Source organism: Cornus florida, unplaced genomic scaffold (genome assembly GCF_030987335.1).
Source record: "Cornus florida cultivar Cherokee Brave unplaced genomic scaffold, ASM3098733v1 CherokeeBrave_3.0.0_Hap2_Chr07, whole genome shotgun sequence".
Classification (NCBI taxonomy): Eukaryota; Viridiplantae; Streptophyta; class Magnoliopsida; order Cornales; family Cornaceae; genus Cornus; species Cornus florida.
The window spans coordinates 10,842,025-10,981,390 of record NW_026775577.1 but is presented as its reverse complement, the minus strand read 5'-3'; the positions used below and the strand labels follow the sequence as shown (position 1 = coordinate 10,981,390).

General features: G+C 36.2%; 9 protein-coding genes, 1 long non-coding RNA gene and 1 pseudogene across 11 annotated transcripts; 7 read left to right on the top strand and 4 right to left on the bottom strand.

Moving 5' to 3' along the window:
- Positions 1 to 3,056: 3,056 nt before the first annotated feature.
- On the top strand, positions 3,057 to 12,186 carry LOC132316494 (ATP-dependent Clp protease proteolytic subunit 3, chloroplastic). The gene is made up of 5 exons (XM_059814966.1): positions 3,057 to 3,442; positions 7,576 to 7,690; positions 9,690 to 9,865; positions 11,469 to 11,564; positions 11,694 to 12,186. The coding sequence occupies exons 1-5, from the start codon at positions 3,116 to 3,118 to the stop codon at positions 11,985 to 11,987; spliced, it is 1,008 nt and encodes a 335-aa protein (XP_059670949.1). The 5' UTR covers positions 3,057 to 3,115; the 3' UTR covers positions 11,988 to 12,186.
- Positions 12,187 to 14,156: 1,970 nt separating this feature from the next.
- LOC132316487 (uncharacterized) lies at positions 14,157 to 19,559 on the top strand. The gene is made up of 4 exons (XR_009483928.1): positions 14,157 to 14,585; positions 15,801 to 15,866; positions 16,135 to 16,194; positions 18,678 to 19,559. It is a non-coding gene; the product is annotated as an uncharacterized LOC132316487 (long non-coding RNA).
- A 25,059-nt stretch (positions 19,560 to 44,618) lies between these two features.
- On the top strand, positions 44,619 to 49,426 carry LOC132316479 (probable nucleoredoxin 1; annotated as a pseudogene).
- Positions 49,427 to 52,423: 2,997 nt separating this feature from the next.
- LOC132316471 (probable nucleoredoxin 1) lies at positions 52,424 to 55,247 on the top strand. The gene is made up of 4 exons (XM_059814944.1): positions 52,424 to 52,670; positions 53,305 to 53,784; positions 53,882 to 54,367; positions 54,477 to 55,247. Exons 1-4 carry the CDS (start codon positions 52,563 to 52,565, stop codon positions 55,143 to 55,145), a joined length of 1,743 nt encoding a protein of 580 aa, XP_059670927.1. The 5' UTR covers positions 52,424 to 52,562; the 3' UTR covers positions 55,146 to 55,247.
- Positions 55,248 to 56,785: 1,538 nt separating this feature from the next.
- Positions 56,786 to 57,693, bottom strand: LOC132267460 (uncharacterized). Its single transcript, XM_059768620.1, has 2 exons — positions 57,489 to 57,693; positions 56,786 to 57,142 (listed from the first exon to the last, which is right to left on the bottom strand). The coding sequence occupies exons 1-2, from the start codon at positions 57,598 to 57,600 to the stop codon at positions 56,874 to 56,876; spliced, it is 381 nt and encodes a 126-aa protein (XP_059624603.1). The 5' UTR covers positions 57,601 to 57,693; the 3' UTR covers positions 56,786 to 56,873.
- A 2,499-nt stretch (positions 57,694 to 60,192) lies between these two features.
- LOC132316460 (uncharacterized) lies at positions 60,193 to 65,737 on the bottom strand. The gene is made up of 7 exons (XM_059814933.1): positions 65,462 to 65,737; positions 64,034 to 64,117; positions 63,826 to 63,888; positions 63,669 to 63,716; positions 63,473 to 63,526; positions 60,594 to 60,651; positions 60,193 to 60,473 (listed from the first exon to the last, which is right to left on the bottom strand). The coding sequence occupies exons 2-7, from the start codon at positions 64,103 to 64,105 to the stop codon at positions 60,430 to 60,432; spliced, it is 339 nt and encodes a 112-aa protein (XP_059670916.1). The 5' UTR covers positions 64,106 to 64,117; positions 65,462 to 65,737; the 3' UTR covers positions 60,193 to 60,429.
- A 4,557-nt stretch (positions 65,738 to 70,294) lies between these two features.
- On the top strand, positions 70,295 to 74,763 carry LOC132316456 (eukaryotic translation initiation factor 5-like). The gene is made up of 2 exons (XM_059814929.1): positions 70,295 to 70,440; positions 72,847 to 74,763. The coding sequence occupies exon 2, from the start codon at positions 73,178 to 73,180 to the stop codon at positions 74,537 to 74,539; it is 1,362 nt and encodes a 453-aa protein (XP_059670912.1). The 5' UTR covers positions 70,295 to 70,440; positions 72,847 to 73,177; the 3' UTR covers positions 74,540 to 74,763.
- An 882-nt stretch (positions 74,764 to 75,645) lies between these two features.
- On the bottom strand, positions 75,646 to 81,138 carry LOC132316247 (uncharacterized). Its single transcript, XM_059814756.1, has 10 exons — positions 80,888 to 81,138; positions 80,389 to 80,431; positions 80,203 to 80,305; positions 78,839 to 79,215; positions 78,322 to 78,393; positions 77,943 to 78,007; positions 77,682 to 77,829; positions 76,987 to 77,067; positions 76,785 to 76,889; positions 75,646 to 76,089 (listed from the first exon to the last, which is right to left on the bottom strand). The coding sequence occupies exons 1-10, from the start codon at positions 81,136 to 81,138 to the stop codon at positions 75,991 to 75,993; spliced, it is 1,344 nt and encodes a 447-aa protein (XP_059670739.1). The 3' UTR covers positions 75,646 to 75,990.
- A 132-nt stretch (positions 81,139 to 81,270) lies between these two features.
- Positions 81,271 to 83,709, bottom strand: LOC132316457 (uncharacterized). The gene is made up of 2 exons (XM_059814930.1): positions 83,292 to 83,709; positions 81,271 to 81,603 (listed from the first exon to the last, which is right to left on the bottom strand). The coding sequence occupies exons 1-2, from the start codon at positions 83,560 to 83,562 to the stop codon at positions 81,449 to 81,451; spliced, it is 426 nt and encodes a 141-aa protein (XP_059670913.1). The 5' UTR covers positions 83,563 to 83,709; the 3' UTR covers positions 81,271 to 81,448.
- Positions 83,710 to 94,157: 10,448 nt separating this feature from the next.
- Positions 94,158 to 99,313, top strand: LOC132316443 (uncharacterized). The gene is made up of 4 exons (XM_059814917.1): positions 94,158 to 94,420; positions 95,437 to 95,789; positions 97,177 to 97,219; positions 98,543 to 99,313. Exons 1-4 carry the CDS (start codon positions 94,297 to 94,299, stop codon positions 98,995 to 98,997), a joined length of 975 nt encoding a protein of 324 aa, XP_059670900.1. The 5' UTR covers positions 94,158 to 94,296; the 3' UTR covers positions 98,998 to 99,313.
- Positions 99,314 to 109,863: 10,550 nt separating this feature from the next.
- Positions 109,864 to 112,103, top strand: LOC132316434 (uncharacterized). 2 transcript variants are annotated; one of them, XM_059814909.1, is made up of 3 exons: positions 109,864 to 110,021; positions 110,483 to 110,531; positions 110,668 to 112,103. In XM_059814909.1, the coding sequence occupies exon 3, from the start codon at positions 110,688 to 110,690 to the stop codon at positions 111,855 to 111,857; it is 1,170 nt and encodes a 389-aa protein (XP_059670892.1). In that variant the 5' UTR covers positions 109,864 to 110,021; positions 110,483 to 110,531; positions 110,668 to 110,687; the 3' UTR covers positions 111,858 to 112,103. The 2 variants fall into 2 exon arrangements, with proteins under 2 accessions (XP_059670892.1, XP_059670891.1); XM_059814908.1 differs by lacking the exon at positions 110,483 to 110,531.
- Positions 112,104 to 139,366: the final 27,263 nt, after the last annotated feature.

Genomic DNA, 139,366 nt, shown 5'->3' with positions numbered 1-139,366 from the left:
TCACGGGTAGGTTGAGTGGCACCTTTTTCACGGTCCGTAGCATATCTGTGCAATTGCCCCGACGAATTAGACTTTCTATCTGGTTCTTCAAGTCAAAGTAATCATCAGTATTATGCCCATGGTCTCTGTGGAACTGACAATACTTGTCCCTAGATCTTTTCGTTGGATCTGACTTCAACTTGGGGGGCCATTTCAAGGAGTGGTCATCTTGGATCTGCAGGAGGATTTGGCTGATTGGGGTGTTTAAGGGAGTGAAGTTAGTGTAGCTTTCTTGCCCCCTGGGTACTTTAGGGGGCCTGTCATTGGCAGGCTTTCTGAACTTAGTGTCTCTCTCGTCTTTGAAGCTAACAGCTGGCTTTTTTCTTGTCTCCTTTCTTGTCGTCGACTCCTTTGCCCTTTCTTGAATTCATGGCATCTTCAGCATTCATATGTTTTGGGGCCTTTTATCAATAATTCTGCCATGCTATTTGGTCGGTCTTTTGACAAGGAAAATAGGAACTTGGAGGATTGTAGACCTCCTATAAAGGCTGTAAAAGCAACTTTATCATCCACCTCGTCGACCTGCAACATCTCTGTATTAAACCGACCAATATAATCACGCAACGACTCCCCTTTGTCTTGCTTAACATTCAACAGATAAGTAACTGGCTTTCGATGTCTTATCCCTGTAATAAAATGCCTTATGAACTGCTTACTGAGTTCTTCAAAGTCGTTAATAGATCCTGGCTTCAATTTATTAAACCAAACTCGGGCTGACCTTTTGAGTGTCGTGGGGAAAGCCCTGCACATGATCTCATCCGGAATGGCCTGCAAATTCATGAGGGACTTGAAAGTTTCTAAGTGGTCGAGAGGGTCGCGCGTTCCATCAAAACTATCAAGATGAGGCATCTTGAATTTTGTTGGTAATGGGAGGGCCATGATATGAGGACTAAAAGGTAAATTCGTCTTTTAAACTAAGTCATCAATTGTGGCGGAACCTTTTCCTTTTAGGGCTTAGGCCATTCCTTCCACTTTCGATTTGAGATCCTGGATCTGCTATCGACGTAAGTTGTTTCAGTGCGTTCTCCGACATCATACATATCTCTGGAATGAGGTGCGGAAGTGCGCAGGTCTCTCTGTCGACCTCCAGCTTGACTATAGTCTACTCTGTCGCTGTCATTGTTACCTTCAGAGGGTACTGCGGGGATGGCCAAGTGTTGCATGATTGCTGTGTTTTGCTGGACCAACTGATTCATACCTTGAGTAAGGTTCTGAACCTGTTGTTCTAACGCGACAATCTTCCCATCGTTTAGAACCCGCCTGGAGGCGTTCCTTTGACGGGATGCATGCTCGGACTGATCTTCTCTCGCGCGAGACTAACTAACGTGAGGTCTGTCATTCCTGTGATGAGGTTGATTATCATCATGATGCGATTGATGACCATCGTTGTGACGCGACTGGTTCTCATCGTCATGTGGTTGACGGCTACCGTCATCTCCATGTTGTGATTGATTTGCGCCTTGACACTGTTGACTGTGGTTGCCATCACTATGCTGTGATTGATTTGCGCGTTGACGCTATTGATGGTGGTTGCTACCACCATGCTGTGATTGACTTCCGCTGTTAAGGCGCGAAGGGTGTTGGCTTCCTTCTCCGAGTTGGACTCCGGATCGTAACTGAACCATTGTTTTTCAGGAAACTAATATTCGCGTTCCCACAGACGGCGCCAGTTGATGATGCAAGATTCTGTCACGACCCAGAACGACGTCGTCACCTGCATAGAAGAGAAAGCGTCGTCAAAAAGGCACCGGTACAGCACCGACCCAAGAGTTTCCGACGGTCAAGCTAGTACAAGACTAGAAAGATCAATGGACTCTCTTAGGGATATTGTTTGCGTACCTTTTGAATTGGCTGGTTACCCTTTTTATAGAATAGATTATAGTATTTGATAAGTGAATTAATCTCCTTATTCTAGTACAATGCGGATCTGAAGAACTTATCCTTATCCATATCGCTGCGTAACTGTAGCTTACCTGACTTCTTGGCTTTCGTGTCTATTAGAACTTGTGTATTCGTGTTGGATTGTAAAGACCGTATCGTCAACTTGAAAGTTCGAAACCCATGAATTGGTTTGTCTATACGTTTTATTATTCCATTGTTTATGGAATAATTTTATATCATTTATATAATAATATTTTTTTTAATTTTTGACAAATTAAGGAGAGATTCGAACGCGGACGCATATGTCAGAGGGAGAGTTAAATGTTTTAGTAACTTGGTCACTAAATAATGTTCGAATAAACAACTAATTTGATACATCCTAAATCGACAAAATAGACTAAAGTGGGTTAAAGTTTGACATCTTTTATTTTTGATTCATCACTTTATTCAAAGTTTCATTTGGTAAAATATAAGGAAAAAATATTATAATTTGATGTCACGTTTTTGTGAAGACCATCACCATTAGACTAAGATAACCAACCATCACAATTTTTAAGCTTGAGCCATTTATTCAAGCATGAGACAGTAAAAGTTATAAATGAGTTCATATGAATTTGTTAGAAACCATCCATTTGATATAAATCACTTTTTTACATAAACTATTTAGTTCGGATTGTAAAAATAGCAAAAATAGCGAACCGATTAATATTAGTTTGACTTACAATTTAATGATTGAAAAAAAATCAAATCGATATATACCAAACTATAATAATTAATTATACATGCATATTTATTTTGTTAATAGTTAATCTTCACATTCAATCATACATTATCATTGCTATACAAGTAAAAATCTTATTTAGGTCATAAAGTTGAATTTAAGTAAAGTTGAATTTTAATTAAATTATTTTTTAAAAAAATGAGAGAAAAACACAAACATTGACAAATTGGTTAGGAGAAATTAACTTCTACCAATAACCCAACAGTAATTCCATATTAGTTAAGTAGTTAAACTTCAGGAAATATTGAAGCCATGTTAATATATATATATATATATATATATATATATATATATTATAAACCAATACGACACCGTTCAGGCGTTTAATAGAGAGAATCCAGGTCTTGGGGATTAGAGAAGAAACACCCAATCTGTACTTTCAGAAGAGGAGAAAGAGGGAGAAGTTAGAGAGAGATGGAAAGGGGTTGTTTGGCTTTCACAACAGCGTCAGCACCTGCGACACCACCGACCTTCGCTAACTATGGCGGTGTCATCTCCAAACATTTTCAGACCAACCACCACCGGCTGATTCCAACAACGAGCAGTGATGGTTGTAGTCTCAGTAGAAGAAGAAGACCCTTGTCTGTTAAAGCATTGAAGAATAGCTTCTCTACCAGACAACAACCTACTCTTTCGAGCAATTGGGACGTATCTTCTCAGGCAACTTGGCTTCCTAGATTCGAAGAGCTCGATACCACCAACATGCTTCTTCGCCAGCGGATTATCTTCTTGGGTTCTCAGGTATTCACTTTCTCTCTCTAATTCGCTAAAACAATTGATTTCCAATATGGGTTTTGCTCATTACTGTCAATTCATACAATTTTGAAGCTCAAAGATACTAAATGAGGTTATTTTTCTATATGACATGGCTTAATTCTCTCTCTCACTCACTATAACGATGTAATTTTAATATGGGTTTTACTGATTACTGTCAATTCATACAAATTTGTAGCTCAAGGATACGAAATGAGGTTATTTTTCTATATGACATGGCTTAATTCTGTCTCTCACTCGCCATAAAGTTTGAATTTTTATATGGGTTTTGCTGGTTACTGTCAATTCTTACAAGTTTGTAGCTCAAGGATACAAAATGAGGTTATTTTTCTATATGACAAGGCTTAATTCTGTCTCCCACTCGCCATAAAGATTGAAATTTAAGATCAGTTTTGCTGATTACTGTCAATTTGTACAAATTTGTGGCTCAAAGATATGAAATGAGGTTACTTCTCGATATGATATGGATTTAACATCGATTTTGGGGGATTTCTTTAGCTCATTACCACCAACATGCTTCTCTGTGACAGGCTGGGGGATTTTTCTTATGTGGGACAAGAGAATGATGTGTATTAGACTTTGTTATCACTTTTATCAGCCTTAATTACTACACCGACTCCTAGCCGTAGTCCTATTCTTTCCTTCTTATTTAAATCATATTTGTGGGCACATAAGAGAGGAAGTGTGTGAGGATCTAGTGACAAAGTGTGTTGAGAGGGGGGTTAGTGGCTAGGGAGGAGGGAGCTAGAGAGAGAGATGCTTTCATTTTGAATTGCAAAAAAGAAGAAGAATTGAGATAATTCAAAGTATACCCTTCAATCTAAGTCCATCATCTTCCTGCATTCTTGATATTGCCTTTTGTCGTCAACCATAATTACCACCACCCATGCAAATTCTGGCCTTAACCCTATTATACGCATTTTTTTCTAAAACCTATCTATAGGCGTATAAGAGAGAAAGAGTAAGCATGTACAGAGAAAGTTTGGAGAGAGAGAGAGAGACAGTCAATATGTACATTCTTTTGAAGAAGATATTTTATAGCGGCTTTTCTGATTTATGCATAACTCTGTACATTTGTACACCTACAACAACTCTTCTTGTATGTTTTTGTGAGACAAATCAAGTATTTCATACAACATTTTCTTGTTAAGATTATGAAAACTTGTACCCGTGCATTTGTAACTAACTTTTATGATCACTACACATTACTCATCAAATCCCCTTTGTGTCCTTGTCCTAATTATTTCAGAGCTTTGGGATATCCTTGTTGTGTCGTATCTATATCTCATTTTCGTATCCACGCTTCTTAGGGAAAGGGGAATTAAGCAGGCTTGTGTTTACGGAAGATATTTGTTGGAAACAGAATTTTGTAGCTTTATTGTTAAAGAAAGGGATATATACACGAACTTTTTTCACTGCATGGGTAATGCACAAAGGATATCCAATCATATAGGGAAGATTGTAGATTGATAGAGAGGACAGAATTAAATAAAGGGAGCTAATGGAGAAGACCATTGAGTTCTATGAGAGCCTATTTTTGGAGATTGATGAGAAGAGGCCATTCGTCGGGGAGCTTGAGTTGGCTTCTAATGGGGATGAGTATTAGGGGACATTGGAGAGACAACACCACCACCCCCCTGCGGGGAAGAGGAGGTGGTGTCATCCGTCAAGAATTGTGAAAGGAATAACTGATAATGCACCAGGCCAGATGGTTTGACCATGGTGTCCAGCATTCTTCGACCGTTGTCTATGATGATGTTATGGTTTTGGTGCATCACTTTCATGAGTTTGGAGATTCCAAGTGTAGCTTGAATAAATATTCCATTGCCTTGATCCTGAAGAAAGGTGGGATTTTGGACTTTAGAGATTACATACCTATTAGCTTGGTGGGGAATGTATATAAGGTTCTTGCAACTGCATTAATGTATCATTTGAAAAGGGTGATAGGAAAATTAATTTCTCATGCTCATAATGCTTTTGTTGGGGGTATTTTGAGTATGATGCTTGTACTTATCAAATTTTTTTTTTCTTTTTCTTTTTCTTTGAGTATGATGCTTGTAGACAATGAGTCTTAATTCTAGATTTTGAAATAGAGTGTTGGCCTCTTTTTCTAATTGGACATTGAGAAAGATTATAATCATTTAACTTGGGGTTTCCATCATGTTTGAATCGCATTGGCTTCCGGGAAAAAAATGAAGAAATTGGATTAGAGGGTTATCTCCACTGTTTGCCTATTCTTGTTAATGGAGCGTAGAAAATTTATTTGCCAGATCGAGGGAGTTGAGACAGATTTATCCACTTTCTTTTCTTCCCTTAATTATGTTTGTGGAAGCCTTTGTGAAATGGGCCTTCCTTTGAGGGTTTGAGGCTGGTAGGGTCAGTCAAAGGCCATCTCAATCTCTCATCTTCTTGTTATTGATGGCACTCATCATCTTCTGAGTTGGAGGAGGTTTATTTGTGCTATCTTCATTACAAGAGGAATTGACTAGGTAGAAAACATCACACTTGCCGAAGGGTGGCAAAATAATTTTCAGTAAAGGTACTCTTATTAAGCCTGCCAATATATTCCATGTGCACTCTTACTGTATCCACTTTTATTGCTGAAATGTTGGAAAACATTTTGAGGGATTTTTTTGTGGCAGTTTGAGGCTTAGAATGCTGTATTCACTACCTAGTCCCTTACACTCTGGTTGTCTTGGGCAAGGTTGTTTAGGAAGTTCAATCAAACTTCTTGCCAAATGGTTGTGGAGATACATGGCAGAATCTGACAATGTGTGGAGGAAGGTAGTGGAGAAATTTTGGGGGCAGAATTAGTGAGGGAGACTTCAATTGAGATTACTAATTCTTTTTGGTTCGGCTGTGGAAGGAAATAAAAAGGTTTGGAGGAAATTCTGTAAATATATCGGTTTTGCTATGGGGAAGGTTGTAGAGTGAGGTTTTGGCACAAGGTCTGGTGTGGGATGCTCTCCTGAAGGTCATACCCCCAGGTGCGTTCAGGATTTCTTCTGATAAAATGGTGTTTGGTGGTGATTATGTTTGGTTTTCAGGGCTGGTGTGGCATGGGAGTCTTGGGTCTTCAGGCCTATTCAGGATTGGGAGCTGTATTCTGTTGACACCTTCTGTTAGACCCTCCCTCTAAAGCTCCTCTGTTTGCAGCGATAGTAAGACTCATTGAGATGGATGTTCCACAGGCACAGAAGATTTGGAGTTTATTCATTCTATAGAATGCTTACTGGGGTTGACGATCTCGGGTTCCCTTGGAAAATTGTCTAGAAGGTTAAGGTAAGTTCTAATGGAGAACCTTTTGGTTGTGTAACCTGGGCAACTGGCAAAGGATTATTCCCAGTTGGTGCTGCATGTGCTAAGGAGCTTAGGAGACTATTAATTGCTTACTCCTTCATTATGTGGTAGTTCTTCTACCCTGTTTGGTCTCCTATGGCTTATGCCACAGTTGATTAGTGATCTGATTGGTTGTTGCTTTAACTGGTGGTAGAGTCCGAAGGCTTGGCAAGCAGCACCTTTTGTGTGGATTGTAGGTGGGAACACGATAGGTGGACTTCTGGAAATATGGAGTTGCCTTTTTATAGATTAAAAGTAGTGATGTTAGATACTTGTCATTTTGTGTGGATTGTAGGTGGGAACACGATAGGTGGACTTCTGGAAATATGGAGTTGCCTTTTTATAGATTAAAAGAAGTGATGTTAGATACTTGTCATTTTCAGATGTTCGGGACATTCCCAGATTTTTCACTATTTTCCTGATCTTTTACGTGAATTGAGTAGTATAAAAGCAGTCTACTCTTTCATTCTTGTATAATGTTCGTGTAAACAGGCTACGACTCTTCTTGCACAAAAAAAACATACCATCTCCCTCTCTAGTCTCCTTGTTTAACTTTTGGATACGATAGTTGTTTATGTTGGGCGTCATCACTTTGTGTTTATGGGGTCTTGAAAAATTTGCTGGGTGTCATTACTTAGATATAGGGTCAAGAAAAATTAGGGAGATATTTCTAATATTTCTGTCTGCATCTTCTACACTGTGCTATATATGTTTTGTATAGGTGGTTTTAATATTTACGGAAATCTATCCGAGATGGGCAGGTTGATGATGTGACAGCAGATTTCATCATAAGTCAGCTCTTATTTCTGGATGCGGAAGATCAGGAAAAAGACATCAAATTATTTATAAATTCACCTGGTGGTTCTGTTACTGCTGGTATGGTTTTATGTTCATTCTGCTTAGTTGATACTGTTCAAGCTTTTACTCAATATATTCATTTATCCTGATACATTTCTTAGAACTATGGTATATGAGTTTACATAAATATTTGACATAAGCTGGCAATTCCATTCTAAATTAGAGGACTACAAGTACTTATCAAAAAAAAAAATTTAGAGGACTATATGTAAGTTGATTCATTCAGCCAATTTCAGTCAATTAAACATTCAGGATGCAAAAATGTAACAAACAAATGGAATGATGAAAGCAACAATAAAAACAATCATTCAACCATTTATTTTGACATAAGAGTAGTATTCTTATTGTTACCCTCCGTCCCCCCCGTCCTCTTTATCCTTCGACTATATAGTTTGACATAGAGTAGTACTCGTACTGTTTTGTCCCTCCCTGTCCTCTTTCTCATTGTAAATCTTTCTTCTTTGGTTTGACATAGATCAGCTGCCGCCTCCTCCCACATTCAATCTCTCTCTCCCCACACAAACTTGTGCACTTGTGTTAACTTATTGTTAATTTTCATGGTTACAACCTATGCTACCCAGTCTCGGGTTAGTGTATCGTGTGCAAGTGTGTGTCTAAGTGTTGGACATCCTCGAATCACAAATCTTATGATACGAGGATATTTGTTCAAATGTTTGATACGGATACGTAGACACATACTGCGTATTTCAATATATTATATATTTTTATTAATGTAATGTTTAATGTTGTTGTTTTATAAGAATATACTCAATTGTAAATGGGATGTGGACCATGTGTTAAAAGAAAAGGGCTTCCATCCATCTCATATATAAAGAATTCATTGCTGCTATTTAGTTTAAGCTATTAAATTCGAGTTTTTTTCCTGTTCTTCAATCATGACGTGTGAGGTTCGGTTGTCTGATTTGAGTTTGTGTGATGGACACATGTCCTGTGCTTACACTGGTGTTGTGTCATGTCGAGTCCGTCGACATGGATATGTAAAGGAAAAAAGGAGTCCATGTAACAGAGGTTACAGCTATTTGACTTTCGAAATGTAGTAGATCACATGCATAAATTTTTATCAGTTTATGATGTATTTGCCAAAAGTTAATTCAGTCACTTTTCCTATTTTTGGTTGGCTATAAGAGTAGTCACCTGGATAATCCACACCAACACCATGCCGTCAAAAAAATATCCCCTCCTTTGACAACGAGTGTCTTCTCTGAGCAAACTCATCTTTTGAGACTTAGTCAAATGATGCAGTACTCATCTTGTTAACAACCATCTACTCTAAAAAAAAATAAAGCTAACAGAGAGGGTGTCACTTTGATATTTTTATCCTCTATTACGCCCCCTCACGCGAGGCCTTTTTTTGGTCCAACACTTGTTTTCAATTTTAATTATGAGGGTGATGGTGAGTTTTGAACTTGAGACCTTTAGCTCTGATAGCTTTTAGTGTAGATGGTTCTTAACACATCTCTATTCCAATACTGCCCTCCTACTTTGCTGTACAGATTGGGAAATATTTTCTCCCATATTGATGACTGGGCCAGCTAGGATGTGATAATGGGTAATGCCGGAAAATAAAAAAGACTTGATGAATAATGCTTTGAATTTTGGTAATGTCCTAATGGACACACTTTATGAGGCACGCCAAAATGGGAAGTAAGATACTTTGTGGCATGGAGGGAGTTGGATATTTTATATGCTTGGAAGTTCATTCTTTTATTAAATCACCATTTTGGTTTTTCTTGACTGTCTCTTGCATGAGGTTTTATGAACTACTTTGGCACATTTTTGCTCAATTAGTGCTGCTACTTATATTTGCTGCCTATGTAGATGTCTATTTTTTCCCATTTTTTTTTTGTGGAGTGTAATTTATTCATTTTCCTCTTTATTTTTATACAAGTCTCTATCTAATTTTCAAATGCACAGAATTTTCTATGGACTTTGGCTCTACACATTGAAGAATACCTTGGTCTTCTTTTTTTAAGCTCATTTACTTCTTTGCATGTAGGAATGGGAATATATGATGCTATGAAGATGTGCAAAGCAGATGTTTCTACTATTTGCTTCGGGCTTGCTGCATCAATGGGTGCATTTCTCCTGGCTTCTGGTAGTAAAGGAAAGAGGTATTGCATGCCTAATGCAAGAGTAATGATCCATCAACCACTCGGAACTTCTGGGGGCAAAGTAAGTGGTTTGGTTTCTGCTTGTTTTCATGAATACTGATCTTCACACTAAGAAAGCTGTTCTGTGCTTTTCCATGATCTTTTGTTTTATTTTCTTAATGTGAATCCTTTTCTGCTTAACATTAATCTATATGAAATGGCTAAAAATATTGTGTAATTATTCCAAATATCAATCAAATCTTCCATATTGTTTCCATACGTCCTAGTACAGAAGTTCTTAAAGAGGGCTGACTATTTGAGTACTCGAGTTGATGCGTGGTCCTTGAGTAAGAATAGAGGCATAAAATATTCTTTGGTTGGGCTAAGTTCAGAAACTTGGATATTCTATTTAGGGGCAGAAATTGCATCACAAGATAGCCATTTAACTAAGTAGCTGGTTTTCGTTGATCTTTCAGGTACCACGTGGTTACATTAATTTTCTTTGAGACATTTTTGTATTCGGAGACATCTGACTTTTACATTGGTTTTATTTATTTATTTACTTTTATTTTATTTTATTGTTTGGTGGGGGTGGGGGTGGGGGTTGTGGTGGTTTGGGATAGGATGGCTCCTGCCTGATACCCTGGTGATTTAGTGGTTTCACACTATGCTGACTCTATCAAATGGAACCTAATATCATGGCTTGAGTACTTGAGTTGTCAATTGTCAATATTGCACGATTCAATTTTTAATTAGTTTTCTTAGTCTAAGATCACATAGTTATATCAAGTGACATGAAATAACCATGTTATTTCAATACTCTACAATGTATATAGTGAAAGGTTTTGCATGAATGAGAATTTTACTATATCATGTGGTTATTTCAATACGAGCCATTATAGATGTTGTGCTGAGGAGAGGAAGTGGAACATACTTGATAGGTAGATTAATGATCGTCCTCTTTATGATAAATGGTAAACTTGACCTATTTATGAAATTAAGTCTAGCTGATTCTTTTTTCTTCATTTGTAAAATTTTAAGTAGTGTATAAAGCAGATGAATGCTTCTAATCTATATATGTCATATCTGATGACTGCTGCTATTCTCAAAGTACAATAAAGTTCCAATTAATGTCAACGGGGAATATGTTGACAAGTTGACCAAAACCAAAGCCCAGATCATCTCATATATGCCCTACCATATGCTGATAGTTGCTTCATACAGAGATAATTAGGCTATTAGAATTTTTTTTTTTTGATATGTAAAAATTCCTAAATGGAGAGGAAATGCGCATCCAGGGAATCGAACCCTGGTCAGTACCGATTTAGGCTATTAGAATTGAACTCAAGTGGTTTCTCCTACTCCTCTCACAATGCAGATTGAGAGTTCTTAGATGTTTGTTTGTGATTTCTCGGTCTCTTAGTAGTGTGTCATGCGACAAAAAATCAGTAGAGAATTTTTTGCTTAAATTGTATTGACATCTGTGGGCTTCCCGATAAGTATTACAATCTTCTTACTCTAAAATTACAGGGTCCTATGTTATAGGACTCGCTGATTGGGGGTATGTTAGCAGGATTTGGTTTCTATGTTGCTTGGGGGATGATTTGTTTTGCATAAATGAAAATTAATTTCTCATTTAGAACTTTCAAAACCTCACTTTATACTGTGGCATGTTGTTGTTCCAGGCTACTGAGATGGGTATTCGAATAAGAGAAATGGTGTACCACAAGGTTAAGCTGAACAAAATACTATCAAGAATCACAGGGAAGCCCGAGCAGCAGGTTGGTCCACATCGATGTGCCTTCTCAATAATTTTTCTCCTGAAATAAGTTATTCTTGCTCCTTGTGTTGAATTTTCATTATTGTTTGATTTTATTTATAATTATTATCATTATAATTATTGTTTGCAGATTGAAGTAGACACTGACCGTGACAATTTCATGAATCCTTGGGAGGCAGTTGATTATGGGTTGGTGGATGCAGTTATTGACGATGGCAAGCCAGGATTAGTTGCGCCCACTGCAGAAGCGGCCGCTCCACCCAAGACCCGAGTGTGGGATCTTTGGAAAGTTGAAGGTAGCAGGAAATCCAGGAAGAACTTGCCCTCCGAGGAAAAGATTTTACAAAACGGAATAAGTAATGGTCGAGGAAGTGATGGAGAGAGCGGCACAGAACAGGAAAAAGAAGCACCCACTCCAGTATAAAGCATGGAAACAGATATGCTTCCCATATCTTGTAACTTTACCACTCAAGTACAGTTGGAATGGAAGGTGGTCACTGAAATAGGTCTTTAAAAAGTGTTTTACAAGTTGCAGTTTGCAATTTTTGTTCTCGAAACTGACTTTACTCTATAGACAAAAATTCATGTTTCAAATTGTTCTTTGGAGAAGCATGTTTCATTCATCGCGCCCTTTAATAGCAGCCTTCTTTCAAGCATATTAAGGGGCTCGGTTCTAATATGTCCTGATTTTGAACCCCAATACTCGTATTATAATCCTTAATTTAATTGGTGGTGTTGTTGTAGGGACCGGTTGCAGCACCTCAAGCAGTAAAAAAAGAAAAAATAATGCATTAAAAAACAACAAATATTAATTGGATTATATATTTATATCATAATCCAAAATTATAAATTTGAAACTTAGGACCAGATATTTGTTATTTTTATTTTTTTTTAATTTTATATTATATTTTTAATTGATTATGTTATAAATTAAATTGAATCTAATTTTTTAAATAAAAAATAATTACTACAAAATACCCCGCAGAAGTTTCCAAAATACCAGTCTCAGTTTAGTCTTAGTTTCTTCATGTTTTGTGGTACTTAATTTTTCAATTTATGCTTGCGTATGATGTGTAAATTGGGTAGGATTTGATCGATGTTTTCATTTGGACGTGGATTTGATTTCAATTGATGTCTGCAAATTTGAATTTATACACAGTTTATTCTTAGTTCCCCTAGGAAGATGGTTTTGGAACCTCTAGTAGCTTTTAGTTTATTAAACAAAATACTCCATTGAATGTCTTCGAATATATTACATGTTATACTCTTGTTTATTTATCTATTTATTACTATTATTATACATTTTGTCGCTTAAAAGGTATAATAAACTTTTGTGTAAATCTCAGGTTCTGGAACAAGTTTAAGTAAAATTGGAAAGGAGTACGAGTTTTAAGTAAAATTGGAAAGGAATACACCAATGCAAAAAGGAAAGGGTCCACCACTGTGCTGTACATACAGACGATGAATATGGGACCAATGGAGGATATAGGGGTGGGCTTGAGCCCACTCACAAAAAAAAAAAAAAAAAAAATAGAATAAAATAGAACTAATTTTAGCCTAGTCAAAATATATATATATATATATATATATACTATTTTAACTAAAAAAAACAAAAAATTATTAATAGAATTAGTCCATCCAATCGAGCCAAAGTCAACTAATCCAACCCAAATAAATCCAGGACAGGTCCTGACCCAAGGAGACAAAGGTAGTGGCCCAGGGCCTTAAAATTTATAGCCCATGGATGATGGTTCACCAAAAAAACAATATATTTTAGGGCAAATCATTTCAGCCCCCACTGTGTGCAACTGCAAACTACAAAATCTACGAGAATCTGAAGTTCAAAACCCATATATTTCAGTTAATCTATCCGTATGCAAGAATCAAAAGTTCAAAACCCACATATCATTTAAGAGTTTATTAAAATGAGATAAATATATTCTTATTCAATTCTAATATATTTATATATTTTGTTCATGTAAGTTTATATGGGGAACGAATTATAATGTTAAAAAAATAATAAACATAAAATAGAATAAACATAAAAAAAAACCTTTAATTCAATTTTTTTTAAATTGATATTCATTTACACTTGTCTAAGACTTGAATCCTAACTACCTTTAATTTATTTTTTCATGGTTACAATAATTATTTTATTATTATTTATTTATTTTATTTTATTATTATTATTTTTTCCGTCAAAAATATTAAAAATTAATAGTTAGAGAGAAGAAGATAAGGTATTCTCAAGCACAACAATCCAACCACTCTAATATTATTCTTAACATGCCAGTTTATTGTAATTTATTACTAAGTAAAAAGTATTTTAAAGAAATAACAAATCCTACTAAATCATGGATTAAATTTTGCAAATACACTAAAATGACATATAAATAGTGGTAACATTTTGGATTAATAAGAATTGAACATTTAAGCCTCAAGATTCGACTTATAACTTTCAGAATTAATCCTAACCGTTCACATAAGTTAAGAAAACACAACCAGACAGATCTTTCAACCATTCAATACTCATTCAATACTCTGAAAAGCACACGATTGCCATTTTAAGCCGTCCGATTCACTTTTACTCCCCACCCCACACCTGCAAGCTAAACATATTTTTAGGGCAAATCATTTCAGCCTCCCCAATCGCCTCTATCTCTATTCTCGTTCTCAACTCTGAACTTGCCTCCCTCTCTCTCTCTGCAACTGCAAACTACAAAATCTACCAGAATCAGAAGTTTAAAACCCATATATTTCAAACTACAAAATCTACCAGAATCAGAAGTTTAAAACCCATATATTTAAGTCTATCTATCTGTCTGCAAGAATCAAAGGTTCAAAACCTATTACCTATATCAAAACCCATATCGGCGTATCATTTCAGATTGTTCAAAAAATCAAAACCCATATCATTCAGTTTCCATCGGCCGTTGTTCCAGTTCGGGTTCGCCGTTCGCAAGCTTCAGCCGCTCTCTCAACTCTCAAGCTTGCCCCCCTCCCTCTCTGCAACTGCTAACTTGTATGTATGGGTTTTGTTTTAATTTTTTTTCTAAATCAACTAATCGAGCTCTGTAATTCTTGTTTTGCAAACTAAATCCTATTTGGTGAAATTTTTTATGATCTTATATATATATATATATATATATATATATTTACAATATAAAGTAACAAAATTTGCATTGCATTTTGAGGTAATCATTGCATTGCATTTTGAGGTAATCACCGTAATCTACATTTTATTTTAGCCAAACAATTTTTATTTTTATTTTTATTTTTATTTTTTATAATTTCTATAACTTCTATTTCTGTATTTTTTTTTTTTTTTTTGTTGTTGTCAATTATGTCTACAAGAAAATTTGAATCTGGGCATGAAAAAAAAAAGAAAAAAAAAAGAATCTTTATTGGATTAGAAATCTGCAGATATTGAATCTGAAACAATTTTTATCAACATGCCAAGCTTTTTGAAGATGGAAATCTTTTCAGAACTAAAAAAGGAAAAATCATAGCAAGAACTTTGACAAGCAAAAGTACTTAATATAGGGTAAAGCTCTAAAGTTACTTCTTGAAAATTAAAATACTTACAAAAAGCATGCTTTTGAGTGAATCCGTAGTGTTGGAAGGGGCTTGCCATGAACTACCTCATACTCTGCTTCCACTAGTAGATTCTCAAATAGGATTAGTAAATTGGTCAAAAGGAGAGATAGGGTACTGAGTGCTGTTTCTATGCCTTAATCAGTCAATTGTCTAAAGAAACATTGTTAGTTAACTGAAATTGAATTAAACAACAGTTGATTTTGGTTGATATATTTTGATTTAGCCCACCCCATTGAGAAATCCTGGATGTTTTGTTTCACTTAAAAATACAGTCTGTGTAATGCACGAAGGATTTATTCAATCTTTCTGCCATAATTTTATTTTCAAATTTTGGTTTTTGATTTTCTTTTGTTGTTAGAATGCAGAATATGAGGATATTGATTTGTTAATTTTGAAGATTATTCCTAAATTGATGCATTATATTTGATTAATTTAACACGAGATGATTATAATATGTGCTAATCAGACCTATCCGTAATCACACCTCTTTCTACGGATAAGTGTCCAACATTTTGACTGAAAGCATAATTGAGTTGGGTTGATACATGATACAGATAGTACTTAGAAGGTAGTTTTTTAATTGTTATGAGTGAGATTGTGAAACCTCTTCCTCACAACTTGAGTGTTTTCTTATTTATAGGGTTAGTATCGGGCTTTAACATTTAGCAAGAACAAGATTCAAGAAACATGCCTCCTCAGTCATCAGGTAACAAACTCATACTTTTTCTAAAATTTTAATTGGCATTTTTAGCTATTGGTTACGTTTTTTTATTCATGTTTTACATACTGATTTTTTGTTTTTGTTTTTGTTTTTGTTTCTACATACATATATATAATATTGTTATGTTGTGATGCTCGAACAATTTATTAATGGGAATTAAAGACTTGGAAGTTTAGTTTTCAATTTCAGAATGTATGTTTTACAAGTTTATTAACGCTTTTAAAACTTTTCCTCTTTTGTCCTAATAATACAGGTCTCGTTTTTGAAAGACGAGAGTTGATGGGAATGGGTGGATTTGGCAAAAAGAAAATATGTATGTTTTTTTTGCCTAGCTAATTGAATTATTTAAATCCCCTTACCATTGTAGCAGTGATGTTGGTTTTAAAATGATCAATTATGATAGGAAGTCTCTTTTTAGTTTATCTTAATAAAATGTATATCTATGCAAGAGGATTACGTGATTCTAGATGACGATTCTAGATGAGGATGTTGATTTCAATGTTGACGATGACGACTGATGATGTTGATAATATGTTGATGCACTCAAATTAAGTCAAAGCACTTAGAATTGAAGGAAATTTAGATTTGAAAACATACTATTGAGCATAGTGCCTAATTCTTTTTGTTACAAGAATCTTTGGTTACTTCACACACGATTTTTCAGTTCTTGAAATTCTGAAACAATGGTGTTTAATATGATTCATTTACTTGGGCTCTCTTCTTTTTCATCTCTCTATTGAATTTATAACTTCAGTTAAACAAAATCACACACACAATCTATTTAGGTTAGATTTGATATTTTATTAGGTCTTTGATCTGTGTTATTGATTTCCTTTTCAGTTGATTTAATTCTAATCGTGATTATTTGTTTACAACAATCAGGTTTTCCATCATCCATCAGTCCAACGGTTTCTGAAATCTTTTTTGTGATTTTCCGGCGAGTCCAGTTTCATTTTATAGCTTAATATATATATATAAACACTCACATGCGTTTTAAGGTTTTTTTTGTTCTTCTTTTTTGTTTTTGTTTATATTCTTTGTTTAATTATTGTGTATGATATATTGAGATTGGGTATATTACATTATGAATCGGTTCACTAATATGTTTGGTTGGGTATATTACATTATGAATCTGTTCACTGCTAGGTTTGATTGACAGTTACCTCAGTTAAATACTTTTGATGAATGGACAGTCAATAATCCGTATCAATACAAATAAGAAAATGTAGAGTCTGACTACTTTAATTGAATAGTTTAATTATGATTTTTATTAATTTGAGAAAAATGAAGCTTAGGATGAAAAACTAATTTGGATAATCAATTGAAAGAATAAGAAGGTTATAGATATCGATGGATGACATCATGTAAAGCTCACGTAAACATATTCATAGATCATTTTTCTTTGGTATTAGTTAGGTTTTTATTTATTTATTTATTTATTTGAATAGCATTACTGAAGACTCTAAGTTAGATTTAAGATTTAAATTGATTGAATCTAAGTTCCAATTCTTTGAAAAATATAGTTTAAATTTCAATTTAGTAATTTAATTTTGTATGTCGGGATGTATAGATTTATTTGAGATGATTAATGGAGTTCAAATAAAAAAATACAAAAGCTTATTTGAAATCCATACTGATAAAGATTCAAGTGCCAAATGGTCATTGGCAGAATAATATTGTTCCTAGCTGTTACTTCTTAGTTAGCATGAGCTGTAGAAAGGCAGTATTTTGTAAAGTTGGTTTGTTATTGCATTAAATTCTTCTCCATTCTCGAGCCAAAAAATGCAGTTCTAAATTTTCCGGCTTGCACGAAATTCGAACTTATTCCAAGTGTGACTAAATAGTTATGTCTGAAGAGAAATATATGAAATGTTTTCCTATGTAAATACATAAAGACACACACACACACACATATATATATATGCAAATGGATCACGGCTGGTGGTCTTAGTAGGTTCGATGATCTTAGTCCTCTATTGTGTTTAAATTCCTAATGCAGAGCTATTTAATTCTATGGTAATACATATGTTTCCAAGACATGAACTACTTGTAGCAACTAAGCAGAATTCTGTAGCCGAATTGTAAGCCTGAGCTGGGCTTGGTCCTTCCCCTGGTTTGGTTGGGGGAGAGGGAGGGGGAAAGGAAGGTACAGCTGGAAAGGAAGGGAAAGTAGAAAGGGAAGCAAGTTTCCCTCCCTTTTTCAACTTTTTTTTTTTTTATATCCCTCGTATATATTGATATGTACATCAGTACTTAGACCATACCTATTTACAGTAGTCTTAGGTGAAATAACTATAGATATACAAGTTGACATCCCATGTTGCATAACAGAGTGTTGGTGGTTACCAATAAGAAAAACTAGAGTATATAATTAGAAACTTGGCGAAATGCACCCACGGGCAACTTGGCAAAATGCACTAGAAGCAAAAGTTCTAAAAATTAGTGAGACTAAAACAGAAAATGTGGAATGTAAATTTTTATCAGAGAGAAATACTACAAATATCAATTTAAGATCATTGGGTCACTAAAAATCAACATTTTCAATACTTAGAATGGGGAATAGATGATGATATTACTAGTAGGATTGGAGTATGTTGGTCCAAATGGAGACAAGCTAGTACTATTCTATGCAATAAAAAGTACCACACTGGTTAAAAGGACCATTCATTTCTGGAATCTATATATTAGATAGTCTTTTTGTCTTTTTTTTTTTCTTAGTTGGTACATGTCAGTTTCAACTGTCTATAAGAAAAATTGAAACTGATTGTTTCTTTTGTTTTGTTTGTTGTTTAACAGAAACGAACCAGAACAAAAATGCGTCCCTGGATGCATTCTCTTTCCGTATCTTCCGGAGGGTGAGGTGCAAAAATTTCATAATTCAAGTGCTGACTGCTAATCTGGAGCAGAACACTGAGATTGTCCAGAAGCTCCAAGCCGAGATTGAGACTCTCAGAACTCAGACTCAGATACACATCAACAATGATACTCATCATGCAGCAGTCCTTCCAGCAGAAGAATGATGAGATTGAAGTGCTGACTGCTGAAATTGGAAAGCTGAAGGGTCAGGATGGGGTCCTGGGCCATCGTCAGGAGGAAATTGAAAAGCTGGGTCCTGGCCGGTGGTACTACTTAGCATATATCAAATAGTAGATAAAACACTATGATATATTGCGACACTACTCACTTTTTACCTTTGTACCTATGTAGATAAAAACGAAATTGAGACCCTCAGAACTCAGTCTCAGATACACATCAACAATGATACTCATCATGCAGCAGTCCTTCCAGCAGAAGAATGATGAGATTGAAGTGCTGACTGCTGAAATTGGAAAGCTGAAGGGTCAGGATGGGGTCCTGGGCCATCGTCAAGAGGAAATTGGAAAGCTGGGTCCTGGCTGGTGGTGCTACTTAGCATATATCAAATAGTAGATAAAACACTCATATATTGTGACACTACTCACTTTTTACCTTAGTACCTATGTAGATAAAAATTGTGATATCCCTTCATTGAACTGTTACATGCAGAGTGATGAATGGTGATAAAATTTGTGAGTTCTCATTAGTTGCATGACCATAGATGTATACAAAATTTCTGCTCTTCTATACTTTTAAAAGCTGTAACAGGCCATACAGTGTATCATTTTTACTTTATGGTATTGACATTGACTGCTTGATAGAGTTTTCTGTTGCAATTCAAACAACAATGGCATGGTCTTTTTTTATTTTTTTATTTTTTATTTTAGGTTGTTCTGCTACTAATTGTTGGAATGATTTTTATGATACCTCTCATATTTCTTCTTCCTTAATTAAAATTAGAAATTAATAAAATTTCAAAATATGGTAAAAATTTTGTTCCTTCCCTTCAGTACATCTTTTCTATCTCAGTTTTCATAATAACTTGAAAATGGGGCTCGATTTCACTTGAACAGTGATTCCATTAAGATACAAACATGGAGAACATTATCTTGTTCCTAATGTAACAATTTTATTTTATATTGTAAATGCAACAAAATGTAGCATGTTGCATGAATGCATTTTCGATATAAATGAGTTACATAATTTATTAAAAGTTGTTGCACAGTATTATAGATATAAATGAGTTACATAATTTATTAAAAGTTGTTGCACAGTATTATATTTTGTGATATAGTTGTGTTGTACCCGCGCACAGAATTTTTATAGGAGGGTAACTGGAAAAAATTAATAATAAAAAATTCAATTTTCCTGATTTTTTAAAACAAAAGCTACTTTTTATGTTATCAATTAAGTGGTGGGTGGTTATTTTAACAAGACGGCTCAGAATCTTGAGAAGTTAGATTTGTCGAGGCAAGAGGGCCATATAGTTAGTTATATAAGTTGTGAAAAATAAGCAACTAAACACTGACATGATTAGAGTCTTGCCTAAAACAAGCTCAATAAGTCTTTTCCTAATCCAACTCACCATTTGGAATAACAAAATCTTCAATCTCAAACCACCTACTTATTAGCTCATTATGCCTTCCATGTCAAGCAATTATATAATGAAACACACACTTTTTTTTATTATTTCTTTAATTGGTTATTTTTAATTGTCCATCGTTGTCCAAGAAAAAAATTTATCATTCGCTAATAGTTACATTCCAAATTAATTAAAAAATAAAAAGAAAAGCAAATAAAAAATTAATTGAAAATCTTTATATGATGATTGACTGAGATGTGGTCATTGTTGTGATTGATAATCTATGAAATTATGCATACAAAGAAATTACTTCTTGTGAGAAAAGCTTAAGAATGAACCAATTGAGGAGAAAATTTTACTAAGGCCCGGCTAATCACATGCAGTTATGTATGTAATTGTGAGATTTTATGTGGTGGCATCATGTAATTGGCTCGTACTATGTAATTACGGGCATGCAATCGTGTATGCAATTGTGTCATTTTTTTTTTGCTTATGTAGCTTCACGTGCTTAGTTGAGACCATGTAATAATTTCTCCCAATTGAGCTAAGTCAAGAAGCGAGTTGCTTTAAAAACATTTTGAAAAATTAATCACTTTTATTTGTTTCTCTCAAATTAATTTTAAAAGAGTGCCAAATCAATTCATATGCAATAATGTAAGATGAGTTTGAGTTTTTTTTTTTTCTTCTTATTGCTCTTCACATTATTTGTATTTACAATTTTAAAAACACATTTACACAATTGTAAAGTATTTTACACAATCACTTTTTCTCCAACACCATGAGATGTCACACAGTTGGTATTTTTGTTAGTAATAAAATGTCACATTTAAAAAAAAAATTAAAAAAAAAAATGTCACATTTATATCCAAATATTGTACAGCTGACTCGGGCGGGACTTACAATCGGATTTGTAGTGTACGAGAATTATTTTTTTTTGGACCTGTTGCCTGTCATACATTATTAATTGATGTATATTTATGTGGCTATGTGTTTAAATGAGTGGTTATAATGTGTTTAGTGTGTGTGTGTGAGAGAAAAGATATATTTTGATTTGTGTGGGACCCACTGTAGACTATGGTCATTTTCTTGACCATTTGTCTCTTTTCCTTCAGCCGCATCATCATATCCTCCCTTTATATTTATTTATTTATTTTTTTTTTTTCTTTCAATGCTTTAAGCTTAGATCTCTCTTTACTTATTTGGAATTTGTTGAAACCGTAGAAGGTAAAGTCGAAGAGTGTGTCAAGGGCTTCGATTTGATCGGAGCAAAGTTGGATTTGGGTGATTTTGAAGATTTTGAAAATTGGGGCTTTTGCTTCAAATTTAGGTAGATTTGTCTAATTGTCAAATTCTTTGAATTCGACAGTTAAGTGTATGTTTTTGCCCCTCTTTAACATGTCAATTTGATGCCTAAATGCATGATTTGATCCTAGGGCTTTTTTGTTGGTATTTGAGTTGTTGAATTAAGGTGTTTTATGTGATTAGATGACTATCTTGCATATAAATTGTTCATGACATGCTAACAACTTTGTTTTATGATGGATTATGTATCACCTTTGTGACGGTCCAAGTTTTTCAACCCGGTGCGTCAGTGATGAATCGAAAGATGACCCGATAACGGATCTGAAATGCGGAAACAAAAGACAAACAACGGTCTCTAGAGATATAACATGACTCTAAGACGCCAATGTGACCCTCAACGAGGTCATGGAACCCAAATGAAAGAAATGCGGAAGCAACATTTCAAAAACGGACAAGAATGGACCTAGGGGCAAAAATGTCATTTTCAGCCTAAAAGTGGGTGCTATTGAGCACACTATTGAAAAGACAACGAAAAATTAATGAACTTAGATTCAAAAATCACTTGATTTGGAGTCCGGATGAAGAAGATATGGCTAACGGAAGAAGAAGGGGCAAAATGGTCCAAAAGTGCAAACCCTAGATCATCTAACCGGTTAGGAGACCAAAATCACGAGAAATACACTGCCCACACTCATCTAATCGGTTACGAAGCCCCTCGTAACCGTTTAAATGTGAAGGAGGCAGAATGGGCAGCCCAAAAACCTGACAGCAGGGGTTTTTTCGGAAAAAATGAAAATTTGAGGACCAAGATGACATTTTCTGGAAAAACTCAAAAAAGAAACTCCCCTCAAAATCGAGATTTCTACGTGACTCCCGAGGAAAATTGAAAAATACGTAACGTGAAATGCCCAAAATGCCCTCCCAAGAAAACTGGTCCAGAGGGTCCAAAAAGCTGCTAAATTGAAAAACAGAAGCTGAATTTCGGAGGCGATTTCCTATGCCAAGATGGCATTTTCTGGAAAAACACAAAGAAGAAACCCCCCCCAAAATCACATTTTCTACTCAACCATGTGAAGAACGGAATTTATTTCCCAAAGAAAATTCCTAAAATACCCTTAGGTCAGAATATGCAACAAAAGTGTAAAATGAGTCCGTAGGAGGCTCATTTCACCAAAGAAGAAGTTTTGCCCGGAAAAGACCATGCACGAAAACGTAACTTACCTAATAAGATGTGCTACAATGTTCCTTGACTCAAAAATATGGCCGAAGCAAAATATGACCCCCCAATGGCCAAAATGCCAAAAATGAAGTTTGGAATGAAAACTTAAAACCTAAAATCATGGAATGGTTTCGAAATGCCGTTTAGCTCTTGGCCACACTTTATGCATATTAAATGAATGCTAATGGAAGAAGTTCATACACAATGCACGCTCCGGTGCAAAATAGCATACTAAAACGTATGGTTTTTCATATGTTCTCATTGAAGGCAAAAATTAACATCCATGACATAAATGTAATTTCAAAAGGAGTTTGGCCATTGGCCTCATGTCATACACATAAAATGAGATTCAAAAAGTGTGCTAAGGCACACGTTACAAGTCTAGAAGCAAATATACATATTTGACATATAAGGTTACAAATGGCTTTTCAAGCCAACCTTCACAAGAATTGAACCCTTCAAGTTCCCAAATCATCCAAGCATGTTAAGAATCTCTAACCTTGAATCCTGTACCTGAAATATGCCTCAGTATCGTAGGGGTGAGTAACATAAAGCTACTCGTAGGAAATGAGCATGCATCGACCTACGTTTTACAAGTTTGCATGATTAATTATTGTGATTTATTCCACCTAACGTCTATGTCAAAGGTGAGACTCAAGGAGCATCTTAGCTACCTAAGATCATTTCTAGCATCAATCACCTCATTCATGAAATTTTAGCAATATAGGGTCATGCTTACACAAAGCAACGACATAGGAGCATGCTTACACAAAGCAACTAACATAGATTCTCAAAGTCATCAATTTGAAATCTAAAGAACAAAAACGACATAAGTAATCATGTTACCTAACGTCTATGTTCCAAATGAATCTATAAGATCATTCCTACTTTACATTTGAACAACACAACATGAATGTACTTGACAACATCAAAAGCTTATAATGATTCATTAAAATCATAAAACAAGAATGTACTTAACAACATTAAAAGCTCACAATGATTTATTAAAAACCATGAACATGAATGTACTTAATAACATTAAAATGATTTATTAAAATCATAAAATATGGATGTACTTGGCAACATCAAAATCTACAAAGATCATAAAGCATGGATGTATTTATCAACATCAAAATCGCCGATAACCAAAACCACAAGTCACAATATAAACATGATTGCTAACTTGGAATTGAATGCGAAAATAAATAATGGAAGACTTGGACATCTAGATTCGGAATTCTGCCGAGATCAATGGTTATTCTGGGCACTAACCCGCAGGGAAAACCACCTTAAGTGCGCACTATCTCAATTGGAGAGAACTCATACCTCTCGCACTAAAGCCGAACTTCAGCCATATCATAGTAACCATGTCCCAAGTGACTCCAAAATAAATAAGTTAACAACTTATATATATACGAAACCACATCCCATGCACAAGTAGTTTGTAACCATACATTACATGCTCTAAATCTACAACTACTATAGGATGACAAATGTCGAATCTTCAGAGCGTGATTCATTACGCGCTATATAACATCACATGTCGAATCTTCAGTGTGCGATTTGTTACACGCCATGGCAATATAATCTAATATTGAAATCACAAATTCATGAATCCATTACAAGTCAAAAATCATGCTTTAAACATACAACCATTGTCAAATACATGATCAAATCATTAATGCAATAGAAACAAAAATTTATCAAATAACCAAATTAATTTCCCTAAGCTTTATACCTCAACCAATGGTCCCTAATTAAAACATGTTATACAACATATCATGGTATCCACATATATTCACTAAAATCTCAAGTAGGACAATGGTACAACAAGGTATAATTTAATTATATCATGATAATTAAACTTCTAAATTTCAAGCAACTTCAAATGGTCCCAATTTAATATATACTAGTACACAAATCATAGTCCTCATGATTATCAAGTTAAAAGCTTAACTAGGCCTAGGGAACCATTAAATAGATTTTAATTAATCATTTAAGTTAAAATCTCTAGATTTTCATACTTGTCCAAATGCTCTCAAATTAAAGTATGTTAACAAACATGCTTAGACTTAATTTAAAAGCATACTACAAGTTCATTTCATGCAAGGTACGGCCATGGAAATTTATGTTTCACAAAAGAAAAATATTAAATAAAAAGCTCAACTCTTATTCAAATAATCCCTATTTAATATATGTTAACAAACATATTAAAACTTAATTTATCATCGTGCCACAATTCAAATCTAAGCTATACACATCCTTGAAATTTAAATCTTACACAAAGAAAGAAATAATACTAACTTTCTAGATTTGATACAGGGCATACATATGAGTTGTATAATCATGGAAAATACTCAATACAATACACAAACAATCCTAAAACATTCCCCTACCTCTATTTGAGATGAAAATCTCAAAAGCCATCAAAATGGAACGACTCCGAATCCGACGAAACTACTAGGTTTTGTCAGGGACAACGCCGTGAACATAACCCCCATGAAAGCCCCATCAAAATCACAACTTGACCTCAAAACGAAACTCAAAATTTGGCTAGAAATGGGTTCTAATAAAGGTGAAAGAAGCGCGTAGTCAACACGAACACAAAACGCAAAGGCGTTATTATGTTCTGACAAAGGAATGAAGCTCAAAAGAGGAAAGAGAAGATGGCAGCACCCCTTGGGCTGCCATGGGAGCTCCAGGTCGTGCTTGAAGAGGGGAGAAGATGAAAAATGAAATATCTCACCCCCCTTTTATAGAAATCTCAAAAAGTTCCCCAAACGGGCTCCGCCGGGTCCGAAAAAGTAAAATTTGAGCAGACGCACTGAAATGGAAAAACTTTGTGAACAAAAAAGATTCAAAATGAGAAAATATGAACAATGAAAGAAACAGCGTCAAAAACAGAGTCCCGAGCAGAAAGTTATGCCCAAAACAAGTTTGGCACAAATTGGGCCAGAAACCTTGAAACTGGAAAACATTGACCAGGAGGAAAATCTAAGAGTCCACGACCCGACGAAATGTGAAAATGAATCCCATACGAGGATCCAGGCTCAAAACAAGGCATTAAACAATAACTTTCATTAATTGCACAATGGCCCCTCCAAAAAGTGAAAACTGCGAAACTGCCCCAGAATGAAAATATCTTCCAAAAGATATTTTCTTAGAAACCCCTGAAATAAAATATCTTCAAAAGATATTTACGAAAAATACCTCAAGAAATGAAATTAATTCCAAAGATTTATACATCCATGCCCCTATGGGCACCGGGAGCAACTAGAGTACTTTCTTGCAAAAGTAAAGATACGTAGTTCGAGGAAACCACTCAAGATGAAGACACGTGAAGTCAAAAACTAACTCCGAGCACGAAAAGTGAAGTTTTGCCAAACAAGTGACAAACGGGGAAAAGATAGAATATGGAAAAAGACGAAACAAGGAAAATGACGAAAGACGCATAGTGTCCGAAAAGTGAAAATGCAGAATTGACTCGGTCCTCAAAGGAAGTTGTCAATCCATGGAAAAGAGTCTCGGAAACCATTTCCGAGCACTCGAGATGACACTAAGCGACACGAAACAGAGCTCAGAAGGGAAAAGACAACGGAAAAAATTTATCCGAAAAATCCGGGTCATTACAACCTTTATATGGTTATTGTGATGTCCTTGGCTACTTATATATAAAATGATATTTCAATGCTTAAAGTTTGCTATAAATTTGTTGATTATGAAAGCATATTGATTATTGAATAATTAAATTTGGAACATTTTATATGTATGGCATGATGGAGTTTATGAGTAGAAGATGGTTGTGTAGGTTAAGAGTGTGGATGTGATATGTGGATACATGAGGGTGTGGATGTGACGTGTGGACAAATAAGCGTGTGGGTGTGACGTAGCGTTGCATTAGGCATTTTATGCATTACCTTGCATATGGATGGTATGATGATATTTAGAGAACGAAAATGTTATATGTGAATTCCTCGCATGGTTTCTAACTCTTTTTCCCATTTATTGTCTGAAAAACATGTGATTATTTACTTTGTTTGGGGAGATGTTATTTAGGCAATCTCTACTGAGCCGTTGTGCTCACTCTACATTTTTCAAGTCACAGGGATGAGGTGGTAGATGAGGATCCTCCACAAGCGTAGACAGGACTAGAAAAGATTTCTTATTAGCCATTTTGTACTATAATGTATATTTTGTAGAGTTTTAAAACAATTTTGTGTAATTGTTTTATAGTTGTGACCTTGACAATGTAACTCTATTCTTTGGGGCATGTATAAATCTGTTTTGAGTCATATATAGATATGATATAATGGATTCATGTAATTAAATGTAAAGTATAAAGGATGATTAAGTGAATTCGAGTCTTTTTGTATTATTTGATAATTGAACAATATATCAGTTTGTTATGCATATCTTAGACTGTTATGAATGTTGTCAGGACAAGTGTACATCATAGTTAGGGTCACGAATGAGCGCGGTTATATACGAGACCTTAGGCACCATAATCTGCAGAATTCAGCAGCTTTTCAGGCCTGTCGACCGGCTGGTCGGCCGGCTGGTGGTATATGCCAGCCGACTGATAGTGTATTTTATACGCTGACATATAGTTGGATCCCAAGATTAGTCGTTTCGTGCTGATCATCACTGTCAACCGACCGACTCTCCTCCTTTAGCAGGCTGACATGGCACTGTAAGCCGATCAACAGCCCATTTTGGGGAGAAGCCGAGACCATTGAGTTTATATTATTGTTTCTCCGGCTGACCAGCCATTGTCAGCAGACCGACCATTGTCCTCCAATCGACCGATGCAATCCTGTTTAATTACCTTTACACCCTCCTTCAGTTGTTGATGCTGAGATGACTTGCAGACTTTAAAATAAATGTAATTAATTATATTTCCACATTGGAAATTACTGTACGTAATGCCTTAGATGACCTCGGGTTCGGGTAAGGACCCGGTTAGCGATTCGGACCCCCGGATTCAGGTCGTTACAATGAGACTGTTATTGAGGTTCAGGTCGGTATCCTCGTGAATGAAGTTGCTGCTTTGAGGGCTCTACTTGCTGAAAATGACGCATAAATTGAAAAGCTGAAGGCTAAATAAAGGAATGGGCACTACCATATTTCAACTGGTAGATAAAAGTTGAGATATGGCTTTATTGAACTTTCAACTAGTAGATAAAAGTTGTGATATGACTTTATTGAACTTTCAACTAGTAGATAAAAGTTGTGATATGGCTTTATGGAACTATCCCATATAAAGTGATGAATTGTGACATTTAGAGAGTTCTCATTAGTAGCTTGACCATAGTTGTAACGACCCAAATCCTCATGGATCCGGATCATTAAACGGGTCCTTACCTGACCTAAAATCGTCCAAGGGTAATACGGACCTTTCACGTTAAATTCAATTATCAAGGTCCAAAAAGGGTAAGATGGTAATTTGTTACAATTTAAATAGTTTGAGACTCAAAGGGTATATTAGTCATTTACTTATATCACATAAATAAATAAAATAAGGCCCGGGACAATATAGTCTTTTCTGTGATTAAAATATATTTATTGTACTTTAATTGGGCCATAAGGTAAATACTCACATTATCAATTGGGTGCCAAAGTGTAATTTGAAAAATTAAAAGAAGAATGTTTATGGGACAAGAACCGGTCGACGTATACACATTATACGTCAGCTGGTTTGGGTTATGAATAGTGAAAAAACCCACTGTCGAGATACTGGTCGATGTGTGGGAAGTTACACGTCGACTGGTTTGGAACGTGGATAGTGAAAAGCTTACTGGCAGGATACCGGTCGACGTGTGGGAAGTTACACGTCAACTGGTTCACGCAACTCGGTCGACGTATGGGATTTTACGTCGACCCATACGTCGACCGGTTTGGGTCATCTTCACTCACTGTCCAAAGAAAACAATATGCACCACATTTTGGGACTAACCACCCACGCCACTACACTCACGTACATATCTAATTACATTTGAACATCTAATTACAAACCACGTTATAACGTAATTTACCACACGTCACTAAAATACACTAAAGGATTACATTACCCTACTGGCCATATACATGATGAATCCAAATATTTTACATGTTGCAAAAATAATACATTTTTAAGTCAACATCTTTACAAAACTATGCCCAATTATAAAAGATAGCAAAGTGGCATTTTGCTACTCCAAGCTAAGGCTGGGGTGGATTACCGTCCGCCACTTCTTTTCCGTATCCTGAAAAGAATGTTAAGTATGGTGGGGTGAGCAATTTGCTCAGCAGGTGGCACTTAAGACATGCATCTTGTGTCCTCGTGAATCCAAACATAGAATAGAGCAATAGGAATGGAGATCATACTAAGCCGGGTTAATACAACATAATAACCAATCTCAACATAATCAATGTGATGCAATGGAATGCAATGCATGCCGATGTCACTCCCCATTTTCTCATTCAAAATCCATTACTTTCAAACTGTTAATGTAACCCCCTTTGGTACCCCCTCAGCGCCGAGAGAAAGATTGGCTACTGTCCCTGACCGTTGGTAACTCCGCAGCATTATTATGGGGCCCAAATATCTCAACCACGCTAGAGCAATCTCCCTAATTCTCTCTAGGTTACATTAACCTACCGGCCCTTTGGTGACTCCGCGGCGACCGGGTTTTCAAAAAAAATCTCTTTAATCAAAATGTCTTTCCTAAAATTTCCCTTTTTATTTCCAAAACAATTCTTCTCCTTTTTATGCCCGATGTTAATGTATGGAGGCATCAATGTCATGTCCACATTTACAATTCCACAACTAGCTCAAGATTTACTAACAAGATATAACGCATAAGAATTTGCAAGTAAATTGTGACATGATTTCATACAACTAAATCTAGCATGATAGGCATGTGAAAATCAACACTTAGGCATGCTCTTGATATAGACCATTTAGTACACATACTCACACAATTAACATATATGCACAACAACCAACAATTCTTTAAATTCTAAACAATTATTTCATGCGACGCAACAATTTAAGAAGAGTAATTCACTAAAGTACAAAATTAAAATGGATTAAGAACCCCTACCTCTTAGAATGCGGAAACCCTTAAAATGGGTTCAAATTTTGAAAATCAAAGGGAGGCCCAAAGCTGAAATTGTTGGTACTCACGCATAGAGCTCATCGTGCTCTCCGTTTTACCTCAAACGGTACTTAAAAATTCCAAGTAATGAAGGAGTAATCAAGCTCTAAAGTCTTGATTGAAAAAGGAAAAGAAAAAGCAAGAGAAAGAGAGTGAGAAAGAGAGTTGCGGGAGTGAGAGAGGTGAGACCATGTATGGTCTTTAATTTGTTTCAAAAAGGCTAAAGTGGGTCCCGTCCTCTTTTATTTTATTTTTCCTTTTTCTTTTCATTTTAATATACACCACATACATACACCATACACATTAAATAATTCTACAACCTTATGCAACACATTAAACAAAATAACTATGATACAAATGGACCCGACTAGAATTCCCGTACGAAAAACGTCAAAAGACATAAATGCCCTCATGGCGACGAAATTCCGGAAAATAAAAAATACTGAAAATCGGAAACATCACAATCTACCTTCCTTAAAGAGATTTCGTCCTCGAAATCTACCCTCCTTAAGAAGAAGGTCAATAGCCACATACTCTCCAAGTACACCTTACAAACTCTGAAACTATGAACCCAACGACATTGTTGCTTTTGACACCGGACGTCGTCATACAAGTACACACCACTGTCACCAAAACCCAAAACGGTACTCATTTCTCACCTCATCATAACATAAGACTAACTACACCATACGCCTGACTCATAATGGACATCGGTCCACACAACACTGCCACGAAAGGCTCCATGCCTAAAAGAAAAACGGTCACCAAATCACCAATTAAGACGATATCCAACTACAACTCATCCTCCAAAGGACACACACACTAAACCACGAACAAGGAGTTCCGTCCATCTCTTAATCAATTTCGACTTCAATCTACACATCTTTGACAAACCAAATACTTGCTATCAAATACTTAACTACATCATCACCTAACAGTACAAACGACCACCAACCGCACCATTCGGCAATCATTACATTCAACAACCTCAAGATAATTAAACAATGAATCTCCTTACGACTACATAATCACGAGTCACCAAAATAATAAACGTATTATCCAGTGCCCAGGATACAAATTTTCAAAACAAGATCTTCAATAATCAATGATTGTATCACAAACCTTTTATCGGATACTTGGTGCCATCTAACACACCTCATCTCCCGAGACAAGCACTTGAATCCACACTATCGCACTAACTCAACATTCGATACTGTACTCTCACTATTTATGACAAGTCGAAACAATTATTGACCTTTGACCCAACATCGTGCTAAAGAAGGATTGATTCAGGAGAAATGGTTGGCCAGGCCATTCTCATCATTGATCCGATCTCAACACAGACGTCGTTCCTGTCCTCAGGTCCAAACCTCAAATACAATTTTACATAGTCCACAAAACAACAATGAGGTCCACTCACTATCAATCCATCACTCTACATAACTTCAACAACTATACAGTCACATACATATTCTCATAATCTCAATCATACCTCAACCATATAACCATCAGAAACAAAACGACAAGGCACTAAATGTCTCATTCATCGATCAACATCAAGGCTTTCTAATCTTCTCATAATACCCATACCATGTAAACAACTCCATAACATCACTCGATTCAATCCTGACCTCGTCAAAACACACAATAAGACTATCTCATGTCCGAAACCTCAAAACTAAAGTCAATCATTCCCATTATTCTTCAATAAAATCCCACATTAACTTTCTAATTGCATAACGTTTAAACAACACTAACACTTGTCCCTAAGACACTACTCAAATCAACATCAATAAAAACACCCGAGTACATGACTCATATTATATCACCTAATCATCATCGAATGTACAGTTCACGACGCATCCCCTAGTCACCATTGCTAGTACTAAACATCGGAAACACAACTCCTATTCGGCAACCCGTGCCTCACATCCTAACAGTCAAAACCATTCTCAAAATAAACACTACAAAAACTAAAGACTATTCCTCCCTTCATGGAAGTGAGTCGATCCCTTCAATCAGAACCTCAATCGATGAACTCTAACAGCGCAATACCCGCTCACAAATCCGTCCGCCCACGGATACGCACAACTCCTAGACAGAGATAAGACTCACAACAAATGACGTCCTTACCAGGACTAGAACAAACGGAAAGGGTAACAAGCCCCGCTCTCACAAGAGACTAACGACTCACGCCTGAGTGTACCCGACCACCTGTCACACGCTATTCTTCAATCGTCCAACCATGGACACCCAATCTCACCTGAGATGAAAAAAACTCCTTACGCACAAGGAGGAAAACCAACTGGAAACGCTTATGGAACTACGACCTCAATTCAAAGCGACATCACCATTAACGGATTGCTATACACTATCACCACAAAATCCTCACATACGGCACTCAACAGCCCTTATGCTAACCCAAACTAATCAGGTCCACAACACCCATTCGTCAAGTACTAAGATACAACTCACAACACAACCATTGAACAAGAGCACCAATGCTCATAACACATCCACACTAGAAACAATCACTACCCTTCGGACACCGCGCCCCATTATCCTTATAATCAGTCACTCTCCAACAGACAACTTCCACGCTATAAAACGACACCTTACCACCTACTTCAACTATACCAATACATGCGACACTACCTCGATCACCGTACCCACTGGACTAGTAACTTCAATCACAACCATCCACTGACTCCTCAAAAGAAAAAAGTGCCTATCCGACAACACCGCTCTCGCCGAATTAAGAACTAAGCCATCCACAATCGTCTTAACTGGCACACAATCCCATTACCCTCCTGACACCATTATGCCCATTAATACAAATCATCACGTCACAATGTCTCTACTGCCACTCATTCGAAACAGCGGTTCAAACCTACCAACCCACTAGACCACTAAGCGACTTTTCCTCAAACATCATTAAGGTAACATCATCAAAACAATAAATAACCATTCTTCTCGATACTCCCCTTAATGACCACTACATGCCACCAGAAGAGAACTTCCATACGGCAATGCCATGCCGACAAATCCTCAAAACAAAGATAAGCATAAAAATCCAAAATACCTAAAACCCAACTGTCTTCTTAAAACCATCAATGATGCAATCAATCATCACTTTCTTCCCGAATACTAGGGTCACCCCTAAACTGACTTACTCTTCAATACAAGAACCTTAAGTTTCAACACCTTCATAATCGTCCTTCCCAAAATAACTGCACAAACTCCAATTTCTGAAAACAACGAGCCTCCACTAACCAACTGCTCATTCAAAAGTGACGCCAACTCGACATAGAAACACACATCACTCATGATACCCGACACCATAGTCATCAACCCACTACAAAAAAATAAGAATCCTACGCGGTAACGCTACAGGAACAATCCCTAAGAGGGACAACAGACACCACGCCAAACGGTCAACCACACAAACTACACTCTATGACAACTACAAAACAATGATCTCTTATTGGTATCTTACTGGACACCCGAGTCATACCTACAACTGACCTACCCGACCAAACAAAAGGGTACACAACTCCTACACCCCTAACATCATCATTTCCCAACCAATCGCAATGACTACCATCCAACACAATAGAATGTCCACATCGATTTCATCTGAGTTGTGTGCCCGTAGCTCGCCCAGTGTGATAGCCTTATAGTGCCACCTGCATACGCTCACGCACACCCGCCCACAGGGCCACAAAACAAAGAAATCAAATAGAACAGACAGCCAAGCCCAAGAAGTCATTCCTCACACTGGCTCATCACAATCTGTGACCAACACTCTATGGTCACCAAATAACATCACCCTAAGCTTCTGCCTTCCTTGCTGGGGGTCAAAACAAAAAGTGCTTTCGTCAACTCCAAGTCAACCTCTACTCTTATTCCTAAAACGGCAATCTAATACACAAACTCGCAACCTTAAACATCAGGGAACTTCTAAATAAGAGTCCAAATACAAACCTTGATCACCCCGCACAATACCCCAACCTCACAAGTCATAAACTGCATATACCATCTCACGTTCTGTGACATCAAATCAACTCTGCTCATATAAAAGGAACCCATGACCCACACACCATACCTCACTAGCCCATCATCCCAAGAGTCCACCCACTATACCGAGAGAACACAACACAAACTATTGCCAGTGCAAGAAAATGAGGACTTGCGTCCCGGAAGACACCCAAAATCAAACCCTTTCACCGTCACCAGTCTCTAGGGAAAAGACTCATAATGGAACGACGCGTCCAGATCAAACCGGACTCAAAAGATCGTGCTATTCACCTTACCCCTTCTCACAACGCTGATATCTTTTCCAGTCATATGTGACAACTCACAAAACTAATACAACATAGAAACGCGCATGCTATACAATTACATACTAAAAATATAGCACCTACTCATGGATCATTTAAGTCAGTACGACACACCTATAACACATAAGCATGCGTGGTACTTAGCACATAGTCATACTTATCATATAACATATTTCATAACTTTAACACTCGTCATCTCAACATATATAGCATGCTTGTACAACAATAAATAACTTAGAAGAGAATCACATAATCGGGTAAGTACACCTATATACATGATAAATAACTCAATTAATGGACACCCTGTAATTTTAGTATGCTTTAAAAATTTAACTATAGAATTAATCTCATAAATATTATCACTTATCATGAAACACTTAAGCATGCTTTAACTCAACAAGTAATTAACAATTAAAAATGTAACAAAGTAAACAATTAGTGTAATACCCCTAATTTTAAAAAGGATAGTCCTGGTATTTTGGTTAATTATTTAATTGTATTTTTAATAATTTAAATTGTGACTTGTCTTAATTATGGCGTTTTAATTTATTTAATTTTTTTTTAGTTAATTGTATTTTTGTATTTGAATTTTTTTAAATGTTTAATTGGTTTTTAAGGTTTAGTTAACTGTTTAATTGTGCATTAAATTTTCATTATGTGACTCATTGTTTTAATTGAACTTAAATGTTTTAATTATTTTAACGTGGTTCTGTTTTATTGTTGCACTCATATAGTTACATTAGGTTTACAATTTACATAAGTAGCTGGCGATGATTAAAACCTAGGTTTATATTCTATGGGCTGGGTAAATCAGTTAGGGTTTAATGGAACCTAGGATTGGTGACCTATAAATATACCAGTAATGCTCTGCCTAGGGTTTAAGATTATATTCACGATATAGTAAAGGCAGAAGTAATTTTAGAGAAGTCTGGGAAGCAACAGAGAGGGAAGAAACAGAGAGTTCACCGGGGAATTTAGAACGACGTCGGTGTAAGGCAAGTTCTAATCCTAACTCTTTTCCTTAGGCTCGTGTTCTTTGCATCACTAATACAACTCCAGGAATCTATAAAGATTAAAAGTAAATTGGTTTGCATGTCTCTGTTATTTTGTTTAAACTGAACGTAGCATGGGTTGCACTGTTTGTTTGTGATCTTTTGTATGTGACTCGTAAATTAATTCACATAACTAGATGCTTAATTCATGTAAACTGTTATATCAAGAGTTAAATTAGTTTTTAACACTCAGAGAAACATTGATAATACTCTGGTTCACATGGTTGAGTTACTCAGAACAGTGTGTGTTCTTGAAGGGTAAATTGTTTGTTCAAATTTCTTGTTGCATAGATCTTGTTCCGATTGTTGTCGGGGAGTGACTAAGGCATTAAAATATTTCTGGATCACACTAGGATATAATTTTAACCAGTAGTGGCTTTAGAATTTAGGACAGATGCACTAAACGTTGCCGGAGAGGTCACAACTGAAGAAGACGAGCAGATTAGGAGCAGAGGGCCAAAGAGGCGGCTCCCCATAAGGGGGAGCCGGCTCCATCAAGGGTGGAGGCGGCTCCACATAGTGTGGAGCCGGCTCCACTCAAATCGGAGGCGGCTCCCCTTGTGGGGAGACGCCTCCTTCTTTCTCTGTTGCGTTTTTGACCCTATGTGTTGATTCCGGACTGGTTTCTGATGCAACGATTGTGTTTAGGAGCTGTGATTGGGAGTTTTGGGTGAGGGTTATGATCAAATTAAATCTACAGAGGGCTTGACAATTCATAATAAAGCAAGTAATGGTTGTTGTGGGATTATACATAATTTTTAAAGAAAATTAGTAAACTGTCTTGGAGATTGAGGATTTAAATTGCACAACTTTAGGTGTAGCAGTTTATTTGGGAATGGAGTTACGTTTTGTGCATGTTTCTGTAGTGTACTATAAAAATGTAGGACTACAGAATGAATTATATGCCTATCATGGATGAATGATGTATACTTACATTAACTGTTCTATTCACTCCTGAACAATTGGGTAGTATTATAGGATCAGCATGTAAATTTGTAAAATCTGACACGCTTACTTGGATTTAACTAAAGGTTACATATATGATTTGTATTATCAATCATGGAACTGTGTGGACTAGTGTTAATAGGCTAGTTAAATAACAAACTTTTAACATGATTAATGTGAAGCAGTTGATGTTTACAATTAAATGTTTGACTGTCGATTGTTGGATTTACTATATAGTTGATAATTACATTGATTACTGGTGTTGTCAACTGTGGATGTTGGATTACATGCACCGGTATGGGACGGTGGCATGCCTAGGTTTGGATTAGTCTCAAAATACTACATCCTACCTATACGGAATAAGGGAATGGATTTTTAAAATAAATCCTACTTATACTTAAGTCAAAGAAGCTGCACAAGCTGAATGACTAACTGGACTTCTTGGTATCTATGTGAGTCTGTGCAGCTGAACAAGCTGAACGACTAACTGGATTTCTTATGGAATGATTAGGCACGGACTTTAAATATATTTTTATGGTACCGCGAAATGAGCTTGAGTCTCAGAGTCGTCGGTTAGGGAGCGTATATGCAATGGGATGAGTAGCTGGATATGAAAGGTTGAGGTATACCCTGTTAGGTCTAGGTACTCATGCCCACCTTTGGGTGCGTTTTCGCATGTTGCCTTCTATTCAGGTTGAGACCCTCTCTATAGTCCAGTGATAGTCCATAGTGTGATTATACATATGTACGGACTATTAGCTATTGTTGAGTTGGTTAGAATGTATATACGTATCGAGTCTCTGCTTGGATCGTAGTGGAATAGGACTTGCATGTGGGCCTGACCCACTCCCTTATTTTTCAGGTGTTCGTCAATTCCAGGGCTAGAGCTTGGACGTGCAGAGTAGATCCAGACACTCACTCCTCTGATAATGTAGGATTTCATTTTATATTCTAGATTGGGATTTAGTTTTCTGTTGGTTAGTTCAGTTTGGATTTTAAGGGTTCACAAGATGGATTCCCGAGTTGTACAAATATTGGAAGTTTGGAATAATTTATATTAATTTATAAATTGTAAGGATTTTGTTTAGTTTTCTTTTCAGCTTTAATATTTATTTCTTAAACTATTTTGTAATCTGTGTTCATTTATATATTAATTGTTTGGTATCCCTCGGATCTGTGCTCGGACCTGATCACCCGTGGCTCTAGAATCGAGGGGTATCACAATTAGGTATGCTTCTCAAAAAAAAAAATTAAACACTTAGCACATGAGCATATAAACCTAGGTAGGCCTCTACCCATCGTCCTAATGGTATTCGAACCATCGCTCTGATACCAAATTTGTAACGACCCAAATTCTCATGGATCTGGATCATTAAACGGGTCCTTACCAGACCCAAAATCGTCCAAGGGTAATACGGTCCTTTCATATTAAATTCAATTATCAAGGTCCAAAAAGGGTAAAATGGTAATTTGCTACAATTTAAATAGTTTGAGACTTCAAAGGTATATTAGTCGTTTACTTGTATCACATAAATAAATAAAATAAGGTTCGGGACAATATAGTCTTTTCTGTGATTAAAATATATTTATTATACTTTAATTGGGCCATAACGTAAATACTCACATCATCAATTGGGTGCCAAAGTGTAATTTGGAAAATTAAAAGAAGAATATTTATGGGACAAGAACCGGTCGACGTATACACATTATACGTCAGCTGGTTTGGGTTATGAACAGTGAAAAAACCTATTGTCGAGATACCTGTGATGTTTCTGATTGTTCAGCATTTTCATTTTTCCAATAATTCGTGGAGACAAGGGTATTTCTGTCTTTTCGCACGTTGTGTTCGGGATTGTGGTTGGGTCCATTTGCATTGTGCATTTTAATTTATGTGGGTTGAGTAGTATTTTTATGTAGTGGTGCACTATATGAGTTGTGTGGTGTAGAAAATGGAAGATTAAAGAAAAAGAGTAAATAAAAAGAAATTTCGGGGCCCACCACTATTTCAAAAGTGCTCTAGAGACCACTATTTTGCTTCACACTTTCTCTCTCCCGATAAATCCCTCTTCTCTCTCAATTTCTCTTCCATTTTTCTTTTCTTTTTGAGGCAAACTTTGATCCTTGATTTCATCTTCATTACTTGTCGGAATTGGGTGTCGTTTGAGGCAAAACGAAGAGCACGACGAGCTCTACACATCCATACAAGCAATTTCAGTTTTAGTGCCCTCCTTGGAGTTCGAATCTACGGACCCATTGTTAGGGTTTTGATGCAAACTTGAGGTAGGGGCATCTTAATTCATGTTTTCTTGCTCTTTTGTGAATTATACCTTCCCTGTGTGGTAATGTGTTTAATTTAGGAGTTAATTGTATCAATGATTATAGTAGTGATGTCTAGAGAATTTCATGATATTGAATGTGACTTGTATTATGTGAAAAACATGTCTAGATGCTACCTTATTGTGTTTAATTTGATGATAATCCATTTTGAAATGTTGAACATGATATATGCTTGAGTGGTTGTTGTTGCTCTTTAAATGTTTTAATCTTGGAACCATGGAGCATATATATATACAAATGCATCATTGGGTTGCATGAAACGGGAGGAATTGGTTTTGAAATGAAAAAGGGGATTTTTGGGATATGAATGTTTTGGAAATGGTTTTGTGCAAACCTGGTCGCTACAGGGTTACCAATGGGCCGAAAGTTAATATAGCCTAGGGGGAACTAGGGAGTCGCCTTAGCGTGGTTGAGCTAGCTAGGCCCCATAATGACGCCGCGGGGTTACCAAGGGTCAGGGACACTAGCCAATCCTCATCTCATGTCGCGGTGGGATTACCAAAGGGCGGGCTGTATTAACATTTGGAAAGTGATGGTTTTAAGAATGAAAATGGGGAGTGGCATTAGTATGCATTCGCATTCCACGGCATAACGTTCTTTGTATTCTAATTTGGTTGGAATGATGTATTAATTTCCTATATTGCATGCTCTCTATTTCCCATTGGCCTATGCTTTGATTGGATTTACGGGGACACAAGACGCATGTCTTAAGTGTCACCTACTGAGCATATAACTCACCCTACTATATATATATATTTTTTCAGGTCTTGGAAAAGAACCGGCAGATGCCAATCCACCTCAAAATTGGAAGATGTTTGAAGATGATTTTTTTTGCTATTTTGTATTTGGCCATTTCACGTATAATCATAATTTTTGGAGAATGTAAATAAGTTTGTAATTATGGCCATTGGATAATTTAATTAGGTTTTATCCAATCATAAGTCTTTTGTGTATTTAAGTAACGTGTGGTAGTTCATGTTGTTGATGGTTATTGTATTTTTATTTGATGTTATAATGTAATTATTATTTTTGTACACTAAATCCTCTAGTGTATTTTAGTGACGTGTAGCAAGTTGTGATAGCAACGTGGTTATTGTTGAAGTTGGAATGTATTAATTTTGTACGTAAGTGTAGTGACGTGGGTGGTTGAACGACCAAAAGTTGGAGTACAGGGTCACACAGGACAGTGGAAAGTGGGAGTGAAGATTTTCTAGAACCGGTCGACGTATAACCTAAACCAGTCGACCGATATCTTCACGGCAATTCACGTTCCAAACCAGTCGACCGGTATCCTAAACCAGTCGACCGGTATCCATTGTAAGTTATGTTCAGAACCAGTCGACTGGTATCCCAAACCAGTCGACCGGTATCATGGCAGTGGGTTTTCCCACTGTTCATATCCCAAACCAGTTGCCTTTTCATGTAATTACCAATTTAAGTTCTTAAAAATACACTTTGGCATCATTTGAAGTTGAAATTAATTATTTTTATGACCTAATTAAATGCCATAATTATATTTTTGCCCCAAAAGGACTATTTTACCCCAGAGCTCATTTTAATTATTGTGTGATGCACGTAAATGACTATAACGTCCTTTGAGTCTTAATTTATTGAAATATGATAAATTACCATCTTGCCTTTTTGGAACTCAATATTTTAATTTAACGTGAAATTACCATTTCACCCTTGGATGTTTTGGGTCGGATTAGGACCCGTTTAATGATCCGGATCCACGAGGAGCTGGGTCGTTACAATACCGGTCGACGTGTGGGAAGCTACACGTCGACTGGTTTGGAACGTGCACAGTGAAAAGCTTACTGACAGGATACCGGTCGACGTGTGGGAAGCTACACGTCGACTGGTTCACGCAACTCGGTCGACGTATGGGATTTTACGTCGACCGGTTTGGGTCATCTTCACTGTCCAAAGAAAACAATATGCACCACATTTTGGGACCAACGACCCACGCCACTATACTCACGTACATATCTAATTACATTTGAACATCTAATTACAATAACAACAACTACGTTATAACGTAATTTACCACACGTCACTAAAATACACTAAAGGATTACATTACCCTACTGGCCATATACATGATAAATCCAAATATTTTACATGTTGCAAAAATAATACATTTTTAAGTCAACATCTTTACAAAACTATGCCCAATTACAAAAGATAACAAAGTGACATTTTGCTACTCCAAGCTAAGGCTGGGGTGGATTACCGTCTGCCACTTCTTTTCCGTATCCTGAAAAGAATGTTAAGTATGGTGGGGTGGGCAATTTGCTCAGCAGGTGGCACTTAAGACATGCCTCTTGTGTCCCCGTGAATCCAAACATAGAATAGAGCAATGGGAATGGAGATCATACTAAGCCGGGTTAATACAACATAACAACCAATCTCAACATAATCAATGTGATGCAATGCATGCCGATGTCACTCCCCATTTTCTCATTCAAAATCCATCACTTTCAAACTGTTAATGTAACCCCCTTTGGTACCTCCTCAGCGCCGAGAAAAGGATTGGCTACTGTCCCTGACCGTTGGTAACTCCGTAGCATCATTATGGGGCTCAAATAGCTCAACCACGTTAGAGCAATCTCCCTAATTCTCTCTAGGTTACATTAACCTACCGGCCCTTTGGTGACTTCGCGGCGACCGGGTTTTCAAAAAAAATCTCTTTAATCAAAACTTATTTCCCAAAATTTCCCTTTTTATTTCCAAAACAATTCTTCTCCTTTTTATGCCCGATATTAATGTATGGAGGCATCAATGTCATGTCCACATTTACAATTCCACCACTAGCTCAAGATTCACTAACAAGATATAACGCATAAGAATTTGCAAGCAAATTGTGACATGATTTCATACAACTAATTCTAGCATGATAGACATGTGAAAATCAACATTTAGGCATGCTCTTGATATAGACCATTTAGTACACATAGTCACACAATTAACATATATGCACAACAACCAACAATTCTTTAAATTCTAAACAATTATTTCATGCGACGCAACAATTTAAGAAGAGTAATTCACTAAAGTACAAGATTATCATGGATTAAGAACCCCTACCTCTTAGAATGCGGAAACCTTTAAAATGGGTTCAAATTTTGAAAACCAAAGGGAGGCCCAAAGCTGAAATTGTTGGTACTCATGCGTAGAGCTCGTCGTGCTCTTCGTTTTGCCTTAAACGGTACTTAAAAATTCCAAGTAATGAAGGAGTAATCAAGCTCCAAAGTCTTGATTGAAAAAGGAAAAGAAAAAGCAAGAGAAAGAGAGTGAGAAAGAGAGTTGCAGGAGAGAGAGAGGTGAGACCATGTATGGTCTCTAATTTGCTTCAAAAAGGCTAAAGTGGGTCCCATCCTTTTTTATTTTATTTTTCATTTTAATATACACCACATACATACACCATACACATTAAATAATTTTACAACCTTATGCAACACATTAAACAAAATAACCATGATGCAAATGGACCCGACTAGAATTCCCGTACGAAAAACGTGAAAAGACAAAAATACCCTTACGGCGACGAAATTCCAAAAAATGAAAAATGCTGAAAATCAGAAATATCACAATAGGTGTTTACAAAATTCCATTTAAACACCAGTGAGTGATGATCAATTGGAGGAATTGGAATTGTTGAAAATGCTTATTGGTGACCATCTTCTTCATGGGTTTTGATTGATTTTGAAAGGCAGATTTCAACATAAAAAGGAAAGTATCGTTGAAATCAGATCTCTACTTGATTTTGAATACTTCTGTTCGCGCCATTAAATTATATAAGGAAAATGATATTAGGGCCGATTATTCTGACAGATTTGTGAGACTGATGCACACGTGGCTAGCCACGTCATGATGTTAAGCTATCTCAACCCTTGTCTGGTTTTCTCTCTCATCTCCAACTACTTTCTCTATGTCGTGGTTCTCTCTCAATCTTTTTGTGTAACCCTCTCATCTCCTTCCCTTCCCTTTCTTTCCTAGGGGAAAGAATTGACCGAAGAAGATTGTGTGAGAGATAACCGATGACAATGACGGGTCTGGTGTTGTCGGACCTCACCGACTCCGAATCAGTTCTCTGGGCATACACCGCTAGTGCGATCGGCATCGGTGAAGGAGGAAAGGACGTCGGTGTTGTTCTTGGTGGGAATCGGTGGGAAAGAATGTCGGCGTTGGTTTTGATTTCTCTATGATTTACGAAGCGACCAGATATTCACTTGCTGGGTTGAAAGATTTCTGGTGTTAAGGATCTTGCAAGAGATTGCCGATGAAGTTCGATCCACCAACACGATTGTTGAGACTGTTGTGTCGATGTGTTAACCCTCACGGTGGTGAAAAAGGACAAAGAACGGCGGTGAGCTCGGCTGGTTCGGATGATGGTGGTCGTGATGGTGTGACAACAGAGAATAGAGTCCGGCGAGGAACAATGGCTACGTTGGTGGAGAGATCGACTGACTTTCGGCGGCTCAGCTAGACCCGGTCGGTGGAAACGGTCTGGTGTAGATGGAGCCGGTTAGTGGAGAGCTCGGAACGGTAGCCGGCAAGAAAGGTCTGATCCTCGTACTAGAGAGGATTCCAGCGGTAATAGGGACAACGACGAGTGAAGTCGCGATTCCGGCGATGGCTGTGAACTGCGGCTTTGGATGATAGCAACCAAAGTGGATTTTGGCGGCTGTTCACTGTAGTTTAATGGATTTGCAGTTCTTCGGATCAGGTTTTGGGTTGATTACAGTGATGGGTGGTGATGGTTTTGGGTTTTGTTTGGTTGGTTGTGGTTTGTATGATGAATCGAAACACGTTGCCACAGTTGCAGGTCACGCTGGTCTCCTAAAGACGGTGAAATCGACTCAACTGAGGAGGGAAGAAGCTAAGGCAAAGGTTTTATTATTATTATTTTCTTAGTCGGTAATCACGCACACATCAAAGTTTGAATCCCTTACCTTTTTTTAAAAAATAAAAACTTAATACAGTTAGACTACTGATCCGTTAATGTTTTATTAGTATTATTTTTTTGGTAAATTATTGCCAGGTGGATTGCCATATAAATTCTGCCAAAGCCATTGGCCAAAATGATCAGTCCTTCTGTCACGACCCATTATATAATAAAGTCTTCATTTTATGAAACATTATGTATCCTATTAGAAAAAATAACATAAAATAAAAATAAAAATAAAAACAAAAACAATATGTAAAGTTAATTCTAATTCTAATTTTTTTATTTTTTTTATTTTATCCTATTATAATTTTAATTGTAAAAACTGACTTGGTGCTCCCAAATGCTCCTATAATACTAAAATTATTTTATTTTAATATTTGAAATACGTTGAAAAATAAATATAACCTCCTTTCACTGTTGAAAGAATTTTAGTCCCTTAGAAATCTCCATTAACTTTCAATTAACTCAAAAAGGAAAACAGGACTCCAGAGCTCATCATACCTATTATTCACAGTGAACTCTCCATCACTCCACGTCGGTCAGAGATTTTCTGCACTCAATATTGATGAAGAAGACCTCGAGACAATTGATGTTTTCGCCATAGATGTTTCCCATGAAAAGATTGAACTCTGCCGCCAAAGGGGTAGCCGGTGGGAATGTCAGGGCCTTGCCGGAGTGCAGAGAAGCCGCTATGCCAAAGTTGAAATTGGATGATATGGAAGAGTTCTCCTCTCCTGATTTCAGGCATAGGTTGTTTTGCTTATTTTTTCTTCCTTTTATTCTTGAATCCCACTTTTTGACAAAGTAAGGTTTGATTGACATAAGGAGACTGGTAGTGTTATTTTAATTTATCATATATAATATTTAAAGCAAGATCTTTAAATTAATCTTAAAGTTTCAATTGGACAAATATTTTATCCCAAAATTTGATAATATTTTAGTCAAAATAAGCAAATCTAGAAATAAACAAGTAAATCTACTGTGACGGACAATCTTAGGATACATTTGATCTGACTAATTGTATATAATATTTGGTTAGTTTTACAAACAAAAAAAAAAATAATCCCCTGTTGTTTATATGTGTGTATAAAGCTTGCTGCTTAAAACATGCTAAAAAGAAACCGACTCTTTTCCAATTATTTGTCAAAAAAAATTTCAATTTGATGTTGATCTGTCTTACCATGTGGCATAAGTCCACACCTAGTTGTTCAATTACCATTTGATGAATCTACATGTGTTTTAATTTCATTGTGTTTTAATTTCATTTAGATTTTCCAATGTCATATATGTCTTTAAAATTAATGGTTACATAAATATATATAGATCTATATATATATATATAACAAAACAAGAAACAATATTGTTGAAACTCATCATCTGGGACTTCTCCATATGTAAATCAAATGTTGCTCAACAACCAGTACCCTCCTTTTTATATAATCTATTTCAAATATCAAATGTATCTAATGTAGCCCAATTTATGAGCTTCAACAACCTGATTTAAAATAAACACACACATTGATTCTCTTCGATGACAAGTGTTACTGCTGTGTTTTCCTCACTTTCCCTTAAACAATCACTAGCAGCTCTGTAATTTTTATTACTAGACAGTAGATACTATTAGGTGAGGCAACTGTAGGTATAAGCATACATGTGCTTGCGGGTGAGGCATGTGTGCATTGACACAAGATAAAAGAGGTGCAAGAATGAACTTTGACAATTGTGAAATACATCCTAAGTATGCTTTGAGGAAAGATGGTGTCGCAAAAAATGATGAAAATATGGATAGGGGAGATGATGGCTCTAACCAAACTCCAAGATGGACAAGAACTGATCATGGAAATTGCACCTATGGTTAGGCTTGTAGGACGTTTTGAAACTTATGTTTACCTAGAAGGTGGTTGTTCTTCTTTGAGTATAATATTTGCTTATTCGTTGCTTTTTTGGTTCCGTAGAAGATGGAGGGAAAGGAATAAAGTTCTTGGGAAACTTTTTCAACTATTAGGTCTCAAATAGTAGTCATAATATCTTTCATTTCTTTTCATTGATCCTCTTGCACCTAAAGAAAGGAATGAGCCTGATGGGTTGCCATAAAGTGTCGTTGAAGATAGGAACGAGACTTTTCACTGTAGTAGCCTGATTAACTTGATAGAAATGTATCTGCATGCCCAATAAGAAGGATTAAGAAGCTTAGTGTGTGTGATTGGCACAGAAGCATCTCAGAATGCTTGCTGAATGAGCTGCAAGTCATTTGATCTAATGCTTAGAGTTTACGTTTTCTTGTTCAGGTTGGGGTGGAGATAGGTAACATGAGCTTTTCCTAAGCAATGAAGAATAACCCTTAGTTAAAAAGACCTAAAGTGGTTGTGCCCCCGTAAAATAGCAGTTATATGAAGTGTAATGATAAGTTGTTCAAAGCATGAGCCTGACTCATTAAGATATTGAGTACAGATTCCAACATTAGAAATGGCTGACAAGGGAGCTACAGATGAGAGTAATGGGGATTGCTACGATATCAATTCGCTCCTCACTCACTCGTTCAGAGACTTCCTTGTTCGTGACAATGGAGAACAAGTAACTACTTTTTCTCCAATTTTTTTTTTTTTTTTTTAAATTATTCTGAACTTCTGGTTAGTTTTCCTTCTCCTAATTTAATTGGAATGATATTTCCAGGTTCGTTAGAGCCTTGCGATGATCATAATTTGAGTTTGGAAAATAATGTCAGTCATTTTTTTCTTTCCATTCACTACCCTTTTTTTTTTTTTTTCATAAGCAGGTATTTTGTAAGATCACCAAAAGATAATACAATCAGTACACGATGATCACAGTGGCGGCATACCTTCACTACTTTTATTCATCAGCACGAATGAATTCTCGTTGTGATTAGTTTTCCTTATTGACAAGGAATAGAGAACAAACTCAGTTGTTCGAGTTATCTATAAATTTTATATAACTCAAACATATAGAGTCGGTCCATGGAATGCCTTTTGAAAGTAAAATCACACCAAAACCTTAATTAGGCCACACCTTGAATCCCCCAAACTAATAAATTCTCGTTGCAAAGAGTTAGTGAAGGTAATTATTACCGACTCGTGGGATGAAATTATTTCATTTTACTCTTTAATGTCATTCTCAATAGCAACATGCGTTATAGCGCTTAATACTGCAATATAAAACCAGTATTGTTAATTTAGAAGTCCCTCTTTTCTCTCTTTTCCAGTTTTTATCCTGTTTGTTGGCTATAATTTTCAGAACCTAACGACTAGATTTTCCAGTAAAATTCAACCTCAATCTAAATTGGAACTGTTGACGCTGCACAACTACTGGATGAATTTTAAACATGTCGGAAAAGAATTATTTGTTATTTCACTGGCGAAAAACAGACTGTAAAAACTGTAGAACCATCTTAGGCTTAAAGCTGCCAAGGTCACAACTCCTATATACATTGCTTCCAGCAAGAACATCAGATTAAACATTGTTTGCCTGATTCAATACTGTGTCTTTAAGTCTCTCCATTTGTTATGCCTACATCTCATGTTCTCTTATTGGGGGCAACAATTATTGATCTAGTCCAACTGGTTTAGCCAGCTCAAATAAACTATTTCACTAGCAACATGATTAAGTGACTAAATTATTACAACTTTGTCAATATTGTGCTCACTTTTTTTCAATGATCCAAGTGTATGAATACTTATATGAGTTCTACAGGTTAAAATTGACAAATTGAGGGGAAAGAAGATTATATTATACTTTTCAAGAGCAACTTGTGGCGCTTGTCAGCAATTCACAAGTGTTCAAGTAGAGGTATACTATAAACTCTCCACCAAAGGTAATTTCGAGGTTATTCTGCTCTCAAACGAGAGTGTGCTTCGTCCTTCGAGGAGTATTTCGCCAAGATGCCATGGCTTGCTATCCCATTTTATGATTCAAAGGCACGTGATTACTTGTATGAATTGTTCAGGGTTGAGGAGGCTCCCTACCTCGTGATCCTGGATGAGAAGGGGAAGCTTCTGAATGAAGTGGGAGCAAAGTTGATAGTGAAATATGGAGAAGTGTACCCTTTCACTCCAGAAAGGATCAGAGAATTAAATGAGCAGGAAGTAGCAGCTAAGAAGAAGCAAACCTTGAGATCTATCTTGGTCACACCTTTGCGTGATTTTGTAGTCTCAAATGATGGAATTAAGGTAAGATTAGTGGCACATTGAAATATCCAAATGTAGTTAGTTCCCTATATTATGTTTTCATGGGGCCTAATTTTGTCCTCAACAATGCATTTGCAAGGTACCTGTCTCTGAGCTTCAAGGGAAGCTGGTCGGTTTGTATTTCTTTCATCCCTCAGATGATCAATGCCTTGAGTTCACTCCAAAACTCGTGGAAGTTTAAGAAAAAGTGAAGGTGATGGGAGAGAAATTTGAAATTGTGATGGTATTCCTCAATGATGATAATGAAGACCTATTCTAGCACTGTTTTGGAAACATGCCTTGGCTCGCTTTGCCTTTCAAAGACAAGAGTTGGCGGAAGTTGTGTCTGTATTTTGAGGCCGATGAACTTGAAAAGTTACCTGTTTTAGTTATCATTGGACCAGACAGAAAAACTCTTCTTTCCAACGCTGCAAAGGCCATTGAAGAACGTGGGATTCAAGCATTGAAGAATTTGATTCCGGAAGCAGAGACAATAGTGTCTATTTTGGTTTTAGGAGATCAAGATTTTGTGATTAGGAAAGATGGATCTAAGGTAAAGATTTCCCTCAGAGTTAGTGCTCCACTTAAAGATCAAATATTATTAGCCTTTTCATCTAACCTTACTTGGATCAGAGTAATTTATTTATATTATAATTCATTAAAACAATGTGCTGATCATTAATTACTATAGTGACCATATGATTTGAATCATAGCTTAAAAAGTCATGTTCTTATTTGCTATGCAAGCAGAGGTAATGATGTTTTGTGAGGATGCATTTAGCTCTCTGTGTCTCCTCTATATGATCATGAAAAATTTATCTTTCATTCCAGGTTCATGTGTCTGATCTTGCGGGAAAGAATATACTCCTATACATCTCAGCTAATGGGAGGCCAGATCGCAATTTTCTACCAAAGGTCATTGAAGCATATGGCAAGATTAAGCAAAGAATAATTTATTTGAGGTGATATTCATCTCTAGTGACAATGACCAGGCCTCATTTGATGAATTCTTTTCAAGAATGCCATGGCTGGCACTTCCCTTTGGCGATGTGAGAAGTGCGTGCTTAATTCGCAAACTCAATGTCTTGGGCACCCCTATAGTTGTAGCCATTGGACCAACTGGTCATCCAGTCACAACAAAAGCTGCTGATCTTATAAGAGTTCATGGGGCTGATGCTTATCCTTTTACAGATGATCGTTTGAAGGAGATTGAAACTGAGATTGAGGAGAGGGTGAAGCGGTGGCCTGAGAAGGTTAAGCACAGGCTCCACAAGGAGCCTCAACTGGTGCTCTCTCGGCGTCCCTATTTTAGGTGCGGTATGTGCAGGATGGTTGGACTTCACTGGTCATTCTTCTGTGAAGAGTGTGACTTCGATCTCCATCCAGAATGTGCTTTGGCAGAAGACAGTGGAAGTATGCTGAGCAAATTACTAAAGAAGGTTCAATCTTGGATAGAATTTATTGTCTCCAAGCTTAAGATGTTAATGTTTCGGATTTGTGTTTGATCTCACCTTTTCTGGTTATGCTGTGTACTGCCTTGTAATATGACCAGTTTGCTTGGAAAAAGTGGTGTAAACTTTGATGGAACATTCTTGTCTATTTCAGGTTTCTTAATGTTGATTCAGTTACTTCTCTTATTAAGTACCTTCATTTATAATGCTTGCAAGTTTATTTGTCATTTTAGAGCCTCTCCCGTGTCACTAAATCTACATAAAATGATATTTTTACATTTACATATTATTAGATATATAAATAATTAATGAAGTTCTGTTAGACAAGGGACCTGGATCCCTATCCTTTTGATAGGGATTCAGTGCTCATCATGTGCATTAAAACTGCGAGAAATTATTACATGGTTCCGGTCAATCACATGCTGCCACAGAAGCAAGCAAATGTCAGCTATCCGGTTTTTATGCACGGTGGATAATGCACAGGACAGGAGGGGATCCTGTCTCATTAGATTGGTATAGATTAGACACGGGTAGGTTAAATAATTTAATCACCTAATAAAGTAATTTAACAGGAAATATTTGCTCAAATAACTACCAAACTTAGATCAAAGGAGAAATATTTTTAGATGACATTGATAAAACACTGGATTCTAATGAAGCATCTCAATTCACTCCTTACTCATTGAGAGAGTGACTTCCTTAACATTGGAGAACAGGTAATTACTTGTCCTTCAATTTATTATATATATAATTTTATTGTTATTATTATTATTATTATTATTATTATTTATCATTTTCTTTCTAACTTCTTTTTAGTTTTCTCTCTCCTAGTTTATTGGAATGATAGTTCCAGGTTCAAGTAGCTTACAACATCATTTTCTTTTATGCAATGCAAGGAGTACAATATTGCTTATCTGTGAGGATTCATTTACCACTGTCTTCATCAATATGATCATGAAAATTTTATGTTTCATTCCAGGTTCAAGTGCCTGACCTCTAGAGACAATGACCAGGCCTCATTTGAGGAGTACTTTTCAAGAATGTCATTGCAGTGGCTGGCACTCTCCTTTGGCAGATGTGAGAATTGCGCACTTAATTCGCAAACTCAATGTCTCAAGAACCCCCAGTCGCAGCCATTGGACCAACTGATCATACACCCACAACAACTGCTGATGATCTGATGAGAGCTATGAAGGTGAAGCACGTGCTCCATAAGCATAAACTGGTGCTCTCTCGGCATCCCTATTTTACGTGCAAAGGCCGTGGGATGGATGGATTTAGCTGGTCATTCTTCTGTGAGAAGTGTGACTTTGATCTTCATCCAGAATATGCTTTGGCAGAAGACAGAGGAAGCAAGGGGTGCAAATTACTAAAGAAGGTTCAGTCTTCGATATAATTAATTCTGTCAAAGCTTAAGACGTGTGTTTCGGGTTAGAATTTGATCTCACCTTTTATGGTTATGCTGTGTACTGCCTTGTAGTATGGCCATTTTACTTTAAAAAGTGTAAATTTTGAAAGAAGTTTCTTGTGTATTTTAGGTTCCTTATTTATTATGTGTTACTGGCAGTGCTAATGTTGATTCAGTTGCTTCTCTTATTAAGTACCTTCATTTATAATGTTTGCAAGGTTAGTTGTCAAATAACTACAGAACTTAGAACGAAGGAGAAATCTGTAGATGACGTTGGTAAAACACTGGGTTTGAAACAAAACATATGAGGATTAAAGAATTGACTTGGTGATGAAAAACCAAAATATTGAGTGATGGACAGTTTATATGAAGTAATTTAGTACTATTTTCTTTCAATATCTTTTTAGAGGATTTTCTCCTTTTCTATTAGGTTACAAATTTTTTTTTTTTTAATTATTTTTTAAACAGATTTTGATTCTTAAGGAGAGCATAATGCAAATGGTTACAAGTATATAAAAGGTTTGCAACTGCAGGTTCTCAAATGTTGAAATTAAGAAAAATTTACTCACTTGAAATCTGCTCACTTGGGCATCACCCAGTGACCTAGTTGCCTAGTTGGTAGAGCCCCCGAGCGGGTGTGCCCGTGTTCGAGTCCCCTTTTCCCCTAGTTTGCCAAGATAAAAATAAAAAAAGAAAGAAAGAAAAATCTGCTCACTTCAACTGTTGTGGGCTTGCACATTCATTCTACCAAAAAAGGGTTATAGCTGACTTCAAGAAGATCCTAAGGTCCTATCTATGGTCTGGGGTTGTTTTGAGGTGCCAAAGTAGCTAGAAATGAACACATGACCTTGCCTACTTTGATACCATGTTAACAACCATCTACTCTATAAACTTAAGGTGTTAGACAACAGTAAAATAGCCAAGTTGCTAAGTTCCCAGCTAGCTAAAGGTTTCTACTGCAAATAGAAGCATTCTAAATGATTGGGCTCGGATCTCCCTAGCTTCCTTCATTACCACCTGAGTAGTGAGGTTTGTCATCTTCGGCTGAGTTACTCTGTTTTGCCTTCATTTCCGGCATGGTTTGATCCTAAGTTCCTAACGCTATTTTTCAAATATTTTAATGGGCAGGGTTAGGCTCAGACCTAATAATGGAAATTGTACTTATGTTTATTCTTGTAGGGCTTTTTTGAATCTCTATTTACCCTATTCATTGAGTTTTTTTTTTTTTTTTTTGGAACTTATGTTTGCCTAGAAGATGGCTGTCCTTCTCTGAGTTATAACATTAACCTATTCAATTATTATTATTATTATTATTATTTTGGTGGCTTTCTAGGAGATGGAGGGAAAGGAATAAAGTTCTTGGGAAACTTTTGCAACTATTTGGTGCTTGAGTAGTAATTGTCCATCTTTAGTATGTTTCTAGAAGATATGTCTCATTTTCTTTTCATTGATTCTTTTGCAACTAAAGAAAGGAATGAGGCTGAGGGGTTGCCATAAAGTGTCATTGAAGATAGGAACAATTGAAATACTTCATCTATAATCAATTCAACAAATTTTCACTGTAGTAGGCCTAATTAACTTGATAGAAATGCCTCTACATGCCCAAGAAGAATGATTAAGAATCTTAGATTGTGTTCTTGGCAAGGAAGTATCTCAGAATGCTTGCTGTTGAGCTGCAAGTTATTCGATCTTATGCTTAGAGTTTACTTTTTCTTGTTCAGTTTAGGTTGGAGAAAGGTAACACTATCTTTTCCTAAGCAACGAGGAATAACCTTCGGTTAAAAAGATCAAGTGCCAAGAAAAGACCTAATGTGATTGTGTCCCCATGGAATATCAGTTAATATAAATTGTAATAATATTTTGCTCAAAGCATGAGCCCTGACTCATTAAGATATTGACTCTACAGATTTCGACATCAGAAATGGCTGATGAGGGAACTAAAAAGAACACTAATGGGGATGGTTATGATCTCAAATCGCTCCTCACTCGCTCAAGAAGAGACTTTCTTGTTCGTAACGATGGAGAACAAGTAATTATATTTCCTCTATTTTTGCAATTTTTTTCTTTATCTTCTTCTTGAATTCTTGTTACTTTTCTTTTTCCTAGTTTTTCTGGAATCATATCTCCAGGTTCAGGTAGAGCCTTGCAATGATCATACATTGATTTTGGAAAATGCTATCTATCTTTCTCTTCTTGTCCTTCGCTATTTCTATCCATCAGGATGAATGAGTGCCATGTTGTGATTAATTTTCCTTGTTGACAAGAAATCAAGAAACGAACTAAGCCATTTGAATTTTCAGTAAATTAATTTTTGTCACTCAAACATGTATATGTCGGTTCCTACATGGAATGCGTTTGGCAGTGAAATACACCAAAACCTTAGTTTGGACATTCAAATACTGGCCCTTGGGTCTGGTGTCCTGCCCCAGGTTGGTAGGAACTGTGGTAGGGGGTAAGACAATTTATCCCAAAACTGCAAAATTTTCATCACGGAGACATCCATCCGACTGTTTGTAATAGCATTGTTCTTTACAATACTAACTCTTAGGATGACATTATTTCACTTTATTCTTTAGTCCCATTTTCAATAGGAAGATACCAGCAGATTTAATAATAATAATAATAATGATCCAGGAGTACCAATACTTATCCAACTTCTACAGGTTAAAATTGACAAATTGAAGGGAAAGAAGATTGGGTTATACTTTTCAAGATCAACTTGTGCCTCTTGTCAGCATTTCACCCCTGAGCTAGTAGAGGTGTACAATAAACTCTCCTCCAAAAATGATTTCGAAATCATTCTTGTCTCGGCTGATGATGATGCTAAGTTTTTCGAGGAGTATTTCGTCAAGATGCCGTGGCTTGCTATCCCATTTTCTGATTTAGAGGTACGTGAAAAATTGAATGAATTGTTCAAGGTTGAGGGAATTCCCCACCTCGTGATCCTGGATGAGAAGGGAGAGGTTTTGAGTGAAGTGGGAGCCGAGTTGATAATGAAATATGGAGAAGAAGTGTACCCCTTCACTCCAGAAAAGGTCAGAGAATTAAAAGAACAGGAAGAAGCAGCTAAGAAGAAACAAACTTTGAGATCTATCTTGGTCACACCTTTCCGCGATTTTGTACTTTCAAATGATGGAAATAAGGTAAGATTGGTGGCACATTGGAATATCCAAATGTAGTTAGTTCCTTATAGTATGTTTTCACGGTGCCTAATTTTGTCCTTAACAATGCGTTTGCAAGGTACCTGTCTCTGAGCTTGAAGGGAAGCCGGTGGCTTTGTATTTCTTTCACCCCTCAGACGATCAATGCCTTGAGTTCACTCCAAAACTCGTGGAAGTTTATGACAAGTTAAAGGAGATGGGAAGGAACTTTGAAATTGTGATGGTATTCCTCGATGATCATGATGAAGAATTATTCAAGCAGAGTTTTGGGAGCATGCCTTGGCTCGCTTTGCCTTTCAGAGACGGGAGTTGGGTGAAGCTGTGTCTGTATTTTGAGGTCGAAACACTACCTGCTCTGGTTATCATTGGACCAGATGGAAAAACTCTTCATTCCAATGCTGCAGAGGACATTGAAGAACATGGGATTCAAGCATTGAAGAGTTTGACTCCAGAAATGCTCGAAGCGCCCACAGAGATTGAAGAGGCAAAACAAGAAGCAGAGACAATAGAGTCCATTTTGGTTTTAGGAAATCAAGACTTTGTGATCAGGAATGATGGATCTAAGGTAAAGATTTCCCTCAAGAGTTAGTGTTCCACTAACAAATCAAATATTATTAGCTTATTAGATCTAATATGTGTTAATGAATTAATTACTATAATATCTTTCATTTCAGGTTCAAGTGTCTGATCTTGTGGGAAAGAATATCCTCCTCTACTTCTCAGCTAATGGGAGGCCTGATCGAAATTTCGTACCAAAACTCATTCAAGCATACCACAAGATTAAGGCAAAAGATAATTCATTTGAGGTGATATTCATCTCTAGTGACAATGACCAGGCCTCATTTGATAAATTCTTTTCAAGAATGCCATGGCTGGCACTCCCCTTTGGCGATGTGAGAAGTTCGTACTTAATTAGCAAACTATGTGTCTCGGGAACCCCCATAGTTGTAGCCATTGGACCAAATGGTCAGCCAGTCACAACAAATGCTGCTGATCTAATAAGAGCTCATGGGGCGGGTGCTTATCCCTTCACAGAAGACCGTTTGAAGGACATTGAAACCGAGATTCAAGAAATGGGGAAGCTGTGGCCTAAGAAGGTGGAGCACAAGCTCCATAAGGAGCATCAGCTGGTGCTCACTCGACGTCTCTATTTTAGGTGCGACGGCTGTGGCAATGTTGGGCGTAACTGGTCATTCGTTTGTGAAGAGTGTAACTTTGACCTCCATCCACGGTGTGCTTTGGCAGAAGACAGAGGAAGCATGGTGTGCAAATTACTAAAGAATGTTCAATCTTGGATAGAATTTATTGTGTCAAAGATTAAGATGTTACTGTTTGGGGTTTGAAACTCTTGATTATTTTATCTCACCCCTTATTGTATGCTGTGTAAACTTTGAAGGAACATAATTGTCTATATCAGATTCCATATTTATTTGGTTTTTCTGGCAGTGCTAATGTTTATGTAGTCATTCTAAATCCTATACTTGTGACACTAAAAGCTGTTAAACAAACTCTAACATAGGCTACATAAAATGATTTTTTTTTTTTAAAAATTTAAATATGATTAAAGAAATCCCCTTTAAATAAATAATGAATGAAATTCTGTTAGACAGCTAGCTATAGATTGTTAAGTTTCATGACCTAGAGAGGGCACATAATCTAATCACCTAATAATGTAATTTAACAGGAAAGATTTGGTCAAATAACTACAGAACTTAGAATGAAGGAGAATTCTTTTAGATGAGAATGATAAAACACTGAGATCCAAACAAAACATACGAGGATTAAAGAATTGAGTTGGTGATGAAGAGCCCAAAAAAAAAAAAAAAAATGGGTGGTGGACAGGCTTTATTAAGTAATTTAATATTTTCTTTCAAATATGTTTTTATAGGATTATCCCTTTTCTATTACCTAACAATTTTTTTTTATTAAATGAAAATTCATATCATTTGAACTCAGAAAATGAATAAAAGTAGGGCTGTATATAACTATATATACGAACCGAGCCAAGCTGAGTTTTAGGATGCTCGGGCTCGGCTCGTTTGTTTAAAAGTTCATCTCGGGTCGGCTCAGGATCGTGACAAGCTCAAAAAACTAAGTTCAGGCTCGTTAGGGTTTTAAAAATCTTAGACTCTGCTCATTTAAGAAAACAAATTGAACTCATGTTCAAAATCGTCCAGCCTCGTTTTCAAGCTCACCAAGGTCATTTAGTAAATCCTTATATTTTTATTTTATAATTCCAGAAGATTAAACAGTTCCAATATAAAAATAGAAACAAATATAAATTACAAGCATATGCGAGCCTATTGTCACGGGCCTAGAGATTTGGCGCAGCGGCACGGCCCGTGCGGCACCAAGGCGTTGCTTCAGGTCGCGCAAGCGCCCTGGTCAGCCACCACGACCTGCCCTCCCAAGGATACATGCTGACTGGTTTCGGCCTGCCATGGCCTCGTCAGGGGAACGGCTCCAGCTCCCGACCAGTTTGTGCAGGGGTGGCCAACTCCCTTCTTCATAGTCAAGTCCAAGACTAGCGACAAGCACCTCGAACTGAACCGAGTCGACCTGCCTGAACTCTGAAGAGGTACCATCCTGTGGTCCTGCACGCCCCTTCCCTGGAACCATTCCCAGTCAATGAATGTTCTTAGCCAACCAGCATGCGTATCTTCTATGCTCATGGCGTCGTTAGGAATCGGATCGTGACACTATGCTCACGAACATAAATGAGCCTACAAGAGCCGAGCTCCACACTGTTTGGGGTAGGCTTGTTTACTAAACATGTCTAGAAATCGAGCTCAAACTTGGCTCATTTGCTTAACGAACGAGGAACCGAGTCTTAAATGAGCCGAGTCCGAATGGTTAATGAACAACTCGGTTCATTTGCAACACTATGTAAAAGATTTGCAATATATGGATCACATAATAAACTAAAAATAATTTGTGAGAGGCCAAAAAATTTCATGAATGAATGAAATTGAATTCTTATAAATAGAATTGAATTTGGCAAATACCATCTCCAACATTGAGAGAGAGAGAGAGAGAGATCTTTACAATACAATATTATAAACATGTCTAGTTCATTGGTTCAAATGAACTAAGAGGGACATAAGGCAAAGAAAAAGAGTACCACTGAGTATGGTAAGGCCAAAAGTGCCACCAACAATACCTAAAAGTTCAAAAACCTGAGACAGCTCTGCATCTCTTTTGCGCTTGTAATCATATGTAGCTGCATAGTTCCATCCATTTTGACTCCTACAACACCTCTCCAATCTCTCTTTGATCCTAACCTCCTCTATTCTCATCTTCAAAATGCTCAAATTTGCATCTATAATATTACTTGATCTCCCTGTCAAACCAAATAAACTAATCAAAACCATAAATATACTAAATGCAAACTATATATATATATATATATATATATATATATATATTGATATAAAAAAATAATAATAGAAGCTATGGTTCTTTGGGATTGTTTCCTATTCTCTCTTCTGAACTTCAAACTGAAAAAAATAGTTAAAGGTTATCAATGCAAACTACTTATATATTGATATAAAACAAATTAATTTAATTTTTTTTAGTAAAAAAAGCAGAAGCTGTGGTTGTTTGGGATTGTTTCCGATGGCCTCTTCTGAACTCCAAACTAATATATATATATATATATATATATATATAGCTAAAAGGGTATTTACCTTCATCTCTATAGCTCTGAGCTCTCACTTGGAGGGAATATTTATGAGTACTTCTGATGCTTCTGGTTGATGGTGCAATTACAGTACATAGAGAAGAGAATGAAGAAGCCATATTTCTCTATCTTCTTTCACTTTTCAACAATCTAAAGCAGCTTTATGAGGTGGGTTTTTGTTTCTAATGGTGCAAATTCTGAGTTTAGGCAAAGAGGAGTCTTCTTAACCTCTGCTTGGTTGTATTCCATATATATATATATATATATATATATATATATATATATATATATATATAATGATGTTCCTTGCATATGGTTCAACAATTCTTGTATGTACAGTTAAATGTGATTAAGAATTCATACAAATATTAAACAATTAAGTACGCGACAAGAAAGGTAGGTAATTTACAAAGATGAATCATGTATAAATTGAATATGTTCCCAAAAAAGCTGTAAATTTTTGGAAATTTCTTCGAATTAATTATAATTACAGCCAATTTGTCAGAGCTTCTCCTACGAAGCTTTGAACTGGTCTAATTATGAATTAATACATTACTTAATTATGTTTAACGCGTTGACGTGTGTGTTTGATAAAAACAAAGGAGACAGAGAATTTATATATAAAAATTTGCAGTGTTTAGAGTGACTTTTAAAACACATTTTGGATGTATCAATATAATTATTAATTGACATGAATTTTGTGTTGCGTGAGAAGATCTGAAGGTAGATTTTTTTTGAAGATATATATAATAGCTTGAAATGATCTTGAATGGTGTCTTGTCCACTGTGACATATTTTGAATTCGTTTTGGCAAAGATAATTTCGGTTATGTGAGAGTTATCCTCGTGCATGGTAATTTAATTAAGTTGTGATTTTGTAAGTGTCATTGGATGTTATGTCATGTGTGGACTATGTTACTTTATATTCTTCGGGTCAATAAGATTACAAGAGAGATCAAACAAACTCTGTCCAAACGGAGTCACCAACTTGGACATGTGGAAAATATAATATTTGTGTGTGTGTGTGTGTGTGAGAGAGAGAGAGAGAGGGAGAGAGAGAGCCAGAGAGAAAGCAAATACACATGCGACCAAATAGATAATAGTTCAGTTGGTGTAAGTTCTGCTCCTTAATAGAATGGTTTCAATAGAGGGCATAGGTGTGTTTGTAATTAACTTTCTTGAAAAAAAACAATCCACACAATATGCCTAAGTTCGAATTCTTATCCTATCTCATCTGAAAAGAAAAGATCACGAGTTAGGTCATTCTAATCTTTTAAATCTCTAGTCTCTAGGGTTGATCCTATCCGTGGCTGTGAATTAGTCGGCTCATCATTTGGGTTGATTTGGTTCGGATGAAAAATCATTTTCCATGTTTATGTACCAATATTATTATTATTATTATTATTATTATTATTATTTTATGAGTTAGGTAAACCATTCATCCACACCCTCACAATTTTGCCTCGGTAAAAAGACTGAGGGCTGCTAACCAAGGTCAACTTGTTAGCCGCCTGCCCTCTTATTAAAATATTTCCACCTTTTATTTTGTTTCTAGAAAGTTTACTTTTAAGTTGGGATGAGAAAAGCCAAAATTTCATTTACTTTCCTTTATTTAATTTAATATTTTATATATATATATATAATTTATCTAATTTTTTAATCCGAAAAATCTGTCATTAAAAGGTTTCTAGAGAAGTATTGTACAAGCCAAGCAAAGGAGAGTTCATGTTGACTGCACAATTGCCTAGTACATTTGGCACAACTTGAACATTAAAAATGATAGTAAAATTTGGAACTAAAACTTGTACATATTGGAGATATTAAATTGTGTCACATGGCTTAGTGGGGAGGGCACTAACATGATAACATTGTGTCACATCACAAATGACTCCTAATATGGATGCCACATGGCATACATGGACCATGTGATGTGGTTCTAAAATCAAAAGACACCCAAAAAAAAACAGGAGTATTTACCAAAAAAAAAAAAAAAATGAAACAGCGATAAAATAGATAATCACTATTTATTTTATTCTTTACTTTTTTTTGTCCAAAAATTCAAGCAAACTCATATACATCCACTATATATTAGTACTCCAAAAACATTGACTTTGTTTGGATACAGAAGAGAGAAAAGAAATGAAATAATAATATTAGTTACGAAATGAAGTGATAATATTTTTTTTTTGGATATGATAGAGGGAAATAAGAAAAGGAATGATAACAACCAAATTACTATCATATCCTTTTAAATAAAAGGGATATAAGTGGAAGAATAAATTTCTCTTTGTAATTGTTAAGGGCACTTTCGGAATTATGAAACTATCTCTCCTGTCGTTTCTTTTCTCTTATTTTAAACCCCGAACATATATAATCTCTATCCTTTCTTTTCTTTTCTTTCCCTAACCCTCTAAATCATCCCATCCAAAGGCACACAATCTTTCTATTGGAGGAATGACTATATCTCGACCAATGCTTTTATTCATTCCTTTCAATTTTTCTGAATTTTGAGAGAATAGTTAAAGCAGTTCAAGGATTAAACTCTCCCTCCTCCCTCTCTACTTCCCCTCTTTTCCCCTTATTTTAAAGCTAACAAGAAATAAGCTTTTCGTCCTTTTATTTTCTCTCCTCTCCAACTCCTGCATTCCAAACATAGTGTAAATAAGAAGGCATTGTTGTAATCTTTAACTGAAAAGTATCCACAATATGATCTTCTTTAACCAAAATTATATAATTAGGGGGTGGGTGGGGGGGTAAGGACATCAACTTTAAAATTTATAGTTTTACAAATGGCAAATCTAAACTAAAGATAGTAGGTGTTTTTATTTCTCTTTTAGCAAATATGGAAGCATCATCGCCAATTTTATTGAACCAACAGAAAATTGCTCATCTCTATCTAGATATATTAGCTTCAAAATTGACAGTCCTCACAAGATCAACAGCAGCCTCTCATTCATTTGCAGTTGCATCCTCTGACGAAACATTTCCTCCATCTACTCAAAGAGAACAAAACAATGAGGAAATAAGCCTAAGAAGGAACTGGATTTAACATTAGCTGTAACTACGGCAAGTCAAAAACAAATTCAAGGGAGTTATGTTCATCGTGCGTATACCTTCACCATCTGATGGTGCACAAGGAGATTTCCGGTATAGTGTCTGTTGTTGTGTTGGCTAGTCAAGAGAGCAGTAAAAACAAAGAGAGAGAAAATTGTCATAAGCAAGACACACGTAATGAATGTGTGAAATATAAGTGTTAAAATGAATACTGATTATATAACCATAAACATATTGATGTGAATCTTGTGAAGCAATCCAGATGGAGAGAGACAAAATCATGTCTTATGGAGAGGATGAAGCAGGTACAGTTAGTTTGACTTTATCCACGACAAAAAGAACTTGGTAAGATTTTCTACTGCCAAACATATTTCCAGCACGAACTGAAAGGGACCGGGCCAAACAAGTTTGAGATTGGGGTAGGGTGGGGGTATGGGAAAGGTTTCCCTATTTTAAAAAAAAAATCAATGAACTAATCACCATAAGTTAGCCTCTTTTCTGTTTTAAGATAGTGCAGAAAGTATTTAAGGACCGCTATGTTGCATCTACAATTCATAGGTCAAATCTGACATGTGATTATTGAAAGAAGTGTTGGAGATTGAATGATGGATGTGCGAGTTGTGTTGGACTCTTCAAAATTAGGTGAAGTACCGAACACACAATACTTTGACATGAGTATGAGATATGTGTTCGACACTTTAGGTTTGACATGAACCTTAAAAACCTATCCAATAGTTTAATTTTAGTATATTATTGCTTCAAAACGAGTTAAATGTCTATATTGAGAATGATGTTAAAATAATAAATAATATAATTTATCAGTGTCCCTATGTCCTATATTGGGATTTGATATGTTTAATGATTGGATACATACCCACCCGACACACATACCTAAATCCATGTTAGCATAACTTGCAAGCACAAGGAAAACTAGTTTTCACGAAACTGCAATCTTTTCATAAAATCTTCTCTTTTAATATATAAAAAGACATGCACCCAACTCGACACAAATGGGAGGATGAAAAGATACCGCCGCGGGAAATTCTAGTAAACTAGAAATGTCTCTGTAGCTTTCTTTGTCAAGAATGTCTCCGTTAGGCATGTCAGAGCATGTGGCTTACTTGTGTGATGGCACACAATTTTAAGCATCTATGTAAAATAACACTTCACAACAGCTAGATGATAAATGAGTCGCTTCCAATCCTTCCCTATAGGATTTGCAACTTCTTGCACCAGCAGTTGAAAAGTTAAAAGAAGAAAATTACAGTATGTCTAAAAAGAAATCACTTAATATTCAATTAACCATCAAGTTAGAGCAACTAATTTCTTCAGTGACATTTACAATTTACATTAACCAACACAAGAACTCTTCAACTTTACATTCTCTGACCCTCCAAAAAAATATATCTTCTGGAGTGAGATTTTTCCTTCATCTACCTTTCTCTGCTCTTAGGGCAAGAAGGATACATAAAGTTATATTTGTCAAAGTTTGTAAATTTGAATGAACCGCCAAACTTATCAGCCTTTTAAAATAGTTAGACCACAAACTTTGTCTTCTAACAGTTAATTCGGAAACATTTTCTGGATTGAGCCCCTTTCCTCTCCATAAAACCCCTGCTTGCCTTCTTACAAATTTGCCAAGCACTATCATCAACCTTGTAGCTAATATACAAGAAGATAGTTTGCATACCACATGCATATCAGATAAGCCACAATTCTTGGCCAATGACTAGACTAATCGAGTAATCAACTGAAACTAGTTAATGTCGGGTCAAATCCACACATTATGGGCTAGATTGGATACAATTATAGTTAGTTTTTCTATAAGCTCAGCCTGAAACGCTACGCAATCTACAGTATTATAACAAGAGAATGCTGTCTTGGTGCTCTCCTCTTTTTAAATTCCCGTCATAATATAACAACTAGCTGTTTATACAAAGTTTCTATATTCTTCCTTTCATTTTAAATTACGATACAAATTTTGAGTCTTCGAACAAAATTTAAATATCATTATTTCACTATATGTGGAGTCCTAAGAGGAGGGACGCAGTTAGAGAAGGTGAAGATTGTACCTCTCTCTCGCGCGCACACACATGCCCAGACTCAGTCTAATATTTAACCTTTTCTTTCACCACACAACTCATTTTCTATAATCACTTTTTAGTTACCAAAATCATAATCATCTCTCTTTATCGTCGTCCTTACATACTAATAGCAAACCAATTTCTTCGAGTATAGGAATCACGTTGCACCAAGAGTGTAACAGCCTAACACAGACTCTAATCCAAAACCAATATTAAATGTTTTCATTTTCCCTACATTTATTACTTATTTTTATTGTGTCTAGATTATGGGTTTTAGTTAGATACTTTATTGACATTACTAATCTTTATGCATCATTGTATTGATTCAGCTTTTACTGTCAAACATCCACTATGCATGGGCATCTCCAGTTCCTTGGTGTCCAGTATAATTGAATCTCAAGCCCATTGTTGGTCCGACTAACGCCACTAAGAATCCAATCAATCCGCATTGATTCTCTTTATACATGATGGATCTTCCATTTTTGCAGCATTAAGAATCAATTGCCACTTACGCCGCTAAGAATCAACATCCTGCACTGATTGTCTTTTAACACGATTGACGTGCCATTGTTCTTTTTTTTGTCACATTTAGAATCAATTGCCCCTTCACCGATGACAATTTTCTCAGGAAAGTAACAAATACTAGAATTTGCATTAGGATGAAGTTATTGAACAGATAATGTTAGTTCATCACTAAGACTTGTCGAACAAAATCCATTATGAGATCTAGCAGACAGTAATAGAAGTATGTGCAGTGTATTAAATTATTAATGCAAGTGATAACAATTCTGGCAAACAGCATAAAACATAACTAAAACATCAAATAACAAAGAAATAAATTATTAAATTCGCACCTGCAATTTAGGCCGAAGTGCTTCAAGTGGTCCTTTGGGCTTCTCCCCACCATGCTATAATCGTCCAAATGCATTGAAAGATATTAGGTAATGAACAAGATGCAGGAAGGTACTCTACTATTGGAAGTATTAAGCACAAACACAATAGTGGAGCGACAGACGAAGCAGTATAGGGGAGCTACAGACAAAGCAGTACCTTTCCCAGAGCCCAATCAGCAGAATCAAAAAATGCACGTTCATTGTCCTAACGTCAACAGTGAAAATTTGAATGGGGAAAATCACAAACTAGCATCTCTTCCATGAATTTCAATGACAAAATAACATAACTAAAATCAACTTTATATATATATTACCTTAGAAATGAGTGGTTGTTTCTTGGGTTTAATCCCACCATATTTCTTCCTAATAGCTTCCTCCTACATAAAGAAAATTAAACATTAAAGACCTGAGAAAATACTGCAACATTAAGAAGCCAAGAAATAATAAGGTTATCCAGCATTAAAAACATGAGTTTTTTTAAGGAAACTATGCATGTATAGAAAACCAGAACATGTAATCAACCTCCTCTTGAGATGATGGCATGCATTTTTCAGAGCCCTCCTGTTGGTCTTTCACATCCTCCACGTCTGACATAATAGCGAATAGCTGCAACAGCACATGACATTAATTCCCGCAAACATGTCACTCAAGGCATCATTGATTACCAATTAGTTTGATCAGCTACATTTAGGAAGAAACAAGATCTTTTTTTTTTTTTTACTTTAGAAAAGGCATTCTAATTTATGGTTCTCATCCTACCACCCTAACAGAGTGATTTGTATTTCTATTGATTAAAATAAATAAATAAATAAATAAGGATTTTGATTATCTTTGAAAACATATTTAAATGAGGGTCTACCATCCTACACTATGGCCGTACAAGTCAACTATATATACAAAAGGATATATGAATCAGCATTACACTCCACTCAAAAATACACAGGAATACCATAAAAGAAGTATTTCAAAGCTCAAAGAATTCCATTTCAATCCTCTGAAACATTTTCTTGGATTTCAGTCCTTTACACACACATATATATCCTATGTGAGCATTCTTTTCATTAGCAACCCTTTACAGCCACTTTTACTAATTTTTTTTTCTACCAATAGATTCATAATTTTGCTTAATCCCATCTGATTAGGAAAAATGCAGGAATCAGAAGAAGTAAATTTTCAGAATCTAACCCCAAGGGTTTGGCACACTGGCAAGGTCATTTGGCCCTGGTGCCTCATGACGTATAAGGTATGAGGTTCGACTCCCACTAAGTGCAAACTATTCCTTAGGGCTATGCCTCTGCGGCCATACTCTGCAACTTACCCGGCCCGGGGTGGAATGCACCCTTCCTGGGTCATTGGGGATTAGTCGGGCCGGATACCCAGGTTAATCTTTTCTTCTTCTTTTTTTCTTCTTTTTTTTTTTTATATCTTCAGTTTTGGATCATGAAAAAAATAAGAAATATCCACAACTCATCCTAATAATACAACTTAGCCTAGGCAGTGAATTTTCACAATGCAGAACAACATTCAACATAAGATTCAACAATATGTATATTAACTACATTTCCAATATTCTACACGAATAATGAGCACCATGTTCATAAAATTACTCATAATTTAGTAATAAAATTAAAATCTCGAATCAAATTAACAAATTTATAATGAAATTGCACTAGATGTCGAAAAAGCACAGCTTAAGAGAAGATTTGACAGCAAAATCATTGAAGAGGTAATTCAGAATCAACTGAAGATCTGTACCACAACTTGAATTGTTTCAAAATGATAGAGATAAGATGGTAAGAGATCTAAATAGATAAAGGACATAATTACATACACAGAGAGATAATGCTGATAGCAAAGACGATTGGAAGATTCAAACAGATAAAACCAGATGGATCACAAGGCAATGTAGAGAGAGAAACAAGAGAGAGAAAAAAAGGTTAATAGATTTACCGATAAGACAAAATCACGAGGTCACTCCGTTACCAGAGAGAGGTGGCCGAAGTCGAGATCACGAGGTGACGCCTGATTCCTCTGTAACGTGTTTTCCTGCAATCTGTATGTTTTTTTTTTTTTTTTTTTGCTTTTTTTATTCAGTTTTTGTTTTTGTTAAGTTAATTGTATTTAACGGAGTAATAATTAAAATCGAACCACGTCATTAAAATGCTCGGTCAACAATAACGTGTCACATCAGGATCCTGTATCATTTTGGTTGTGTGCCGAACATAATAGTATGTTGAATGAGTGTTACAGTATAATTTGGATTATCCTAGCTTTTTGGTAGTATAATATATTACATGAGTGTTATAATTTTGAGCAAACTAGAATGACCTTCCATAAGATTTAAACTAATTGTAACTAAATTTAAAGTTTGTTATTTTGTTATAATGTGACCCCTAAAGTTTTTTCCATTTTGCAATGACCTCCCTCAGTATAAAAAATAATATTTTTTGTTAAAAAAATAATTTAAAATAACTAAAATACCCATCAATAACGTAAATAATATAATCAAATGACAATAAAACTCATGTTAAGAGGATCAAACTACCATTAGACCAGATACTCACCATTGTCTCTCTCTAGCCCACCTTCACCACTTCACTGCCACCACCCCTTCTGCAAAATTTGTAACGTCCCAATCAAATCATGTATTTGTGGGCAATAATTTATATATATTACATTGGTTAATCAAACCATGTATTTCTTCTCTTGCACTGAGTCAGTACACGAGGAATAAATTATTTTGTATCTTTGATAACTATATATATATATTGGTTTTCTGATACCTAAGTATGGTGGTATAAAGAATCTCATCACTGATTGCACTATTACTGAAGCTGTTTGACTAATTTTTTTATTTGTTTTTCTTTTTTTTTTTTTCTTTTTTTTTTTTCATTATACCAACATAAGAATCACGAGCTTAGGGATGTCAGGGAAAAAGTCATGTTCAATGATCGCGGCATACAACCTCGTTGACGGCGGGCTTAGCGACGAGGCGAAGGACAGCGAGGTCGCTGCCGCTTCCAGCTCCACGTATACAATCATCTCTATCTCCGCCCGCAAAGCGCCGCTGTATCCCTCGTCGGAATCACCTTCTACATCGCCGTGGTTTGCGAAGCCATGTCGTAGTTTCTTATCTACCGAACTTCCTCTTACAAACCCCTCAAGTCCTCCATCAACAAAGCCTCCAAGAAGCTCGAGCCATGAAGAGACTCAAACCCACCAAAACTCACCGTTAAAATATCCAAAACGAAGAAGATCGATCGCGTCGAGACCATTCTTAAGGAATCGAATCACAATCTCTTTTTTCGAATTCAAGTCAGGGTGTTGTGGTTGCCTTAGTCCTGTTTGTCGTGTTTGAATTGTTCAATTCGTTGTTCGTATGCAAGGCTGTCGCGAAATTGCCCTTCTTGCCGGCTCGAATCGTGAATAAGAGATTAGAATTATGGACTGTTACGGCGTTTACAAGGAGGTGGAGACGGTGGTGGTGATGGGTGGTACTCAGTGATGTGTTGCGAACTTGGAAGTGGGTCTTTGGATTGGCGATGGAACCAGTTATGGTCAGTTGGGATGGAGGAGAGGGAGAGGAATAGTGAGATAAAAGGAAAAATAGAAATATTTTTATTGGGTAAATGTTGGTGGGTAAAAAGGTCATTTGTTATTTCTAGATATTTTGATTTTTTAATAATATAATAATGAGGGTAGATAAGTAAATTTACTGCAAAATCTGACATGGGGTGTCTCTGCAATACAATGGAAAACCTCAGATTTAGTTGCAATTAGTCCAAACCTCAGGGGAGGTCATTGTAGTTTGCCCTATAATTTTTAGGTAAAGTACATGGACACCTTGAAGTTTGGGGTAAAGAAAAGTAGATAAAAGTTTGGATATTTTTGGACAATCACACTCCTCTTGTTAAATTTGTCATCCAAACAGAGTCTTAAAATAAGTAAAAAGTCCATTTTACCCTTCACTATTTTATTAATTTTAATTATAAAATTTCAAAATACTTAAATAACCAAATTACCTTTATATACATATACACACACCCACACAACAGTCACCACCAACCACAGATCCACCAACCGTCAATCTATTCAGAGCAGCGCCATTGGGAGTCGATGACGGAGATTCTTTCGGAGCTAAAGAGAACGACAGAGGCCCGGCGATACCGGAGGGAGCCGAAGTAGGAGTGTCGGAGGTTAGGGGAACAGGCGGAGAAGCAATCAAAGAGGTCGAGGCAGTACTATCTGCGACGGAGAAAACGACAGCGAGGACAATGAACCGAAACACCACACCCGACCGTTCGGTCTTGAATTAGTTCAGAGGTCCTGTTATTGATCAGGCGATAGATGTTGGGCGTCGGGGTCTTGAATTGGTACCTAAAACAAAACCCAATTGATGAAATCAAAGAACAACTGGGTTGTTGAGTTTGGTGAGAGAAGGAGCAAAATTTTCAATTGATTTAGAGGTTTGATTGGGGTGGGATTAAGATTGAGATTGACATCATCAAACCTATCTTTCCAACCAACCTATACTGGTGGGATTGAGATTGAGCCGCACCTTGTCAGCTCCCTTTGCCGGAACCTTTTATGCATAATGGAGAGCATGGACTGAACCGGTAAAATACTGCCCAACGAGACGCGGACTGAATAGGTGATGGCAAGGACAACATGACAGGAAGCTTTGACAACAACAATGGCTTCATAGAGAGCATGGATTGAATATATTGGAAGTAAAGCTAGGCTGACCGGTGAGGAGCGGGCCACGATCGTCGGCAAAGCTTTCTGCCATGGAAAGTCGGAGCTCTGTAGAAGATCATGCGTAGGCGAGGAGTGGGCCACGGTCGTCGGCAGAGCTCTCTACTATGAACTCATCGAAACTCTGTACAAGAATCATGCGCTGGCAAGGAGCAGGCCACAACTGTTGGCTAGTTCTTATCGACGTGCGAAAGGACGCGCCATCCTCTCCGTTGATTATATATGTGTATATACAGAATATTGAGATATAGATACAGAATATATAGGTTAAAAATGTAATTTCAACATTCAAATTGGTCAATATAAAAGTCAAAGGTCAAAAATGTCAATTCATTACCATTGGGGTGTCTTTGGTAACTGTATCAAACTTGAGGAGGTGTATTTATCTCAAAATAGGCTAAGTTTCATTTATGTGTCCTTTTGGCAAATCTCAGGGGATGTTGTTGTACTTTCCTTTATATTTTTTATATAAATATGTTAAACTAAATTTTATTTTTTTTATTATTTTTTTAATTATAAGTATGTTAGACAAAATTCTTTTATAAATTGGATGTGTATTGTATTTTATAATACAGCTACGTTGCATTATGATATGGAATGAGTTCACAAGAACCAAGATCTTTTAAACATGAGGGAGTTTGAGTCGGTGCAATTGTTTTTTTTTTTAAAATCATATTTACTTGTAAGACATTCACTTTAAGGATATTAAAAATAGTATGCATTGGGTATTCAATATTAAAGGTGTATACGGTTCGGTTCGATACGATTTCTAGCTAAATCGAAACCGAATCGATCCCAACAATTTTTTAAAAAATTAAAATTAAAATTAAAAGCGAATTCATTAAGACATGAAACTAAATCAAACAGTGAAAGACCAATCTAGTTCAGTTCAGTTTTACTATTCTCGTTAGATAAAATTAAAGAGAAAATATGTTTACTTCTCCGAATTATATATACATATACATTATAGGAATAAATAAGAAATTAACATAATAATATAATATAATTGTAATTGTAAAGTGTAATATATATATAGACTAATTATAAGTGTAATTGTAAATTATAATTATAATATACTGTAATATATATATAATGAAATTAGTTTCAATCCCAAATGATTTTGAATTAAACCGAACCAAAATTCAACAGTTTTTCATTTTTAGAACCCAAACCGAATCGTTGAGAAACTAAAACCAATGCACCGGTTCAATTTGATTTGGGCCGATTTGATCAATTCTTTGTGCACCCCTATCCAAGATATATTCATTAAAATACAACATAATCTCATGTATAATACGCCTTGTTGTTCATTTATTTATTTTTTAGGGCAAATTGCATAATCCCCTCCCCCTATACTTTTAATCTTTGACAACAAAAAAAAAAAAAAAAAAAAAAAAAAATCATTTGAAGAAAAAAATTGACATAAAGCCCCTAACTATCAAATTTGTTACAAAATGATGTTATAATGACAAAAATGTTCCTTAATATAAATATAAGAAATATTTTCGATTTAGGTTATAATTCATTTTTTATTTTTAAAAAATTGAACTTAATTTTTTTTTTTTTTTTAAATTACACACCACTAAAGTAATGTTATAATGAAAAAAAAAATCCCTCTTAATATAAATTTTTAAAAAATTAGTTTTAGTTTAACTAATTTTCATTTTAGATTTTCTCTCACTTCTTATTTTTTAGAAAATAAATAATTAAAAAAAATTTGAAAATTGTTTCAAGATACATTCATTTTCTTATAGATTCGCCACTAAAAAATCTTCTTCTTTTTTTTTAACAACACTATTTCAAATGAATTATTTATATTAATTTTAATTTAATATTAAAGGTATCATTTTATTAAATTTATATGCAGAGTTAGTATGATTTTATGTCAACTTTTTTCTCCCAACAAAATTGGATAATGATTTATCCCATAAAGACATCGGTCAACAAAATTAACGGCTTAGATTAATCTTATGTTAGGATTTCTGTAAGATCATCAAATTAAAATAGTCCCAGAAGTATCTCGTCCATACGATCCAATCATATATGTATAAGAAATCGCTTGGCCGCCTCCTATCTCTACAGCTGAACCCTGAAAGTCTCTCTCTATTTTATCTCTCTACAGAATCTCATCTTTGCTCCATTAAAGAAGACGAAAGCTCGAGCTTTTTCGATCGGTAAAACTTCATTCGTACACCACTGATTTTTTTTTTTTTTGTTGTTTCTTTCGATTGTGTATATACTCTTCATGTGTGTGTATATATGCAATTTGATCATAAAATCGAGAACAGTAATAACGGATCATATCTATGTTACTTGATATTCAGGAAATGATTATAGAAATGATAAGTTATGTTGCTCAGTGAAATTGGTATCTGGTTGCTCTAAAAAAGCTAGTTGATGGAAATCGTTAACTTTTATCCAGGGAAAAAAAATCATTATTATTATTATTTTGACTTATCTTGTTTCTTTCTGCTATGCATGTGTAGTTGCGTGTGTGTGTGTATATATATATATATATATTTTAATATTAAGCTATCGATGAAATTTTAAATTGCCATAACTATGTGTGTGGTACTTGTGGAGAATTGGCGTCTGGAAAGCTTGTGATTGAAGTATTGAAAGATTGGAATCAATTTTAGCTGAGGCTGACTCTCAATATTTGATTTATATTTATTTGTTTGTTTGTTTTGGAAGTTCAAACAAGCAAACACACCCCCACTATATTTTGCCCGAGCTCATACCATCTATGCTAGTTACCATTGGTTATATATATATATATCATTTTTTTTTTTCATTTAGATCTTAAGTTTTTTTTTTTTTGGTTAGTAAGTGAAAATTGTATTACCAAAAAAAGTAATGGATATACAATATAATAAAAAAAAACACTCTAGGCTAAAGAAATTTCTAAAGCCAGAGAACAAAAAAACCTAGCATCATATATATAGCACTTCTCTCCAAGAGACTAGGGGAGCAAAAGAAAATTTTTACATCCCAACATTGGTTTTTGAATGTTATCTTTAACCGAATTCTTAATAGAGCCACAAGGAGGTTGAGAAGTCCTTTTTGGGGAGTATCCCAAGCTTGAGGTTGCTCCTGGAGCTCTTTTTCAATTGTCTCATGAGGAAAACCGAATGACCATCAATCCATTTTTTAGGCTTTTCCAAGCCATTACTCATTACCATCTGTCTCTATGAGAGAAGACAACTTAAAAGATGAAAGTGAGTCAAAGGAGGAGACACAACCGCTTTTCCTTTTTTCTCCTAAACTTCTTCCCATGTATCGTTGAGCTTAGGCGGTTGTGGTGCTTTCATATCCGTCACTTTCCAAACTTGCTTAGTTTGGAAGACTTTAGGATGAGAAAGACATGAATTGGTACAATTACCAAAAGCTTTGCATTTTATGCACCGTAGAGGCTTCCAAGGAGTCTCTACCCTTATGTCAAGGCTTCACCATAGTTGAGAATTGAGATCAATAGGGAAATAGTTCGGAATTTCCTTAGCGGCTTCCACTTCTATCTAGAAACAAAGGATTCCCTCGCAATGCGCATCCTAGCATATGAAAGTCTAGTCAAAGCACACACTAGCATATATAGCATATGAAAGTCTAGTTTTCAATCTAGTGTGCTCATCAAGAATCAAAGGATTCCCCACAATGCTTGCCACATAGCTTAGACCATCTTCCGTCCAAATTCCAATGCCACATAGTTCATTATTATCGGCCAATTTAAGGAATTTGGTTCACAAATTAACGTTCGGAGGTCTTCACTCTTGTCCAACATTATTGTATCCTTATTAACTTTTGGGTTTACCATGGAGTACGGATATGCTATTTGAGTTTCATGCTTCTGCCTGGATGTTTCCACACCTTTTGTGGTTTAGTGAAGTGAGTGATGCAATGGGATGCTCTGATTTACTACATTATGTTTATCTTGTTTTAATGATTAAATTCTATTATCTATGTAGTCATTATCACTGTTGAGGAAGAATCTGTGGTCTGAAAATCTGTGCTATTTGATATTTCCTTACGTGGAAGACATTTCTTTATTGATTCATCTATTCAATCTATTCTTTGTCCTCTAGATTATTTGCCTTTACTTCAATTATGTGGGTTGTTAAGTCTATAAATGTTGTGAATTAATCTGGGAATTATTCAGCATAATTAAGTGCTTAAGTTTGATATTTTTGTCACTTTGACTTTTGTTGACAATTGCATATATTGTCCTAGTTTGCAGAATGGTGTTAATGTGTTCCATATTGATTTAGTATATTATTAGTGGAATTTACTTGTTCATCTTGTGCTGGAAGGATATCATTGTGATTAATTTAATTCGTACAAGGTGGAACTTCTTGTGATGCATTGTTCATTTCACATGAAAAGAAATTGCTGATGATGTCATGTTCTGTTGTGTGGTTAGGTTCGTTGAAGAAATGCAGTTTGCGATATTATTAGATTCTGGATATCTGATTGTCTGCTCATTCTCCATCAGTGTTTATCCCACTATGGTTATAATACATTAGTAATCTTGGCATTTTTTACCTTTAAATGCTTGTAAATCCTGATTCTCACCCTTTTTTATTTAGGGAACTTGCTGGTTAATCTGCTCTCTGCGGACATCCAAGGGGAAGTGCATCAACATCGAAGTGTCTTTTATGTCCAAACAGGCCATTCTCTGTTTGGGATCGATTGGGTTGCTTGGAGAGTATTTTCCTACATCAAGAAAAAAGAACGGAACTCTGTCAGAAAGAGTTGACTGTATGCATCTCGGGTCATTTCAGAAATACACGGAGTTTTGTGGTTGCAGCTGGGCGCAACCTTCACTCACCATAGAGAATCAGTCTTTTCACATCCTAGAATCCTATATATTGAAATCCTAGCATTTTATTTCTAAGGGTTTATTGAACTGAAGCAAAGATGGCTTTACAGAACATAGGTGCCAGCAACAGTGATGATGCCTTCTACAGGTACAAGATGCCCAAGATGATTACCAAGATAGAGGGCAGAGGAAATGGCATCAAGACGAATATTGTAAACATGGTTGATATTGCAAAGGCTTTGGCAAGGCCACCTTCTTATACTACGAAGTATTTTGGTTGTGAGCTTGGAGCTCAATCTAAGTTTGACGAGAAAACTGGAGTTTCGCTTGTTAATGGGGCCCACGATACTGCCAAACTTGCTGGTCTTCTTGAGAACTTCATTAAGAAATATGTCCAGTGTTATGGCTGTGGAAACCCTGAAACCGATATCTTAATTACAAAAAATCAGATGATCCAACTCAAATGTGCCGCCTGTGGTTTTGTTTCTGATGTGGATATGAGGGACAAACTAACGACTTTCATTCTGAAGAACCCACCTGAATCAAAGAAGGGATCGAAAGAGAAAAAGGCAATGAGGAGGGCTGAGAAGGAGCGACTAAAGGAAGGTGAGGCAGCCGATATGGAGCAGAAGAAGCCAAAGAAAGAGGTGAAGAAGAAGGGTTCTTCCGTTGCAAAGGATGTGCATACAAAAGCCAGCTCTACCAAAAAGAAAGCTAGTGGCTCCGATGAGGACCGAACTTCACCAACCTTAAGCCAGGTCGATGAGAAGGAAGAGGCTGATGAGGAAGATGATGATGATGGTATTCAGTGGCATGCTGACACATCGTTGGAGGCTGCTCGGCAACGCATTCAAGAACAATTGAACGATGTGACTGCTGACATGGTTATGCTCTCCACGGATGACCCAAAGAAGTTGAAGGTAGCCAATAAAGCTATTGACAGTCTAAAAAGTGTTCCATTGCCACCTGAGGAGAATCCCAAGATCGAGAACTGGAACTCAACCCATGACAGGCTTGTGGAAGAGGTGAAAGCAAATTTGAAGAAAGGGATTACTGCAAAGCAATTTCCGTCCATTTTGGAATCGCTTTCTGGCTCTGCTCAGGAAATAATGACTGCCTTATTTGAGGCACTCTTTGATGGTGTTGAAAAAGGGTTTGCAAAGGAGGTGGCCAAGAAGAGAAGTTATCTTGCTGCTGCTGTTGCTCAAAATGAGGCATCTCAGTTACTTATTCTTAGAGCAATTGAAGCTTTCTCTACAAAGTCTACCTCAGCTGCATTGAAAGAAGTAGCTCTGGTTTTGAAAGCACTATACGATGCTGACGTGTTGGAGGAACGGTATATGGTACAATGGTATCAGGAGGGACTGGCGGGAGGCAACAAGGACTCTTTGATCTGGAAGAATGCAAGACCTTTCATTGATTGGCTCCAGAGCGCTGAGTCTGAATCCGAGGAGGAATAAAAACATTTGGTACCTCTTGAAATTCTGTGTTGTTGTTTGCCTGTGTCCTATTTCTGTCTTTGTTCGTCTAGTACTACCTCTTAAGAGCTGGTCCATTGGTCGTTGATTTAAGATATCATAATATGCCTCGAACTAGTAATTGTGTGGTAACTCTACTATTTTGCGGTATGTAGAACTACTGTTTGTATTGAATCTTTGTTGTAGTCTTTAATTTGTTGCCTTCCTGTTTTTGGTTTGCCCGAGTTGAGCATTAAATTTCCATAAAGCGTACGTGTTTATCCATGTTTGTTTGATTATTTTTTTCTTTCTCATTCCTCGCATTGTCATCTTTATGCATTATATCAAGTCCTAGTATGTTGTTGGACTATCTATTTTTAGAAATGGTGTCAAAACACAACTTGATATGTCCTAATATCTGTTGCTAGAAGGGTATTGATCTAATACTGCTTTCTCTATGTTATATCTTTGAAGTGGAGAACTTTATTCTGGAGGGTTGGAGGAGAGTGATTACTCAAGTGCCTTGACCTGAAATCTTAGTCCAGTAGACACATATGAGTACAGTTCTACGTAGGGAATTAACTGAAATAATAGCGCCTTTGGCCTTCGCAATAGACATGTCTTTTCATTAGCTACCAGTTTGACACATCTTTAGATAGATGATGTTAATTCTTGTATCATCCATCATCTGTGTCCACATCTCAGAGTAAAATTGATTGATTGGTCCTGTTTATCTCGGGGCTTTGCTCATCTTCCAGTTTGACACTGATCCTGGGCTCGGATGTTAATTTAGAGTAGATTGATTGATCAATATTGTTTTGCTAATTTTGTATCATCATCATAGCTCTGTGTCACGTCTTAGGCAGATTGATTTGGTCGTGTTCAATTTAGTGGTTAGTTTTTTTGTGCACCACCCATATTTCATCATCTACGGTTTTGACACGGATCTTTAGTTAGATGTTAATTCTTGACTAGACTGTTAATGGAACTTCTGCAACAAACTGATCAATGATCAAATGCTCTTTTGTCCAATCGATGCTTCTTCATAAGGTTATGAAATCCATCTGATCTTTTTCTGCCAAAACATGCAAGCAAAGAGAGAGAAGGTAAAAGCTTCAAGTGAAATATATGTATTTACATTTTCATGTTCTCCCAACTCCTTGTATTTTCAGATCAATCATGCTGTTTGCTAGCTTTGACCAATCTTTTTTCCCGAACATTTTATCGGCTTTTATTGAACTGTTTCTTCAAAGCAGTTACCTTTTTGTAACTCTACATTTCACTAGATTGCTTGTTAATGAGATCCAAGGACGATGCAGAGCAAAGTCAGTGTGACACCACCTGGGCCATATGAACATTTATATGATATCACGAGACTTCCTTTGGTGGTTGGTACCAAACATAAATTTGTAGACCATGGTTGTTTCCCCTCATACATGCAGTACTTGATGCCATTACTGCACGTGAATGAGATGTGGCTGAGGCTGCGACTCTGACTCGGTCAATTCATTTTCTTCATCTGATCCAGTAGCAATGGAGAAGCTATGAGGATCCTAGTGCAGAGAAAAACGAAAACCAATTAAATCCGTTGCGAAAAACAATTTTTGGTTGCAATAAATTGAGAATTTATGGGTTTTTATGCCTCATTTAGAACCAATATCAAAGAGATTGACAGTGATGTAGGTAGTAGAATGGAATAGGTTGGACAAAGTGTTGTAAGCTAAATAAGTTAAAAGGGAAAGTATATAGAACAGTCATTGGACCGGGTATTTTGATATGAATCGGAATGTTGGACGTTAAAAAAAGAAACAAGAACAATGCATCCATGTCGTCGTAGAAATGCAATAGAAACAAGAACAATGCATTCATGTCGTAGAAATGCAATTTTAACATGAATGGTAGGAAAAACTAGAAAATATGAGATTTAAAAAAAAAAAAAAAAAAAAAATTGATTAAAGGAAGAAATTAAGTGTGGTGCGTATTAGCGAGAAAAAAAGAGAAAGTAAACTTAGATGGGATCGATACGAGAGGTAAGGAAATTGATTTGTAAAAGACAAAGTGTTGACCTAATAGGAGATGCAACTTATGATAGAAAAAGAGTGGGAAAAAGAGAATTTTCATATTGTCCATCCGTTTGTATGTACGGGATAAAGGTTTAGGACCAGTAATACCATAGAGTTTGGCACTGAATTAAACTAATAAATTTGAAAATTCACTGAACCAAAGTTGAGAGATCACTGAGACTGACCTGTTGATGTCGGCGACGTTGGATACTGGTAAATATTTTAACCATGATATAGATTGGCAAAAGAATTCCGATAGTTCTTAACACCAGTAACTGCAACACCAGTAACTGCAAAAATGAATCGAATATATATCCTATAACAAACATTATGCTGAAAATGCATCATCATTTTCTATATAAAACGAAAGTAAATTAACCATCTCACCATGAACAATTTCATTGAGTATTCTCCAGCTCCATAAATAATGATTGGTAGTGTATAGCGCAACAACAGAAGAACCGTAAACTGCAAATATATAAATCACTAAAAAACAGAGGCATGATTTCCGGAAATTCTAAACACAATGCCACATATAGTATGAAAATGGAGAATTCTATGTCATGTACAAAACACTCTGATAATTTCGTTTCCAACTGAAAAATTGTTTCCATCTCAGTTACAGTAATACAGGAACTACTGTGAGGGCCTAGGTTGAGCAAGGATTTGGGATTCAAAGACATTTTTTATACCTTCCGGGATACCAGATCTCCTTTGTTTCACTGTAAGTACACTGAATTGAAGTGAGTGAAACGACACTGTTGCCAGAGCAGTTTTGATGCTTCTGCAGTCGTTTTAAGAACCTCCTTGGTCATCATAACCAAAAAACAACTCATGCTGCTTGATAACCTAATTCAATACTTAATTCTGAACGGTTTAAGTGCTTATCCAATTAATTTAGTGTTTGATAACGTATTTTGAGTACCATTGCACCCATTAAAATTTTAACACACTTAAATTCTTAGCCTATCAACCATATGCCATATAGACTTTGTGTCTTCAAAATCTAACCATATGCCATATAGAATTACTTGTATCTTCAAAATGTGTGTGTGTGTGTGTGTGAATGTGAGAGAGAGTACAATTGTAGCAACTATGCGGCAGCACATCAGGCTTCTGGAAGTGCGAACTGTATAGTCATCAAATTCATGATCCAGAAAATTGGGATCAGCCACTGTCGCTGTAAACTGAAAATTATGCAGGTCCCTTCTGGGAATCTCCAAATTTCCCCTGAGACACACACCATATGGGCATTGTTTTTTTAAACAACCAAATGACAAAAAAAAAAATGATGCTGTAATGAATTAGAAAATATCAGTTAGAAAACATGGTAAAAGAGATACCTGAAGTTCGTTGGAACACCACCATAATGGAACATAGGTGATGCGGCATACCCGGGCTTGAATTGCTGCAACCACATTCCACAATAATCAAGCTATTGACCATCAAAATACAGGGTTGATTTCATTCTATTTCCATTAAACGACTTATAGTTTACACAATTGAGGTAGCCCTCCCCCTACCTTATACCCTTTGATCTAATGTCCCTCAGACGGGACTTGATCCCTACACCTTTCAGAAGGAAGGTTTAGGAGATACCACCTAAGCTAGATAACTAGTGGTAAATACAATAGGAAAACATTAACGTAGCGTTGTCCCACTACACCGGACAAATAAAATAGTTGCAGAATCAGAAGCACATATAAGAAATCAATTGCAGACCTGGTGGCAAATTTCACAGACAGTATCACCCTTCTCATTGCACCACCTTTGGACACATCTTCGATGGGCATACTGCACAACTAATGAAAATAGTGAGGACTAGCTGGAAGAAGCAAATGAAATCACTTGGAGAAGTTAACATGAAGAAAATTAGGGAACAAAAAGAAAAGAGACAATAGTTAATGGCTTCATCCCACGAATACTTGAGTTTAACATGATCAATCACCAATGGAACACGTAATGGTACACCAGCACTGGATATAACTTCCTAACATCATTGGAGTTTTTCGTGCAAAAAAATTATCTAGTATCAAGGTAAAATATGATGGGTTCGAGGGCATGACACTTCATACACATGTTTTGATGAGGAATTTGCCAACTTCCTAACAAAATATACTGGACTGGACCTTCCACCCTCACATTTAGCTTTCACCATACATTTTTTCCACAACATGAATCTCTCCAGTTTACTCTGCTGCTGGGAATGTGTTTATTCAGATGATAAAGCACAACTGACCTTCAAGGTGCCGGAGCAAGAACAGGGGATCTCCATGTTCGAGGCTTCATCCTCATCGTGGCAAATCCTACACGCTACTAAATCCTTCGACTGAAAGCCAACCTCCACATCCATCCTATGGGAAGAAAAATCAGTCATCGGATATTCACTTGCTGAGGGCATGGGTTGCTGCAACCGGTTTTGGCCTTCAATAGCAGCTTCAAGGGTAGTTTCAGTGACCAACCGTTTAACAATAACATAAAATGATCCCCCATGCTTCAAACATAGACAATAAATTGTTATCAAAAGAATACAGGAACTTACAATCCTAATAAACCCTTCGTGAAATCTCTTGGCCTTCACTATAATTCCAGATAACAAATCCCAAGAAAATGAACCTGCATTTTATGCGTAATAATGGTTTAGATAACAAATAAAACTAAACAAATGAACACAGACGAAAGAAAAATGATATATAATCTGAACTGATTGTATATCATTGCTCCGGAAGAAAAGGCAGAATAAAACCTCTTTTGAAGTTAAGAACAGAACAGTTGGAAATTTGATTATCAAATGGAAGAAAAATAAGAACTAAAAAAAAAAAAATGCCTATTAAGGATAAACATGAAATCCGAAAAGGGAATACATTGCAATTGGACATTGTTTGAGAAAAAGCTATGAAATGCCAGGAAAAAAAAAAAAAAAAAAATTGCCATTAGTACATTGTAAACCAATAATGAGGCAAAAAGGAGTATCATGCGCCGTGAAGAATTCCAATGGAGGCAAAAGTAGCAATAATGAAAAAGTAGTCAAGCTGCAATAAAATCAATATGGGGCAATAAAGCAAGAGAAAGTTGAAGATATAAACCTGAACAATGACAAAAGAAAGGAAAAAAAGTAAAATTACCAAAACCAAATGTACGTGCAATTGAAGGTATCAGAGAAATGTGTTGAGAACAAAACAAAACCCAACAAATATAAAATAAAATGAGAAGTAAGGAAGAAAAACACCAAAGGACTTCTAACCCAATAATATAACCTCCCGTTCTCAAAGAGGAGGGGATTCCCCGGAGGCAAATGTGTGTGTGACAGTGTGAGTACTTACCTGACCCAAAAGGGAAAAAAAAAAATGAAGCAATACCCAGATCAAATGTAAAACACCAAGAGCATAAAATGTGAAGAGAAAATATATATATATATATATATATATATTGGCTAAAATCTTCCACTTACAAAAATGACAAAAGAAAATGCAAAAAAGCAGAGCTAATTTTCACAGATGAATGAAACCCAGAAAAATATGATTAAAACGAGATGATGGAAGTAAGAGTTGTGCAACAGACAAGACATAAGTATATATTTATATAGAGAGAGAGAAATCTTACAGAGGTGGGATGGGATATGTGCAAGAGAAGGAAAAACTAATCTCTTTTGCTTTATTCTTCTTGTGTTGTTGCTTCTCTCTACCTGGGGGTTTCTTCCCAATTTCTGTATTGAAACCAAGCAAAATATTACATTACTAATTCTTTAGCTCTCTCTCTCCCTATATATATATATCTATATCTACCTACAGGGGTTTCTTCATAGTTGGTGTCTGGAAACCAAGCCTGATGCCTCCATTACAAGCCAATATACATTACAAATTCATTAGCACAGAGCTCACCCGTAATCATTTATTTATCTTTCTACAATTTCTCTCTCCCCAAGCCTCATGTGGAGTAGTGGGGAAATCCCATTACACGACCGCTAATAATTACATAGATTCTTAAATTTCTTGTCACCACTCATGATAACTTCAATGTAACGCTAAACTCTCCTGATATGACTTGTATCTTTGTCCAAATATGCAAAGGTTAAAGTCAATGTGTCTTATGAAGTGGGCCCAACTCCATATGAATGGATCATATGTGTGCACGCACAAAAAAATTTAAAAAATAAAAAGTAATAAAAAATTAAAATATTGATGTGAGCTCGTGTGCGCAGAACTGGGTATGCCACCACATTTAACCATAGTTTGGCACCACCAAGAGTCCCTTCAAAGTAGATTTGTGAAAGGAACTTCTTAAATACTGCCTATCAATTATCAGTGCCTTGTGGGCGCAATGACTTCCAACATATTTTGAAATATCTTCAAACAGAATTGTATAACTTTTCAATGCGACACAAGACACAACACGACACAACAGTATTCTAGCCACAACCCCACTGAAACTGTTGAAGTATTCAGGATTGCACACGCATTTTCTCAAACCTTCCCGATACGCTGAGAAGGTGAAAAAAAACTCCAAACCTGAGGCAAGACCACGAGGAAGTAGTAGCATTACTTCAGGGGGAAAATGAAGTACTAATATCATATAAACTATAACTGAGGGATGACAGTAGTAAAAATTGAACAAAACAAGTACTTGCAGTTCTAATGAAAACTTTATACTTCCCAAAAGGAAAAGTTTCGGTTATATAAAGGGAAAAAATGAAGTGGAATTTTATATCATGTTATAGTTTACAAGAATACAGGAGGGAAAATAAACATCAAAGATACAATTAGAAGTCCAGATTCTGGTAGGAAGTAGACAAGAGTTTTGGATGAACGATGTGAATCTTGAATTGATTGAGGGTAAAAGAGGAACTGCATTAGTCGTCGTAGGAAGAGTGAGGAGCAGCAGTGCATCCAGGGTCAAAGGGATCTTCAGACCCACAGCAATGCCAGTATTGAAGAACTTTACCAGATCCAGGGGTATCCAAGGTGCCTCCGGTATATACGCTCTCAAATTTCCTCTTTGTTTCTCCTGAGAGGGTGAAGGGTAGAAAAGAGGTTAGCATCATTACGAAACCAATTTGATCTTAAGAAGTCAGGCAACAGAAAGCATATTGAACAAATCGACATCATAATATATTTCACAACGGAAAGGAAATTGAATCTTCAAAACTTGGCATATATTTCCTACAATAAGTGGATAATTTTATTGTTTGCAAAAGTATATGGTACCAAAAGACCATTGCGCATTTTATGCCAGCATATTAGGGGTTGCCGTGCTCAGAGAGAGAGAAATGTTTGGTTGATTAGCAATAAGTAATTTATAGTGGCAATAGTTACCAATCTCAACATAGCTTCTTCGTTGAACATATAAACATTTTAATGGTTATGACTAACATATATATATTTATAGGTTTCAACAAACAATTAGAGCTGATGATAATATAGACTTGATGAAAGAAGAAGAAATTTGAATTTTCTTCTGATATCCCTCTTACTTTTCTATAAGTGAGATGAAAAATAAATTCATATTACTCCTATAGGTCGTAAATAAGAATTACAATGGTACAAATTTGTGCATGATCATAACATTCTCTCTCGTCTCAGTTCTGTGAATAAAACTGTTCAAATTATGTTAGTATTGCAATCACATGCACTGCTCTAGCATTACAAAATCAGGAAAAAATTACAGTTCTCCTTTTCTTTGTTTCCCACAGCTAAAACGTAATCAAATTTATTAAGAAAAGTGACAGCATGGAATACTTCGATGAATTCGCAAAGAGAGATAATATATATATATGAGTGATAATCAACTCAAAATTTTAGATCTGTTAATGCATACTAATGACAGAGCACATGGCCTTATATTTTGCTTGTATCAGACAAGAGTAAAAAAATTCCCACTTCCCCGTTTCGTGTTACTCGTGGCAACAATCACATGGAAATCAACAAAAATGGCAGTAATGAGAACTTTGGCACACTCTGAAGAAGAAGTGAATAAGCTAACGAGAACTTTGGCACACTCTGAACAAGAAGTGAATAAGCTAACGAGAACTTTGGCACACTTTGTTGCAGTGGATGTTAAGTTTCAAACAAGTACATCACTACAAGCTTTTGTTAAGTGATAGCTCTCAATGAGAGCTATCACTTAACAAAAGATCCCAATTAGCAAATCCAATTATAACATACATATAAAAGGTTCATCTGCACTTGAATTTATCGCTACATGTTCTAGCCCTATTGAATGGGTTGGCCACATGAATTCTCTGTCTCCATTCCTATCTACAACCACCATATCACCTATTATGTTTAACATTTTTAAGTCATTTCTAACAAAACTTCCTCTTCTTCTTACTGGTGCATCCCATAAGTCTCCGGTGTATGTGCCCAAACAATCCCAGTCTACTCTCTCTTATTTTCTCCTTAATCTAAGTCTACTGCTCTCTTATTTGCTACACAGTGTAAGTATTAAACTAACAATCTTCAAATGAAAGTAACAAGAAAAATTAACATATGTTAAGACCTCTTTAAAATTATTTGATATGATTCTCATGTTCATAGTGAAGGGCTCCACTAAAGCTCCCACAGTTGAGCATTTACACATACTGTGACACACACATATATAAATACATACTTACATATAAATATATACATAATTGTGTGTGTGTGAATGTAAATATGCATAATTTAATAGGAATCAAGTCAGGATTTGCAGGGTACCTCCGAAATGAGCAGTGTGGTAACGGCAAGCCCTAGGATGATTGAGTGAAGGATCGAATTGGGTTTTACAGTTCTTGCATGTTCTGAGGGTTTGGATTGGCTTTGCTGAGCATCGAATTGAGAATTTTACGGAACCTGTTCTTACGAAATCACAACTAGGCGTTGCTCGAAAGAATTGATGAATTTGAAGAGCGTTTGATGGATTCTGATGACTGAGAGAGGAAGCAGATATAACTGGTAATGACGAATTTGTATATATTTGGGTTGCCATTTTCTGGGGTTTTGGTTTTCAGTGCAACGGAGGGTGTGGACGGGTGGATGAGAAGGCCAACGCAAGTGTGGCTCATTCGGCAAACTCAACCGGTAGTGACCATCGCCAATGCTAAATCTGGACGGGTCTTACTGCGTAAAATGCTACATTTTATCATTTATGTTTTAATGGTTGATTCTACGCAAAATGCAATTTTTTTTTTACACAATCATTATTCTTTTTTAATTACCATTCCTATTATTCTTATTTGCTTTAATAATATTAATAGATGTTAGACACATTCCAAGTCAAGTTATAAACATTAAAAATAAACTAAAATTAAACTTCATTAAAAAAAGAAGCAAAAATTTAAAATATCTAATCAAAAAAATATATATATTATCATTTTACCACTATTTGTTAATTAATTTTTTTATATAATTTTTTTTTCAAAAATTTATATTATATATATATATATTTGATTATATTATTATTAAAAATATATATATTTTTAGGACAAATCATTTCAGCCTAATCGCCCCATCTCTATTATCATTCTCAACTCAGAGACCCCCCCTCCCCCTTCGCTCTCTCTCTCTCTCTCTCTAACTGCAAACTACAAAATCTACAAGAATTAGAAGTTCAAAACACATATATTTCACTTTATCTATCTGTCAACAAGAATACAAAGTTCAAAACCTATTACCTATATCAAAACCCATATCGGCATATCATTTCAGATTGTTCAAAAAATCAAAACCCATATCTTCCAATTTCCATCGCCCGCTGTTCCAGTTCGGGTTCGCCATTTGCAAGCTTCAGCCGCTGTCTCTCAACCTCAAACTTGCCCCCCTCTCTCTCTTTGCAACTGCTAACTTGTATGTATGGGTTTTGTTTTAATTTTTTTTCTCTAAATCAACTAATCAAGGTTTGTAATTCTTGATTTTGTGTGTGTGTGTGTATATATATATATATATATATATATATATCAAGGTCTGTAATTCTTGTTTTGTAATCAAAAGTTCAAAACCCATATATTTCTGTTAGATTTGGCGCAAAATATAGAAATGGCTATTGCTATTTGTTTTGCAAGATTTGACAAAAAAAATAATAAAGGTAAATTTTGGCAGCCAATATAACAGCTCATTGGAGAGTTCAATTTTGATCCACCTATTATATTTTGAATTGGCAGCCAATATAGCAACCCCATTGGAGATGCTCCAAGGATACAAATTATAGCACCTACTTTCTAATCAACTACTCCGTACTAATTTTTGGGTATTATATTATTATTATTATTATAGTCTCTTTTTAGTATCTCTCTAATAAATAGTGATTATAAAAACTAATCGATAATTTTATAAATTTCTTGAAAATGGTCACACAAGCTTGGAGAGCTCGGCACTCTACCAACTAAATATTAGAGATTTATTTCATATCGATTTTGAATGTGAAGTGAAACTTTTGAATCCAACAACGAAATATGAAAAGTATTTCTTGATCACATATAGGGGTGCAAATTACGACACAGCTCAATAACACAATACGAGTTAAACGGGTTTGAGATTGACATAAACGGGTTTGGGTCATAAAGGGTCGATACGATTAACCCGTTTACTTAACCGTGTCGGGTTAGGATTAAGGGGTTCAACCCGTGCAACACGTTTATGACCCATTTAACTCAACATGTTATAATCTTAAATATGGCTTATGTAATATATTACATGTTTAAACTCAATTATTATGGATAGTTAAGTAATTTCAACACAAACATTGTCTATACTTTATGATTTTCTTTTTAATTTGAATATTTGGGTTAATTATGACAATTTTTTTTTAATTATTATTTAGTTTTTGATTAAATATTAAATGTCTCGTTTTGATAAACAGGTCATTAAATAGGTTAACACGTTTACCTGTTTAATAAGCAGGTTGGGTCAGTGTTGAAAATTCTTGACACGATTATTAAATGGGTTGGGTCTGAATTTACCTATTTAGTATAATATTCTTACATCGACACGACATGAGCACGACCCACTAACACGAATTGTCACCCTTAATCTCATACCACCTCAACCGTGAGTATATCACTATTTCTTAAGCCGACTGCCTCAAACGTAAACAACAAGGGCAATTTAGTCGGAATAAATTGCTACTGTGGCAACACTCTCAATTTAGAGTTGACACGTCAATATATTTGTTGAAAAAACAAAATAGGTACCATTTTACTTTTATGAAATTACTAATAAGGCAATTAATGTATTTTATTTTAAAGCAATTCAATCTTTTTCTAAATAAATGTTGATATATTTTTTTTCATCTAGAATAGTGCTCTTTTAAATATAATATATTTTTATAGTGCCATCAACAAACAAAAAGAGTTATTAATATTTTAACGTTATTATGGAGAAGGAATGAAAATGTTATTGGAAATTGTTTTTAAGATGTTAGAGAGCATTACTTTCTCAATTTAATTGTCAAAGGGTGTCTTCGTCCCTTAATGATTATACTTCGTACATAGATTAATATAATTTTTTTATTATTAAACATTTTTATTTACAAAATAAAATATGTAATAGAAATAATTTTATTCGTTGAAGACATATTAGGAGCATAAAATGTTAATATTATAATAATATTTTTTATTTTGTGTTTTCTTGTTTTGTTGAATTATTATAATATTTTTAAATTTTGATGTTATGATCATACGCATAATTAATTTAGAACAGTGATATTCACACCGAACACTTGCAGTGAATTACTTAGCCGAATAATTTTTAATTGGTTAGTATAATCCCATTTAAGTCTAATAGTTTAGAAGACATTATCCAAAAATAATGCGTTGAAATTGATACATAAAAAATTAATAAAAAATGATTCTTGAATAGTTGCAGTGAATTACTAAACTTATTCTTTTAATTGGTTAATTATGCAACAAATAAAGAAGTGGAGCTGTGATGTTTTCAATTTTCGCCATTTTTTTCCAATTTCTGGAATTTTTCGTAGATGCAAGGGTATTCTTGTCATTTCACGTTTTGCGTACCGGACACTGTAGAGTGTACCGGGTATGTCGGATGGTTGGTTGGGGCATTCCATTGAGTCAAGGACTCTTGGAAATACAAGATTGATCATTTTCACTTTTTACCATTTTTCGGGCCAGACGGTCCCGTGTGGAGCCCGCTACCGGTATTGTTGCGTGCGGGTATTTTAGTTGGATCCATTTGCATCATAAATTTTTATGATGTTGTGTTTTATATGGTTGCATAATTAAATATACATTATATGTGTATGTGGTGGGAATTAAAAAGAAAAGAAAAAGGGAAAAGTTAAATGTAAGTGGTGGGACCCACCACCACCATAATTGTGGTCTGGAGACCACATTTGGTCTCTTGTCTATCTCTCTCCCGTAAATCCTTCTCTCCCTCTCTTGTTCATCTCATTTTCTTTTTCATTTTTGCACCAAACTTTGAGTCAAGATTTCTCTCTCAATACTAAGAGTTTTTAGAAGCCGTTTGCGGCAAATCGAAGCACACGATGAGATCTTCAAATCCATACCAACAATTCCAGCTTTGGGCCTCCATAGGGAATTCAAAATTCTTAACCCATTTGAGGGTTTTGCACCAAATCAAGGTAGGGGTTCTGTAATACCCCTAATTTTTAACTCGGTAATTTGTTTAATTGTTTTCTGTTCATTAATTATTTTTGGTTCATTAATTGTTTTGAATTGTGTTTTAATTGACTTTTTAATGATTTGATTTAGTTGACTTATTTGTGTTATTTGAATTCATTGTTTTAATTATTTATTTGGCTTTATTTTTCTGTAAATTAGTTTATTTGTTTTCTTTGGGTTAATTAATTATTTGAATTATTTACAGTAATTGTGATTATTTAAGTTAATTGTTTTAATTATTTATTTGGCTTTATTTTTCTGTAAATTAGTTTATTTGTTTTCTTTGGGTTAATTAATTATTTGAATTATTTACAGTAATTGTGATTATTTAAGTTAATTGTTTTAATTATTTATTTGGCTTTATTTTTCTGTAAATTGTTTTTCTGTTTTACGGTTAACTTGGAATTTTTATTTGTTTCTTTAATTAAATTAGTAGTTAACTTGGAATTTTTATTGTTGAATTAGTAATTACATGTTTTAATTTGTGCCTAGGTATAAAAGTTTGGTTAGGGTTTCAGTTCTGTTTAGGTTTAATTTAATGAGCCGACAGGGTAAAAAAAAAAAATAGGTTGTGTTTATGGGCCGCGTTTCAGACTTTAGGTATAATTGGACTTAGGGTTTTGGTTGCCTATAAATATATACGATAAGTCTGCTTAGGGAACAAAATAATACAACCAAAACACGTCTGTGGAATTAGAAACGAGGAACAGAGGAAGTTGCAGTAGGAGTCGCCGGAGATTGTAGAAGACAACGTAGAGATTTTAACAAAAATCTCAAAAGACAAGTTCTAACCTTACTCTCTCCCTTATACTCGTGTTCTTTGCATACTCAATGGTTCCAGGATGAATTACATGTTTAAAAAAAAAAAAAAAAAAAAGACGTTGTCTGTTTCATGCTTAGAGTGTAACTGAAACTGAATTTGGTTTGAAGCTTGTAACCTGTTTAACTTTGAACTGTCTTATTTAATTTATGGTTTAATCCATATTAGTAGCATAATAAGGACTGGGTTAAGGACTGGAATCTTCTAGGATTAAGTGAAACTCTCTGTAAACCTCTACTGTGAAGTGTCGGAGGCGTAAACGGCGACCGGAGAGGAGAACACGAAGAAGAGGAGGGGGAGAGCCGGCTCCTATTGGATTGGAGCCGGCTCCCCTTGGACTGGAGGCGGCTCCAATGGTCTAGGAGCCGGCTCCAGGGCCATTGGAGGCGGCTCCAATATTCTGGAGCCGGCTCCAGGTTGTTTATGCGTGAGTTTTGATTCTGTGGGTTGTTTTTCCAAATTTTTTTTCAGTGATTAGGCTTCCTAGTGATTGTTTTAATGTGTTTATTGGTGAATGAATACTGTAATGGGTGATTTAGGAGTGATCTAGGGTAAACATAAATATGCAAAGACCAGATTAACATAAAATTTGATACAATCATTAGGATTACATGGAGTTAATTACGAAGGTCTTGTAGACTGTGTAGATTTGGAGTTTCTAATTTCTTAATTATATTAGAAATTTTCTGTGAGAGCTTGTCCACTCGAATTATATGTTCATGGAAATAGAAACTATGCTAAAAATTTATATTTCACTGAAAATTAGTTGATGAGTAAATTTAACGGTTAGTGCAGCAAGTTGTTGGATAGGAAACTATAAGTATAATAGATTACTTCTATTTATTCTGCATGCTATAGATGTGAGTGGGAAAATATCTATTTAGGCTCTGTTAATTCTATGGAAACTGGGAATAGGTCATCATTTTAAATAAAGCCCTGTATGATCAAATTATGGATTCTGAATTGGCTTACTTAAGCATGTTTGTTAATCTGTTCTAACATGTTTAGTTTGGAACTATTGGTATTGACATTTATATGGTCATTATTTTGTCAACTGTGAATGTAAATATGCAGGTTGGTTATCTATGTCAATATGCATAGTAAGGAGTAGTTGACATTGATATTTATATTTTCAATATGAATCAATTATTGGTATTTTTAAGAATGGTTGCTAATGCATTCTCTTATGTTTAGTATGGAATTGTTGATATTGCTGTTATAATTATCGATGCTTTATCAACTATTGGACGGATTGGATTGTATGTACCGGTATGGGACGGTGACATACTGGGTTTGGATTAGCTCAAATTGCTAAGTCCTACCTATTTTGGAGTAAGGGCACGGGTTATAAACTACAATCCTCCTTATATATATAAGTCGGTACGGTTGACTACGCCGAGTGACTTACTGGATTTCTGGTGGATGGATAGAAACGGAGTTTAGATATATTTTTATGTTACCGTGTCATGAGCTTGAGTCTCAGTGTCGACGGTTAGGGTGCGTATATGCAGTTGGATGTGTAGCTGACTGTGAAGGTTGAGGTATACCCTGTTTAGGTTTAGGTACTCATACCCACTCAGGTGCATATTGTGTGATGCCTTCTATCCAGGTTGAGACCCCCTTCATGGCCTAGCGAGAGTCCAGTAGTGTGGATATATTTATGTACGGATTATTAGTTATTGTTGAACTATTTAGTATGTACATGCGTATCGAGTCTCTGCTTGGATTGTAGTAGGTTAGAACTTGTTCGTGGGCCTGACCCACTCCTATTTTTCAGGTGTACGTCAGTTCCAGGCTTGAGCTTGTTCGTGCTGAGCAGAGACGATCTTCCATTCTACCGAGGATGTAGGGTTTCTTTCCAGATCTTGGATTTGGGTTTATCTTTTATTTTACTTTCATTTAGTGTGAGACTTTTATTAGGGGTCCACTAGAGATGGATTCCCAAGTTGTTCAAATTATGGATATTTGGTTTATCAAATTTAAGTATTTAATTATTTAAGGATTATCTTTTAGTTTCTTTTCAGCTTTAAACTCTCATTTCTTAATTCATTTTGTATTCTGTGTTCGCTATAAAATTATTAATTGTTTGATACTCCCTCGGGTTTGGGCCTGGGCCTGATCAACCCGTGTCTCGGATCCGAGGGGTATCACAGGTTCTTAATTCATGAAGTTCTTGTGCTTTAGTGAGTTATCTCCTTTTGAATTACTGCTAGCATGATTAATTTATATAGAATTTAGCAAATTATTGGTTGTTGTGTATATATGTTAATGGTGATCGTGTATATTGAATGACCTATATGAAGAGCATGCTTAAGTGTTGTGTTTTAAGTGTTTATCATGCTAGATCTTTGTTGTATAAAAACATGTTATGATCTTTTTAGTAATTCTTGTAAACCATGCCTTGTTGATTAAAATTGCACTAGTTGTGGGATGATAAATATATGTATATAGCATTGATACTTCTATGCATTGGCATTGGGCAAGAAATGAGAGAAATTGTTTTGAAATGAAAATGGGAAATTTCGGGAAAGTGTTTTGATGAAATGGTTTTATGAAAACCCGATCGCCGCGGAGTCACCAAAGGGCCGGTAGGTTAATGTAACCTAGAGGGAATTAGGAAAACTGCTCTAGCGTGGTTGAGCTATCTGGGCCCCATAATGACGCTGCGGAGGTACCAACGGTCAGGGACAGTAGCCAATCCTTCTCTCGGCGCTGAGGGGGTACCGAAAGGGGTTACACTAACGGTTTGAAAAGTGATAGATTTGAATGTTGAAAATGGGGAGCGACATTGGCATGCATTGCATTACATTGCACTGTATTGTTTATGTTAAGATTGGATATGATGTTGTATTTTCTCGACACGGTATGGTCCCGCTTCCCATTGTCCTATTCATTGTTTGGATTCACGGGGACACAAGAGAGATGTCTTAAGTGCCACCTGCTGAGCAAATTGCTCACCCTACATACTTAACATTTTTCAGGTCATAACAAGGAATTAACAGATGAAAATCCACCACAGTCTTGAGGGAACTTGAATGGACAATTTTGGAGATATTTTGTAGAACCTGAATTCGTTTTGTAAAGCTCTTGCCATAAAGTGTATTAAGTTCATTTGATTTGTAATTAATAATGAAACTCGATATTGTAAACTCATTTTGATATAAATTGTTCATGACGTAAAGTTTAAGTTTGAAACTCATGTAATTAATTCCAATGATGTTTTATATGATCAGGTGTTGGTAATCTAGCCTATGACCATTAAGTAGCACATTTTTTATTGCATAGAACAAGTTTAGAGTAATTGCAGGGTCCCCATTCCAGTTTCCTTCCTCCTTCAAAGCGCAGCACCTTAGTTCAGCTCCAAGGCTCGAGGAAGCCATTTCAGTCGACCGAAATGGTGTATCGGTTGACCGAACCAATGGCACATTCTCAGTATCTCCCATTTCGATCGACCGAAATGGGGTTCGGTCGACTGAACCTTTTTCAACTCTCGGGATCTCACCTTTCGGTCGACCGAAGGGTTATTTCGGTCGACCGATTCTGGAGGATCTGCTTCGGCCGACCAAAGCTCTACTTCGGTTGACCGAGTGCTTCTGTTTGGGCCAAATGTTCTTCCTCTCCTGTTTTTTTTTTTTTTTTTACTCCGGGCTACTGGAAATTCATTTGAACTATTGTGGATGCAGAGTGATAGTCCTAAGGATGATGTTTAGATGCATGCCATGAAGAATTTGACATAGTTAACCTCGGGTTCGAGTTAGGACCCGGCTAACGGTTCAGACCTCCAGGTTCGGGTCGTTACAGGAGCCCCCACTTATTTGTATTTAGTAACCAATTAAAAACTATTAGATTAGGCCATTCACTGTAAGTGTTCGGTGTGAGTATTATTACTCTAAAAAATAATATTTAAAGTTGGATAAGTATTACTCAGATGTGTTGACTTTTAGACTTTCTATTAATATTATTCGAAAATATGTAAGTGATTTTGTAAATATTTGGGTTGGCATTATACAGGGTTTGGTTTTGGTTTTCAGTTCAACAAAAAGAGTGGCCTTAGCAAGATAATAAGAATACAAATTAGTGTTAAGTGCAAAAAAACCCCCTGATATATAAATTTTATGTAAAATTAATCTTTACTTTTTGAAAATGTGCATGCAAGTTCACAAAATTCAAAAAAGGTGCATAACTAGTCCCATTGACCACTTTTTACAAAAAGTAAAACTGAAAACCTCATTTTACCCTTTTGTTTCCCATTTTGCCCCTCACCAATTGTGCATTTAAGGACCCCCACCCCTAAAGCCAGTTCATCTCTTTCTTTCTCTCTCTCTCTCTCCATGTCTGTTTCAATTCTATGTAGAGATTTCTTTACATATGCAATTCTGAGATATGAGATTTTCAAAGAAAAGCTCTTGCCCTTTTTTCTTATTCCTTCCCCATTTGGGGTTTTCTAGGAGTGTAGTAACCCTTCACTATCAAGACCATGAACTTGAAAGCTTCATCTGCCTCGATTCCGTCAAAATGACCAGCTTGCCAAGAAGCATACAGAATTAGGCAACTTAGTGGTTTTCATTTTTGTTATTTAATTTAATTTATTTATTCCTCAATTTGTGTTTGTAATATGTCTTTACAAAGGTTAATTGGATCAGATTTCCAAAATTCCATTATGCATACACCCAGTTAATTAAAAATATAGTGCACAGAGAAAGAGAGAGAAGAAAAGAACTAGTAAAAAAAAAAAAAAAAAAAAAAAAATGGCGAACCCGAACTGGAACAGGGGCTGAAGCTTGCGAACGGCGAATGGTGAACCCGAACTGGAACAGTGGGCGATGGAAATAGAAAGATATGGGTTTTGATTTTTTGAACAATATGAAATGATATGCCGATATGGGTTTTGAATTTTTGATTCTTGCAACAGATATATAAACTAAAATATATGGGTTTTGAACTTCTGATTCTTGTAGTTTGCAGTTGCACAGAGAGAGAGAGAGAGGGGGGGGGGGGGGGCAAGTTCAGAGTTGAGAACGAGAATAGCGATAGAAATGGAGGCGGAGGCTGAAATGATTTGTCCTAAAACAGATTTGCCCTAATGATATATGGTGTGTGTGTGTGTATATATATATATATGATAAATTTATTTATATTTTAAAATATGAAAGGGCATGTTTAGTTTTAGATTTAATTATATTCAGGTTTAAGTTATCCATATTTTATACAATTTGAGATTTATTTTATCCTTCTGCCAAACAAACCCCATTTTATACAAATTTGGATAAAATGGTCATTTTACATGACCTGTATTTATAATCATTAATTTATTCAACTGAAGTGAGGGTATTATCATCATTTTACACCACTCAGGAACCTATTCGCACCAAATTGATAGTATAGGGGTTTTTTTTTACCACACAGAGACTGATATGCACTATATTGATAGTAGAGGGGGATTTTTTGCACTTAACCCTACAAATTAATACCTTCGCGCAATAAAAAATAATAAAATACAAATTAATAGCACCACTTTCTAATTAAGTAATTTATTGAGGGTATATTACACTCACTACCTAGTTCCTATGAGTTTATTTTTTTATTAATTATTTTTAACACTGATGAATAATATGGAGATAGATAAGAGAGGAACTCTAAATTTTCTTGATTTAGGTTTCGTTTGTTTAGATGTAAAATATTTTTTAGAAAATATTTTTTTATTTTTTGGTGCTTGGTTGTCTTAAAAAAATATTAAAATTTAACAAAAATAACTTATTCATTAATTTTTGACAAATTATTTTATTTGCCTCGCTCGATGAACTCAACCTCGACCTCAATCTTGACGTACACTTTTAACAAATATCGAAAAAATAAAAATAAAAGAATATCTCACTTGAAAAAGGAAAATATTTACAAATATATATATTTTACTTCGAAACAAACGGACTGTTAATGAAAATTTATTTTGTGTACTTTCATTTTATAATTTATTTATTTATTTTACATGGTAAATTTTCGTGAAACTAAACGGACGCTAATTGATTTTAATTTGCTCAGTAATAGCATAGACCTGTAACCAAACAGCAGTTCATAGCGCACGCTAATGAAACGCGGCTCACGTTAGTGCAGCGAATTCGATTGCGCTGAAAAGACGAAAATACCCTCCCTCCACCTTCCTTCGCAATCTTGTATCTGGTTTTTACTTCTGCAAATCATTCCTTTCAAAGCCCTAGAAATCTAGGGTTCCATCTATCGAATCTCCATCACCATATTCAACTGAAAAATGGCAAACATCAACAACAAAGGAGAACCCAATACAGCTCCTCAGCCCGATCGATGGTATAACCTAACCCTAGGTTCCTCCTTCAAAGAACATCATCCCTCTTCCAAGTTCTGCACTTTACGTTGTAAGTCCATCAAACCACTTCGTATTTCTTAATATATGTGTATATGAAAATATGTACACGATTACGCACACAAACTTCAATAATTTTGTTCCCATTTTATTTTTTATTTTTATTTTCTGTTTTCTTAGGTTTAATTTTTTTGCTTTTCCTTATAATTTAGCCTTTCTATATTATTTAAGCGTTTATCAGTATTTATTTTTGTTGGTTTTTTCGTTAGTATGACGGTGATACGAGTGTAAAGGGAAAATATACCCCGATGGCTATCTATATGAAAAACAGATTTGAACTTGAAATCATCAATCAACTATCTAACCTTTCCTTCCGTTTAATTGCCTGATGAATTGAATATAAAAAAATTTCTTTTAATTTTTTGTCTGTTGAGATGGATACCCATCTCAAGTAATCTAAGTAGTTTTGTGTTAAGTGCAATTGAATGGAATACCTTATATTTATATAAGATTTGGCTTTTATCCAAATTGAGGGAACATCTAAGATTTGGTTTTAGTATTTATGCCTCTTCTATTTTTCTGCAACCATGCATGATATTTGTAATAATAGACTATTTTTTACCCCTGTTTGGTTGATGATAAAGCTGGGGAAGAAGTAAGGAAAAACAATTTTGAAGGCTTAATATTTTCAGTGTGAAGAGTTGGATCCTCCAAATAGTCGTACAATCGCATTGAATTTATTCTAGTTTTATAAAATTATTTGAGACCCAAAGCAATGGAATATACGAGGTTTGAATTTACCAGGTTCTTTTATTATGTTGACATTTATTGGCAACTGAACTATTAATGAGGGAATTACATTAGAGTGATGATACTCTCTTCAAATAAAGGGTACCGAAATGGGAAGCTGAACAAGGCTCCCCCTTGGTTGCACTTCAGTGGGGCCCAAGTAGGCCCTGCTTGAATGCTTTAAATTGGAAGCCTTGTTTGACTCTCCGTTTCCGGAGAGAGTACCATTTCCATTACATTATTTTGTAGTATGATAACTGTTATTCAAATACATTTCAGATGAATTTAAACCAGCCTCAATTGATAAGAACCAACCGGGATCATTACACAAGAATAAGGGAAATAGGGTTACTGTAGAGTTCCACAACAACCAACATGGAAAGCCCAAAGTGACCTTTGATGGTAGCAGTGAGGACTACAAGGAAAATGATGCAGTTTTGTTCTTTGATGGAGAGACCTTTCGGTTAGAAAGGTTGCACAGGGCGGTGAAGCGGTTGAGGCATGTTCGGCTACCTGGTGAGTCTGCAGCAGTGGCTACTTCAGTTGAACCAGCTGCAGAATCTGGTTCACCGCCAGTTGCGAAAGCAGCTAAATTTCAGCCTTTGAGTAAAAGTGTGCTTCATTCAATGCCGGTGGGTTATCATCTGGACAAGTGCTTTGCACTTGGTTTTGAAATTTATTGATCTGTTGTGACAAACATGCTTAAGAAAATCTAGTTAGTTTAATTAATTCAAATATTTATTAAAAATATCATTTTATTTAACTATGTCATTACAGTAGTGAAATGTTGAATCATACTGCTCAACACATTTTGCTTTTTTTTAAAAAATTTTTTTTTAGGCTTGAACAAAACATGTGGGTCATTCTTCTTGCCTTAATTTACTTCACAATTATTTCACACCTCTTCTTGTCCCCGACTTAAGAACCAAGCCAGGTTACCCAAGTATCCCAAGAAGGATTGTAGCACACTGCTTTGACCACACTGCAACCATTGGTATCACAACTTGGTCCTGAGACCACACCTTGATTTCTTTTTTATAATTTCCATCCCTCCAATCTATCAGCTGGGGATCATTGCTTGATATTTGAATCACAACATAACTGCTGGGTTTATGGTACACCATAGAAGACCACATCATGACTGGCGAATACTGCAATGTAATGTAATCGGATAAATGGTACATCACAATTGGACCAATAGGGCACATTGTGACCTAGGGGTTGCAAGAGTGTCACATGTGGACTGGGAGATTTGTCAGGGAGTTCATCCTTTGACACACTAGGTGAACTTCGTCACTACTTTTTGTATGATTGCCGCTGGAAAAGTGTCAATGGCCTTGAGTGGCCATGCGGCATATTCTGTCTAGAGTGAGTCATGCAGTGAGAATCATACTTAGTACCTGACTAGCATCACCTGCGGGGTGGTCCTGCAGTTGCCTGCATGGTTTCCAGTATTTTTTATTTTTATTTTTATGTTTTTATCTATAGAACAAAAAATGAAAAACAAATAAGTAAATAAGAAGATTATAAGTATGTGCTTGTTGCATATTTTATGGCTGATACCTTTAGTTTAATTCAAAACTCATGCATGGGATTCTACTAACTTGACATGTCATCTAATATTTTCCCATTGAAGATGCTTTATGTAGAATTGTTTTTTCTTCTCGACATATAATGATTGCTTTCTGTGGTTACTATTTATCTTATGGGTATTATTTTGTTTTCATTAGTATAGTACTTAATTCACATCTGATAGCACGGTAGGGGTTTTATCAGTAAAGGGAGGCTGACCGTGCAATGTAGGGGGCAACTGTTGGATTGAAAAGAAAAAATTTAGCCGGAAATACTATGTGGCTCATTTATTTTTCCTTCCCTTTGCAATTGCAAAGAAATTAAAAAAATTAATAATAAAATACAATTCATTCATTTTGTATTATCATAATGTTCTCTTAGCAGACAAAGTCCTTATTTGAAATTATTCTGCAGATTTGAACTTCTTTTTATTGTTTACTTATACAGGTCGAAGTGGAACGAATTGAAATTGGTGACTTCAAGAACTCAGGTAGGATGTTACACCAGTTATAGTTACAATCTACACTATCACTGGGCCTTTTTGTTTATTCTTATTGTTCATTAAAGCTGGAGTTACTCTAGAAACGAAATGATTTTTACTCTCTGCTCATAATTTGACATTCAAGAAGCACATATTATTAAATACATAAAACAAAGTTATAGTGGCCCTACCAAAATAAATTAATTATTGCCTTAGTAAACAAAAAAGAATAATTATTGGCTTGCTACTCTTTTGGCGTTCCTGATTGATCAGTTTTTATGGTTCTGGCTCTTGCCTTTTTAGCTCAGAGTAAATCTGGAAAGTTGACAATCTCACTAGAGCAAAATTTAGTTAAAGGAGATAAAAAAAATTTCCCCATTTCCACCCCACATTTTACAGTTCTACAGGCCAACTTCGCGTGAGTTCCTCTGGACTCAATCTTTGTGGTGTCCTGCAATTTACTTTGGCATGTCAACCACTTTTCATCTTCTTTGTTCTAAAGCGTGTTTGTGCTTATATTTTAATGTAAAATGAAAAATGAGAAGGCCAAATGGAAGTGAGCATGTTTTGACAAAATGTAAGCCATTTGATGATCGGTTACTAGGTCCTGGACCAATTGGTAAAATTCCTGTTGTTTATTCTCTCTCTAGAAATTCCATATTATGAAGCACAGTTAGTAAGTAAACTACCAGCAATTTTTTTTTAACTACGATAACATGTACCACATCTCTTACTTATCAAAAAAAAAAAAAAAATGTACCACATCTCTGAATTCACTGTTTCTGTTTTATAATGGAAGGATTTGTTTAGGATTTGTTTTGATACATGTCTTTGAAGGTAAAATCTATCACAAAAATGAACTCATCATGAAGAATTATTAAATTGATCCTCTACATGCTAAAAGGCGAATCCAGTTTTAAAAAATTGTGTTTGGATAACCTCTTTTTTTTTTTATTATTACTTTTTTATAATAGAGTTTGGACGACCCTTGATCATGAATTAATCAACATTGTTGTCTACACATCATTTGGAGTCGTGACAAGGAATGGTTCTTGACTATTTTTATTTGTGATGAAAAATAAAATGGAATTATCTGAAATATTTTGCAAAACATGATGGAATGATTTTATTTCTATTGATTGCATTTTTTTCTTATCACTCATTTTCTTTTCCACTGCAATTATTTTCCATTCACAACGTGCCAAGATATGTTCTTCATGGTGAGATATTTATTCTAGTTTTTACCCCCCCCTCCCAAAAATAAAAAAGAACTTTGGTGTGCAACTTCGTGTTACTTGGTCAAAATTTTTCACTTTTATCTCTATGCACCAGATCCGAAACCAAAGAATGAGAAGGTTATTGATTATCCATCTGCTCATCCAAATCCATCAACCACGTCACCAGACCTTAAGAATGACGATCTGGAGGAACAGTTAGATATACTTAATGACGACGACGATGATGGCAGTGGAGCAGCTGATAGAGGGAATGCTGCTGAAAAAGCGATCCAAACTGATATTGATATTAACTTGCCACATCAAAATGATACGGATGATGAGATTGCGGATGTAGATGTCAGTGATGATGAAGTGGATAAGGGCCGTAATGCAGCAGAAGCCCTTAGAGCACAGGTAAATGCAGAGGGAAGACATGGGCGAACTTCAAGCTCGAGCAGCAGCGGGAGTGAGAGTAGTGGGAGTGGGAGTGGCAGTGGGAGTGGGAGTGGCAGTGGGAGCAGTAGTAGTGACAGTGAAAGCAGTGATGGTGATTCCGTCAATTCTATCTAAGAGACGAAGTCACATTGGTCACCTCAGATTGAATTCCTCAAAATTGACTACAAAAAACAAAGTGTGGTTATTAGTTATTACTCCTTCAGGAGAGGATGCAAAATGCAGTAAGCTGCAAAACCCTGGAAATCCACCTCCTCAAGCGCCGGAGGATATCGAATGCTGAATTTGGTTACACAGTACATTCTTGGAGGAATCCTGCAATTTGAGTATTGTGTATGCTTATGTAAGTGTCTTTTTTTGGGCAACTCAGCTCTTTTCCCCTTCCAATACCCAATGGGGTAACTTTTATATAAAATCAATTATAACCTAAAAAGTGCCATGCCATGTAATGTTCCTTTAAAAGCACTCTACCTTTGCACGTAGCACGACTTGGGTAAAATCTTACCCTCTTATTATTACTGTGTTGCATTAAGGAAGGATCAGTGCTGCGGTTATTTAGATTGGTTAGTTGAACTGGGGTCATGAAGCATGATGGCAATCTGATGAGCTTAATCAAATTTAGGCTCTCCTGCACCATTTAGTAAAGTTTTTTTGGGGGGGGGGGGGGGGGGGGGGGGGGGTGGGATTTTGGTGGGTTGGGGTTGGGGGGTGACATTTAACAAAGTTGCTTGGTTTGCTTCTATATCTGACCCATATAATTTACCCCATTCCTGTTGGTCCTGTTCCATTACCAATGGAATGGGTTAGGGTTGGGATGCGGTAAAGGATAAAACCCCACGCAGGGGGCTGGGGGCGGGAAAGGGTCTCCCACCCCATTTATAACACACACACAGGAAAAGGGAAACTAAATTGCAAAGGGCTAGCATAATATCCTCCAGACGTGCCCTAAGATGGAAGATTCTCTAAGAATTCGCAAAGGGCTAACATATTGATCCTTCGGATGAAGATTCTCTAAGAATTCGCAAAAGGCTAGCATATTTATCCTTCAGAGTAATTCTCTAGCATACCAATGTTCCCCCAGATTGGATTACCATTTTTTTCTGTTAAAAAAATTAAAAATTCTTGTAACTCAAATACGTATGAGAGAAATAAAAACACACCCATGACATAAAATTATCAAAAGCATGGTTCGCGGTTACGGTATAATGAATTTGAGTGAATATCGGTGTAAATCGGTCAATTCAAACGGTTCATGGGGTGTACAACGGTATAAGACTCTTTCATACCCTTGAGAAAGAGTTACGAATCGGGTGATACGTCATGTATGGAATGAGGCGAACATGATCACAAGTAACATAGAATGCAATTCTGAAAATTCAATTGGGGGTACATTTTGCTTGTCCTCTCCCCAAATGCAATTAACCTGCAAAACTGGCACAACCAATGGAACTACAAGAATTCTCATGCTAAGGACTGCATCAACTATCTCGATCTGAATTCTCATGATAAGGAATGCATCAACTATCTGAATCCTCTATTGATTTAGTAGCCAAAAAAAAAAAAAAAAAAAACCCCACCAAGAACCTCTTCATCTAATTAGAAATCTTTGCTGATTTTATTCTGTACTCAATCCCAAAATCCAAGCATGGCCGGCGCCCGTCTTCGCCCGGCTGCTCCCGAAACTCTCTCTCCTCCTCGGACACATTTCCGGCGACTCCATGGACCGCCAATGCACTATCACACTGTTTGACAGTGTTGGCTTATCAATTTCAGTGTCAGAGACTAGCAGGGTAGTGAGTTGTGAGAGATGGGTATGAAGAGAGATTGAGAAAATGAGTTGAGAGAGAGATGGTGGTGGTGGTGGTGGTTTCTTGGGCTCTTACCGGGAGAGACAGAAGTGACGCTATCAATAAGAAGAAAAAATAAGAGTGAGGATGTATACAAACATAATGAAGAAATTAAGACTGACACTATAAAGAATAAGAAAAAATAAACTGTGATATGCACCCAGTAAGAAAAGGGAAACAAATTTGTAATTTTGTATGAAAGGCAGGAGAAAATGAGAGTGATTGAAGTTATGAATTAATTATAAATAAATTATAAAAGTTAACAATTAATTACAATCCATTTAAATTAAAAATATATATATATTTAAAAAAACCAATGTGGCCAACCCCTTCATATAATAATTTTCTTCTCTCTTCTCTCTTATTAGATCAAACAAGAGGAAGAGTGAGTTTTGAATACCATTTCAACTAAAAAGAATCGAGCAAAGAAGCCAATCTGTCTCAGCGATTCAGTTTTCATTTATTCCCCTTGTGATCCTTGAATCTATCTCAGAATAAAAAGGACTAGCCATATTGTTACCCAGTTTATTTGTCTCCCATCAAATCTGAATTAAAATTAAAAAGGATATAGCTGGATGGATATGTAACACTATTTAAAAAGTATAAATGAGCAAGCGCCTGCTCGTTACAGTTGATATCAGAGTTAGACCCAATCCTTGATTCGGTGTCACGCTCGGCCTGGAAGGCATTTGGGTGAACCACTCAAGTAAGCAAAGTGATCCGACCGCAATGAGTACATTGCGAGTTCTGGTGGGAGAGAATGTTTAAGGGGTATTTGTCTCACATCGAATGCGAATTGAAAATGAAAGGGGTATAATTGGATAAGTATGTGACACTACTCATTAGCTTAAACTTTTAAATAAATAGACAAATATTAACCCATAAAAAATTTAATTCGAAAAAAGCCATCTTATGCACAAGAGATCACACATGATACCAGTGTTATTACGGACGCCAATAGGCAGACAAAACACATACATCTCGTCTGTGCATGGACTTCTTGAGCCTTTGATAACACTGCATGATTCCATTAAAATACAATCTGCTACAATGGAACTTGATAGACGAAAATACCGGTTTTTAGATCTCAGACCAGAACAAGGTCCTAAAGAAATATTTAATGGACGAAAATACTGATTATTGACAGGCTGGCTTCTTTCCTAAACTATTGGAGTTGATGTAGCAATTAAGAAGCCTTCAAATATTTGGGGTGTACTACACCATCAGAGAACAATAAGACAGTGTGTCATTGGAGACTAGAGCTTTTAACTCGAAACTCAAAGGAATATGTGTCTTTTGGAGAAGTGTTTTTTCTGTCTTTTTTCCCCTGTTTTTCTGTTTCTTAATAATTTTCTTTTCTTTTCTTTTTTTTTTGTTTTTTGTTTTTTGGAACTCTTTTTGATGTTAAGGTTGTTGCTTGTTCAAGAAGAAAAAAAATTAAAAATTGCATAGCACTTTTTTTTCTTTTGCAAGAATTATATTCAACATTTTATTTGGTTGCCTATTTGAGATTAACGGATTGCGTATTTGAGATTATTTGATTTGGTTGACTATTTTCACCGACAATTAACGGATTGCTTATAATAATGAGAGACTAAAGTCACTGATTTGAGAAATTCCAAGAAGATATTTGTAGAGTGGAGTGTAAATAGAGTTTGTTAGAGAGGGTTGTAGATATTTATAGAGGGTAGAGAATATTTTAGATGAGTAAGGAATTTTATAGAATTATAAATATTAATAGAAATGTCTGAACAATTAGCTGTAATTTCTATAAATACGAAGAGGTGTCATTTGCAACTACCAAGTTCTATTAAGAAGCTACAAGGGTCAGAAGCTCGAATGAGAGAGATCCACCACAACGAGTACAGTAACGGAAAAATAATCTGTCACAATTGACCGACAATTAACAGATCTCTTATAATAATGAGAGAAGAGAGTAATTGATTTGAGAAATTCAAAGTGACGTAACAATGTGTGTGATTGCAGTTACTGATAAACCTTTTACCATTTTAAAAAAATAAAAAATATCTGATTCAGTGGTTGAAAATACTATCCACATTATTGTGATAGGCCAAAAGGGAGTGTAACCAATTCTAATATGCTGGACCTCCTTTTATTTATATAATATTAATAGTTTTTATTCAAGGAAATATAAGAATATATATATTTTTTATATTTTTAGCTATATAATGAGAAATATAATGTCAAATAATTATTGATATGTAGATGTCTAGTGAGTTAATACTTTCGATAAATTTTAGAGTGACAAGTTTTGATTCTCTACGTTTACTAATCTAACTTCAATCGAATTAGATAGTAATTTTAATTTGTACACAATTAATGTGTGAAAAGTTCGAGGAAATAATAGGTGACAATTGATTGACAGACCGTCGTGGCCCAAAGCGAGGGCAACCATACTGACCTCCTTTTATTTTGAGAACCTTCACATATTTTATATATTAATATAATATGAATATTTTTTTATTTTTATTTTTTTAGCTATATAATTGATGTGTGAGATTTCAAGAGAAATATAATATTGAATAATTATTGAAATGTAATAGAGATAATGATTTTATTTTGTACACAATTAATGCGTGAGATCGTAAGAGCTCAATAGAAATATAATGTTGAATTATTATTGATATGCAAATAAAATTATTTTACATTCGGCTGTATAATGGCATTGGTAGGGGGCTTTCGAATCGCATCCCTGATTTGAATGGTGCGTGTGTTGTGGGGTTGATATACGTGCTCTAAGAAAAAAAAAAAATTAAATTACTCTACATCCCCAACTTGCATACAAAATTGATGTTTATCATATATCTAAAAATTATAAGAAGTCGGGTGTGATTTTGGAGAGAAAAAGAAAAGTAATTATGATAATAAAGAACCTTTCTATTGATCAATATAATAGGATTTGTATGTAATTGATAATAAATACATTAAAGGATTAATAAAAAAAATTGGGGGCCTCTTCTGCCACTGCAATTTGCGCCACAACTTGTATGGATAACGGTTATATTTATTAAGTAATTAATATATTAAATGAAAAATAAGTTAAATAACTAATACATTAAAAAAAAATAGAACAATACTTGCCTCATGCCGTAGAAGTAGAAATGTCCTTCTAATGCTAACCTGGACCATTAAAAATATGACATGTGTCAAAAAAAAATTAAAATAATTAATAAAAATTATTTGGATCTTTTTGCAGATCATCCAAGAAGAAAGATTTTTTTTTTTTCCCTCTTGCGTTTGAGATTTTCTATTATAAACCCTTTGTATTGCAATTGATTACCCAAGAAGTTAAACAATTAATCCAAACATGATAAATTAACCATAATTGTAAGACTCTAATTATCAATGGAGTTTAAGAAAATCAATTTGGCTTCAAATTGCAACAGGTAGTGATAAATCACAAAATTTTGGATGCCATGCACTAGAGTTATGCGTATTTATTAATTGGTTGGCCTCTTGAGTCATTTTGGAGATGAGGTTGCAACAGAGATGACATGCAATGAATGTGGCGGCTTGAAGCATCTCTAAAGATTGGATGTAAAAGATTAGGATTTGGGAATGGAGGAGGTGGTAAACAGTGGAGGTCGGTTGGCGAAAGAGAGGATTAATATTGGGATTTCAGAATTGAGGAGATGGTGGACATCAATGGGGATTTGGTGTGAAGAGAGAAGGAATCGTGAGTTAAAAAGGAAGAGAGCCTGCTACAAGGTCTCACACATGCGTGAGAGAAAATCTCTTCCTTTTTTGACGCATATCATGTTGTTATTGGTCTATATCAATATCAGGAGGTAAGCCACGCCTATAGTGCCTAAAGCAAACTTTTTCCAAAAAAATATATATAAGAGCTCTTTTCTTATTGGGCTTTAGGCGCTGCCTCAATAGCCTTAGGATTAGGCCGCCCTTCATATTAATACATAATATTTAATACATAATATGCACAAATATTATATTCTTTCATGTGCCATTTCAAAACTATGGCTCAACCATAATAAAAAATAATGGTTGTTTAATTGAACCAATGAAAAACCAATATGTCTTCTTGCGAAATGACTTATTTGGAATTAATATATGCACGGGCGAAGGGAGTGTATGCCAGAGGAGGCATGTACCTTCCCGACCTGACTCGTCCAGTATAAAATATAACATGAATTTAGATTATATCTATTTTTGAATACAGATGGATATAATGATGAATCATAAAATTTAAACAAAGCTAATAACCTCAACAATAAAAAAATTAACATAATAATCAAAAATGAAAGAAAGAAAAATAACAATAATCAAATAAGTATATATGAAAGGGGTGATCTGAGGCATGCCGTCATTTTGGTGAAGTTGTATGAATTCTCTCCGTACAAGTGATAGCAGGCCATTATGATTTCAAGATATAAGTTATATCTACCGGTGGTTCGCGAAAGAATATATTAATCTAGTCTTCAAAATATACCGAAAAACAATATAATATAAAATATACCGAAAAACAATATAAAATATACCTCAGATGTATATGAAAGTTGAGAAGAGACAGAGTAAACATAAAAAATAAAGATTTTTTAAAGATAAGCTCAGTGTCTTACACTCCTCAGGTATCTAAAGTGCAAAATAAAGTATGGTAGATAACTCTATTCATAGACTTGCAACTTGTAACGTTATATAGTCATGTCAACAGCTTGGCTTCATTGAAAGTATATCAACTACTTCCTGCCAAGTGAGTTCACACGTGGAAGGGCAATGTCTGTATAGAAGGTTCTGTCTTTTTCTGACGAGTCAGTTTTTATGTATAAACTATGAACATTGACAATTTGTTCAAGAGAATTGCTTCTTAACTTTTTCCTCTGTTGATCCTTTTTATTTTTTATTTTTAGGAAAACATTTTTTAATGTGGTTAATATTTATGTCATGAATGTATTGAAAGGATTAAATATCTTTTGTCCATCTTTAAGTTGTATTTTCTGTGGTTCTTGCAATAATCCATTTATTGTGGGTAAATCTTATTCTCATTCGTTATTTCTTTAGTGTTAACTAATTTGAACAGCTGTGCATTTTATTCTGCAAGAATTATGGGGTGAAGTTCCTTATGCATACAAGACAACCTTGACTTGACTCTTACACCTTTTTAAATAAAATAACTAAAAAGAGAAATAAATTCTACTTATGGCCTCCTATGAATATGTATTTTAAAAAAGTATATATTAGTTTCAAAATAATACAGATTAAATGTCATAAAAAAAAATTCCTAAATTATTGGGATTTTGCAAGAAACCCACTAAATTATAAAAAATTCCCCTAAACTATTACTCCGTATTTTGTTGCAATTCACCCCATCAGGTCACAAAAGACAAAAGATAATTTTGCCCTTACTATTAAAGGGCACAGTCTCAAATGTTGTCACTTGAAGTTGCTTAGTTGTAAAGTGAATTCCAAAGGCTAATAAAAATTCGACTACACACCTTCAAGACATAAGGTTGACTAAATGATGTGCCCCTTGTAATCTGAAAACCATTTAAAGTTTGACACATCATCAACCTTTACAGAGCTCTGCAAGTCCCTCTCGCAACCACTAAAACCCCACCCATGAGACCATCGCGACCTCTCTTGCTGCAAAGTTTGGAAACCTCTTACCCTAATTAGTTGAGTTTACAAAAAGGGCAATTTAACCTGTTAATAGTTGAGAATTACAAAGAATCGAAATCAATTTGGGAATTCTCTTCATAGCAAAAAAACTCTAAAATTAGGGTTGAACCCTGTAGGGGTTCTTTTTGATCAAATAATATATAAATATATAATGGTGATATCAGGAATACAAATATGAAGGAAACAGAGAGATGCTTAGAGTAGGAGGAGAAGAATTAAGATTAAGATGGTGGAAGAGTGAGTATACAGTATCTTATGACAGCTTTCTCTTCTGGAGTTTGTTATTCCTTCATAGGACAGTACTACTTATAGACCCAGATTCCATTGGTTATTATCCAATGGTCCCTTCCGTTCATGGCTTTCTGCATGCATTACTCCTGATCCAGATTACGTGGGTAATCCATGGGATTTAGAAGTCTGAAGGGTCTAATCGTCTCGAGCCTTACATTGTGTTGCCATGTCATTTCTCCCTTAATCAAGGACATTAAATGTTGCTTGGCTGCCAGTTAGGCCTTGCTGAGAGTGAAGGCATCTCTTGACTTCTCATCCACCAATCCAAGATCCTCCTAAGTTTCCCAAACATAGATCCACTATAGCTGCGAAGGCCCTACCTTCGTTTCGTGCTATACGCGGTCTTCTAATAGCGAGCCCCTTGGGACTCCAGTTCCTTCAAAGTGATGTTACCTGGCATAACGCCAGGGCTTGGGGTGCTCGAGGATTGGTTCCTCGAAGCTTGATGGTCCTGGAGCGACATTAGGGCTTAGGGTGCTCGAAGCTTGATCTTTCGAGGCTTGATGGGCCTAAAGCAATGCCAGGGCTTAGGGTGCTCGAGGATTGGTTCCTCGAGGCTTAATGGGCTTAGGGCAATGCCAGGGCTTAGGGTACTCAAAGCTTGATCTTTCGAGGCTTGATGGGCCTGGGGCGATGCCAGGGCTTAGGGTGCTCGAAACTTGATCTTTCGAGGCTTGATGGGCCTAGAGTAATGCTAGGGCTTAGGGTGCTCGAAGCTTGATCTTTTGAGGCTTGATGGGCCTGGAGCGATACCAGGGCTTAGGGTACTTGAAGCTTGATTTTTCGAGACTTGATGGGCCTGGAGTGGTGCTAGAGCTTAGGGTGCTCGAGGATTGGTTCCTCGAGGCTTGATGGGCTTGGGGCGATGCCAGGGCTTAGGGTGCTCGAAGCTTGATCTTTCGAGGCTTGATGGGCCTGGAGCGATGCCAGGGCTTGGGGTGCTTGAAAGTTGGTCCTTTGAGACTTTTGACTTTTCAAATCGCCACGAAAAATTTGGTTGGCGTCGTTTTGACTTGTCAACATGCCATGCCAGCCTTCAATGAATGACACCCACGAACCCTCTGCAATCCAGTCGGGTTGGGTCTCAACAGGTGGGTCAATATCCACAAGGATTGGACACAGCGACGACAACGAATAACGAAGGCGACGATGGCGATCCACGATGACGATGGACAATAACAATTGGTGATGATAATCGGTAATTACGCCTGATGACGACTACAACTCTCGATTTGGGTTCGCCGAAACAAACAATTGGGTTTCAATTTGAACATCAATTCGGTGACTAGACCATGCTCTCAATTTGGGTTCGCCGAAATAAGCAATTGGGTCTAATTTGAACCATCAATTCAGAGATGAGTGAAAGAGAGGTGTGTCGCCGGCTGAGTTATGGTTCCGATGAGGAGTGTGAGGGTATCGACGGATAGGAGTGGTGACAAGCACAGATATATAGATATATATATATATATATAGGCACACGCACACATAGAAGGAGGGAGACAGCTACTGCTTACGCTGCCGTAGTTGGAGCGGCGAAATCTTGTGGTTGGGTTTGATGAAGAAGATAAATAGTGTTTGTAATGATAAGGTGTGTTTGGGTAATTGGGTGTAACAATAAACTAAGTCTGTGTTTGGGTGTAATGTTTATAATAAGGTGTAACACACTCTTTTTATGCTCATTAGGGCATTATAGCCATTAAGTATATATTGTGTGATAACGTGACTGTACAAATTATAGTTCAGGGGTTTGTTGATGATTAGCCACTAGTTTAAGGGAGTTTTATTTGCATTTAACCCAATAATACAGAATACAGGGTAATTTACATTTAAGCTTTATTTACATTTAAGCTTTATTTTATTTTTTTTCATGGCCAAGAAACTTGCACAGTCACTCTTTTTTAAAGATAGATGAAATATCATACCCTAAATTCTAGTGTTTTGCAATAAACTTCTTCCATTTATTTTTTATTTAATTTTATTTTTTTGGCTAAAAATCTTACTCATCTAAGTGATCTAACTGTGGGTATTACTTTGGACAAGAATACCTCTACAAGTTAAGGGTTGTATTTATTTATTTTTTATTATTATATATTTCGTCAAATTGTGTGAATTTAGGTAAAAGATTCTGTTTTTTTTTTTTTTTTTTAAAATAATAATATTTAAACTTATATTTTTTGTTACAATTCTTTTAATTAAAGAAAAACATCAATAAATTGAAATAAAATAAAATAAAATAAATTCATGGTTATGAGCACACACAACTACATATAACTATATAACGTCAACTCTTATTTTTTCTCTAATTGCACTCCATTTACCTTTTTTTGTATAAAAGAAATGACAAAAATTCATTGAATTCACCTTATTTTATAATGTCAATTACCATTTATACAACTTTAACATTTTTTTTTATACCTTGTTTACTTACTTTACTATTTTTTTTTTTTTTTTTTTCTTTTCATTTTTCAGTCTTGTCAAATATGTAACTCTTTTTTTTATATATAATTTTTTATAGGCCACATCTAAAGAAATAATTTAAAAATAAACATTTTTTTGGGGTTTTATCAAAAGATATAATTTATTCAATAGAATTTTTTTTTTTTTTTTTTTTGAATCCCCCCCCTTTTTTTTTTTTTTTTTTTTTTTTTTTTTTTTTTTTTTTGTTCTTGATAAAAGATATAATTTCTTCAATAAATATATTTTTTGGAGTTTCTTTTCCCTATCAAACGAGATAAAATTTTTAACGGTTATATTTTTTTTTAATTTAGTCAAAAGAGGTAATTTATTCAACAATTTTTTTTTTTTGGTCTGGTAAAAAAAAATAAAAAATTTAGTGAGTAGAGGAAATCTGAAAGGATAATTATGTCATTTAAAAAATAATAATCATTTACTTGTAAAATTAAGATTAAAATTATCATTTAATATAATATTGTATTATAATTGGAGAATAGTGGAGTGCCAATTTCACATCCCTTACTATTGATTATAAACTTGAGTGAACTCAATGTGTGTGTGTGTATATATATATATATATTATATTTTGTATTCATATTATTTGAAAAAAGTAAAACTTTTTTAAAATTGGAGTAAACTAAAAACGAAAATTCAAAAACAAAAAAAAAAATGATGGAATTCTTTTGTCGAACGACTTTTTTAAATATTTGTAATTAAAGACAATTTGGGCCACTAGGAATCCCAAACAGGCCCTATCTAGAAGATATAAAAAGTCTCTCATCTGGTAATCTTTCATCTCTCAATAGCGATATTAGGGTTACGAAATTGGGGTTCGTGTAAGGAGTCGAAGTAGAGGGGAGAGAAGCGTTCTTGAATCGGCGGCAGAGTTCACTGGTAAGCCCTCTCTTGTTGTTGTTTGTGTATCGGCAATTTTACAATCAGTTTTTTTGAGAGAAAGAACAGAGATACAAATCCATCTAGAAAAATCAGATCAGTTTCTTCTCTGTCTTTTACAGATATTTGTCTGACGTTTATTTATTTATTTTTCCTTTCCGATCGGGGTGGAATGGGATTAGATTTTCCTGATCTCTCCCCAAAAATTGATATTTAATTGCTCATCAACATCCATATACAAACACCTAAACAAAGAAAGAAGGATCTTGACGTTTGGAATTTTTCTTCGATTCGATCTTGACGTTTGGAATTTTTCTTCGAATCGAATATATGTGTGATTTGATATATATTTTTTAATATATCTATTATGTGATTTTGAAAATCAAATTTGAGAGTGAAATTTTGATAAATATTCAGAGGTATTTTTATTGTTAGCTAATCTTTTTGGTTGACTCTACCAGAGTGCAAAGTAGTAGTATCACAAGTCTGCTTGCGAAGGCTTGTTTCGGTGTATGAAACTTTTGATTCCTTTGTCTTTATAATTCTTATTTTATTTTATTTTTGTTAATTTTAAGTCAAGAAATTGACTTGTTAAGTGGTAGGATGTGATATTTATTTAATTTTCCTGAATTAATTTTTGTTATAGAACTGAAGGAAAAGATAAGCATGTGGTGTGGGGAGGGGTGTGAGATTCCAAAGCCTAAGAAATTCATTGAGGGCTGTGCAATTCCAAAGCCTGTGAAATTTCTTATTCCCAAGTCGGAGAACTTTGTTTGGCAAGAATGGACAGAGGAAGGATGTGAAATTCCTAAGCCTGAGAAATGCATTGAGGGCTGTGCAATTCCAAACCCTGAGAAATTTGTTGAGGAGGGCTGTGCAATTCCTAAGCCTGAGAAATTCCTTACTCCGAAGCCTGAGAAATTCCTTACACCGAAGTCCAAGAAATTTGTTTGGGAAGAATGCACGGTTGGCAGCCAAACATTTGAGGAAGTCAAGCTATCCGAGCAACTTAAACATCAAAACAAGGAAAACAAAAAGAGAACATGGGAGGAAATTGTTCGGCAAGAAGGCTTCGCTGGCAGCCGAACAGTTGAGGCTTACAATGAAAAAGTCAAGCTATTCGAGGAATTCGGACGTCGATTCGAGGAAGAAAGGAAGGAATGGGAAAAGACTCGTTCGAGGTTATTCGAGGAATTCAAGGAAGATGTGAAGGAATGGCAAAAGGCGTATTTGAGTTGTGGATATGCTCGGCCAAAATGCATGGTTGGCAGCCAAACATTTGAGGAAGTCAAGCGATCCGAGCAACTTAAACATCAAAACAAGGAAAACAAAAAGAAAACATGGGAGGAAATTGTTCGGCAAGAAGGCCCGGCTGGCAGCCAAACAGTTGAGGCTTACAATGAAAAAGTCAAGCTATTCGAGGAATTTAGTCATCAAAACAAGGAAAACTTCAAGAAATGGGAACAGAGGTATTCGAGGGATGGAGTTGAAGTGCCAGAGAAATTTGCTTGGCAAGAATGCACGGAGGAGGGCTGTTTCAATCCTAAGCCTGAGAAATTTCTTATTCCGAAGCCTGAGAAATTCCCTACTCCGAAGCCTGAGGAATTTGTTTGGCAAGAATGCACTGTTGGCCGAGCAACATGTGAGGATTGCATTGAAAAAGTCAAGTGCGTGAATCATCAAGTCGAGCAACTTGAACAAGAACTTGAAATCGTGAATAGAAGGAAAAAGAGGTGTTTGAGGGACGAAGTTGAAGTGCCGGAGAAGTTATCGAGGTTGGCTGCTGGTGATGGCATCAGAAACATCATCCCCACTGAGCACAAGCGAGTGAAGTGAGAAGGATAAAGGATAGGATGGGGGTTTGCTGTGAGGTGCTAAGGTTGGTTAAGATCCAGGCTCATTCATTTCCCTTTTCACTGCCAAAGTTTCTTTCAGTAATATATATTTAACTGACACCTTTCTTTGGGGAGGTTTTATTTTATTATTTTGGTATGTATTTTATGTCACTTATATGGTGTTTACATTTTATTTGGGTTGAAAAGTTCTGATTAAAATGCCATTTGTGTTTGAATTTAACCAGAATGAGGTGTCGTGCTAAATTCTGCATGGTCAAAAAATGGGATTGTTAGGGCTATATTCTTGGAATTTGGCAGTGAAAGCTCCTTCCTACAAGTGACCTTATTTTTGTTTAGTTGATTAAATTTTTTGAAGTTGGTTGTTTTCAATGTTTCCCAGTAGTTGAATTGTTAAAAAAGAAAACATCTTAGTTCCATATTTCGTAGTTAAAAAACTCTCGACCTCCTAAAAACAAAATGGACTCTATTGTCTCTGCTTCTTGTTTTGCCTCTTTTTTTTTTTTTTTTTTTATCTCTGGGGGCTCATCAAACTTTTCTGCCTATTTATTTATTTATAATCTCTGGGGACTAATCAAACTTTTCTGGAAACAAACTCTTCAATGCTTGAATCTCATGTTCTTCGATGGCCTCTGCAGCGTTGGAATGAAGTATTTTTCCAACTGGTCCAATAATAACTAAAGCGGGTAGTGTTATGGGATTGAGCTCAAAATACACACATAGCTTCCGCCAACTCTTGTCTTTGAAGGGCAAAGCGAGCTTCCGCCAACTCTTGTCTTTGAAGGGCAAATCGAGCCAAGGCATGCTCGCAAAACTCTGCTTGATTAGTTCTGCATCAGCATCATAACGGCAGAATAACATCACAAGTTCAAAGTTCTCCCCCATCTCCTTCAGCTTTTCATAAGCTTCCACGAGTTTTGGGGTGAACTCAAGGCATGGATGATATGAATTGAAAGAAATGCAAACCCCAGCTTCCCTTCGAGCTCAGAGACAGGTACCTTGCAAATGCATTGTTAAGGAAAAAAAATTAGCCCCAATGAAAACACATTATATGGGAACTAACGACATCTGGAATTTCGAGACCAAGATAGATCTCAAGGTTTGTTCCTTCTTAGTTGCTTCTGACTGCTCCTTTATCTCTGTGATCCTTTCTGAAGTGAAAGGGTACAGTTCTTCTCCATACCAAAATATCATCTCAACTCCTCTCACTACACTAAAATCCTCCCCCTTCGAGGTGGGGAACCCCCTCAACATTGAACAATTTTTACGTGCCTCTGAACCAGAAAATGGGATAGCGAGCCAAGTCATGTTGGCAAAATACTTCTCGAAGAACATAGCATATGGATCATTGGAGACGAGAATGACCTCAAAATCACCTTTGGAGGAGAGTTTATTGTACACCTCAACTACCTCGGGTGAATTCCTGACAGCAGCCAGAAGTTGATTTTGAAGAGTATAACCCAATCTTCTTCCCCCTCAATTTATCAATTTTAACCTGTACAACTCAAATAAGTATGGATACACATGGATCATTGAAAAAAAGTGAACACATTCAGGAAAAATAAAGTGAACACATGATAAAATTACAATCATTTAGTCACTTAATCATGTTGCTACTGAAATAGTTTGTACGAGATGGCTAAACCAGCAAGACTAGATCGAAAATTGTTCCACCAATAAGAAGATGAGATATGTGGGCAAAACAAACGAGGAGACACAAAGACACAGTGTTGCAAAAAGTTAAGATGGAAATGCATTTATGGTAAGCCCATTAAAGAAAAACTAAACTCTAGCATGAGATTGAATAACTTGTTGCTCAGTCAGCAAGCATTCTGAGATGCTTCTTTGCCAAGCACACACTAAGCTTCTAAATCCTTCTTCAGGGGCATGTGGATACATTCCTATCAAGTTAATTAACCTACTAAGTGAAAAGTTGTTGAATTTATTATCGATAAAGTATTTCATTTATTCATTCAATGAAACATTATGGCAACCCCTCAGGCTCATTCCTTTCTTTATTAGCAAGAGGATCAATGAAAATAAAATGGGCGATATTACAACTACTATTGAAGCACCTAATAGTTGGAAAAGTTTCCTAAGAACCTTATTCCTTGTTTACTCACCATGCTTCCCGTCTTCTTCCAAAGCACATTCTAGATCGAGATCAAAGTCGCACTCTTCCAGTTAAGTCCAACCGTGACACAGCCATCGCACCTAAAAAAGGGACGCTGACAGAGCACCAGTTGATGCTCCTCGTGAAGCATGTGCTTCACCTTCTTAGGCCACCGCGTCACCATTTCCTCAATCTCCTTCAAACGCGCAATGAAAAGAAAATGGGAGATAATTGCAACTTTTTCAAGCATGAAGCACCTAATAGTTGCAAACGTTTCTAAGAAAAGAAAATAATTTGCCCATCATGCTTCCTGTCTTCTTTCAAAGCACATTCTAGAAGGAGATCAAAGTAACACACTTTTAAACTGAATGACCAATAAAGTCCGATCGTGCCACAGCCATCGCAACTAAAACAGGGACGCCAAGAGAGCACCAGTTGATGCTTCTTGTGGAGCACATGCTTCACCTTCTTAAGCAACCGCTTCACCATTTCCTCAATTTCCTACAAACGATCATCTGTAAAGGGATAAGCATCAACCCCATGAGCTTTTATAAGATCAGTAGCCTTTGTAGTGACTGGATGACCCAATGGCTACAACTATGGGGGTGCCCCAGATATTGACTGTTAAATAATAAATAGGTAGGCACTTCTCACATCATCGCCAAAGGGGAGTGCCAGCCATGGCATTCTTGTGAAGAATTCATTGAGGCTTGGTCATTGTCAATAGAGAGGAATATCACCTCAACTAAATTATTTTCTCCTTAATCTTGTGGTTTACTTCAACGAGCTCTGTAGAAAAAGCGATCTGGCCTCCCATTAGCTGAGAAGTAAAGGAGGATGTTCCTTCCCACAGGCTCAGACACTAGACAAAATATTATGAAAAAGCGATTTGTCACACGTAATGACAGATCACGGCCATTACATTAAAAGCTTGTGGTAAGAATGGATTTCATCCTAGTGCTCGAAAATATTATTCCAAAGCTTTTGTGTGTTCTTCATTACTTGTGTGGGTAATGCCCATGTTATTGAGTATATAACTTTGATCATAGGATCAATTTCTAGTCACATAGCTTCATAGCAATTCTGTAAAGCTTTGAATAATTTCCTTTGTATTGAGCTTACAACCATTATGGTCGTCATTCATTTCAAAGAATCTCCATCCCAGAACAGCATGTGAGGTTTTCATCTCATGTGGCTCCTCCCTTATGTGCATAATGAGAATAATGTGCATGGAAACAGAGAGGATCAGAGACTTGAAATTGAAATGGAAGAATTTTTTTAATGATCATATGAATGGAGACAAAGGTAAATGCATACTCATTACCACAAACCAGCAATATTATACTCTTTGCATTGCATATAGGAACATGACGTTATAAGCTACGATTCAAATCAATATGGTCACTATAAATAAATTACTCTAATCCAAGTAACATTAGATGAAACAAATTAGATCCAATAGGTTAATAAAATTTGATCTGTTAGTGGAATACTAACACTCAGTAAATATTTTACCTTAGATCCGTCTTTCCTAATCACAAAATCTTGATTTCCTAAAACTTAAAATGGACTCATTTTTCTCTGCTTCTTGTTTTGCCTTCTCTCTGGGGGCTCTTCAAACGTTTCTGGAATCAAACTCTACAAATTCCTTTCCGACATGTTGCAGTATTTTGAAAATAAGCCAGTAGTAGTGCAGCACAGACAGTTCCAAAATTATATTGAGGTTGAATTTTACTAGGTTCTGAAAAGATAGCTAACAAACGGGATAAAACTGGGAAAGAAAGGAAAGATGGACTTCTTAATTAAAATTCTGGTTTTTTATAGTAGTGCAAGTTGTAGTACAGTTACTAAAAAAACATTCTGGTATAAGCCCCATAGCGCATGAATGGAACTCAAGAAAAAGATGAACAAATTTTACCCCGAGTATCATAGTATAGAAAACAATGCAATTAAAGTGTAAATGCCTGAACACCCAGCTAATAACTTCCTTTTCAAACTCTTTTCAGTAAAAATTTATCCCTTTGGGAGCAAAAACACATGGCATAATTAAGGTTTTGGTGTGATTGCACTTCCCAAAAGGCATTCCATGGGATGAACTCTATATGTTTGATTTATATAAAATTTATTGAGAACTCAAATGACTTAATCCGTTTCTCAATTTCTTCCCAATAAGGAAAACACATCACAACAAGAATTTAATTCGTCTGAATGGATAGAAGTAGTGGAAGAAAAGAAGAAAATGACAGATAGCATTTTCCGAATCGTTCCAAGGTTCGAATGAACCTGGGAAAATCATTCCAAGAAACTAGGAGAAGGAAAACTAATAAGAAGTTCAGAAGAAAATAAAAAATAAAATGGAGGAAAAATATTTACTTGTTCTCCATCGTTATGAATAAGTCAGTCTCTCCCTGAGTGAGTGAGGAGTAACTTGAGATCGTAACAATCTCCACTGCTGCCTTTTGTAGTTCCCTCATCAGCCATTTCTAATGTCGAAATCTGTACAGTCAATATCTTAATGAGTCAGGGCCCATGCTTTGAACAAATTATCATTACACTTCAGAAAACTGATATTCTATGGGGCACGATCACATTAGGTACTCTTCTTTTTAACTAAACGTTACTCTTCATCAGACGAGACAAGAATGATCTCGAAATCACCTTTGGAGGAGAGTTTATTGTACATTTCTACCAACTCAATGGTGAAATGCTGACAACAGCCCAAAGTTGATCTTGAAAAGTATAACCCAATCTTCTTTCCCCTCAATCTGTCAATTTTAACCAGTAAAACTCAGATAAGCATTGATACTCTTGGATTATTGAAGAAAAGCGAACGCATTGGTAAAGGTATAACCATTTCTTCCCATAATCATGTTGCTAGTGAAATTGTTTATATGATATGGCTAAATCAGTTGGAGTACTAGATCAAGAATTGTTGCATCCAATTAGAGAAGATGACATATGTAATGTTTCCAAATTTTACCATTTTCCAATTTCTGGAATTTTCTAATTTTTTGAGGGTATTTTTGACTTTTCTCGTTCAACGTGCCGGACACCATGTGGTATGCTGGGTGTAATACTTGATATTTTAAAAGATTTATTAATTGAAATTAAATGAATTATTAATTGAAATTAATTACTTTTATTTTATTTTAAATGATTTATTTGATTTAATTTGAATTAATTGTGTTTGTTTTATTTTTTTAATTGATTTGTTTTATTGAGCAATTAGATTAATTGTTTTATTTTATTTATATTTCGTGAATTGTTAATATGATGATTGTGGTGTCAGTTTAATTATTGATTGAATTGTTGGCGTGTTGATTTTTATTGGTATGATATGACTTAGTTGTTAAATTCTTATTTGTTTACGTTCTTTGTGTAATTAATTATTTTAATTTAAGTGTTTATTTAATTATTTTATTTATTTAAATTAATTAGATTGGACTTAAGGAAGGTTGGACCAAAGGATATGGTCTTGGACTTGGATGAAACCTTGTTGGGTTAATTAATAAAGGCACATGGTCATGTGATTATTTAAATGATTATTTTTGTATAATTATAAATGTGTATATATATATATATATAAATATAATTAATTAATAAGTGTTACGGAAGGATATATATTTATGGATATATATGTATATGTAATATAATATATGTTTATATATATTATATTATTTAAAGAGTATTATTTTATTATTTTATTTGTTAGTTCTACTAGGAATAGGATTTAGGTTTTAATGTGTATAAATATACATATAAGGTTTAGAGTTAAAGGTTGACACGTTAAAAAAATAAGAGAGACAGAGAGAGAAGAAGAAGAGAAAGCTGATAAGGAGTAAGCCGGATCTGAGAAAGAGGATGCCGGAATTTAAAAAGACAATCAAAGATTGAAGCGTCGGTTTCATTTCAAAACCTTCAGGTAAGTTATTTTCTAACTCTCCTCTTAGGACCCATAAGTTTATCACATTGAGTATCAGAATTTCAAATTAAATTTACTAATTAAATCATAGTTAGATCAGAATAATTAAAGACATAAATTATTACATTTGATTTGTGAATTTATTGGATTTTAATTGTGTACGTGGGTGTTGTATATATTTTTAGAATCAATGTATAAGTGAATTTGTGACTCAAGAGGATTAATTAGGGTTTCTATATTTTCTGGTATTTTTCTGAAATTTTCTGATATTTTTTTATATTTTTCCAGAATTAATTAGATTGTTTTTATATTAATTTGTTGAAAATTTAAGTTATATATATAGATATAGTGGGAATCTGGATTCAGCGCCTCCAATAAGGGGTGCGCTACATTGTGGCGCGGCATACAGCGCTACAGTGCGCTCAAAATCAAGACCTTAGGATGGTCCTGATAATCAGATGAGGATTCAGTGTGATGCGGTACATAATAATAGTGTGTACAAGCGAATCTGGGCCATTGGATTAGGTTTTTAAAGTGGGTTGATATAGTGTGATGCGGCTCCATGAGGATTCAGTGTGCTAAGAATCTGAGCCCTTGATGCAAATTGATCAAAGAGAGATTGATATGGTGTAGCTCAGGTGCATGGAGGTGTGGTGAGATAATCCAATGCATTGCAGCTCACAAAATCAGAAAGGAACAGCCAACCAAAGGAAGCCACGTCATCCAGAAGTAAAAAGAGGCGAGTGGCAGCGCGTGAACCTCGTGTGGGCGCGTGAAGATAGCTGCCAGCTAGTGGTTCGCGTGGAAGCGCGTGAGATGTGTTTAGGAGCCTATGGTGTCGCGTGGGGGCACGTGAGGCACTATCTAAGGTCCTGTTATGGTCCAGTAAATTTCTAGAATTTGTTTTAAGCCCGTTGGGGTTGAAAACAACCACTAGAGGAGGTATTCTTGGTGTCCTGAAAGCCATAAAGTGTTACTATAATAATTAGTAGCATTTATTTGGCATTAATATAATAACTTATTATATTGTTATGGAATGTGGTGCATATATGTATACACACACACACACACACACACACACACACACACACACACGTGTATACATGGATTTTATTAAATTATGATTAGTATGGAAGGAATGATAAGGAAAATATTATACACATATATATTATATAATATATGTGTATATATATGTATTTTAATTAAGATTATTAGTATTATTATTCTTATTTAATATTTCTGGATAGGCTGGTTATTAAATTGTGATATGTTTATAATTTGCATGAGACGTCTATGTATGAATTAGTTATTATTGAGTCTAAAGTTGATATATGGTTGAATTGTAGGCATGGATGAGTTGTCATAGGTGTAAATATATATTGCCTAAGTATATGTATGAATAAAATATAAATAGGAAACATGGATGAATTGGTAAGTTAAAAGTATAAATATATATACTTAAGGAGGCATGGTTGAGTTGCCAATATATAAATGGATATATTTTTAATGGGATGGTTGAATTGCCAATGTATAAATAAATATACTTAAAGAAAGTATGGTTGAATTGCCAATGTATAAATAAATATATTTATAATGGCATGGTTGATTTGGCAAAGTGTAATTAAATTGTTATATGTTAGATGATTAAAATTTCATTTATGGTTATTGTATGTATAAATTGGAGTAGGATTAGATATTCTTAAATTAAAATAATCTAGTAGCTACATGTTAGTGTATTATTTTATATATTTTAATAAAATAATATTGGTAGAGATATGGATGATTTATCAAAGCCTAGGTATTGGCTGTATGGTTTAAATAATTAAATTCATTATTGGTTTTTGGATTAAATACAAATTTCTTTGAATTATATTTTATTATTTAAATGATTAAATAATTATTTAAAATGGAGTTAAGGTTAAAAGGGTTTCTCTTTAAAAGAGAATGAGTTTTGAGTTGGTTTAGTTGTGATTATGTTTAATCATGGTTTAATGGTTTTGAAAATTAATGAAATCATTAATGGAAGGGAAGGTTATACCGTATATAATTATTTATATTTATGCGTATCATTGTTTATTAAACTTAAAACTTAATTATGTTTGATTTTGATCAGAGATGGTCTACTTGTTGGTTTTCAGAGGTCTGGTAGAGAGAACTTACTCGTAGGGTTTAACCCACGATTATTTTTCAGGTCATTTGAGGTTCCAGTCTCGAGGTTGAGGATCCGCAGCTGGGAGACTGTCATTCATCTATTCATCTTGTGTACTTTTAAGTAGTATTGGATTATTGGATAATGTTTTAAGGGGTCCTTGCGTTACGGAATTTCCGAGTTGTATTTATTGGAGAATTGTTAATCAGTATTTATTTATTAGTTTTCTTCAGCGGTTTATTTATTCTTTATTATTCATTTTTGTATTCTGTGCTTATTTAAATACTTTAATTGTTTTGATATTTCCCTAATTTTGTGCGCGGACTTGATAAACCCGTATTCCGAAATTAGGGGTATCACACTGGGTGTGTTTGAGAGTTGATTGGGGCATTTATTTGAGTTCATGACTCCTAGAAATGCAATGGTTGTCATTTTTGCACTTTTCATTTTTCGGGCCGGAAAATCCCGGGTGGGACCCACCATCTGTTTATCTGTATACGGGAATTTTTATTTTGGATCCATTACATTTTATTTATTATTATTTAATGCATTTTATGTGGTAACATGCTTAATTGTGGTTGTTATTTGTTAATGTATATAGGTGTTAGTGGAAAAAAGATTTTTTATAGCTCGTGGGACCCGCCACTATGCCTTAAGACTTTTAATGACCACAAGGTCATTACATGACCTCAATTCTTCTCTCTTCTCTCCCGCAGCTAGTTTTCTCTCTTTTTTTTTTTTTTTTTACAATCTTTAAACTTTGATTACTCCTTAACCGGTGAGAATTTTTGAGTGCCGTTTGTGACAATTCGAAGAGCTCGGTGAGATCTTCAAGACTATATAAAAAATTTCAGCTCTTGGCCACTCTAAGAATTCCGAAAATTTGGACCCATTTGAGGGTTTTCTACAAAATTGAGGTAGGGGTGTTTAATCCATAACTTCTTGGATTTTAGTGAATGATTCTCCATGTGTTGTTGTCTAGCATGTTATAATTGTGATGAATTTTCTTTAATATGATTCAATTGTTGTATATAAAAATTTTAATTATCTGTATTGTTGTTGTTGTGTGAGAAAATCATGCCTAATGTGTTAAATTCCATGTTTTTGGTGCTTATTAATTTGCTAGAAATTGCTATGTGAAAGTATGTTGAATTGTGTAATATGAAATCTCAAAATAGTGTATTAATTCATTTGTATGAAAAGCATGCATAATGTGTTAAATTCCATAGCTTTGGTGCTTATTAAATTTCTAGAAATTGTTATGTGAAAGTATGTTGAATTGTGTAATATAAAATCTCTGAATATGTGTATTAATTGATTTGTATGAAAAGCATGCCTAATGTGTTAAATTCCATAGCTTTTGTGCTTATTAAATTGCTAGAAATTGCTATGTGGAAGTATGTTGAATTGTGTAATATAAAATCTTTTATTGTCATTACATTGGAAAAGTATGTGATGTTCATGCATGACACTGGGTATGAAAAGGGGAAAAATTTGATTTGAAGTGGAAAATTGTTTTTGAAAGAAATAAAAGAAAATATTTTGGGAAAGGTTTTTGATGGAAAGTTTGCAAAAACCCGGTCGCCTAGGAGATTGCCTATGGGTTTGTGGCATTAATGTGACCTAGAGGAAACTAGGGAGACTGCCCTATCATGGTTGAGTTAACTGGGCCCCAAATGACGCCTTAGAGTTACCTTGTGGTCAGGGACAGTTAGCCAATCCTTCTCTCGTGCCGCCATGGAGGTGCCATGGGATGGATTGCATTAACAGTTTGGTAATGATGATGCAAATTGGTTTTGAAAAAAAAAAAAAAATAAGGAGTGACATTGCATGACATTGCAAGCATTGCACGACATACTCATTCATGACTTGGTTTATAAATGTGATATTGTGGTTATTTTCTCCTCGACATAGCGTAATCCCAACTATCCTATGTCCCTTCATTGTATGGATTCACAAGGTCTCAAGAGGTGTGCCTTAGGCACCTCATACTGAGCTTAGGCTCACCCCTTTATTATTATCATTTTTCAAGTTTGGGAAATGAAGTGGCGGATGACATTCCACCACAGGCCTAATTTGGATTAGAGGATCATTTTGCTATTTTTATATCTAAGTCCCATCATTTTTTTTTTTTTTTGTAAAACCTTAGTCTTTTATATTCGGTATAAAGACTTATGAACTCTTGTTATTGTAATTGTGCTTCATGGACTATAAGTTGATGTAATTGGAGTAAAATTCTAGTATGTGAGCATGGGACTATGTATAAGACAGGTACTCCTTTGTTCTGGATGAATGGGATGATGATGATGATGATGATGGGCTATTTTGAGGAGGTTGTTAATGTTGTTATTTTGAGAATGTTTGATATTATTTGCATTGTGTGTTAGGACAGGTTAGATTAGTTTTGAAGGTCTAAGAGAGGCCATTGTTTTTTTTATGCATTTCAGCAGGTTGTTGTAGAACCCTTTGTAGCAGAAGTCATGCCAATTTTTTTTTTTTTTTTTAACTGGTAGTATGTGTGTTACGACGTGTAGAGGCCTACTTAGTTTGCATGGGGAAGTTGAATTGCATGATTATGTACTTCGTGTTAAAGTGTTTAAATGTTTGAGAAACATGCTTACTTGTTTACCTGTTTATTTGCTTATGTGATCACATGCTTATATCTTTACAGTTTTGAAGGCATGCCTATTTGCTATGTGTTTACGTGTTTAGATGTCAGTATATATAAATGAAGAGTATATGTTAAGTGAAGGCATAATTATTTGTTATGTGCGTCCATGTTAGGAGATTATGACTTAATCACCTATTATAGGCTTAAGTTATGATGATGGTGTCGTACATCATGTATGCTTGGAACTGGTTAGTATACGGCTTTATACACGATTATATGATGGGTGTGCGTGCTTGGGAAGGGTATAGCTATATGGGGTGAGTTGTTTGGTATGTTCTTAAGTGTCATGTCCCAGTTTTAAGTTATGTGAGTATTCAAAGCTTTGAGTCTGGATCACATGCTTATGTTGTATTTGACTTATTTCTTGTCATTTTTAGAGATATGCCTCCGAAGAGACGTAGAGAGGCAGATGATGGTGGGGAGCAGGATGAGCTCTATGATTGGGATTCTTTGGTTAAGAATTTGGTTGAGGCCATGACAAACTTTGTACATGCAGTAGTCATAGAGACTCAGAGGTCAATGGTACGATCGGAGAGAACGGAGGTTACAGATAGACAGGGAGATAGGGGCTCATGGAGTCAGGCTAAGGAGGTGGAGATGTTGTTCGAAAGTTATATACAAAAGATGTTAAAGGGTGATTCATCTCATTCTCCCGTTGTTTTTACGTCACTGCTGGAGACGTCCCCTAAGGTTGAGAGGGTTTGTTATAGGTGCAAGTAGACAGGTCATTTGAAAGCAGAGTGCCCTTGGAGTCGGCTTAGTTCTGGAGTTTGTTTTAAATGTCGTCAGTCCCAAGAGAGGTGGAACTCCAGTTAGTGGGGTAGGTTCAGGGCAAGGACCGACTCGACCTTCAGTATCACAAATTGGTGTTCAGCTTGGAGAGTTACAAGAATGGGAGACTTAGGGTCGTATAGTCAGTCCGGTTGTTTCTCCTGTTAAGTCACCAGAGGGACCTTGTAGTCAAAGGTATGTAATTGCATTTATTTCTAACATTTTATTGGTGTTTTCTTTTGGTAAGTGTTTAGTCTAATGGGTAATGGGGATAGTGATGGTAATGGCAATAATGTTGGAACATGAATGAGGAGAAATAATGACATTGAACTTAGGACATGAAGTTTTCTTGTTTAGGCAAATAGATCACCTTAGAAAGAGTGGTTTAAGTAGTTGGTTAAGTATTAATGATTGATTGGATAGTTGGTGGTTTTGAGGAGACTGTTGGGTATTGAGCATTCTGAGATTGTGCCTATTTTGTTTTGAGGATTTGTCGGCATGGCATTGCAGTATGGAGGTTCTTTCCTAGTGGTAAATAATGGTTGTTGTGGGGGAAGTAAAGAGAGGAATGGTTATTTCTTGTTTTGACGGTGTTACCTTAAGGATGTTTAAAGAAGAATCGTTTAGTCATGGCTTGATGGTCTGGTGGGGTAATAGGTTTGAATCGTTGTTTCAAATGAGTGGCAGTAGAGGCGTTATGGCGTGATATTTAGCATTGATGAGCATAATGGTTTCAGGTATGATCCAAGGATGGATTAGAATTGTGAGTGTTATTGTATGTTGTCAGGTAGGTGATGGGTTTGTGAGGTGATTGTGGACAACTTAGTTTTTAGAACCAGCGAGAGCAGTGTTGCCGGATAGGTACCTTTTTCTTTTGTGGAGTCAATAGACTGTTGTGACAGAGGGCACGGGTCTTGTGTGCACGGTGTTCGACGTAATATCATTTTGAATGGAGAAGGTGGAATGGGTGATCATGTGTTGTTGTATTGCATAGAATTTCTCATTGGGAGATTATTAGGTAGGATAGGACGCGGTGTCCAACATGCAGTAGTGGTTTCTAGTGTTAATATGTTAAGGGCATTGGTGCTTTTATCTGATTGGTTTTAGTTAGCATAGTATTGTGGAGAAATGTGTGCGAGGTTTCTGTGTTGATTGTGTAGGACGGTCCGTTAGTGGCAAGGTCGCTTAGATTGGTGTTTGTGGTCCCGTATGTGTTTTTAGTTGGTTCTTTTCCTTGTGTATAAGGAGTTCATTCCATCTTAGGTGAGATTGGGTGTCCACGGTTCGACGATTGGTGAGTAGCGTGTGACAGGGTATCGAGTGCATTCAGGTGTGAGTTGTCAGTCTCTTGTGAGAGCGGGGTTCATTACCCTTCCCATTTGTTCTAGTCCTGGCAAATACGTTGTTTGTCGCGAGACTTGTTCTCCATATAGGAATTGTGCATGTCCATGGGCTGACGGATTTATGAGCGGTTTGTTACACTGTTAGAGTTCATCGATTGAGGTCCCGATTGAAGGGGGCCAACTCATTCTCATGGGGGAAGGTGGAGTCTTTGGTTTCTGTAGTGTTTATTTTGAGAGTGGTTTTGACTAGTAGGATGTGAGGCACGGGTTGCTGAATAAGGGTTATGTTTCTGATGTTTAGTACTAGCGGTGATGGCTAGGAAATGTGTCATGAATCGTAGCTTTAGGATAATTAGGTGATGTGATGTGACTCATGTATTTGGATGTTTTTAGAGGTGATTGATTCTAGTAGTGTCTTGAGGACAAGTGTTGGTATTATTTGAATGTTTTGCAGCTAGAACGTGATTTTAGGATTCCGTTGAAGAACTATAGGAATGATTGACCTTGGTTTTGAGGTTTCAGGCATGAGATAGTCGCATTGTGTGTTTTGACGGGGTAGGAATTGAATCGAGTGATTTTGGGGAGTTATTTACGTGGTATGGATACTATGAAGAGATCAGAGACCTTATGTGCTAGTTGATGATTATGGTACTTGGTGTCGTATTGCTTTTAGCTTGTTATAGGTTGTGTGATTGAGGTATGATCGGATTTTAAAGCTGGTATGTGACTGTATGGTTGTTGAAGTTATGTAAAGTGATGGATTGATAGTGAGTGGATCTCATAGTTGTTTTGTGGACTGTATGAGATTGTGTTTGAGGTTTGGACCTGAGGACATGAACGACGTCTTTGTTGAGACCGGATTGATAACAAGAATGGCCTGGCCAACCATTTCTCCTAAATCAGTCTCTCTTCAGCACGATGTCGGGTCAAAGGTCAATGATTGTTTCGATTTGTCAAGGATAGTGAAAGTACGGTTTTGCGCGTTGTGTTGTTGTGGCAGTGTAGATTCAGATAACTTATCTCGGGTGACGAAGGGTGTTAAATTGTACTAAGTGTTTGATAAAGGGTTTGCGGTAAGATCATTGATTATTGAAGAACTTGTTTTGAGGATTTGTGACTTGGGTACAGGATAAATTGTTTTATTGTTCGGGTGACTTTTGATTATGTAGTCGTTGGGAGATTTGTTGCTTTGTCTTCTTGGAGTTGTCTAGTGTGATGATCGTCGTATGGTACGGTTATGTGATGGTGTGGTTACGTGTTAGATAGCGAGTGCTTGGTCGGACATGAATGTATAGAATTGGGATTTAGTGTGTCCTTTAAAGGATGAGTTGAGATAGGATGTTGTCATGTTCAGGGGTCATGTGACAAGTTTTCTTTCAACTCTGAAGCCTTGTGTAGCGATGTAGAGGGGACCAGTATTGGTTTTAAGTCGAGCGTAGATTTCAGCAGGTTTTTGTGTATGATGTTGTGAGTACTCTCATAGGGTGGTGAGCATTGGTCTTTCTGGCGGTAGTATGTGATTGCTTATTGGCGTCTGGTGTCAAAGGCAATAAGGTTGTTGAGTTTTTAGTCTTGTGGTCTTGTGAGGTGCTTGTGGTTGTGGGCCTCCTTTCTTAAGGAGGGTAGATTTCAAGGACGAAATCTTTTAAGGAGGGTAAAATGTAATGTTTCCAAATTTTACCATTTTCTAATTTTTGGAATTTTCTGATTTTTTGAGGGTATTTTTGTTTTTCCTCATTTAGCGTGCCAAACACCATGAGGTATGCCGGGTGTGTCAGAGAGTTGATTGGGGCATTTCTTTGAGTTCAGGACTCCTAGAAATGCAATGGTTGTCATTTTTGCATTTTTCATTTTTCGGGCCGGAAAGTCCCGGTTGGGACCCATCATCGATTTATCTGTATACGGGAATTTTTATTTTGGATCCATTGCATTTTATTTATTATTATTTAATGCATTTTATATTTAATGCATTTTATGTGGTAACATGCTTAATTGTGGTGTTATTAGTTAATGTATATCGGTGTTAGTGGAAAAAGATTTTTTGTAGCTCGTGGGACCCGCCACTATGCCTTAAGACTTTTAATGACCAGAAAGTCATTACATGGCCTCAATTCTTTTCTCTTCTCTCCCGCAGCCAGTTCTCTCTCTCTTTTCTTTTCTTTTCTTTTCTTTTCTTTTTTTTTTTTTTTCTTTTTTCTTTTACAATCTTTAAACTTTGATTACTTCTCCACCAGTGAGGATTTTTGAGTGCCATTTGCGGCAATTCGAAGAGCTCGGTGAGATCTTCAAGTTTATATAAACAATTTCAGCTTTTGGTCACTCTAAGAATTCTGAAAATTTAGTCCCATTTGAGGGTTTTCTACAAAATTGAGGTAGGGGTGTTTAATCCATAATTTCTTGGATTTTAGTGAATTATTCTTCATGCGTTGTTGTCTAGCATGCTATAATTGTGATGAATTTTCTTTAATATGATTCAATTGTTCTATATGAAAATTTTAATTATATGTATTGTTGTTGTTGTGTGAGAAAAGCATACTTAATGTGTTAAATTCCATGTTTTTGGTGCTTATTAATTTTGCTAGAAATTGCTATGTGAAAGTATGTTGAATTGTGTAATATGAAATATCTGAATATGTGTATTAATTGATTTGTATGAAAAACATGCCTAATGTGTTAAATTCCATAACTTTGGTGCTTTTTAAATTGCTAGAAATTGCTATATGAAAGTATGTTGAATTGTGTAATATAAAATCTTTTATTGTCATTACATTAGAAAAGTATGTGATGTTCATGCATGACACTAGGCATGAAAAGGAAAAAAATTTGATTTGAAGTGAAAAATCGTTTTTGAAAGAAATAAAAGAAAATATTTTGGAAAAGGTTTTTGATTGAAAGTTTGCGAAAACCCGGTTGTCTACGAGATTGTGTAATACCCCTAATTTTAAAAAGGATATTCCTGGTATTTAATAGTATTTAATTTATTATTTAAGTGCATTTTATTTGATTATGTGTCATTATTTTTTTATTAGGTGCTTAATTGTTTTCTTTTGTAGTGGTTTAAGTTATTTTTTTTGTGGTGATTTAATTTATTTAAATGATATTTATTTTTAGTTATTTGATTGGAATTACTTGTTAGTGTTTTAATTATTTAAGTGGCATTAATGGTTTAAGTGTAATTGGTTTAGTTATTTGATTGGAATTACTTGTTAGTGTTTTAATTATTTAATTGGCATTAATGGTTTAAGTGTAATTGGTTTAATTATTCTATGTGTGTCTTATTTGGTTTAATTGGGTTTACTAACTATTATTTTGTTCAATTAGATTATTTGTTAAGTATTTAATGGTGAATAGGGTAATTAGGTAAATACATCTAACTAGGGTTTTAATTACAGTATAAATTAGGGTTTTATATTATAGCCGTCGTAGGTTTCTACGTTAATTGGATGGGCCGGTTAGGATTGTGAGTTGGACTTAAATGAACTTAGGGTTTAGAAAAACTCTATAAGTATAAGGTAGACGTCTGTGTAGGGTTTTTTTTAAATAAAGCACACGTTTTGTGGAAGTGGAGAATGTGAAAAACGCAGTTTTTCACATTCTGCCAAGGTTTGATCAAAGTTCTGATCCCGCTTCGTCCGTGGTCCGATCGAGCTAAATTTTGGAGGAGAGGTTCACGACTCAGTAACGCACAATCTGAATGGTGGAGATCAGAGTTTGACCTCGGGAACAGTGATTCGTACTCATGAACAGTAACTGGGTCGCACAGGTTTTTTTTCCATTCTGCCCAGATTTCATCAAACATCCGATCCTACTTTGTCCGTGGTCCGATCGAGCTGAATTTTGGAGGAGAGGTTCATGACTCAGTGATGCACAATCTGAACAGTGGAGATCACAGTTTGACCTCAGGAACAGTGATTTGTACTCGTGAACAGTAACTAGGTCGCACAGGTTTTTTTCCATTCTGCCCAGATTTCATCAAACATCCGATCCCGCTTCGTCCGTGGTCCGATCGAGCTGAATTTTGGAGGAGAGGTTCACGACTCAGTGACACACAATCTGAACAATGGAGGTCAGAGTTTGACCTCGGGAATAGTGATTCGTACTCGTGAACAGTAACTGGGTCGCATAGGTTTTTTCCATTCTGCCCAGATTTCATCAAACATCCGATCCCGCTTCATCCGTGGTCCGATCGAGCTGAAATTTGGAGGATAGGTTAATGACTCAGTGTCGCACAATCTGAACGGTGAAGATCAGATTTTGAGTTCAGGAATAGTGTTTCGTACCCGTGAACAGTAACTGAGTTTTGGAACTCGCCGGGATTTTTTTTTAAGAAGACGACGTTGAAACTTTGAACAAAAGTTTCTGAGACAAGATTCTATCCTCACTCTTTCCCTTAGGCTTCATACTCTTTGCACTCTTAAATGATTTCAGGATTAATGAAGATTAAACCAAACTAAAATGATATCTGTTTTGCTATGAAACTGGTAGTTACAGTGGTGTTGTATGCTTGTTCAACCTAGACTAAGCATGTTTGTGGATGCATTGTGGTTTTGTGGTTCACGTTTTTCCTTACCACTGCTAGTATAAATTATTGGAAGGATGGGTCTAGATGATAGCTATCTTAACTTCTGTAATAGCAACTATTGGAACTTAAATACTAGGAGGATTTGAGTTTAACACTAGATCGGTTTTGTGGAACACTATAATTTGAGCATGTCTACATACATACTGTAAATATTGTTTTGATGCTTACATTATCACAGTTAGTATCAACTGTGGAGGTTAGGATTTTGTGATACATACCCTACATATCTGTATGTCATTTATAAGGTGTTAAATGGAAGTTTTAATTAATTCTGTCTTTATATCAGACTAAAGGGAATAACTTAAATTGGGCATGTATATGTTATTGTTGTGACCCTGTTTATCAATGCTTATTTTATCACTGCTAACATTGAATGTTGGATGTTGGATGTTGGAATTTAGTTGATACATACTTGATTTATTGGTATTATTGACTACTGGAGGATTGAAAAGTAGGCACCGGTATGGGACGGTGGCATACTAAGGATGGGTTTGGTTTTTAAAACAATACCATTACCCACCTACTTGGAATAAGGATGGGATTAACTAAAAGTTAAGTCCCGTGGATTTGTATTGTCATGGCAACTACTTGTTGAGCGGCAATACCAGGGATTTTGGATGGATTTTATATATGTACTGTTATGGTGCCTCGGTATGAGCTTGAGCCTCAGGACCGATGGCTAGGGAGCGTATATGCATCGGGATGTGAAGCTGGCTACGACTTCGTGTGCGTTTTAGCATGTTACCTCTATTCAGGTTGAGACCGGCCTATAATCCAGTGAGAGTCCTTTAGTGTGACTATATATATATATATATTTACGGACTATTAGCTATTGTTGAATTGTTTAGGATGTACATGCGTATCGGGCCTCTGTTTTGGATTGTAGTAGTATAGAACTTGCGCGTGGGCCTGACCCACTTCTATTTTTCAGGTACACGACAGTTCCAGGCTTAGACGTGTTCGTGCTGAGCAGAGGTCTCTATTCATTCTTCCGATGATGTAGGGTTCTCTCTATAGTTTTATTTCTGGACGTTTATTACAGTTGTTCTATCTTCCGTTTGGATGTTTAATAGGGGTCCACTAGAGATGGATTCCCAAGTTGTAAACTGATGGAGTTTTAGAGTTTGGGTTTGATGGATTTTAATAATTATAATATTTTGCGGATTCTTTTTTTAGTTCCTTCCAGCTTTAATTTCATTTCTTAATTTATTTTGTATTCCATGTTCATTATAAAATATTAATTGTTTGATATTATCTCGGGTTTGGGCCTGGGCCTGATCAACCTGTGTCTCGGATCCGAGGGGTATCACAGTTGGTATCAGAGCACTCCAGGTTCAAGTGTCTCTAGGATGTTTTCGTATTAAGTCTTCCGCGTAGCGTTTTCTCTTGAATAGAGCTTAAGTTATGATTCATTGTATTCCTTATGGTTCGTATAGAAAGGGTACTGACGTCTGTCTTTTCGTGTTAACAGATGGTTAACGCTAGAAATGGACAGAACATGCAAGGAACTAGGAAGGAAAGGAGAACGGCACGTAGGCAACAATATCTCCTACGGCATCAGCAAATGGAGGAAGAGCAGCAAAGGCTTGGGTTTCAAGATGACATGGATCAGTTTCAGGAGGAACAGGAGAATGTTCAACAGACTCTGGACCAGGTCAGAGATCCAGAGATTCCTTCTCACCTCAATGACCTCGTTGCTCGGGCTATCGAGGCTGGGGTAACAGCTGCACTTTGGAATCAGCCTCAGGTACAGCGGGCACCTGTACCAGCACTAGTGGTTCAGACGGATTCTTAGGGAAAGGCTAGGAGCTCTTTCACAAAGGGGAGTCCACTTGTGTTCTCAGGCTCAACCTATTCGAGAGCAGCTCACCAGTGGAAACAGGACATTGAGCGTCATCTTTGTTTGGTTCAGTGCATGGAGGTTCAAAAGCAGATGCTTGCTACTTTCAAGCTAGTTGGGGATGCACTACAGTGGTGGGAGTCAGTTACCACCTCAGAGGAGAAGATGACATTGTCTTATGATGAGTTCAGTGCTCGCTTTGATGAGAAATATTTTCCCTATGCAGTCAGGGCAGCTATGAAGGCCGAGTTTCTAAGTCTGCAGCAGGGAAACATGACAGTGGCGGAGTATGAGCAGCAGTTCACACGCTTGTCTCTCTTTGCACCGGAGGAGGTGGATACAGAGGAGAAGAAGCGCAACAGTTTTGTCAAGGGACTGATGTGGTCTATCAAGAGAGCTATTACAGGTAGTTCAGCCTATACTACCTATGCTCAGGTGGTAGACGCCGCTCTACAACAGTATCAGTTGACTATGGACATCAGACAGGCTCGTGGTGAGAAGCGGGGATATAAAGACTCTACTAATCAGTCAGCTGAAAAGGGGAATGGCAATGGACACCGGCAGAATGACAAAGGCAAGTTCCAAGGACAACAACCTTGGAAGAAGCACAAAGGTGGTTCAGATGCTCACCGGAATGGGGCACCTATTCAGAGGCAACAGAATGTAGGACCACTGGCAGGACAGGGTCAGCCACAGGCTAACCGACAGAGGAGGCCATTTGGTACTTTCTAGGGTAGTTGTTACACTTGTGGAGAGTATGGTCATACCACCAGGCAGTGTCCCAAAGCAGGACAAGGACAGGGACAGAGACAGTGTGTGCAGTAGGGACAGAGGGCGCCAGTGCCTCTACCAGCTCCACAGGTTCCAAGGATTCAGCGACAGACACATCTGGCTTTACCGACACTGCCGCAGACTCAGGGACAGACACCACAGCAGTTGCACTATGGCAGGGTGTATAACCCCATGCCACAGGATGTTCAGGCACCTCAGACTATTGAGGGTAAGTTTCTTATTCATGGTTTGCATGGATGTGTTTTATTTGATACGGGTGCTACACACTCATTTGTAGTTAAGACTTTTGTTGCTTTGTCTGGGATGAGGACTAGGGTATGCACTAGACCTCAGGGTATTTCTACACCATTGGGTGATACAGCTATTATACATGAGAGTGATGGGCCTGTGACACTAGATATTGGCAGACTCAGATTTCTAGCCAATCTATTGGTCCTGGACATGCACACTTATGATGTGATACTTGGGATGGATTGGTTGTCTCACTACCATGCCCAAGTTGTTTGTTTTAATAGATCTATTATTTTTATCATACCTGGTCAGGATATGTATGTAGTAGCTATGCCACATTCTAAAGGGGGCGGTAGCACCTATTTGTTCCATGTGGAGGAGGAAAATGAGGAGGGGATTACTGTGTCATTGGATAATATACCGATTGTCAGGATTTCCCGGATGTATTTCAGGAGATTCCAGGGTTGCCACCTAGTCGCGAGATCGATTTTGTGATAGACTTAGCTCCAGGCACTGCGCCTATTGTTAGGGTACCCTATAGGATGGCACCAGTAGAGATGAGAGAGCTGAGGGATCAGATTCAGCAGTTACTCAGCCAGGGTTTTATTCGTAGGAGTACATCACCTTGGGGAGCACCGGTTCTGTTTGTAAAGAAGAAGGATGGTTCGCTTCGTCTGTGTATAGATTACAGGGAGTTGAACAAGGTTACGATTCGTTACAAGTATCCTTTGCCGAGGATTGATGACTTGTTTGATCAGTTAAGGGGGCCACATATTTCTCCAAGATTGATCTGCGTTCTGGGTATCATCAGCTGAGGGTCAGGGAGCAGGATGTTCCTAAGACAGCATTTCTCACGCGATATGGTTCTTATGAGTTTCGAGTTATGCCGTTTGGGACGACTAATGCACCTGCAGTATTCATGGACTTAATGAATAGAGTCTTCTGGATTTATTTGGATCAGTTTGTTATTGTCTTTATTGATGACATCTTGATCTATTCTCGGTCAGAGGACGATCATGCTAGACATCTTCGCATAATCTTGCAGACGCTTCGTGAGCACCAGTTATATACCAAGTTCGAGAAGTGTGAATTTTGGCAGCGAGAGGTGAAATTTCTGGGACACGTGGTGTCAGAAAAGAGGATAGCAGTGGATCCGGCCAAGGTTTCAGCGGTGGTTGAGTGGGGACAGCCTACATCACCTACTGAGATTCGGAGTTTTCTCGGTCTGGCAGGATATTACAGGAGATTCATCCAGAGGTTCTCCAAAATAGCAGGACCACTCACTCATCTGACTAAGAAGGGTGTACAGTTCGTGTGGGATGAACACTGTCAGCGAGCTTTTGATGAGCTGAAAAGGAAGCTGACTTCTGCACTGGTTCTGGCTATTCCGCAGAGCGGGATAGAGTATCTTGTTTACACGGATGCTTCGTTACAGGGTCTTGGATGTGTATTGATGCAGGAGGAGCGACCGATTTCTTATGGATCTCGGAAACTTAAGCCTCATGAGCTTAATTATCCAACACATGATTTGGAGTTGGCAGCAGTGGTCTTTGCCTTGCGTATTTGGAGGCATTATCTGTTGGGTGAGTCCTTCAGATTATTCAGTGATCACAAGAGTCTGCAGTACTTGTTCACTCAGCGGGAGCTAAATATGAGACAGCGCAGGTGGTTGGAGTTTGTAAAAGACTATCATTTTTCTATACAGTACCATCCAGGGAAAGCGAATGTAGTGGCGGATGCACTCAGTCGCCAACCTGTTGGTAGTCTTTCCACTATATTCACTACTGAGTGGAATGCTTTAAAGAGTGTGGATGAGTTATCGGATGCTTTTATGGCTTGCATGGTGGTTACACCTTCCATCATTCGCAAGGTTTTACAAGCACAACTCACCGATCAGCAGTGTGTCGACAAGGTCGCAGAGATAGCTTCCGGAGAGGTTCCATTCTACTATGTTGGGGCTGATGGAGGTTTAAGGTACAAGGGACGGTTAGTGGTACCTTCTGCTGATAATTTGAGGAAGGATGTGATGACTGAGACTCATCACTCTGAGTTCTCTGTTCATCCAGGAGGCGATAAGATGTATCAAGATATGAAGCGGCAGTTTTGGTGGGCAGGTATGAAGAGGGACATTGCTCTTTTTGTTTCTTAATGTAGTACTTGTCAGATGGTTAAGATTGATCATCAGAGGCCGCCAGGAGCTCTACAGCCACTACCAATTTCGGAGTGGAAATGGGAGAGCATATCTATGGATTTTGTGGAAGGGTTGCCAAATTCTTTCAAGGGGTATAATTCCATATGGGTCATTGTGGATAGGTTGACCAAGTCAGCTCATTTCTTGCCTATTTGCACTGACTACACTTCGGAGCAGTTGGCGAGGCTTTACATTTCAGAGATTGTGAAGCTACATGGCATTCCATTGTCTATTATATCGGACAGGGATTCGAGCTTTGTATCTGGATTTTGGAAGAGTTTTCAGCAGGCTTTAGGTACGGAGTTACACCTTAGTACTGCTTATCATCCTCAGACTGACGGACAGACTGAGAGGGTGAATTAGATTATGGAAGATATGCTTCGGTCGTGTGTTCTGGATTTCAAGGGCCACTGGGAGGAATATTTGCCACTTGTGGAGTTTGCTTATAACAATAGTTTCCAGAAGACTATTGGTATGGCACCATTTAAGGCATTGTACGGTTGACCGATGTCGGTCACCTGTTTGTTGGATGGAGGTTGGAGAGAATCGATTCTTAGGTCCTGAGTTCATCAAGGATACCTCTGAAAAGATTGCTCTTATTCGAGATCGCATGCGTACTGCCCAAAGTAGGCAGAAAAGCTATGCTGATCGTCGTACTCGGGCTTTAGAGTTTCAGGTTGGGGATCAGGTTCTACTCAAAGTGTCTCCTATGAAGGGTGTTATGCGCTTTGGGAAGAAAGGGAAGTTGTCACCGCGATTTGTTGGTCCATTCATGATTACGGATCGCATTGGAGCTGTTGCTTATCGGTTGGCACTTCTAGATACTTTGGATCGCGTCCACAATGTGTTTCATGTTTCCATGTTGTGGAAATTTCTTCGAGATGAGGATCGGTATCAGCATATCAATGTTGGGGAGATTGCGTTGCAGCTGGATGCAACTTATTTAGAGCCACCGTATCGTATTGTCGACCGACGAGATCAGATTCTTCGTAATAAGGTTATTCCTTTGGTTCGTGTTCAGTGAAGTCATCACAATAAGTCTGAGTCCACTTGGGAACGAGAGGATGTCATTCGCTCACGGTTCCCTGAAATATTGGAAGAAGGTAAGAGTGAATTCCGAGGACGGAATTCCTTTTGTTAGGGGGGAAGAATGTAATACCCCTAATTTTAAAAAGGATATTCCTGGTATTTAATGGTATTTAATTTATTATTTAAGTGCATTTTATTTGATTATGTGTCATTATTTTTTTATTAGGTGCTTAATTGTTTTCTTTTGTGGTGATTTAAGTTATTTCTTTTGTGGTGATTTAATTTATTAAATGATATTTATTTTTAGTTATTTGATTGGAATTACTTGTTAGTGTTTTAATTATTTAAGTGGTATTAATGGTTTAAGTGTAATTGGTTTAGTTATTTGATTGGAATTACTTGTTAGTGTTTTAATTATTTAATTGGCATTAATGGTTTAAGTGTAATTGGTTTAATTATTCTATGTGTATCTTATTTTATGTGTGTCTTATTTGGTTTAATTGGGTTTACTAATTATTATTTTGTTCAATTAAATTATTTGTTAAGTATTTAATGGTGAATAGGGTAATTAGGTAAATACATCTAACTAGGGTTTTAATTACAGTATAAATTAGGGTTTTATATTATAGCCGTCGTAGGTTTCTACGTTAATTGGATGAGCCGGTTAGGATTGTGAGTTGGACTTAAATGAACTAGGGTTTAGGAAAAATCTATAAGTATAAGGTAGACGTCTGTGTAGAGTTTTATTTAAACAAAGCACACGTTTTGTGGAAGTGGAGAAGGAAAAACGCAGTTTTTCACATTCTGCCAAGGTTTAATCAAAACTTCGATCCCGCTTCGTCCGTGGTCCAATCGAGCTGAATTTTGGAGGAGAGGTTCACGACTCAGTGACGCACAATCTGAACGGTGGAGATCAGAGTTTGACCTCGGGAACAGTGATTCGTACTCGTGAGCAGTAACTGGGTCGCATAGGTTTTTTTTCCATTCTACCCAGATTTCATCAAACATCCGACCTCGCTTCGTCCGTGGTCCGATCGAGCTGAATTTTGGAGGAGAGGTTCACGACTCAGTGACGCACAATCTGAATGGTGAAGATCAGAGTTTGACCTCGGGAACAGTGATTTGTACTTGTGAACAGTAACTGGGTCACACAGGTTTTTTTTCCATTCTGCCCAGATTTCATCAAACATCCGATCCCGCTTCGTCCATGGTCCGATCGAGCTGAATTTTGGAGGAGAGGTTCATGACTCAGTGACGCACAATCTGAACGGTGGAGGTCAGAGTTTGACCTCAGGAATAGTGATTCGTACTCATGAACAGTAACTGGGTCGCACAGGTTTTTTCCCATTCTGCCCAGATTTCATCAAACATCCGATTCCGCTTCGTCCGTGGTCCGATCGAGCTGAAATTTGGGGGATAGGTTCATGACTCAGTGTCGCACAATCTGAACGGTGAAGATCAGATTTTGAGTTCGGGAATAGTGTTTTGTACCCATGAACAGTAACCGGGTTTTGGAACTCGCCGGGATTTTTTTTTAAGAAGACGACGTTGAAACTTTGAACAAAAGTTTCTGAGGCAAGATTCTATCATCACTTTTTCCCTTAGGCTTCATACTCTTTGCACTCTTAAATGATTTCAGGATTAATGAAGATTAAACCAAACTAAAATGATATCTGTTTTGCTATGAAACTGGTAGTTACAGTAGTGTTGTATGCTTATTCAACCTAGACTAAGCATGTTTGTGGATGCATTGTGGTTCTGTGGTTAACGTTTTTCCTTCCCACTGCTAGTATAAATTATTGGAAGGATGGGTCTAGATGATAGCTATCTTAACTTCTGTAATAGCAACTGTTGGAACTTAAATATTAGGAGGATTTGAGTTTAACACTAGATCGGTTTTGTGGAACACTATAATTTGAGCATGTCTGCATACATACTGTGAATATTGTTTTGATACTTACATTACCACAGTTAGTATCAACTGTGGAGGTTAGGATTTTGTGATACATACCCTACATATCTGTATGTCATTTGTAAAGTGTTAAATGGAAGTTTTAATTAATTATGTCTTTATATCAGACTAAAGGGAACAACTTAAATTGGGCATGTATATGTTGCTGTTGTGAACCTGTTTATCAATGCTTATTTTATAACTGCTAACATTGAATGTTGGATGTTGGAATTTAGTTGATATATACTTGATTTATTGGTATTATTGACTACTGGAGGATTGGAAAGTAGGCACCGGTATGGGACGGTGGCATACTAAGGATGGGTTTGGTTTTTAAACAATACCATTACCCACCTACTTGGAATAAGGATGGGATTAACTAAAAGTTAAGTCCCGTGGATTTGTATTGTCAGGGCAACTACTTGTTGAGCGGCAATACCAGGGATTTTGGATGGATTTTATATATGTACTGTTATAGTGCCTCGGTATGAGCTTGAGCCTCAGGACCGATGGCTAGGGAGCGTATATGCATCGGGATGTGTAGCTGGCTACGATGGTTGGAGGTGTACCCTGTTTAGGTATAGGTACATATGCCCACTTCGTGTGCGTTTTAGCATGTTACCTCTATTCAGGTTGAGACCGGCCTGTAGTCCAGTGAGAGTCCTTTAATGTGACTATATATATATATTTACGGACTATTAGCTATTGTTGAATTGTTTAGGATGTACATGCGTATCGGGCCTCTGTTTGGATTGTAGTAGTATAGAACTTGCGCGTGGGCCTGACCCACTTCTATTTTTCAGGTATACGACAGTTCCAGGCTTAGACGTGTTCGTGCTGAGCAGAGGTCTCTATTCACTCTTCCGACGATGTAGGGCTCTCTCTATAGTTTTATTTCTGGACGTTTATTACAGTTGTTTTATCTTCCGTTTGGATGTTTAATAGGGGTCCACTAGAGATGGATTCCCAAGTTGTAAACTGATGGAGTTTTGGAGTTTGGGTTTGATGGATTTTAATAATTATAATATTTTGCGGATTCTATTTTTAGTTCCTTCCATCTTTAATTTCATTTCTTAATTTATTTTGTATTCCGTGTTTATTATAAAATATTAATTGTTTGATATTCTCTCAGGTTTGGGCCTGGGCCTGATCAACTTGTGTCTCGGATCCGAGGGGTATCACAGTTGGTATCAGAGCACTCCAGGTTCAAGTGTCTCTAGGATGTTTTCGTATTAAGTCTTCCGCGTAGCGTTTTCTCTTGAATAGAGCTTAAGTTAGGATTCATTGTATTCCTTATGGTTCGTATAGAAAGGGTACTGACGTCTGTCTTTTCGTGTTAACAGATGGTTAACGCTAGAAATGGACAGAACATGCAAGGAACTAGGAAGGAAAGGAGAACGGCACGTAGGCAACAATATCTCCTACGGCATCAGCAAATGGAGGAAGAGCAGCAAAGGCTTGGGTTTCAAGATGACATGGATCAGTTTCAGGAGGAACAGGAGAATGTTCAACAGACTCTGGACCAGGTCAGAGATCCAGAGATTCCTCCTCACCTCAATGACCTCGTTGCTCGGGCTATCGAGGCTGGGGTAACAGCTGCACTTCGGAATCAGCCTCAGGTATAGCGGGCACCTGTACCAGCACTAGTGGTTCAGACGGATTCTTGGGGTTATTTTCTCCTCGGCATAGCATGATTCCGACTATCCTATGTCCCTTCATTGTATGAATTCACGGGGTCTCAAGAGATATGCCTTAGGCACCTCCTACTGAGCTTAGGCTCACCCCTTTATTATTATCATTTTTCAGGTTCGGGAAACGAAGTTGCGGATGATGTTCCACCACAGGCCTAATTTGGATTAGAGGATCATTTTGTTATTTTTGTTTCTAAGTCCTATCATTTTTTTTTG

Excerpts from the sequence above, each read along its gene's own strand:
- LOC132316434 (XM_059814908.1), top strand. The coding sequence starts at position 110,688 with ATGTGGTGTGGGGAGGGGTGTGAGATTCCAAAGCCTAAGAAATTCATT.
- LOC132316457 (XM_059814930.1), bottom strand. The coding sequence starts at position 83,562 with ATGGCAACCCAAATATATACAAATTCGTCATTACCAGTTATATCTGCT. Across the intron at positions 81,604-83,291 it reads CCACACTGCTCATTTCGGAG|GAGAAACAAAGAGGAAATTT; the intron begins GTACCCTGCAAA and ends TCACCCTCTCAG.
- LOC132316456 (XM_059814929.1), top strand. The coding sequence starts at position 73,178 with ATGGCTTTACAGAACATAGGTGCCAGCAACAGTGATGATGCCTTCTAC.
- LOC132316494 (XM_059814966.1), top strand. The coding sequence starts at position 3,116 with ATGGAAAGGGGTTGTTTGGCTTTCACAACAGCGTCAGCACCTGCGACA. Across the intron at positions 3,443-7,575 it reads TTATCTTCTTGGGTTCTCAG|GTTGATGATGTGACAGCAGA; the intron begins GTATTCACTTTC and ends CGAGATGGGCAG. Across the intron at positions 11,565-11,693 it reads CAGGGAAGCCCGAGCAGCAG|ATTGAAGTAGACACTGACCG; the intron begins GTTGGTCCACAT and ends TATTGTTTGCAG.
- LOC132267460 (XM_059768620.1), bottom strand. The coding sequence starts at position 57,600 with ATGGCTTCTTCATTCTCTTCTCTATGTACTGTAATTGCACCATCAACC. Across the intron at positions 57,143-57,488 it reads TCAGAGCTATAGAGATGAAG|GGAGATCAAGTAATATTATA; the intron begins GTAAATACCCTT and ends TTGGTTTGACAG.
- LOC132316247 (XM_059814756.1), bottom strand. The coding sequence starts at position 81,138 with ATGCTACTACTTCCTCGTGGTCTTGCCTCAGGTTTGGAGTTTTTTTTC. Across the intron at positions 80,432-80,887 it reads GCACTGATAATTGATAGGCA|GCATCAGGCTTGGTTTCCAG; the intron begins GTATTTAAGAAG and ends CTTGTAATGGAG. Across the intron at positions 77,830-77,942 it reads GGTGTTCCAACGAACTTCAG|GGGAAATTTGGAGATTCCCA; the intron begins GTATCTCTTTTA and ends TGTGTGTCTCAG.
- LOC132316471 (XM_059814944.1), top strand. The coding sequence starts at position 52,563 with ATGGCTGATGAGGGAACTAAAAAGAACACTAATGGGGATGGTTATGAT. Across the intron at positions 52,671-53,304 it reads TTCGTAACGATGGAGAACAA|GTTAAAATTGACAAATTGAA; the intron begins GTAATTATATTT and ends CAACTTCTACAG. Across the intron at positions 54,368-54,476 it reads TCAGGAATGATGGATCTAAG|GTTCAAGTGTCTGATCTTGT; the intron begins GTAAAGATTTCC and ends CTTTCATTTCAG.
- LOC132316443 (XM_059814917.1), top strand. The coding sequence starts at position 94,297 with ATGGCAAACATCAACAACAAAGGAGAACCCAATACAGCTCCTCAGCCC. Across the intron at positions 94,421-95,436 it reads CAAGTTCTGCACTTTACGTT|ATGAATTTAAACCAGCCTCA; the intron begins GTAAGTCCATCA and ends AATACATTTCAG. Across the intron at positions 95,790-97,176 it reads GTGTGCTTCATTCAATGCCG|GTCGAAGTGGAACGAATTGA; the intron begins GTGGGTTATCAT and ends TTACTTATACAG.
- LOC132316460 (XM_059814933.1), bottom strand. The coding sequence starts at position 64,105 with ATGTCAGACGTGGAGGATGTGAAAGACCAACAGGAGGGCTCTGAAAAA. Across the intron at positions 63,889-64,033 it reads TGCCATCATCTCAAGAGGAG|GAGGAAGCTATTAGGAAGAA; the intron begins GTTGATTACATG and ends TTCTTTATGTAG. Across the intron at positions 60,474-60,593 it reads TGCACCATCAGATGGTGAAG|ATGGAGGAAATGTTTCGTCA; the intron begins GTATACGCACGA and ends CTCTTTGAGTAG.